Source organism: Gobio gobio (assembly GCF_949357685.1).
Source record: "Gobio gobio genome assembly, chromosome: 15".
NCBI classification, from domain to species: Eukaryota; Metazoa; Chordata; class Actinopteri; order Cypriniformes; family Gobionidae; genus Gobio; species Gobio gobio.
In genome coordinates this window covers 38,208,366-38,352,544 of record NC_137108.1, presented here as the reverse complement: position 1 = coordinate 38,352,544, position 144,179 = coordinate 38,208,366, and the positions used below count along the sequence as shown (strand labels likewise).

Genomic DNA, 144,179 nt, shown 5'->3' with positions numbered 1-144,179 from the left:
TAGTCTGCTTTGATCTATCATTTCTAAGGTTTAGGTCAGTAAGATTTTTTATATTATTATTATTTTAGCAAGGATGCATTCAATTAAAAGTGACAGTAAAGGCAAAAAATATATTTCAAATAAACGTCTCTTTTTTTACTTTCTATATTACATCAAACAATCCTGAAAAACAACTATTGCAATCTCCACAAAAATAAGTAGCACAAGTGTATTCAACATCCATAATAATAATATGAAATGTTTCTTGCAGCAAATCAGCATATTATAATAATTTCTGAAGGATCACGTGACACTGAAGACTGGAGTAATAATGCCGAAAATTCAGCTTTGCCATCAGGAATAAATTACATTTTAAAACGCATAAAAATAGAAAACAGTCATTTGAAATTGTAATAATATTTCACAATACATTATGTAAATAACTGCAGCTTTAGTGAGAGACTCAAAAATATTAAAACAAAATTGTAAATGGTAGTGTGTACACAAGTCTCACATTTTGATTTGTCCGTAATACAAACAGTGCAGGTTATGCAAGTTATATGTAATACTTAAATGTAGGGGTTTGCTCAAATCCCTAATCATAAGTATTCGCAAAATTATAGTGATATGAACTTCAGACCAACTTGTGTGTTCAAGCTGTTGAACATTTTCAGATGTTGATTGACAAAGACAGACACCCACTCACAAATCCTTCACCACAAAATACAAACATCATTTGCAATCTAGATAAGGCAATGTTCCCTTAAGAGCACTTAAATGCCAATTACACTGCCCCGAGATGTCTTCATAAGGTTACATTTGGCAGTGTAATAAAACACATGACCTGACAGATCCATTCCACAAAACACACATAGACACATTGAAAACGCTGGAATGGAAATGGTTGTGCAGGGAGGCTGTGTGTAGTTCGAAAGTTCTCCAGTCAGCCTTGAGGCTCCAGCTGTAGTTTAGCCCCTGTGGAATGCTGGGGCTGCCATTATCAGCACTTAATGGAGCTCTGGTGTTACAAACTCACAAGGCTAAACCAGTAATTATGCCAGCCGTGAAGGAAAGGCAGTCGAGGGTGTATTGACAGACTGCAGTCTTTAGAAATGAATCATCAACATTCACAGTTTTACACCTGATACCTCACACTAAGGGCATGTTTACACGTCAACGATATACTAAAAAACTGAAAAGTTTTTCCTTTGCGATTTGTGTACAGATGACAACATTGTCAAAACGATCCTCATTCACACGGAATGACGAAAACTATGAAAAATGCTGTATTATGCTGCCAGACCAGCAGTTGGCAAAGTCACTCTTTAAAGAAACACTATAGACTGAACACATATACGCATGCGACATCACTGTTTTACTAATGCGTGTTTTTGTTGTTTACACAGAGACGATAACAGTAGCCTATGATTTTCAAAAACTTTGAAACCCATTTTCAGGCCTCCTAAACGGCCAAAATGTATAAAAAGTTTTCAGTTTTTAGTCGAAAACGATGTTGTGCAAACGGCCCCTAAGCTTCGAATAGCCTACTTGTTTTGTATGAATTAGTTCAAGTTCAAGTCAAAATTGTATTATAAGCCCAAAGGGCGATTTTTGGTACAGCATAAAATTTGTAACCATGTCAACACATAAACAGCAAACAGCAAACACAATATTCTGACATTTTACAAGTTTAAAAGCCTTACAGCAGTGAGAATAAAAGAATGCCTATCGACTGCTACACCGTCTAAGCACCTGGAGGAAGCATTTTAAATTCATGGAACAGTGGATGAGTTGAATCTGCAAGAATAGCTTCAATATAAGATTCAATATAAAATATACACCGATCAGGCATAGGCACAGGTGAAGTGAATAACACTGATTATCTCTTCATCATGGCACATGTTAGTAGTTGGACAACAAGTGAACAGTTTGCCCTCAAAGATGATGTGTTAGAAGCAGGAAAAATGGGAAAGCGTAAGGATTTGAGCGAGTTTGACAAGGGCCAAATTTTGATGGCTAGACGACAGAGCATCTCCAAAACTGCAGCTCTTGTGGGGTGTTCCCGTTCTGCAGTGGTCAGTATCTATCAAAAGTGGTCCAAGGAAGGAACAGCTACTGAATAGCTCAAATTGCTCAAGAAGTTAATGCTGGTTCTGATAGAAAGGTGTCAGAATACACCGTGCATCACAGTTTGTTGCGTATGGGGCTGCATCAGTCAGGATGCCCATGCTGACCCCTGTCCACCGCCTAAAGCGCCAACAGTGGGCACGTGAGCATCAGAACTGGACCACGGAACAATGGAAGAAGGTGGCCTGGTCTGATGAATCACGTTTTCTTTTACATCACTGGGATGGCCGGGTGCAAGGATGCTTTGGCAGCAAAAGGGGGACCAACACAATATTATATGTATAGCCTACTAGATGAGTAAAATTTGTAAACAAACTTTGAAGTTGGCTTGAAAAAGTATAGACCAGAAAGCTTAAAGTTAATTTACATTTACATTTACATTTAGTCATTTAGCAGACGCTTTTATCCAAAGCGACTTACAAATGAGAGCAATAGAAGCAACTACAACAGTCAGAGGCTACAGTATGCAAGTGCTGTAACAAGTCTCAGTTAATCTAACACAGAACACAAAGGATTTTTTTTTTTTTTTTTTTTTTAAATAAATTAGACAGACAGAAAAATGAATAGAATGTTAAGTGCTATTCTTGATTGGTCAGGTGCTGCTGGAAGAGATGCGTCTTTAGATGTTTTTTGAAAATGGCTACAGACTCGGCTGCTCGAATTGAGATAGGCAGGTCATTCCACCAGGTGGGGGCAGTCCAGGAAAAGGTCCGTGACAGTGATTTCATGCCTCTCTGGTATGGCACCACAAGGCGTCGTTCACTGGTAGAACGCAAACTCCTGGAGGGTGTGTATGTCTGAACAAGCGAGTTAAGGTAAATTGGTGCAGAGCCAGTGGTTGCTTTGAAGGCGAGTACCAGTGCCTTGAATTTGATGCGAGCGGCTATTGGTAGCCAGTGGAGTCTGATGAAGAGAGGCGTGACGTGCGCTCTCTTCGGCTCGTTAAAGATCACCCTCGCCGCTGCATTCTGGATCAGTTGCAAGGGTTTGATAGTGCATGCCGGAAGGCCTGCAAGAAGAGCATTACAGTAGTCCAGTCTGGAGAGAACAAGAGCTTGGACCAAGAGTTGTGTGGTCTGCTCTGATAGGAAGGCTCTAATCTTCCTAATGTTGTATAATGCAAATCTGCAGGACCGGGTTGTTGCAGTAATGTGGTCAGTGAATTTTAGCTGATCATCGATCACAACTCCAAGATTCCTGGCTGTCCTGGACGGAGTTATGGTTGATGATCCAATTTAAAGATTTAAGTGCAAAGTTTAAAGGTTTGAAGTTTAAAGTAGTTAAAAAAATTCAGTTTGACAGTTTTGAAGTCAATACAGATGATTTACTATAGTTTACCATGATTCTAGCATGATTTACCATAGTTTACCATGATTTACCAGTTTACCATGATTCTAGCATGATTTACCATAGTTTACCATGATTCTAGCATGATTTACCATAGTTTACCATGATTTACCAGTTTACCATGATTCTAGCATGATCTACCATAGTTTACCATGATTTACCATAGTTTACCATGATTCTAGCATGATTTACCATAGTTTACCATGATTTACCATAGTTTACCATGATTCTAGCATGATTTACCATAGTTTACCATGATTTGCCAGTTTACCATGATTCTAGCATGATTTACCATAGTTTACCATGATTTACCAGTTTACCATGATTCTAGCATGATTTACCAGTTTACCATGATTCTAGCATGATTTACCATAGTTTACCATGATTTACCATAGTTTACCATGGTTTAACATAGTTTACCATGATTCTAGCATGATTTACCATAGTTTACAATGATTTACCATAGTTTACCATGATTCTAACATGATTTATCATAGTTTACCATGATTTACCAGTTTACCATGATTCTAGCATGATTTACCATGATTTACCAGTTTACCATGATTCTAGCATGATTTACCATAGTTTACTATGATTCTAGTATGATTTACCATAGTTTACCATGATTCTAGCATGATTTACCATGATTTACCAGTTTACCATGATTCTAGCATGATTTACCATAGTTTACTATGATTCTAGTATGATTTACCATAGTTTACCATGATTCTAGCATGATTTACCAGTTTACCATGATTCTAGTATGATTTACCATAGTTTACTATGATTCTAGTATGATTTACCATAGTTTACTATGATTCTAGCATGATTTACCATAGTTTACTATGATTCTAGCATGATTTACCATAGTTTACTATGATTCTAGTATGATTTACCATAGTTTACTATGATTCTAGCATGATTTACCATAGTTTACCATGATTCTAGTATGATTTACCATAGTTTACTATGATTCTAGTATGATTTACCATAGTTTACTATGATTCTAGCATGATTTACCATAGTTTACTATGATTCTAGCATGATTTACCATAGTTTACTATGATTCTAGCATGATTTACCATAGTTTACCATGATTCTAGCATGATTTACCATAGTTTACTATGATTCTAGCATGATTTACCATAGTTTACCATGATTCTAGTATGATTTACCATAGTTTACCATGATTCTAGTATGATTTACCATAGTTTACTATGATTCTAGCATGATTTACCATAGTTTACCATAGTTCACCATGATTCTAGCATGATTGACCATAGTGTACCATGATTTAACATAGTTTACCATGATTTACCATAGTTTACCATGATTTACCATAGTTTACAATGATTCTAGCATGATTTACCATAGTTTACCATGATTTACCATAGTTTACTATGATTCTAGCATGATTTACCATAGTTTACCATGATTTACCATAGTTTACTATGATTCTAGCATGATTTACCATAGTTTACCATGATTTACCAGTTTACCATGATTCTAGCATGATTTACCATAGTTTAGCATGATTTACCAGTTTACCATGATTCTAGCATGATTTACCATAGTTTACCATGATTTACCAGTTTACCATGATTCTAGCATGATCTACCATAGTTTACCATGATTTACCATAGTTTACCATGATTCTAAGCATGATTTACCATAGTTTACCATGATTTACCATAGTTTACCATGATTCTAGCATGATTTACCATAGTTTACCATGATTTACCAGTTTACCATGATTCTAGCATGATTTACCATAGTTTACCATGATTTACCAGTTTACCATGATTCTAGCATGATTTACCAGTTTACCATGATTCTAGCATGATTTACCATAGTTTACCATGATTTACCATAGTTTACCATGGTTTAACATAGTTTACCATGATTCTAGCATGATTTACCATAGTTTACAATGATTTACCATAGTTTACCATGATTCTAACATGATTTATCATAGTTTACCATGATTTACCAGTTTACCATGATTCTAGCATGATTTACCATGATTTACCAGTTTACCATGATTCTAGCATGATTTACCATAGTTTACTATGATTCTAGTATGATTTACCATGATTCTAGCATGATTTACCATGATTTACCAGTTTACCATGATTCTAGCATGATTTACCATAGTTTACTATGATTCTAGTATGATTTACCATAGTTTACCATGATTCTAGCATGATTTACCATAGTTTACTATGATTCTAGCATGATTTACCATAGTTTACCATGATTCTAGTATGATTTACCATAGTTTACTATGATTCTAGTATGATTTACCATAGTTTACTATGATTCTAGCATGATTTACCATAGTTTACTATGATTCTAGCATGATTTACCATAGTTTACTATGATTCTAGCATGATTTACCATAGTTTACCATGATTCTAGCATGATTTACCATAGTTTACTATGATTCTAGCATGATTTACCATAGTTTACCATGATTCTAGTATGATTTACCATAGTTTACTATGATTCTAGCATGATTTACCATAGTTTACCATGATTCTAGTATGATTTACCATAGTTTACTATGATTCTAGCATGATTTACCATAGTTTACCATAGTTCACCATGATTCTAGCATGATTGACCATAGTGTACCATGATTTAACATAGTTTACCATGATTTACCATAGTTTACCATGATTTACCATAGTTTACCATGATTCTAGCATGATTTACCATAGTTTACCATGATTTACCATAGTTTACTATGATTCTAGCATGATTTACCATAGTTTACCATGATTCTAGCATGATTTACCATAGTTTACCATAGTTCACCATGATTCTAGCATGATTGATCATAGTGTACCATGATGTACCATAGTTTACCATGATTTACCATAGTTTACCATGATTCTAGCATGATTTACCAGTTTACCATGATTCTAGCATGATTTACCATGATATTAAAAGTAGCTTGCTAAAAAAGTATCTTGTTAAAACTTTTTTATTGTTTCTATTCTCTCTGTGAGACAGGGCACGTGAAAGATCTCAACTATGATTCTTTGCTGTACAACTTCTCTTGGTAATAAATGTTGACTACACAAGCTAGTCTCAAGAGACAAAGGGCTAATACTTATGTCAGCCTGCGGCAGCCAGCCATGTGACTCAATCCTCATCTAGACCATCGTTCTCTTGAGAAGATCTTGTGAGAAGCCAGAGGGTATAGTGACATGAGGACTGCTAACAAAGCTGTCTTTCTGTCTAACAACTTCTCGTGATATTTTTAACACATCCTTGCTTTATTTCAAAAGATCTGTGGTAAAACACTACTCTTGTTTTGTCTTGCACAGTGAAAAGCTACAAATGGAAAGTAATGAAATATAGAGGATATATACAGTATATAAGATATAAGTAAGACTTTTGTATGCCATTGTCATTAGTTTCAGTGCAAACAGTAAAGTAACAGTATTTTACAGTTGCTAATTTAGCACTTTTACCATCAACAGAAAGTTTTTCATTTTCGCATTTACATACACAATACATTTGTGGACATGCTCTATTAATCATGGCAACTGTTATTCATCAAATTATGATCAAGCATGTATAATCAGATATGGGGTGTGAATAAACACATTGATCGGGAAATGCAAACTTGTATTAAACACAGATTTTGTGCCGTTATCTGATTTGCATGATTCCTCTGGAGAAACAGCTCATGCAAATGAATGGCACTATCCATGGACTCAATTCAGTTTAATATAATATTTTTTTTGGCATGCTCAAGCATATGTTCCACTTAAAAGTCCCACAGCCTTTGCATTAGTTACCTGGTCTAACCTTACATTGAAATGTTGTGCCATAAGGCAAAATGAATCATTTCAGCCATGCAAACAACATATAATAAGTGGGTAAAATTCAATAAAGGTCCTCAACCTGAAACATGTGGAGAAACTCATCAACATAACTCTTCACCAGAAGGCCATATTTGCATCAAGAAAAATGAAATACCACTAACAACAAACAGGATGTTCATACAGCACTCACTAGCTGGCCTCAGGGCAGATCTCATTGTTGTGTAGGACCGGAGACAGTTCTTAATTCCCTGAGAGTTGACCTGTCTGTGAGACAGAGAGGTATAGGACCCAAAATGAACCTTCCCAAAAATGCCACAGCTGGGAGTCACTAAGTCTCTACTCAGAAGGAAGCACCGTCTGTGGGCGCCTTGTGGCATTCTGGGCTGTAATTTGGTTAAAGAGTAAACAAGTTAGTCTGCCAATAAGAAACCAGTGCAAGTCATAATTCTCTGGTTATTTCTGGTTCTTGCAGAATAAAATCCAAATGCTACCTAAAGGAAGTGCTTTTCAGCTGTGTTAGCATAGTCGCCCCACAGGAACAATTGCTGCACTGAGTTCTAGGCTAATGTTCCTGTTTATCAGCCTCTGCCTTTATCAGGGCAGCCATTCTGCAGAAACTCGTTACAATTTGTTGTATTGTTGCAGTTTTATAGCAGTTTAATAGGTTGCATTATATATGAGGCCCATTCTCAGGAAACTGTGCCATTTGTGTGTGAAATTCACAGGGGGAAAAAATCTGTTACATTTTTAAAAAATTGGGGAGGGTTGAAGGTCAGCATAATGGACTTCACTAGCAAATCAAAGCATTGCAAAAAACAAAAAATCTGCCTGTGTAACGGGTGAAGTGGCTGCAATAAAGCACACAATTAAGGAGTAAACAACAAAAACTTTAGTTAACACTTTTTTGTGCTTTGACTGTTTATTTACATGGCAACCGCATTTTAACATTAAATTATAATATTTTTTTCCCTAAGTGAAAACAAAAAACAAAAAACGTGAGTCACTTACATGTATATTTACATGTATATTACTCTGTTCCCATATTACTTTGAGTTATTATGACTCTTGGGTAGCAATATTTCAAGTGTCTAGTTTAAAATAAGACCAGGTTTATGAATATAGACCATAGGGTTTAAGAGCTGCAGACATTTTCATTTGGGTATATCGTTTTCAAAGAATTCCTAAAAAATGGGGCGCTTGTTAAGAGGTTAAGGGCCTGAAAATGCAAGCTTTTAAAAAAACGGGTTTCAAAGTGCAAGTTTTTGAAAACGATACATTATCGTCTCCGCGTAAACTACAAAAAACGTGAATTGCGAAGATGATGTCATGTGCATGCGTATTACGTGTTCAGTCTATAGGTGTGTAGTGTTCAGTGTTGGGGAAAGTTACTTTGAAAAGTAATGCATTACAATATTGCGTTACTCCATTAAAAAGTAACTAATTGAGTTATTAGTTACCTTTCAAGAAAAGTAATGCGTTACATTACTTTTGCGTTACTTTTACGTTACTTTTTCTCACCTCGGCTGGGCTTGTTTGTTTGGGGTTTTTTTTTGTTTTTTTTGTGACAAAAAGGTTCTATTTTTGTGCAAATGTTAAGACCTCTTCATACCAAAATTGAAATAACAAGCCTCAGGCTGAGGTAAAAATGCAAATTCATGCATGAACCGTAGAGGGCGAAAAAACAAAAAATCTAGTCATTTTTGCTCATGGTTTAACTGAAGGTCAGCAGCAAGACATTGGTCAATAAAGGTAGATTAAATGCATACATTTTTTTTGTTTTATTTAACATTTAATTATTGGAGGTTTGCATAGTACTCTGATTTTGCATTTGACTGATTTTATTCATTTTGAGGAGTACTGAATCTTTATTGTGCAAGTGAGATGAATAAATTCTTACATTTAGTCTAGAACTACAATAAATATCATGTTTACACACAACGCCTCTGCACTTACTCTCAATTTTTCTCAACACGGGGACAGGAGAGCTGTCAGTCAAATAAATGTGAAAAAGTAACTTGCGTTACTTTTTTGAAAAACTAACTCAGACATTTGGTGGTAAATTTGAAAAGTAATGCGTTACTTTACTAGTTACTTGAAAAATTAATCTGATTACGTAACTCAAGATACTTGTAAAGCGTTACAAAAATTGCAGTCTATGGTTACCCCCAACACTGGTAGTGTTTCTTTACAAAGTAAATAACTACTGGCCTGTCATGCATAACCCAGTGCTTCTAGTCATTTTCGTGGATCCATGTGAACGGGCAACACGGTCTCACACCCAAATCGTCACATATTGACGCTTGGTCAGTTCCCTTCGGCTTTTTAATGCACAGGATACCCCTAGGCGTCATTTTTCGATGCGCAGGGTACTCCATTGATTTCAATGAGAAACCTTTGGCGTCATATACAGACGCGTTGGGCATGGTTATCGTCATGATGAAATGACATTGATATTACTTTGTCAGACTTTGCCTGATGGCAAAGACTGAAAGACTCAGGAGGAGTTTCTTCCCCCAGGCCATCAGACTCCTGAACTCAGTCACGTGACTTCACTTCACCCCGCACACGCATAAACATCCAGTTTAAACATTAACATCCACATACTGCCATTGCACTGCACTTTACTTTCCTATTGTTACTGCGTAACAACCTGTAATAAACCTTGCACATTATACTTCTTTATATATACATATATATATATTTATGTTAACCACTTATTTCTAAGTCTACAGTTTATCTCACTTATCATATCCACTTATTTTTTTATATTTTTATATTTTTATTTTTATATTTTTATTTTTATCTTATTTCCTATTTTTATCTTTTACTTGATTTATTTATAATTCTACTTATGTTAATACTTTTTATTCTAATTTTATTCTATTTCTATTTTAATTTCTTGTAACTGTTATTTGCACTGTCCATGGAGCGGACCTGTTTACATTTCACTGCCAGTTGTATATTGTGTATATAACTGTGTATGTGACAAATAAAACTCTTGAATTGAATTAGATTATGATTTTGCCATTATGACATGCAGTGTGATTCTCAATTTAATCAGCCAGCATAATTTTATTTACATCTATTTTCTTTTTGTATTTACGCTATTCAGACACGTTTGAACATGTAGCCCAACCCCCATCCCTAAACCTACCCATTTGTGTATATTCGGACATTGACGGCTTCACTTTTCTTTAATGGAAGATAGTGAAGGGACGTCGTCAAACTTTTTTACAGTCTATGGTTCCACCCTGATAAGTAGGACAATTTTTTTTTATAGAATATATAGCTTGACAAGGCTGATGTACGTACTGATATTCTAAGAGACTGATAAGACTAAGAAGACTAAGTAAAACTTACGGTTAGAACCATGAGGTCAAAAAGATGTCTGTAAAATCTAATTATCATTTTTAAAAGAAAATTTAAAATGTTGAATGGATGAGATAACATAACAGGGTTGAACAGAACAAAATAAAATTCAGAATTGTCCACCAAAACCATGATATCATGATATTTAAATTTCAATAAAAGTACATTTTGAAAATTTTAAATTTGATTTATTGTTCAAATCTATGATGACTGGATACAACTGGAACAAATAAATTAACAATTAATATAAAAGTCCTTTCACATTAGAAGCAAAAAGGATAAACAATGTTCTGTTTTTTACTTATAATTATATCATTTGTAATTTATGAGAACACAAAGGGAACCTTTTCCTGAAAATGCATTGTAATTTTAAAGTGAACTATACCTTTACCAGGGCTTCATTGTGAATAAAACCCCAAATCTTGACAGTTTATGCCCCCATGGGACCTAGCCTGGCTAGCAGATGTCAAATTCACATCACGGATCACCCTCAACCTCCATGCTCTGCTGCTTTGCTTCCTGGTTTCCACTCTCCTCCCTAAGGATGCCTGTCCTCACAGACATCCTCACTGTAAAAACACACAATCCTTTCCTTTGTGCTATAGCGTGTTGTATGTGCAAGGAGGTAGACTTACTGTCTGACTCCTGTCACACAAAGAGTGTTCTTACAGATGTAGAATGTAATTATATACCTGGCAGGTTCTATTCTCTTTTATTAATACTCATTTCTCATGACGTGAGAAGACATATTCTTGGAGCAGGAAAAGCATGTTGAGTTTATAAATGAGAGGTGTCGCTAATACTCCCCACATCAAATTAAAGACATACTCAGTAAAAGTTAAACCCAACTAACAGCATTTCTGGCATAATGTTAATTATCAAAAAAAATTATTAATGGGGCCCATTCATAAGCATTAAAACACTCACTTTTTCCAACAGTGCAGTCACAATAGTACATAAACAATATGAGTGTTAACATGATTTTGGTGTGAAAACCAGTGTTGCCGATTTAGCAACTAACTAGATTAGCGACTTTTCACACCCCTTTAGCGACTTTCTTCAAAAAAGCCACTAGCGACAAATCTAGTGACTTTTTGGACTGATGGCTAACATGTAGTCAATCACTGTCTCATACTTGTTCCGATGTCTGACAGAAAATATGTAAATGAGAACAGCTTTATTGGACATTAGACTATATTATATTAAAATACAGTATGTTAGCATGGATTAGGAGCGAAAGCTAATGACAGTTGGCGCTTTTACGTCATCTAGAAACATTTAGCAACTTTTTTGGGCAGGTTTCAGCTAATTTCTATTGATAAGTTGGCAACACTGATGACAACATACTACCCAAACCTCTAAAATGACCAAGAAATTACGAGAACAACTCAGTTAATACACACGTTTTAACAGCATAATGAATGTAAGGACTTTTATCAAATTGATAAGCTTCTGCTTTTAAAACCTCTAGAAAATTGGCCCCTTACATACATTGTAAGAGCCTCACTGTAACCTTGAATCTTCTTTTCTTTTTTAAGAAAATGAGTTGAAATGATTTGGTAATTCTTTTCTCAGAAGCACTGACCTCTGTAACTATAAAGCCTGCGCAATCAGGAAGTCCCTTATTTTGTGGCAAGTGACATAGATTCATTGCTCAAATAAGCAAACGCAGGAAATTACAGCTTCAAAAAGAAAGAACAGAAGGTGTTTTAAGCTAAATCCTGTGCATGTGGCATGTTTAGTCTCGAGCAGCACTATAAAAGAGAAGTAGCGCTGCAGATTTATGGGTCATCGAGGGCACGCAGGGGGCAGTCAGTGTGTGAACGATGTTCTTTTGGGATATTACAGGGGTGTGCTGATGGGGCAAGTCGAGAGGAGCCAGGCTGGCAGTTTTACTGCAGGTTAGCGTTAGGTTAGCGCTGCTCATGCTGCCTGAGGGCCAAACCTCTGATACAAAACAGACTGATGGGATATTCCACTATCTGCTCAAGTGCAGATGAAACCAAATAGTTACTGAAAGAATCTGAAGTTCATTATCATTTTTCAATTCTTATTTCCACTCAAATTAATAGAATAAGTATTTAAATAATAATGAAAAACGCTTTAGATTACAGCCCACAAAGTACTGCGTTAGTCAAATTAATTTACAGCGTAACTTTCTGTAATTATACTGTACCTATAAAGTACATATGTGTAGGTATAAGGGAAATTAAATACATAATACATAATAAAGAAGAGTAAGAGACATGGGATTCCTTCTTAAAGGGGTACTTCAGCGCTGGGAAGATGAATGTGTATTTAAACGGTGTCATTTATGTAGTAGAAATGTGAAATTATGTTTGAATTTGGTGCCTTCTAGACTGAGAAAAGACAAAATGCATTCTTGTCTCATGTGGATAAAGACAACAACTCCCAGAATGCACTTCCCTACGAGGCCACTCCCAAAGCCACGGCTACTGGTTATCACTTGCCCACCACTACACCGCCCCCACTGTCATTTTGTTTTTCATAGTAATACAATCATTTTGTTAAGTTGGAAAATAAACACTACAATTAAAAACTGAACGTGTCTTTTCAATAATGCGTGAGTGAGCCGAACGAAAGGCACGGAACAAATGCAGCAGGAGTCAGATTTCATTCATCACGAGAGAAGAGCTGAGCAGAGCTGAGGTAAGCGTGGCAGTCATTCACAGCACGTGTCCAGTCTGGTGCGTTTTCAGATCGCATATGGAAGCTTAACTTTCATAGGAATTCATTGAAAAGTTGAATGCCCAAGGTCGAGCCAAGCGCATTTACATTCTGTGAGTGAGATCCCACCTCTATGGGCGGGTTGAAAACATGCGGAACCGCTCCTTCTACTGGCTGTAGTCTCTAGCCAAAGAAATCCCCAGATGACGCAAAATGACGATATTTGCGTCATCTGAGGATTTTTTCCAGAAATAAAATGCATTATTCTCTCGTCTCAGGGGGATATGAGGGGGCAAAGTACCATAATTTGAATATACTACCGGGTTTCTACTGATACAAAGCTTAATGCTAATCGCTGAAGTAACCCTTTAAGATTCATTAGTGGAAAGAATGAAAAAAGAGGAAGAGGAGGAAGAGAAACAAAAAAAGAGTTCAGAGTCTGTGATATCAGTTTGTATGTTTTTTTTTATTGTACTTACCCTGTAACTTCATGGAATAAGAGGGTAACAAGCATCACTTTAATTTACAGCCTGCAGATATTACGCTTACCGTTAACTTAATAGAACAAGAGGGTAACAAGCACCACTTACTCTGTAACTACATGGAACATTTCCTAGTATTAAAGGTTTGCCTTGAATCATGGAAGCTCAAACAAATGTGCTGATATGTCCCCTGATAAAAAATAAAAATAAAAAGCCTTGGCTATATGTACACTCTAAAAAAAAGGTTTCAATATGGCACCAAAAATGGTTCTTCGTCATAATCAAAGAGGAACCACTTTTGGTGCTATATAGCACCATATCTGAACATGTTCTGTATATGGTAGCAAAGCTATATAGCACCTTAGTTAGCACCTAAGTCAAAATTGCTGCTATATAGCACTTAAAAAGGTTCCCCTATGATTACGAGCCAAGAACCATTTTTGGTGCCAAATAGAACCTTTTTTTTTAGAGTGTATTGGTACACTGGTATTACAAAAAAGTATACAGTGTTCTCACTACATTGCTCCCAAACGTAAGATTGCTGCCCTTCATAATATTGAATATTTGATACATACAGTATACATAAATTACTTACAGTATAAGTATCGTTACCCCTTTATTCCCCAATCTGTATATATTGTTCCCTTATACCTACACATACGTACACTATAATTACCGAAAGTTACACTGTACATTTGTTTTCTTGCGCAGTACTTTGCAGGCAGTAATCTTAAGCGTTATCAATATCAAATAATTTTATTTTGATCTATTTTGGATCCCACTTTTACACGCACTAAAGCAGAATTACCAATAAAGGGTAAAAAAATGTATCCTCTTTATTTCAAGACAAACCAGATGCTATGGTCCACACAGAAACATGCAGATCCACATTTGAACAATCCTCTCAGTATCTCTCTGCTACACATAACAGGAACATGATGCGGTCAGACTCAATGCCGTGTCCTCTACTTCCTTTACAACTGACTCAACATTCATTAAAACAAACACTCTGAGCTGGACCACAGCACTGTAACCACACAAACCTACAGTCATTAGCCCCTGCCAGTTAATCATGCTGTATATCTTGTGGTTAAGTTCTCTCGAGAGTCTCTAATTAAAACAGGTATCTTCTCTCATAAAGGCCTGTTTGATTTCACTTATCTAATTCTGCTTCAAAGGAAAACTCTAAATATTAGTCACAGTTGAAAGGTTTTTTGTTGTTGTACTGTAGTTTCACAAAATTCCCCAAAAAATTAAATGTTTTAATGTATGATCTTTCATCAAAATGTAACAGTCAGCTTTACCTATGAAACAACTTATTTTATCCTATTTTTTCAACCCTTTCTCTCTGTGTCCCTGTCATATAAATGTCCTTTTTTAAAATCGAATAATTTCGCAATGGATCCCACCCTACATTTGTTACACCATATATCTCGTTAATGTCAAATTATTGAAATATAGTGGCTTGCAAACATCATGTCAGGCTGCTTTTACAATGATTAAGCTTTTTGTGCGTCTACACTATAATTGTAAATGAGCGATATATGCAAATCATGGTGGTTAAAACGCATATGTAGTCTGTGATTGCCTGAACACACCTAGACTTGTTTCTTTTGAAAGGGTGCCATTTACCTGCACATCTGTCTATGAAGTAAACATCAGTCAAACCCACTATCTCCTTTCACACTGCTTTCTCACGAGGACACTTAAACATCACTCTATATAAAAAGACTAGTCATTATCTATCAGCAAGAACAAACATGCACAGCTGACTTATCCAGAGCTTCTGTTTTAGGCTGAAATGTTAATTTAAAGCATGTCACCTTTAAAAAAAAAACACATCTGAAGTACACTATATTGCCAGAAGTATTGGGACACCGCTCCACATCATTGAATTCAGGTGTTCCAATCACTTGCATGGCCAAAGATGTATAAAATCAAACACCTAGGCATGCAGACTGCTTCTACAAACATTTGTGAAAGAATGGGTCGCTCTCAGGAGCTCAGTGAATTTAAGCGTGGTAGCGTGATAAGTGGGATGCAATAAGTCCATTCGTGAAATTTCCTCACAACTAAATATTCCACAGTCATGCCAGGAGAACAGTACTTGCCTGAATGCATGGTGCCAAGGTGTATGTATGTATGGTGTGGGGTTGTTTTTCAGGGGTTGGGCTTGGCCCCTTGGTTCCAGTGAAAGGAACTCTTAATGCTTTAGAATACCAAGACATTTTGGACAATTTCATGCTCCCAACTTTGTGGGAAAAGTTTGGGGATGTTCCAACATGACTGCGCACCAGTGCACAAAGCAAGGTCCATAAAGACATGGATGAGAGAGTTTGGTGTGGAGGAACTTGAACTGGCCTGCACGGAGTCCTGACCTCAACCCGATAGAACACCTTTGGGATGAATTAGAACGGAGACTGTGAGCCAGGCCTTCTCGTCCAACATCAGTGCCTGACCTCACAAATGTGCGAGGAAGAATGGTCAAAAATTCCCATAAACACTCTCCTAAACCTTGTGGAAAGCCTTCCCAGAAGAGATTAAGCTGTTATAACTGCAAAGGGTCGACCAACTCCATATTAAACCCTACAGATAAAGAATGGGATGTCATTAAAGTTCACGTGCATGTAAAGGCAGGCGTCCCAAAACCTTTGGCAATATAGTGTAAGAGAATGTTTTCAAAAACATTTTAAAAATCTGACCGACCCCAAAGTTTTGCCCTTTCATCATAAACAAAAGTGTTATTCAGACAAGCCTGCTTAATATGCTTACAAGACATGGTCATAATGGAGCTGTATTGTTTTAAGTAAAGTAACACTCAGTGACAGTGGAATGCAGAAATATTGTCAGTGGAATTCTGCAGCCATGTTCACTTATCTTCTTGGTTTGTAATCTGCGTTTACTGTGTCAGACTGTTTACATTGCTATCTTACAGGGAAAAAAATAACTTTCATTAACATACCATTTATCAACCATGAGCCCGGACTTTCAGTCACCACATGCTGTTGCTTTCTATGGTCATGAACAAGAGATGCTATAATGGATTATTTCAACTCATATTGACTGGACCCAATCCTGTCGCAGTACAATCAACAAGGATACTTGTTCCTATGATTTCTAACCTGAAATTCTCCGAAGGACTGTGACAGACATGTCTTCCTTCACAGCTCATTCCAGTCGCACAGCTGTGGTTCAGAGGTTAGATGGATCACACAGGTCAGTGATGGATAGCAGAACTCTTTCTCTTTACACACTGTGGAATGAAGCAGATGGTTCAGCTCACATGCAGCACATCAGCCTCATCCAATCACCATGATGATGTTTTCCATGAAACTAGCTCTATTACACATTTAAAACCCATCAGAAGGCCCAAATGGAATCTGTGGATTTTTAATTGTATTTTCTGACTGATTTTGTGAACAAAATCTGTGGATTTTTTAGATTAAATTTGATTAAAAGAGTAAAAATGTGTTGAAAGGAGTACTACAGATAGCTATAAGCATAATTGTATTAACCCAAAAACTTTAATAAACAAACAGGCAAGGAGATTTGGAATTTGATGAATGGTGGCCATTCCAATTCTTTATGAGCGTACTCCAATCTTTTTAGTTTGACAAGGCTGATAAGTATATTCTAAGATACTAATAAAGACTAAGAAAAACTTACTGTTAGAACCATGTAGTGTCTATAATCAACTTATTTGATTTATTGTATATTAAAATGTATGATGACTGGAAAAAATTGGCCCAAACAAAGTCATTAGATTACGGGTTTATGTTATTTAAAATAGATAGACTTCATAAGCAAATGAACAAGAAATATAAAATGCTGCATTTTCAAAGCAATGATAAATGCTTAAAGGCACAGTATGTAATTTGCTGCCATAGGTCGCTTGTTCAAAACAAAAGCATAGCTTGATGATGCAGTGAATGAGCGTGGAATCATGGGGGTTGTAGTCTTGACTCCTCACCTCCACAGCCGATAGAAAGGAATCCAACGGACTCAAATCATGTTCATGAATGAGCAAATGTATTAAAGTTTTCTTACAGTGGTATGAAGCGGGAAGCGCCGAGAGCCCTTTGGAGTGAATGCTAATGAGAGAGACTTGCGCAAAACACCGATCTCTGAGCTTTTATTATGCTTTATTATGCCGCTTCCGCTCTTTTAAAACAATCATACTAAATACATTTGAGTGTGTTGAAAGCTGTTATAACGTTACTGTGAGCGTTCGCTTGGTGGCTGGTATGAGACACTTGCTGTAGTAATCTAGATAAATATTACAATATCGTATTAATAAAAAACAGGATGACTAAATGACTTTTGCTAAATGACATGCAATTCATTTGAAAATATATTGTATGATGGAGAAAGCTCTCTCTGAATATGCTATGTTAGCCACTTGATAAAATAGCGTTATCTCTGAGGCATGGTAAAAACGTTACGGTGAATCAGGAAAACAAGCGATTCAAACAATAATATTAATCGTGTTGCGCTGGATAACAACGAATCGTTTTCAGTTGATAAATGTATATCCAAACATTTGCTCGCCTGACTAATATAATACATACTATATTAAAGATGTCATGAACTGGCTTTTTAATTTTTTTATACTGTTGTCTGAGGTCTACTTGTGACGTTCGCGTGGTTTTTACATTCAAAAACATCATAATGAATAAGTAATAGGCTATTTTCTGCCATGGTTTTGAGGCTCTCTCAAGGCACGGTTGGTTTTGATGGCCGTGCCGCGCTGAAGACTTGGAAGTAAACGCCCATGGCTAGGATTGGATAAGCGTTGCATATTTAATGAGCTTCGGCTCCCACATGAGTACGCGTGAGGCATTGTTTTGAAAATGTGTGACAAACGGCAACCGGAACAACGACAAGTATTTATCTCTCATCCACCCACAATTAATATGAATGTTATTTTATGAATGGTATTACTTGGCCCGCCCCATCAGTGTATATAAGCGCGCGCTAACGTTGCAGACAGCATGATCAAAACTTACTCGATTGTATTTTTTCTTCAAACATGAAGTCAAGAGAGTGAAAAATGCACATCAAGAAAGGAATGTTATTTCACTATTTATGATGATATGTATCGGTAGCCCGTCTGGAAAACACATATTCCTGGGACGTTGGGCTGCCCTGTGACAGTGGTAAGTTATGTTTATTAGATATGTACACAATGTAACATTGTATTTGATCTGTAACAATCCAATAATATCACATATAAAACATTTTAACTCACATTAGTGATTAGCTTCATGCATTCAATGTAATATCATCCTGTCTGCAAATCCAGTCTCTTATTTACAAACGAATCCAGTGAAATGAACATACGTGCAATGTCTTCCCCACGTGAACTGGAACTTCATTAAAAATAAAGTTTAACCACTCATTCCTAATATTATAATCAGAAGGAAGCTTATGCAGGGACTGTGTTCTTCCACAACCAGGCACAGCGCAATGTATTACTCTCTTCACCATGTTTATAGCTCGGTAGCGCGATCCGTTTAACTCCACGAGTCGGTGGGCGGGGCTACAGAAGCAGGCGTACATATTTATCTGTAGAGGCGGCGTTACTGCATCCTATTACGTCAGTGGTCGACATATTCTGAGAGCTCTCGTTTTCTGGGCCTGGTGTCAATAAAAGCTTTTCTTTGACTAACAAGGAAGTTTTCAGCTCTGAAACTTACAGAATATTCTTCTATCACGATGAACTTTTATATATCAAAGGCTCGAGGGAAAGTTGATTTCTCAGTTCATCACCCCTTTAAAGAGTCTTTGGTGTTTCCATGGTTTCTACGGAAATCAAGGGTGGCGCGGACATGGCGTCATTGACAGGTGACACACGGACACGGTCCATAACACTGGTTAAAATAGCTGATTTCTCTGGATTTAAACATTGTTGGAAAGATACTGTAAGTACATAAGTCAACTAAATATATAACATTGTTCTAGTGGTTTTTGGATATTTTGATCTAAAAATCTTACACATTGTGCCTTCAAGGTTAGTCAGCTAAAAAAAAAAAATAAGATTATGGTTCAAAATAATTTTTAATCAAAGAGACATTTTTGGAACTTATCTATTCAAGACAGATGCAAAGTGTGTAGCATTAGTACCGGTTACAGGGTTTATGTTCATCCCAAGCTCCAGATGGGTGTCTGTGGCCCATTTATGAGTTCAAGTGTAAACACAGCTGATGCAAAAGAGGAAAAAAGGACACTTCCTTCCACCTGTCTGGGATCTATTGACTCAGAAACGGCAATAAACAACTACACATGAGGGGAAACCACATGCAGAATACATCAACATACATGGTTCAGATGAAACAAACAACCAAACTTCCTCAATCCACTTCTGATGTATTTGATGACATTATTGTATGCATCAATATTGTTCCATGTCCTGCAATACATTTTATAATCAACATAAAATGGGAATTGAATGTTTACTTTATTAATGGATGATTCTAGTCTCATTGCGAACTGTTCATGAATCCACTGGTTTAAACAGGATTTTAGAAATACTCCCCTTGCAGCAAAAATATCCATATGTTACAGTATCTGGAACTGGTGGCCATGCAGAGAGAAGTAGATGAAGGTATGTGAAGCAGCTAATATATAACAGAAGCACCACTTTCATCCTTTACAGTTCTTTTTACAGCAAGGCTTTTCAGCACCAAATCCCAGGCTGTGCAATTCATGGCCGGCGCCAAGTGACAAAAACATTCCAACAGAGGAGAAGGTAAAATAATTGTGACTCTGGCTAATTCTAAGAGTTCCCTGCCTCCCTTTTAGAAAGGTCATGTGTTTCCATTCCTTCTCCCAAAAGTGTCATTGGTTGTCTCTTCTGCAACTTTCTTCATCATGCAATGACAAATTGTTTGCATATTTGGTCCAGCTTAAAATAAATCACATATTCATACTTGTGATAGCTGAACTTTTCACTGTATTGAATTCTCTGGCTTTTTAATCCAAACTAAATATTTCGAAAGTGCTTTGCGGTTCTGAGCAGTCCAAAAAAATTCCACCCTATTTTGGTAGCTGAATTGAATTAACAGGAAAAGATGCTATCGGGTTAATTTAATGGACTTCTGAAACAGTTCCTCTATCCTTGTTATTTCAGGCTTCTTAATCTGAACCATGCAAAGCTTCCATAAAACCCTGCAGATATACTGTTGCCATCACATATTTCAAATACATGCATTACGGAAGGAAATGAAGGGGATCTTTTACAAATGAATGCAGATTCTGGCCTTTAAAAATATGGAAATAAACATCATTCACAAAGGATATTAGCACAATCACACGTTCATTCAGAACTTCAATAACCAACATAATGCATCAACAGGAATATTATGCTTGCATATGAGAAATACAGCAGAACCTGCTGTCCAAAAGAAACATACCCTTTTCTTCAGAGTAGGTAGTACTTCCAAAATCTGCATCTGGGCAAAAGCACATGGCACAGTCAGGAATCTGGAAAAATAGAGAGGTTTATTCATATCCAAAAGAAACTGATGAGTTATATTTCTTTAGTAACAACCCTATATATGATATACATGCAACATACACCCATTCCAAAAAAGCGAGTTGGTCTTTATAATTTGTGTCTCATGATTGCTAGATTCTCATTATAAAACTGTTAAGATTTTTATGCTAAAAAATTATTTTGCATGTCAATATTTCCAGGTAAAATGACAATAATGTAATATAATTCATATTTAGTTGCCACAAACATTGTTAATACTTGGGAGTGGGGGAAAAAAGCTAATTATTTGGCTAAAGAATAGCCATGAAATATTAAATGAAGCAATGCTGTAAGGTAAATTGTATCAGATGCTTTGGGGCAGACTGTCAAATATTACTAATACAAATTGTTCCCCTAAATTATAACGTTTTAAACATTAAATCTTTGCTGTGCTTTTTGTGCTGCAACATAAAAATCTTCCAATGGGACGTTTTTTTCTAATTTGACAAAGTTATGGATTTCTTTAATTGTCCTCAGTGTTTCAACTTAGCCCCTGACATGACATAGCTTTTGTGTCATCAAACTGCTTTTGTAGAATTCATATTTCTATGCCTGTAATTAAAGATACCTTACATTTTCAGTTGAAATCTCACATCTGGAAATATAACACTTGCATCACTTATTTATCTTTGCCTAGGAAATTACCTCATTCCTGTTACTTTTTTTTATTTTTATTTTTTATAGATGCACACACACACACACACACACACACACAAAAGTTATTGGGGTCAACTGAAACCTTTAAATAAAAAAAAAGGTCCCAGGGTCCAAAACCTCATCACACAGACATGTTCCCACTGACTCAGAAAGCATGACGATGACCCCAGAGGAAACGTGAATATGACTGCACACTTTCAAGCTCTCAGGGTGCTCAAGGGACACTTGTGAAATCCTATTGTGTTATACTGCCATTTCATCATAGGAACTGGATTTCATTTCTATTGATTTCACAGGATTTCTGAATGATTGCCTAATACCCCAAAGACAGTGATTTGACTTCACTTTGAGATGGGACAAGGATTACAGTTTAATGTAGGACAGCCTTCAAAAAAGATTTTGAGAAGCGTGAATTAGAGGGCAGAATGTTGTATAGACCTCCACCCGTCAATTCTGTAATATATTGTTAACTTCTCACTGGAGTTATTTTTTACAGCCCATAATATTACGCAGTAAAAACCCATCCAAGCACTTTCAGCAGATGGTGGTGGTTTATGGTGTTTCATATATCTCACCCAGAAAAGAGTTCTGGCTTCTCCCACACACTCTCACGTTACACAAATATGCTGCTATTGAGTATATGTTCAACCTTCGGGGGGGAAAACTTGGACTGAACTCACCAACAGAAGCAGAGATGAGCGTTTTTCCTTTCGTTCACTGTTTCAGCTCCCCCATAAATACTGTATATACTTTATGTACATATTTTTCAGGTTTCTTTTTGCATGCTATGACAAGCATCACTATTATTGCTCAGTTGTGCTAGAAATATGTATGACACCACAAATCACATTTAATCAATCAAACTTAAATACAATTTAAACCCCCTTCCAAAAAAAAAAAAAAAACACCCAACAAAATACATTAATTTACATTAAAGGAGCATCTGAGCCATAATAAAACAAAAAAACACCATCCAGAACATCCTAGCAACTACTTAGCAATGCCCTGAAAACCACACAGAAAGCCTTAACAACACACTATTCATTCAAAACACCTTAGCGTCCACATAGCAACATGGCTACCATCTAAAACACTTAAACCTTGCAACAACTTTTCAAACACTTTAATAACCAGTAACCTCCCTGACAAAATCCCCACAACACCTTAGCAACCATATAACTCCTTGGCAACCACTTAGAATTCCTTTTCAACTTTCAAATCACCTTAGTAAACACTAGCAATATCCTGGCAACCACACAGAAGGTGTGATTCAAAACAGTATAATTCATAAACAGTATATAAATTAGTAACCACATAGCAACACCCTGGTAACCACCAGAACACTGCATTTGCCCCATAACTTCTTGTCAATCCCCTAGAACACCTTTCTAAATGTTAAAACACATTAGTAACCACATAGCAACACCCTGGCAACCACCCAGAACACCTTTTTAACTTTTAAAACAACTTAGCAACCACATAGCAACACCCTGGTAACCACCAGAACACTATATTTACCCCATAACTTCTTGTCAACCACCTAGAACACCTTTCTAAATGTTAAAACACATTAATAACCACATAGCAACACCCTGGCAACCACCCAGAACACCTTATTTACCACATAACTCATTGGCAACCACTTAGAACATCTTTCTAAATTTTAAAACACATCCATAGCCACATAGCAATACCCTGGCAACCACCCAGAATCCCTTTTTAACTTTCAAAACAACTTAGCAACCACTAGCAATACCCTGGCAACCACCCAGAACAACATAATAACCACATAACACCTTATTTGGTAACCACCAACATGTAATTTAATGTTTTTATTATTATTATTATTATTATTATTATTATTATTATTATTCTGCAGGGATCTGTTTCTACAGACTCAATAGACATCAGTACTATGTGCCAGACCACCGGAATGGACTTTAAATTTATCTCCACAGTGGTTGGCAAAAGCAGTTCACAATGGCATCTCTGGTTATAAACTATAACAAAAGAAGCCATTGGTACTCCACCCTGGTTTCATGGTGGTAAGGCTGGGAGAGGGACAATTGCACCCTGCAAGGCAGTTTGTCACTTTACGTGGTTTGGCCAAAGCCAGACAGCTCCCATCACTATTTAGCGTTTCCCACATAAGCCCATGATGAGCATGTAGCAGTATCTGAGAGGCCGGAGAGGAAAAGCTTAGTAAAAATAGCTGTTTACCACAAAGCTTCATAAGTTGCCATTCTTCTCTAGGCTGGTGTATACTATGTCACGACGCACTCTCGCTTTCTCTCTTTCTCTCCTGTGCAAAAAGGATTCCAGGAAAGTTGGAGTCACTTTATAATACATGAGATGCAACAAACATTCAAACTGAAACAACTTTGTTCAAATGAGACCAATATTCATCATAGTGCTTTAGATGATGTAGCTTTACTCATAAAGATTGGAAGGGTTGTTTGATAAGTTAGAGCAGTGCCAATACTGGAAGTGGTTATGAGTAACTCTTTCAGAGGAAACACACGCACGGTTTTCTTTGTCAGCGTCTGATATGTCCTTTGAAGATGGGCTTTGCTAAGATTATGAGGCACTCTGAAGTTTAGCTCTCTGATTATAGCATGTCGAGGAAGGCTTCTCCAGCCACCCACACCAAAGCTAGCTTTAGATACAGAGGAAACTTAAATAATGACCTCCTCATCTCTCGGGAGAGACTGAGGAGAACAGGAAGCAAGTACGTGGAAAAGCAGAGGACTGAACATTTTAAAGGCTTAGCAGGGCGTTAATGGCCCCACAGCACGACTTGATTTCAAATGCACAGATAGACGTCTGAGCTTGTTCATATTTCAGCAATGCTTCAGCATTTTTGCTGCACATCAGTTTGTCCCCAAACAAAAAGACAGATGAAGGATTAAAAAATCGTGAAAAAAAATCATGTTTCATTCAAGCCAGTTTCCTAAGTGTAATGCTTTTACCAAATGTGTTTTCTTCCTCTAAAGAAGACAAGACCTACAATTCAGTCATTCGTCAGTTTAAAATCAACAGTCGTCTTTGCACAGGAGCCAAAGGCAATGACAACAACAGACTCATCAGTTGCCAGGATATAAAATGACACGGGTGTGGCGGAACATTGTTTTCAACACATCTCACGGCTAAAACATTATTGCACACCAACGATTGCCTGCCTTCAGTTCGAAAGGAATGTCGATGCTATGTTTTGCCAAAGCTTGTTTCGACTCCCAGCGGTGAGAGGATTGATCCAACATGGAGCTCTAGAGCCTTTCCTAATGTGTTTTTTTTTTTTCCCAGTTCTCTTGGAAGCTGAACTTGTGCTTCCTCTGAGTCTCTCCATGGAGATGTGCCTCCATAAGGGAGGACAGCTGTTAGAGTCGTAATCACTCTCTCTCAACATACACATACACACACTTTTGGCCACTTTGTAACCCCTAAAGGATTTCAATGAGATGTGCAGAGAGAGAGAGATGCTGTATTCATGTTAAACAGGAAAAATTACCAGGTGACCACTGTACAGTACTAATATTCAATCCGGATATGTGGGTAAAACATCTAACCCTAGATATAAATGTTCAGCATTAACCGCCCCACACAATTTGTGCTGTGGACGTGGATAATCAAAAAACACGTGGTCTATTATTGTATGCTATTAGATATTCCCTGGTGGATAATAAAACAGATGGGAATTATCATAGATTCAAACTGAAGGAGTGATCTCACCCTATATAAAGGGACCCAAATATCATGGAGACTAATGATTAATAATATGATGATCATTAATATAATTCAGGCACACAATCATGTTTTAATGCGTTAAAAATACAGCTAGGTGTTTCTAAGATTGCAAAGAACAGGAAGACATTTTTAGAAAATTCCCAGTGGGTCCTTAAACCAAAAAAAAAGCAAAAAAGAATGCTCAGGTTACTGAACACTCAGGCCATCCACTCTGACACATATACATATGCAGTCATATAGGCATCCCTGTCCTTCTCTCAGCTCTGGCACCCCTCAGTGTTGACAGAGGAGACAAGGGCTCCCATTGAAGAGGTCACTCTCGCCCCAAAACCAGATGTTCACAGTAAGCAGGCAAGTGCAGAAAGACAGCCTCACTCTAAACCTGTTTTCAATTTCTCAAATATACAGAGACACATTAAATAAGCAGACATGGCAAGAACGGTGTACCTGGACTGTGACGAGTTCAGAAAGATACAGTTTCTGCTGAAATATGACACTTTACATGGATGGAATACAAAAAAACCTCCAGAAATGTTGATTGGCTAAATACTATACAAAACGGTTTAATTTTACAGTCATATTTCATGAGGCTTGCAATTTTTGCAGACTTGTTAATCGTTGCAAAAAGGGGGGGAAATATTTGAATGCAGATCCATGATGTGTGAGATGACAATAAAATAAATAATAAATATATTAGAATTAAATAAACATTGAAGCTTCATCAGTAGACTGGTGCAGGTATGACATCACTTTGTAGGCCAAAATGTGGAAGCGAGTTATCATTTTAGCGCTTCCGGTTCCGTCGTACCGAAGTCAATAGGTTTTTTGAATGGGGTTTTGGTTAAATGGCTGAATTAAGGTCTGTGGTAAACACAAGCTCAGGACACTTTCACGTTTTATTCTACGACATAAAATACATCAGTTTTATCCCACTCATGATTTTTTGAAGCTGTTACGTGTCTTGAAAAAGGCAGTTGCTAACAAGTGGCTAAATGGGACCATAGATATACGGAAAATAAGTATTTGAACACCCTGCTATTTTGCAAGTTCTACCATTTAGAAATCATGGAGGGGTCTGAAATTGTCATCGTAGGTGCATGTCCACTGTGAGAGACATAATCTAAAAAAAAAATCCAGAAATCACAATGTATGATTTTTTAAACTATTTATTTGTATGATAAATAAGTATTTGAACACCTGAGAAAATCAATGTTAATATTTGGTACAGTAGCCTAAGCAGGGGAACCTTCCGTGCCATGCATGATTTCAAACCGTGACGTCTTAGTGTATTACCAACAGTAACCTTGGAAACGGTGGTCCCAGCTCTTTTCAGGTCATTGACCAGCTCCTCCCGTGTAGTTCTGGGCTGATTTCTCACCTTTCTTAGGATCATTGAGACCCCACGAGGTGAGATCTTGCATGGAGCCCCAGTCCGAGGGAGATTGACAGTCATGTTTAGCTTCTTCCATTTTCTAATGATTGCTACAACAGTGGACCTTTTTTCACCAAGCTGCTTGGCAATTTCCCCGTAGCCCTTTCCAGCCTCGTGGAGGTGAAATTTTTTGTCTCTAGTGTCTTTGGACAGCTCTTTGGTCTTGGCCATGTTAGTAGTTGGATTCTTACTGATTGTATGGGTTGGACAGGTGTCTTTATGCAGCTAACAACCTCAAACAGGTGCATCTAATTTAGGATAATAAATGGAGTGGAGGTGGACATTTTAAAGGCAGACTAACAGGTCTTTGAGGGTCAAAATTCTAGCTGATAGACAAGTGTTCAAATACTTATTTGCAGCTGTATCATACAAATAAATAGTTAAAAAATCATACATTGTGATTTCTGGATTTTTTTTTTAGATTATGTCTCTCACAGTGGACATGCACCTACGATGACAATTTCAGACCCCTCCATGATTTCTAAGTGGGAGAACTTGCAAAATAGCAGGGTGTTCAAATACTTATTTTCCTCACTGTACATAATAAAGGCTAGATGTCTTACGGTGAAGTCTCTAACGTCATCACCGGTGGCCATCTTGTTACAGGCAAGCTTTCTGGCGGACTATGTGGTACCTGATGTAAGGTGAGTGATCTGCATGAACACAAATACTCTTATCTCGCTGAAATCTTGACGGATTTATAAATGGTTTGTTTTTTTACAAATGTTATTAACGTGGCTATAATTCTGGAAGCTTGAACAAATTATGAATAATTATTCTTAAGTATGCAGTGTCATAACTACATCTCTGACGCTTATAACAAACCAAACAGTTTGAAAATCGGTAGAAAATTAAGCAAGTTATGGTTATTTAAAAAGTACAGGCACTGTTAAAACACAATGTCACGAGTGAGCGAGCTGACTGTGACAAGATGGCCGCCAGGTGCGGCCGTTGACCTCCATTGGCCAGCAGCGCGGACGAGAAATATAGCCTTTATTGTGTACAGTATATCTATGAATGGGACTACAGAGGCTGTCGAGGAGATTAAACTTCATCACCCTGAAAGGTAACCTCGGTCCGTTTATGCTCATAGTTGTGCTCTTATAAACTATTCAAACTCAAACGTTCTGGGCAAATGTTTTTAGATAAAAACTGGAAGAGTTGTCGGAAGCTTAGTGATGTGACGTTGAAGTCGTGCGACCGTGGGGTAGTCCGTTTATAGCCAATCTTTAGCTTTTTTACTTCAAAATGAATAAATGTTGCGTTCATCTGTGATAATTATCTTGATGGACAAAACGGGCGAGTATCATAAACTTTTGTTACAGAGCTTGTTTTTAGTGATCATCCAAAAGCCTATGGGAAAATCCTATTGGGTTTTCTCAAGGGAACTATAGTGCGATGCTAACTGTCGGTTGGCCTACAAAGTGAAGTCACCTGCACTGCTCTATAGAGCACGCATCCGCTGTACACTTCTGAAGGTAACTAGCCCTGGAACAGAACCTGCTCCAGAGCAGGTTATATTCAGAGAGCGATTTGCTATGACTACTTACAGACCCTGAAAGTTACCTCCATTTTTGGAACCGAAAGTTGAGGTTATCCGCTCGCTTACTCTCAAACATATCCAGGTATGTAACATAATCTGCTTTCTGGAATACCCTGACGTAACACTAAGTATGTCATGCCAATAAAGCAATATGAATTAAATTGAAGTGCGTGTGAGTGAGTAAGTGAGAGTGTAATGTGATGTTATTTCCATCAAGAGGTGCATACATTTTTGGCCAAGATATTGTATTGGCAATGCAAGAGTCCAGCACTCTGTAAAGTCTCCTCCAGCACATCCCAAAAGACTTTTAATGAATTTAAGGTCTGGACTCAGAGGTGCCAATACATGTGTGAAAATGATTCTTCATGCTCCCTCCCAACCATTCTTTCACAGTTTGAGCCTGATGAATCTTGACATTGTCATCCTGGAACATGTCATGATGTCTCTTTCTACATGGTTGTTTAAGAAATGAAAAGCTACACACTTCATCAATCAGGGTTAGAAGAACTGTTGCCAAACATATAGCATGCTAGAAACATAATGATAACTGCAATAATGATCCAATCATAGACTTTTAAGCATTTGCCTATTTAAATCCAAACAGCAACTTTTTTTTGGCTGGGCAGTGCATAGTTATAACAACAGAAAAAAAACATGAAATGTAGTAGTGCCACCAATGCTTAAAAAACACACTGTGTACCCCATTCATGGAAGGCTTTCGAGTGAACTTGAAAAGCCTGAGGAAAAAAAGGAATAATAGATGACAACGCACTGTGTTTCTTGGTAAAGTGTAATATCATACAGGAAGCAATGTTAAACGGTTCGGTTTGAACGGTTTAAATGCAAAATGAACACCATGTCATATCATTCAGTTATTCAGCTACAATACACAGGATTTTGAGCTAATTAAATACTTTCCAAAAAAAATACTTTGACAAAACACTTGACACCATATTTCATAATTCCTCAGTTTAATACACAAACTTGTAAGTAACTTGTGTGCCATGAGGCTCTGGTAGATACATACACATACAGTCCTTACAGGGTGGCAGATAAATCAATGTCAAAGCTTTTGGGAAAGCAGTGAGAGCGGTCATATCTCATACGCTCAAGGTCAAGGATACAAAGGCCCCTGAGACGGAGAAACAGCAGGTTACTCAGCACGTCCTCCACTAGCAGAAGGCTTTAATTGACAGAGTCTGGATCTCATCCAGCGGATAATGGAATCAATGGGGCTCTTGGGTCGGATGGAGGATACTGCCCCAGAATGGGATATTGAGAAGAGACATGAATGGAATGGACAACAAAGATGATCCTCTCTGGAGGATCACGACAGAGACTTCAATTACAGCTTGGCGACCTTCCTGATACCACAGAGCAAGAAAACTTTTATTTGAGGCGAATGTTCTCGTTTACACTTAAAAATTGGGGATTAGGGACTGTAGGTGACCACTGTGCATCATTGTGTCATCATATGCAATTAATTGGGTATAAGAATGGTCTGATAGAAATCGGTAAGACCCTTTGACGTCAAACTTCACTCGAGAGAGAACATACTTCAGCTGTCACTGAGATGGACAGATATTCAGGGAGTTACACAACACAAAACTCCACTGCTGCTCAGAGGGGGAAACAAATGTATCCTGTCATGAATCGCCTGCATCCTGTCAAAGCCAAAGCTACGGGTTCAAGAGGAATGAAAGCATGTGATAGACCATAAGATAGACCATAGAGAGTTCATCCAAAGAAGAACTATAATTTACTCACTCTCAAGTGGTTCTATACATGCAAGTAGACGACATTTTGAAGATTTCTCAACATGCTCTTTACGGTGAAATATAGTGTTTTTCATTTGAAATGCGCAAATGAAAGTCTGGAATTTACACAGCTATAAATGTAACTCCATGTCACAGCAGAGGGAAAGTCCATATCAGAAACGCATCCAAAAAAGCAGTTCAGGTGGATTTTGTCTTTGCATAAAATAGAGGGGGAATTGGATTCACTCTTTATGAACTCTGTTTATCTGCTCCAAATTCTTTCTCTCTTCAGTTATCCTCCTGGTAACTTAAATCAGGCGTGTTTTAAAGCAATTCTATGCTTCTTGAAATATCTGCCCTACATGGGTTTTCATACCAAGACGAGTAAGCATAAGAAACATATAAATTAAAAATATTAAAAGAAATGAATTAAATGTAACAACTGAAAACTAAAAATACATTTAAAAAAAATCAACGTAACCAAATTATAAATAAATATACATAATTAGATGTAGAATATTCAATTAATATGATGAAAATAAATGTAATTAAATTATAAAACAAACAAAAATTAATTAAAATAAAAACAAATAAATGAGATTACATTTAAAAATAATTTAACCAAATAAAAAAAACAAGTATTAATTAATAAAATACATGTACAATATAAAATTAAATGTAACTTAATTATAAAACAAACAGAAATTCATTTTAGAAAAAAAACTAATAAATAAAAGATTACATTTAATAATTCAATATTAAATAACACAAGTATTAATTACTAAATACATGTAATATGTAACCAAATAAATGATTAAATAAATGTTGTATTTATAAATAAATATAAGTAAACAAAATATGTTTAGGAAATTACTAGGAAATTATTAAAATATTTAAATGCGAAAAAAATACGAATCAAATCAAATGTTAACCACTGTAAACTGAGCTTATTAAGAATAGAATGGTTATAAGATAGGAAACTTTTATGTCCTGCAGAGCTTCACAACCCACACCAAAGCATTCACTATAATTGTCTCCAATTTAACCCCAATGTCTTGAGTTAGCCAGCACTGTTCTCTGTCTTTATTGTGGGCATTGCTGTGAGGCGTAGCGGTTCACACATGAAGCTGATTTTGAGTCGTAAAACTAGTACTGAACCCCAGGGTTGCAGTAACATCATTCATCGAACACTTCGAATTTGCTACATTAACTCCAGGCAGACTGAGCTGTTACAAGAGCCTTATAAAGGAGCCAAACCAACACATATTGTATTCTGAGCATGGTTTCACAGGAAATCATCAATAAAGCATGTTCAAAAATGTGCTCTGGAGACCTCGCTCGCATGTAAACTCCCATGTGTTGTTTTGAGCACACTAGGGACAGACACAGCGAAATGAAAACAAACAGATGAAGAATTTGCTTTGCGAGCACAGTTTTGTTTAACAGCTCATATGGAGGCCTTGTGTGCATTGTGAATGTTTCTTGCCGTTCAAAAATCGCTCAACGAAACGTGTCGAATATGTTAGGGGAGTGATTTCCATTAAAATATGCTTTCAACAAATAAGTGACTTGTAAACTATTAAGCTATAGTTGGTTTTGCAACTCCTCTGGGAGATGTATGTTAATGTGTTGGACTGATATGGTTTGCTTCAAACTAGTTCTGTGTCCAGGTCTTTGACTAATAAGGTTTGGTCTACATTGAAGCTTATTCTGGAACATAAGAGAGCAAGGTGAAGAGTGATCAGCAACCTAAGAGCTCCAACATCCACACAAACATTCAGATGATTAACGGACACACACACACACACACACGCACACGCACACGCACACGCACACAAAGTGCTTGAGTAGCTAAAAATCTTCTGTAAAAGGGGAGACAGATACTTGAACAACCGATGAAAAGAACATTCAAAATAGTCTTTTTAAACAAGAATCTTTAAAAACAAACACTTTGGAACTGCTCTCAATAATCACATCATCACCCAAACAAATGTAAGGGATAGTTCACCCAAAAAATTAAAATTAGCCAATGATTGTACACCCTCAACTCAAGTCATCCTGTGTATAGCCTATGACTTTCTTCTTTCAGACGAATAAAATTGGAGTTATATAAAAAAAAAAAAAATGTCCTGGGTCTTCCAAGCTTTATAATGGCAGTGAATGGTTGTTTCTGTTTTTAAGTCCATGAAAGAGCATCTATCCATCATAAAAGTGCTCCACACGGCTCCGGGGGGTTAATAAAGGCCTTCTGAAGCGAAGCGATGCGTTTGTGTAAGAAAAATATCTATATATAAATATAAACTGTAATCTCTAACTTCCACTAACTGCCGTACGCGCGTTCACAAGAGACTGCCGTTCCGACGTAGGACGCCGGTGTAACGTAAGTTCCGGGGAAGAGCAGAGGATAGAGCAAAACAAAACTTAGTTCTTGCGAGAAAATAATATGGATATTTTTCTTACACAAAATGCATCACTTTGCTTCAGAAGGTCTTTACGAACCCACCAGAGCCCTATGGAAAACTTTATATGCACTTTTATGGACGTCAAAACAGAAACAGCCATTCACTGAAGACCCATGACATTTTAATACAACTCCAATTGTATTTGTCTGAAAGTATTCGTCACATACATCTAGGATGACTTGAGGGTGAGTAAACCATGGGCTAATTTTCATTTGAGTGAACCATCCCTTTAATTTACGATAATTCAGACAAGACCGTCTGAGAAGACAGTCGTGCATGTCGTTTCATAGGTGTACCACAAGAGGGCACAACTGCATCTAAAATGCAGTTGTGAGCTTTTAGTTCTCATACTCTGAATAAACACTGAAAACTTCACCTAAAATGAAAGGCCATTGAGAATGAATGAAATGCATTGAAAAAAGAAAGATTTAAATGCACAACAAAATAAATAAAAATAAAAACCTTTAGACTTCAACTACAGAGAGACAAAGCTTTTCCATATCAAATTTTATTGCTGACATGCATGTAGAGATTTGATGAAGTACAAAAATATGTCTTTTATACAAATTTGTTTTTTATCTCTGTACAATTACCCAGTTTTTTTTTTCTTTGACACCATTCTAACCAAGCAGCTTACAACATCAAACGTTCAGGCTTTTGACAAGTTTCATCATGTTTTGTTTTACACCAGATTTCGATTTTCCAGTTTTAGTAAAAGATGCAAAAAAAAGGTAACAATTCTAAAGAGAAATCACCCAATTTATGAAACATCTGCACAAAGTGGCCAAAAAAAGAGAAAAGAAATTCAAAGTCAGACTTAAATGTTCAGTATCTTCCCTTGCACAGTCTTTGTGTTTTTGGAGTATTCGTCATTTGCAAAACACCCACATCCACTCCAATTTCTGCTGCATCTTGTGGCACGTCTTGCTAATTAGAATCATGCACTAATTGCTTTTAAACTGTATACAGAGCTCAACAAAGTACACTTCTCATGCTGCAGACAGAATTTGGACATCACAAAAACATGGGGGGGCAATTGCAGTCACTTAGGTAGGGGGCATATTAAACAGAAATTACTTGTTTCTTTCATCTAGGTTTTGGGTACAGACTACACAACCACATCAACAGCAGTCATATTGCAACCGTACAGATTTGCTATGATATAATGGCTTTTGTGAGAACTCTACGTGGACCTAGGATATAGCCTTGAGGCACTCCTTTTTGTATCGAAGGAAAGGACTTTGATTTGCTCGCATCTCCATCAAGTCACACATGTTATCCACTACAATACTGCTTTAGAACCAAATATATTCACATTGAGGTGGGAAAAACTAATGCTTTCAAAGGTGGCTTGTGTGGAAACGTTGGTGCGATTCTTCAAAATAATAATACCCTGTACTGGGTCTTGCACTACTGACGCCCATTCGCCCTCACGATGTCTTTCACACTGGCCAGAGTGCGGTATCATCCTTACCTCGCAAGATAAACTCTACATCGATTCTACGTGTCATGCTAATGTGCACATTGACTTAAAATAGAGCTATGCAAAGTCAGTCTCCTAATTAGTGTAGCTTAATATACCGACAGGATTGTTGCAATAATTATTCAAGAATTTCAAAAAAAAAAAAAAAAGATGGAAAGAGAGTCCATTAAACAAAACCTTCACTGAAGATAGAAGGGAAAAAACGTGAGAGATCACAGCAATGCTTTCGAGTGATATATGATCTCTACATTTACTATGGCAGATTAATTAAAACAGCAAATAAATTAAAAGGAAAACAGAAAGGTAAGAACGTACTACCAGGCTGCACGGTCTTTGAGAGAGGAAATCAAAGTGGAGATTAAAAAGGACAAGCCAAGCTGCTAGTCATGAGCTCGGAGACCTACAGTACTGAATGACCTTTTCATCTAATGACATGAGTGGAGCCAGACATAAAAGGCATTGCAAACTAAGCCACAGGTCCATGCAAGCCAACCGCCTAGTATACTAAGATATATTCTAGCATCAAAAGTACATAGTCACTGCTCATTGAATTGAGAATCGGTCGATAATCTAAGGCAAGATATCCCACAGTTATGCTTTATACAAATGGGGTAGCTTAAATGGGATTGGACAAATCGAATGAGATTAAGTATCGGTTTCCTTGCGAAATTCTCACAAGCGAAACCGATTAAGAGGAGTGAGTCTGATGGCGTTTCCTTCCTGATGAGCTTGAGATATATAATAACCATACATGGAAATGAGGGGTAGGTGAGGTTAATAGAATGAAAAGAAAAACAAAAAGGAAACTGTCCCCTATGCAATGGGTTTCTTTGTATGCACTGTGGCCAAAAACATTCCCTAGTGGCCAATCCTCGATCCCTGAGCTGCAGCTGAAATCTGTGTGGGGATTGAAAGCACCGGAGATAGAGGACATGGCAGAAGATGCACTTTGATGGCTTGGCATGCTATCAGAGGGTGAGCGCTATAGGCGGAGGGACACAAAAGGAAAGGAGGGCTTAAGGGCTGTGCTTATGGGGCTTATCTTGGCTTAGACTTCCGCATGACTGCCGGCTCAGCCGCCCTGCTTCCTGACAGTTTCATCCCATCACCAGCTGTCCCATACCTCATCTTTTTTCAAGCACAGCCCCGCAACGAGTCCCTATGTGATGCACACCAAAATCCATGACAGTACCACCCAGCTCGGCTTTCGAGAGTCCTTTGTAGTGGCATATCACATGGTTAACCGTACATTTGTGTTTACGATTGGGCGAATGGTAGTCACAGGAAACGGTGGTCTTGAGCTTTCTGCTGCCTTCTGATGAAAAGCAAGAGGGGAGAAGTAACGTACCATACCGGCCGGTTTGGATGCCAAGTTAAGCTTTTGGTTGTACGCATCCAGACACAGATGCTAGCTGCCAACAGAAACCCATTCAAATAGAGGAATGAGAAACATGCGCTGCTATGATTTCAGTAATATGAGGTTATTAGCTTTCTAACTTATGATACTTAACATCTTCAAATGGCAAAAAAAGAGAATAGTCTTACTTAAAATGCTACTGTTTTTGTAGGAGAGGGGGAAAAGCTTATTTAGATTGAGGAAAAACCAATCTCTGGTTTTGACACAGAATAGATACACAACCACAATGCTAATGCTCTTGAGCCTGTGCTTGTCTCCCCCTCAACATAAGGAGTCCTGCTTTCATAAGAACGGAGAGCATCGTTAAAAACTGACCAGGAAAGGAGGAAATCGAGAGATAGACAAAAATGGTAAGAGGTAGATTTGCAGTCATAGATGTAGATGGAGCGGAACAGACAACTGGTTGAAGGGAACAGAACGAAAGGGTTGATCATGTGATCCGAGGCGTTTCTGTAGAAAGTGCTGGGGGAGAGGTGGGTGGGGAAGGGTGGTTGTGTGTGATCTGCTACATGATTCTGTTGGGGTATTGCTGAAAGTGTGTGTATGTGTGTGTGTGTGTGAGAGAGAGAGTATGTGTGTCAGATTGGGGCAAGGATTGGCTTGGTAGAGGTGGTGGAGGTGGTCAGAGTCTCATTAGACCTGTGTGCCGCCCATAGGCAGAGTCTATGTCCTGTGTCAATGAATGGGGCAACAGAGCATGGAGCTGTTCCTTGGCCCTTGCTTGTGTCTGCCAGACTCAAGCTGCATGCTCACAAACGCGCACACATACACTCACACGCAAACGTACATACAAGTGTGCGCCCATTTCCACTCCCTGTGACCCCCGCCCACGGACAGAATGGCGGTGCTACTTCCGGAGGAAGCGCTGGGCCAGTATTGCGGCATCCAGAGGACTGATGGGCTGAGCATCGTGGCCGAGGCGCCTCACCGGAGGCACGTTACCGAAATGCCTCTTGCTAAGGAAGTTCTTGGTCTCGTGTATAGTGTTCTTCTCTTCTGCCAACAAGAGCTGTTGCCTCATGTAGTTCTCAAATTCGTACTGAGACGACTCCTCTGTCACTTTCGCCTGAGGATATAATAAAAGACGGATTCAGAGCCAGTAAGAACCTTGTCATGGTAATGATGTTTCTATTATTATCAATCCCAGCTTAACAAGTAAAGACAACTGCAAGCAAGCCACTGGTTAGTTGAAACACTGGTAGTTTCAAAACAATGTCAGGTTGGCAGTATTTTTAAGCAGAGCAAACCAACCAATGGCGAGACTTTAGGGTGGGACAATCATAACTACCAGTCATTTAAATACAACCATTTATGCAACAGGATGTGTGTGTGTGTGTGTGTGTGTGTGTGCGCGCTTGCATTATGTTCTGATTTGGTATATTTTTCCCGTTATTGCTATTTCTGTGTTCTTTTTGTCTTGCCGTTTGTTTTAAGTAGGATCCCATAATCAGCTGCGGGATGGTTCCACCTCTCTCCAAGGGGATTGGGTCTCAATGATTGAGGAGGGATTAAAACCAACGGTTCCGCTTCCTGAATTGGAGCTGTTGCGATTCCGGGCCGGTCTCCTCTCCAGCCGTCAGACCATTATTTTACATTCCTTAGATTCGGTTATACATGTTTTTTTTCCTCAGTGACTGTGTTTTTGTAGGATTGACTTGCCATTTCATTTCGTTAGTGTAGTAAGGGTAATTTTGTTGGATTTTGAGGGAAGTTTTTTTTATCTGCTTTGTTTGTTATTTTGGGCATTGGGTCTTCCTGAAGATTATACACCCACTGTTTTTTTTGTTACTCTGGACATTACACTTTATTTACATTTGTCTATTTTCTTTATTTTAATAAAACGGTTATAGTTTTTCTTAAATTCTGGATTCATTGATTTAATTTTTCTGGTCTGACGACTGGGCAGGGGATGCATGTTTTTTTATTTTATTTGTTACGATTTAACCTACATGGGTTGACTTCGTAACATATGTATGTATTCGTGTATGTGCGTGTGTGTGTGTGTGCGTGCGTGCTTGCATGTCATTACTTTAAAGAGAGGGTGAAATGCTGTTTCTGAGCTTTTTACACTGTTAAAGACTTGGATTCCCATGTTGAACATGGGCAGAGTTAAAAAAAAAAAAGTTGGACGTTTTAAGGAGTATTTCTGTGCCAAAAATACTCCTTCCGGTTTCTCACAAGTTTCGGAAAGTTTTTTTTGAGTATGGGTCTATCTGACGTCAGCAAGGGCGGAATGTCCTTGGGCCGTACAGGCTCTTCTCCTGCCACACGCGCTACCAGAGCGAGAAAGCAAATGCACGCCCATTAACGCGCTTTGCTCGGCTTAAGGGAAGCCAGCTGCGATGCAGTCACGGGACTTCACGAAATCAACAATGTCACCAAAGAAGTGTGTTTTTGGTTGTCAGGGCAAGACAACCCTGTACAGCTTCCCTAAGAACCCAGCGTTAATGGGACAGTGGATGGAGTTTGTTTTTCCGGAGCAGAAACTGAGTTGTGCAAGTGTTTTTGTTTGTTCCCAGCATTTATGTCCTCATAAACATAAATGAGGAAAAACCACTCCTAAGTAAACACACACAAATGTTGTAAAACTCGCACATGACAAGCCGCTAAGCAAATATATACAGTTACAGTACACACCACATAGAGATGTCCTGCTGTAGTAGTTGCTGCGCCTGTTCAATTTCAGCCTCCGGATCAGATTCTGGATCATATATGTGTGGTTGAATCTGATTGGTTTATTTAGGATAACGTTTTCTTTTCCACGTTTAATGTCATAGCTTTCAGACGCTCTCAACGCAATAGCTGTGTGTGCTCGTGGCTGTTTAGCTCTGGCCACACGATTACGCCTCCAGCCGCTCGTTTTTTTTCGGAAAGACTCGGTACAGTGTATCTTTCTTTTATAAATATGATAAAACTAAAAGACTTTTCGGAGATATGAAGGATGCAGTACTACTCTATAGGTACTGAAGATTTAGCGTTTCACCTCCCCTTTACTTTAATAATTATATATATATATATATAAATAAATAAATAAAAAGTAAACCTGTGCCACTTGTGTTTCATAAAAAAAGGCCCTTCACCATTAAACGTCCATATAATTGTAACTCCTACGAGTGGTACTGACCTCCTGAAGATGTTCGGGGTGGTTAAGCTGATCGTCTATGTCTGGCACCACTTGTAGAGGGCCACTCAGCGAGGACACAGATTGCCTGTTTAAAAAAAAAAAAGAAACCTTTTCAATGACAAATGGGAATTTACAGATGTATAGCCAAGGGAGCCTTAAATGCATCATTGAAAACTGCACTGGATTGCAAAAAAATGTGGCGAGACAACATCGCTGACCCAAGATGACATCACCCTATCACATGAATTCCTGAGAAGTTATGTCAAGATGACAAGAACTCTTGGCTAAAAATGGAACTATAAAGCTGATCTGAGATCAGATGAGACGAACCAGGATGCGATGATGGCGCTCAGAGACTCGAGCACCTCGGTGGCAGTGAGCCTCTGCTGGGGGTCGAGCACCAAAAGCTTCCTGATCAAGCACACCGTACTTTCTGATACCCGTCCATCCCTGCACAAACAAAACAGGCACAAAGACACAAGCATTTCCATTAACATTTCACAGCCTTCATTTAAAGGAATAGCTCGCAATAAAAATCAAGTTCCAAACCTATATGATTACCTTCTGTGGAACAAAATATTTTTTAATAATATACTGGTGATTTCAAGGGTGCAAAAGCACCATAAAAGTATCAAAAAAAGTGTTCCATATGTCTTTTAAAGAGATCATCGGATGCAAAATTTACTTTTATATGGTGTTTGCACACAAATGTCTTTGCAGTGTATGGACACAACCACCCTACAATGATAAAAATCATTTTAATCCTCAAAAAGCCTAAACATTCAATAAATCAAGCCATTTTAATTTTCTGAGCAATATTATGTCATATTGCTCATGCTCCGCCCACGACCGCTAACGGACTGTCCCATATTAGCATATTTCCGCCCTCAGCCAGTTGCAAAAAGTTCGCCAAGGCAGCACTTCACATGTCTAAACGCCCCATGGAAGAGAGGGGCGGGGTGAGCAGTAGCTCATTATCATTTAAAGAGACATGCACCAAAACGTGTCGCTATGAACGGAGCTGTTTTTGAGGAGGTAAGAAGGGTGCTGTTTTACACAAACTTTAAGGAATTCTAACCAAAGTATGTCACAGACTTTACATGAAGACCCTAAAGAATCATACCAACTTCTGGAAAATGGGCATCCGATGACCCATTTAAGTCATATGGCAATTTTAAGGAAAGAACAGAAGACAATGTTGGTCACAATTTAATGCAAATCTCGACATGTAACGTGAACAAGTGATGTGAACTACCCTTTTAAAACAAGGGCCAACACAATATTTGCTAATTAACATGTTTGATTCATATCAAAGCACAGAGATAAATGGAGAGACTCACTCAGGGATGGAGTACTCTGCTGCTTTGATCTTCCGGAAGAGCTCTTGAGGTATACTGTCATAAAACGGGAACTGGCCGTAGAGCATGGTGAACAGCACCACACCGAGCGCCCACATATCACTGGGTTTACCACGGTATGGTCGACCTACATGAAGGTACAAAGAGCAATTTCAGCGGGCAACTCTACAACAGTTTGATTATTCGATCAGACTGGAACTTTCTCTTGGAACAGTAACAAATGCTACAGAAGTACGTACATACGAATGCAAGTATCAAACTCATTTAGTCTGACGAGACAACTGAAGGGAACTTGTTTGGCAGGCAATGAGCCAACTAGTTAAGAACATTAAATCATAACATACAATTCTTTTTTTAATAAATAGAACATGCATATAGAACATTTATCATTTGTAATCATAACATTGCAAATGTCTTTACAGTCACGTTTAATCAATTTAATGCATCCTTGCTGAAGTATTAATTAAACAATTCTTTTTTTAATAAATAGAACATACATATAGAACATTTATCATTTGTAATCATAACATTGCAAATCTTTACCGTCACGTTTAATCAATTTAATGCATCCTTGCTGAAGTATTAATTAAAAAAATCTTACTGACCCCAAACTTATGAACTGTAGTGTTTATAACATATGCTGCCAAGAGTGTCATATTTTATAGTCCCCCAAAACCTATTCACACTCACTATACTGGGTTGTTTACCACCATAAATGGGCAACAGAACACAACTTGCCAGAAGAGTACAAATGAGTCATGGGAGCTTGTTTTATAAGAGGGGTTAATTGGGTAGGTTTCTGTTTGGTAAACAGCTTGATTTGCATGGTATATTTTTCAGTAAGGTACACATTCTCTCTTTCTACTTTGACCCTACGCATGAGAAAGCGAAAGAGAGGTAGAGCAGAGAGAGTGAGTGATGGAAAAACAGTGAGAGGAAGAGAGAGAGAGAGAGAGAGAGAGAGAGATAGGGAGAGAGAGCAGGAAGAGTAGTTCCTCTCGGCATGACTCATTGTGATGACTCACTGAAGCAGCTCTCCCTTTGTTCTGCTGTCATATTCGGCTGATTTACTCCTAGTTTCTTTCTGTCATTTTACTGTGAATGGAGACCGCAAACAAGAGCTCGACTGCGCCTCTATTTAACATGCATGCTCGGAATGCACCATCTAACCAGAGCCTACATCCACAGAGGTCTCGGAAAAACCCGAAAACACATGAAAGACAGTTTTGGGAAGGTTGTGTTGTCGGATATTTTAGCTAGTGCATTAACTAAACAGGGATTTTTAACCATTTCATACAAATAGAAGGGGTGTAACAGTACACAAAACAGACGGTTCAGTACATATCTCGGTTTTGAAATCACGGTTTGGTACGGGTTCGGTACAGCAGTTTTACAAAATTGCTTTTTATTTATTTTTATTAAACAGTTAGTGAACAAATGGTGTCTGTCCTTAAATGAATTCAATTATAACCAAACGTTTCTTAAAGATAATTCTGAAAACTATATAGGGAGCCCTTACTTGCACATTATTATAATATTAAAGGTTAACAACTGAGCCCAAACTATTAGCCTAAATTCAGTAGCTATTTATTTTAAGATATAATAATCAACACTCAAATAAAATATTGCATGCAAACATGTAAACTTCACATAAGGCAGTTTTTGCATTAATTGAATTAACACTAATTATAAAAATGTTTTTACTCCAATTCGTTGTTGAAATCTAATCATTTATACACAGTGTCTGTCATTTTCATGGTTTATTTAAACACACAATAAATAATCAAGACATCACTAACAGGTTCAGTAGAATATAATTAATATATAGACTAATATAGTGCATATATTTAGTGAAAGAGTTCATTTCTCTAGTGAACAAACAGCTGTGGACACTGAATGACTTCTGAGGTAAATGTGATGCTACGTGAGATTGTTTACAAGCTGTTTTTTAGTGACGTCTTTCCGCGGTTAATACACTGATTGAGCGATTACACAACATATGATACGTTTCAGTAAGTTGTAATGTATCTTCAAAACACCTTCAGATATTAATTCATGTTTATTCTTTAGGAAGAGATGATCACGTTCACTCATGCGAAGCAGCTTGAACTGACGTGCCTATACACGTCACAATAAATATTTTTTATACAGAATACATAATTTATTATTGGAATTTCCTGATAAAATGGACAGAATACTTAATATGTTCGTGTGGGAACTCGGATTGAAGTGTGTTCCACGCTTAAAACAAGCCGACTGTTAACTGTTAAAGATTGCATTCGGAACCGTTTGCTACATGCGTACAACGTACCGAAAAGGTTCGGTATGAATATGTGTACCATTACACCCCTAACAAATAGTGCTCTGCACACACAAAGTTCATGGAACAGAAACAAACTTATTACATAAACACTGATTTTTATTTTTTATTTTATTTAAACTGAACATTTTTTAATTGACATTTCAGTTTTGAATAATTTATACTTGAACAACGGCTCATGCGTCTTTGAATTAGGCTAAAAACTAGGTATCTCAGGAGGCAACCTTCCTTTTAGAATAGACTTGAGTGTAAGACAGGAGTCTGTGATGCCTTAATGCACAGGTTTTTGAAACCATATGAACATATTTACATGCATTGTAAATTGTTGCATTGCAAATTTTCTTTGCAATATAAAAAAAGCCCAAAGAGAGTCATATAATTCAGTTTCATTTTAATTGTACTTAAAGGTCCCCTTCTTCGCGATTCCATTGTTCAAACTTTAGTTAGTGTGTAATGTTGCTGTTAGAGCATAAATAATACCTGTAAAATTATAAAGCTCAAAGTTCAATGCCAAGCGAGATATTTTATTTAACAGAAGTTCCCTTTCAAAGCCTACAGCGAACGGCTGGCTTGGACTACATCCTGGTACTTCCTTCTTTAATTACGTCAGTAGAGCAGTAGAACAGACTAACCTCCGCCCACAAAGAAACGCGAAAAAGGGGGCGCGGTCTTGTTGCTGTCCCACGTGGAGAAGCGGACGGTCGCGTGGAGAAAAGGAACTGTTGCGTTGAGTGTGTTTATCGCCATGTCATCGAGACGCTGTTATTTTCATCCAGGAGTCAAATCACCTTTGTTTGGCTTTCCCAGGGACGCTGTAGAGATTATTGAACGCATACATCTCTCCGTTAAGAGGCGTGACCTTTCCAACGTGCGCTAAGCTGCTGTCAAATTACAACACAGGAACCGCTTTCACGTGCGCTAAGCTGTGGTCGAATCACAGCACAGGAACCGCTTGCACAATCAGAACTCGTTACGTATTTCTGAAGGAGGGACTTTATAGAACAAAGAAATCACCAGCCGTTTTTAGGACAGTGGAAACAGCGGTATACAGATAAGTAAATAGTGTGAAAAATACTATTTATAGTTTTTTTACACGCGAAACATGAACACATGTTATATTGCACACTGTAAACACAATCAAAGCTTCAAAAAAACACGAAGAACGGGACCTTTAATACATTTTAATATTGGAGGGTCAACGAAACGTTTAGCTGAATGTTAGCGTCTAGTTTAAACTTTGGCTTGAAAGTAACTATTTTTTTCCACAAATACAATATTTGGCCTGCTGAAAACTCTTGAATATTTTATATTTTAGGAATATTTTAAATTAAATACAAGCTAAACTATTGACAGCATCTAGATTTTATTTTACATTCGAAAACAATATTGACAAGCCACTTTTAAGTTTGTGAAAACCAAACAAAATATGCTGACAGTAATGTACTTGTAATGAAGTTCCACGGGGCAAGCGTACAACACTCCATAAACATCAACCATAAGTATTTCTGTACACGTGTTTTTAGAAAAAAAAATTTATATAAAAAGGTCCAAATATTTCCTCTTTTGACTACATAAATGTTTGACACATAAGATAAACAGCGAGTCCCATGTTTTGAAATTACATCACTTTGAGTGAACTTCAGTTCTGCACAGAAGGAGAGATTGTTTGGAAAGATAATCCTCGTGATACGACCGCTGTTAACTTTATCCGTAGCACTGCTGAGATCTACCCGAGGCCATGACAACAAGCTTAAGGGAAGAATTTTGGTATCGAGTCGTTGATGAGCCAACAGGTCAAGTCTTGCGGCACACAACACAAATAATGACTTCAATAAACGTAACTATTGCTCATGTTACTGACAGTTTGTGACTGCTTTCCTGATTAGGGCCGTGTAGGTGGTTGGGTTTATGAGCTTTGATTACAGTGGTGACATGGAGGGTGAGTCATGTGAGACACACACACACACACACACACACACAGAGAGAAGCTGGATTCTCACCACTTAGGACATCTGGGCTGATGTAGGCTGGACTGCCTCGCTGGTCCTTTAACAGATCTTCCTCACTCACCAAATGCTTGCCAAGGCAAAAGTTTGTGATTGTGATCCGATGGGTCCTGCAGCACACAAACAATACGCAGATGACGTCAAAAAAAAACCACCATGTATTCCCGCATCAAGTCGCACCGTTTATTAAAAAGACAGCTTGTGAAATCCATGCTATGCGTCCATGTAAACATGTCCAGGTCCATAATTTACCACAAAATCAAAAGGAACAAATATTTTTATTTTTAATAATATAAAGAAAATTAGAAATATTAAAAAGGGACATTTCACCCAAAAAATTAATGTATGAATTTCTTCTGCTGAACACACAAAAAAAAGACATTGTGAAGAATATGGGCAACCAAACAGTTGATGGGCCCCATTGTATGGAAGCTTGTTTCCACCATAGAAAATAAATAAATAAAAATAATTCTTTTTTTGTCTTCTCAGAATTGCATTATATAAAGTCACAATTACGTGTTATAAAGTCAGAATTGCAAGTTTATTTCTCACAATTCTTCTCCAGAATTGCAGGGAAAATAGTCAGAATTGCAAGATATAAACTGTTTAAATCTAACAATTCTGACTTTATTGCGCAAACTGCAAGTTTATATCTCACAATTGATTTCATAACTTGCGATTGTAACTTTACATCAAGCAATTGTGAGAAAATGGTCAGAATTGTTAGATTTAAAAAAAGTTGCAATTATCTTGTACATTTTTTTTATTCTATGGCAGAAACAAGCTTCCATACCATTGACTTCCAGTCAATGGGGCCCATTAATTGTCTGGTTACCATCATTCTTTAAAATATATTTTGTGTTCAACAGAAGAAAGAAATTCACATAGGTTGGAAAAAACTCGAGTACATTTACATTTTTGGGTGAACTATCCCCTTAAGTTTCTTTGCAGCGTAACATTTTCATTACCTATCTTGTCCAAAAGAAAAGGCATACATTTCCTTTATGGCAAAATAAAATAATGAAAAAGTATTCTTGAAGAGCCACTCCAAAATCCTGTATTCAATTAATTTTAGCGGTCAGGATTAGTGTGGAATAGATACATATGCATACATAAACACACACACACACACACTATATAAGCATATCAAAATGAAACTTTAACTGTTGTTAGACGAGTCGTGTTCGTATTTGTGCAAACATGCCTCTGATATTTTTGTCTCTGTCATTAAATCTAATCTGTGGCAGGGAGCCATTCTGCCTTTCCAGAAAGCAGAACCCAACATGACAGAACACACCGTGACTGCACTTGACAAACAAGTGAGTCACCTGTGGCTTCTCACAAGCTCAGGGATGACTAATCTTTGCACCTCAGAAAGGAAAGAACAGCACTTTTTCAGTGACAGGCATGCAATGAAAACAAGCACACCAACATACACAGAGATCCTTTCATGACAAAAATGCATTCACATTTACAATGAGCAAAACTAACGCGTCAGCTGACGGAGCTGAACTACGGGGCCTCCAATGTGAGAATTCACACAGTCAACAGCTGTAATCTCCCTTCACTCAAAAACAACAAACAAACATCCACCACAACAGCTACATCCTCTTTTCCCATGCTTCCCCAGTTACGCTCTCACTTTCACACCCTGAAAGTGACTGTCACACTTACGCCTAACAGTTACAAACAGGCTCGTTCTAGAAGCTTTGTTTTTCCCAGAAGAATATCTTACTGGTTTAAGGCTGATTACCATCTTCATTTAAAAAGGAAGGTCATGATTAAATTAGATTAATCTAAAAATGAAAAGAGTGAAAAGAGAGGTTAGATTACTCACAATGGACTATGTGAAAAAAAAAACGATCCATTCTACACATTCTAGCATCTGTACCAGCTATAATTTGTTTTAGGTTTCAATTTCAGTTTACTTTTAATGGTGTATAAATAGTCAATTTAAAGGCCCACTGAAGAGCCTTGAAACACAGCATTATTCAATGTGTTTACGTAATTTCCACTGAAACAGGAAGAAAATATAAAACAGCTCCTCTCCTTTTTTAAAATAGCCAATAGGGTTTCATTTATCACAGCTTGGCAAGAGCCGTTGAGCTTGGTAAAGCTGCCGTTTCCTCCTAATCTCTAACCGCTTCTCCTCCATATTGCTTTAAAATATAGCATTCTGTGCAGAATTCAAATGGTTCTGATACATTTTCTGGTATGCACCGACCTGTGGTTACGATCTGCTCTGTGCGATCGTGTCTCTGGACTGGAGCAGACTGTGTGTACATGGTGCGTGTAACACCAACGTGAAACCAAACTTCATTCCCCCCAATAAAAAGCATATTTACACTCTCTGAATCGTTCCCTATCCCCTATATAGTGCACTTTGTGCCATTCACCATGTAGAAAAGAGTAAATGTGTGAATAAGTGACCAATTTTAGCTGCAGCTTCAGTGTCTATTTGTGGGCGGGATGCTGTAGATTCTAGAGAGCATTTGATTGGACAGAACATCTGATGAGAAGCTGAAGTTCAGGGTGATGTCATCAAAATCATTGATCCATATTGGCGGAAGCGAGAAAAAATGAAAGTTTTAAATGCTTAGATCTTCTAAATGCGAATTGTCATTGTTTTGAGCACACTAGATTATAGATAACAGTAATACTAATATATTCAAAACATTTTTTTATATTTATATAAAATAAATCAAATGCAACAGTATTTACTGAACTGGATCCACTAAGATCCAGATAGCTCATGTGCGTTTTAAGGCATTTGAATACATATTATATATTAAAAAGTTGTGTTGCATGGAGATGACTGCATCATTTTTGCATGGCAATTTTACGTGGTGTAAATATTGTCAAATTACCTGCTCCTAAATGTCACAAACTGGTTCTCTTACATGTCGTTCTTTACATGCGGCATCTAATTCCTGCTATTTAAGCTTCTATCTGGCTTCATTATGACGGCTCAAACTTTGTTTCCCGAACAGAAAAAAAAAAGTCAGCAAGTGTTTCTCCTCAGGACATTCTCATTGCTCACTTTCCTCTTCCTGCTCATGTGAAGAGACCAGAAGCCTCCCGGTCTCTCGGTGAGGCTAAATATAGCCCCTGTTGATGGGAAAAGTTAAAAGGTTTAAACGCAAGAGGAAGTCTCGATGTTGAAATCCAGTCAGAACTGCCTCTGCTGGGTGAGGTTAATGTGGGATTTTGATGCAATTGTTTGGTACTGGAGTTCCTTTGCTTGGGCAATCTGTGCGTTAAGAGGAACAAAGCTAATAGTGAAAGCAAATGTGCAGATCAGGCAATTTGTTCACTTTTATAGAGTCTTGATGGTGACAGCCATATGGTGCTCCCTGAAGAGCGGAACGTGTAAACTGTGAAGGAGGTAAAAGAGGTATGAAATGATGCCAATGCTTGTGAAATGTGAGAGAAACTTCTGCACTACATGGCAGTTCTTGACAAAATTCGGATGAAAAAGCCTTCCCAGGTCGATTCTGGAGAATGCAGAAAGCCCCACAGATATTGCATGTCAGAACCAGATTCAGCAGTTATTTTTGAAGGTCCAAGTATCATGTCATGGACCACTTATGACTAATACCGAGTACTTTCCATCCCACCCAAATCCAAAAGTCTGCCGGCTGGGCAGGGTCACACAGAAAGTAGGATCAGAAGGGTATTTGGAGAGTGAAAAAACGAGAGAGAGAGAGAGGGGGGGGGGGGGGGGGTAGGTCTGCCAGCGTTACATGAGTGTGACTCAGCTCTGAGCTATGAATCCTTTGGCAGAGGGCTGTATTATCTCCAGCTGGGACACAGTGTTCTGCTCTCTGGCTGAACTGAAGCAGACAGACCAGACTGCTCGGTTTCATCACCATAGGGTCCAATGACTAGTGTGCATACGTGTGGATTTTTTCTTTTGCAGTTCAGCAATGCAATACCAGTCTTTTTAATTGACTCCCATGAAACAGGCATAAAATGCTTGACTCAAGAATGGCACATTCAATATATTAAGACAAAAAATACACCAGGGAAAAACCGATATGTCACTCAATGTTCCTATTTTATAACTCCAGCTTTAGAAGAAGCCTCTTATGCTCACAAAGGCTGCATTTATTAGATCAAAAACACAGTAAAAACAGTAATATTTTGAAACGTTACAATTTAACTTTTCTATTTTAATACATTTTAAAATGTAAGTTTTTCCTGTGTGGATGATCAATTTAATGCACCCTTGCTTATTACTTTCACAAAGAAAATGACCCCAAACTTCTAAAGTGCAAGTTAGAATAATTTTTAGATAATAAAACTTTGTTTCCTATCGGCTTTGAATTGGTTAATGGCAAAAAATGCTGCATAATGCATAACCTCAAGTCAACGAGCCAGGGCGCAAGAAGTAAAGAGAAGATGAAAGAAACTAGCCCCACTCCTCCATGCTTTACACATGCCACTGAGCTTATTTGGTGTGACGGGTTTCGTAATTAGACAAGCTGGGCACTTATGTGACCGAACAACAATATGCGAGAACTCAGTGGCGAGCAGCACATGCTGGCAAATGTGACAGGCAGAACTGAGGATTTTCAATTAGTCAGTAACTCTCTCGTTCCTCGGGGCATTTGAAATGGCAGAAACTGTGTAAACTGTGTTTAGAAGCATTCCCGTTCCACACACCCGGCAGAAACACATGCACGCGGCACATATGGTGTTTGGAGAGGGTCTTTATGGATGAGGGATTGGGAATTCCACAAGAGCTATCTGATTCACAATGCTTGCCGACCTCAGATGCCTTCAAGCCAGCATGTGTGGTTCTACCACCCCCCCTTCTCTCGCTCCTTCACCCTCTCCTTTTTTCCAGGGAATGAACCAGGGGCACGTTCCATGCCTATTCGTTTTAACTGGGATAGTTTCCCGCTGTTTCCTCCCCTCCCTATTCAGCCTGTAGGGATGAATCACACTCTCACTAAGAGCTCAAGAGGAGAAGGGTCAATGAGGCCAGACGGTGTTCCATGAAACCCCAACAGAGAGTCGAGCGCACAGAAAACTCCACTAGCACAGCAGGTATAAGAAATAAGAAGACGTCTTACCTTTTATTGAGCACCATGTTTCCGAGCTTCAAGTCTCTATGCACGATGTTCTTCTACAATGGTAAGAACAGTGAACGGTTACAATATATACCAGAAGAGATGGGCTATATATTGGACAGCATGCAACCTGACAATCACCAGAGCATTATATTACAGATAAATGCCATGCATCATCCACCACATTACTTCCGGTGGCTCACTCAATAAAATCAACATAAAATGTTGTGTGCAATCATTTGACTTCTGCAATATGAAAAACTTCCCAAAACACAAAGTATTCAAATGAGAAAAACAAATAGCATTTTTCCCCCCATCAGAAACCACAGTAAAAAAAAAGCTTTTAATATTAGATGAAAAACTTGAATGAAAATTTCCCATTTAAAACCAGTTCCCCATGGCAGCTCACCTTATGTAACGCCTCCACCACTCTCACTACATCATAGAAGATAACGATGGCCTCGCGCTCGCTCAATCGCTTCTCCTTGATGACATAATGCTGCAGGTTGATGAGGTCAGCCGTCTTGTCGCTGAAGTCGTGGGCACAGAGGCAGTCGAGCACCAGACAGATTCGTCTCTTCATCTTCCGCACTTTGTTGGCCTCCATGTCCTCGACTATCTCACAGGAGCGGTCCTAAGATGGAGAAAGTGAAAGAGATAATGCGTTAGAAAAGTTTTGCGCAGACAACGATTGCAGGGACAGCATAAAAGACTTAACCTTGGCCAACCCAACAGTGCAATTGACAGTGTCTAACAAAGAAAGCAGATACATAACCGCACCATTAAGCCTTTGAATGGAGCAGGGAAGAAAATAGTGTTTCAGGTACAAGATGACGCTAATGGACTGGCGGTACGAAAAGGAAAGCAGCGATTCTCCTGTATAACTAGCCATGTGCAACAGCTTGAATGATGAAAGCCCTCCTTCGGTCACAGGAGACCGGGGTCAAATCAGGGCCACAAATCGATCGGCAATGTGGTTTGCGTTGGCAATGACTGCGCTTCTGAACACAAGAGGCAATCCATAATTAACTGGCCCACTCTAGAGACAAGCTATAATAAACCAATCAATACTGCAAGCTTCAATGAATGGCCCTGACAGCACAGTACGGCTTGTTCTGCAGCCGATTTCCACTAGGGAAGAAAGGAGAGTTCTATGATGTAGTTTAAAAAAAAAAAAACAGCAGACGCAAGAGAGGGAGGGGAAAAAGCATCTCAAATAGAAAGTAAGTGGTGAGTCACTGCAAGCACTTTGCGATGAAAATGAAAACAACTGAAGGAACAAATTAAGTTGTGAGACTGAGGACGTACAGAGGAGGAGGGAAGCTTTAAGCGTCTCAAATCAATTCAATTTTGATTCAAAGAGTCACAGCCAGATTCCAAAACAAGTTGATGCATTTCGAATATAAAACATTAACAAATCTTCGGTGAGATTGTGTACTCTAATCCAACAATAGAAATAGAGCAAAAAAAGACATATAAAATAGAAGAGCTCTAAAAAAAAAAAAATATGATATGCACCATTAGAGCAAAACATTTAATCAGCACGTTTTCTGTGGATAAATGATCCATTTTAAATTGTGTGATACATTTTGTCCTGTGTAAATGCGTTTTTTTTCCCATAATGATTATTTTATAATTAATAAATACTATTTGTGTGGCTCAAAGCAGAACCATTTGAGAAATAATCATGATGCGTCAATGATTCACATTTTCCCCACTCCTGGGGGGTATTCCAGAAAGCAAGGTTAACTTACCGTCACATATACCTTGAACTCGAGGTTGATTAACCCAAACCTTGCTTACTCGAGGTATGCTGGTTCCAAAAACGTGTCCGTGAGTATGTTCGGACAACCCAGAATATATTCAAAGTTAACACACAAGACATTCTCAACAGAGCGACAAATCGATGATGCACTATGGAAACGGACACTAAGAAAAAGCGTGCCACTCCACTTCCTTCTTTTGTTTAATGCCGTTTTACATAACCTACTTAAATGCACATCTCCACCTATTTGGTGGTTGTGCAATCATTTTTTCGACCTTTTCGTTTAATAAGTAATCTTTATTCACTGACAATAAGGATTATATTGTTTGTTTATTATATTGTAATATTTGAATTGAATTAACATTTAAACATTACCTTGAAATAATAGTGCTTTGGAATTAATATATAATATTGTATATTATATAACCGTAACTATGCACTGTAAAATCCAACAGTTGTTCTCACTAAGACTTTTTAGTAAACTTTACTTAATGTCCAAGAATTTGTTGAACTTACCTAAAACAATTAAATAATCTAAACTATTTGCATGCTATGCCTTTGTTACTTAGAAAACCCTAGTAAACATTACTTGACTGGTTTGAGTACCATTTTGCCAAAGCAAAAAAACAAGCGGGCGGGCAGTGTTTTTGAGGCGGGCAATTTTTAATAGACTTTTCACTCATTTCCTCCACTTCCTCTCACCATAATTGTGATCAGTGTTCCCTTTGGTTGGGCACTTGGAACTTCATTCATATTATTGTAATTATCATCCTATTAATGCAGCGATGCAACAAGAAATCATAGTTATCTGATTTAAAAAGAAGGGAAGTAATAAATTATAATATAATATAATATAATATAATATATATATTTGTGAATTAATGACATAACTATATTTCATGTCAAAATGATCTTTTAACTTTTTTGCTAATATTTATGGCATAACCTTTTAATTGGGTTGACATAATCCCTCTATTTTTGTGACAATAGCAAATGACCATGCTTGAGGGAGTCACAGACAGCCTTCAACATTCAGCATGCAAAACACAACAATGGTAAAAAGGATTGTTTTTAATTAAAACATTTGTTATTATTATTATTATTGTTAAGACCTTTACAATTTTATTTGCTGTCGTTATTGGGATTATACTGACAAAAGACAAATAGTAAAATAAAGCCAAAAATAGCAAAACGAAGCAATTAATTTATTCATGCCGCAATGCACTCTGGGAACACACTTCCTCAGATGACAGATCAAATTAAGTTAACAAAACTTAAAGGATTTAAGTAAGTAATGCTTAATTGAATTGAGGCAACGAGTTTGCACAATTTAATAAAGTAAATTTAACAAATTTGTTTTTACAGTGTATAACAATTTTAGTTATATTAATATAACTAAATTAATTATATAACATGCATCTGAGTACCTCTTAAGCCTTGTTTATACCTTCGCCTGGCTCTGCAGCGCGAGCCTCCGCTGGCTGCGCGCGCTCCTCTCCAAACGGACGAGGCGTTTATACTTGATGCGCTCGCCGTTGTACTATTCTTTGAAACGACAGAGGGGGACTCGGAATAATTGTTCTATAAACAATCAGGAGTGAGAAGATGTAAGGTACCCACGGGACAATGTTTAGGCCTACTTTAGTAAACTTTACCAAAACCACTAAGAGAATCGTGTAAAACCGCAGTAAACCTTGAGATTATTACTTGGGACATTTGAACAAAATATATGGATGGGAGAACATATAGGCCTGTGGCCTAAACATTTTTTTTAGTCACTTTTATTTTTTTACACATGGACCTTTATTTTCATTAAAAGGGCTTATTTCTGCTATTGTATGCTCATTTTGTAAATATAAGCAACTCATTTAGACATGCAAACTGAGTGCTGGTGTGATGATACGTCATGCTCGGCCAGTTTCGCCTCGAACTCATGCATCTTCGGATGTGGATTAGCGCAGAAAGTTACAAAATGTGCTGTGCACACCACCAAACGGAATGGGGTCTCGCGCTCTCAACGCGCACGACCGCCCACGTTGCGATTTCGTAATTTTTGCCGCGCGCACCTTCGTGCTCCTTCCGCGAGTATAAACCAAGCTTTAAGCAAACCATCCCTGGAACATAGAGTGAGTTGCTATGGCTACGTACATACCCTGAAAGTTAACTCCGTTTTTGGAACCCGAAAGTTGAGGTTATCTGCTTACTTACTCTTAAACATACTCAGGTATGTCATATAACCTACTTTCTGGAATACCCCCCTGATGTACAAGATGCCAAATAATCCCAGCAGCTGCACAAATAAAGCCTCAGGATAGACATTAAAAAACTGTCATGACATTCTACACATAAGCTACTCCTAATTAGTCTTACCTGGAAGAGGCCGTGATGGTGCACCACTCCTTCTTGGTTGGAGAGCAGGGAGAGTAAAGAATACTCTGTATGCAGGAGCATTTTGCCTTGCCTTTCTTCCTGTGTCTCTCCTGCCGTGTCCCCACGTTCTTCCAGGGTCAGAATCTACAACAAAGGTCAAAGGTAAGAAGACACCACACTACTAGATCCTGTCCTAAACCTTCCTGGGGGTCTCTTATCTTCAATGTGATGCTATCAATGATCTTGAGGCAATACAGAGAGTCCATTAAAGGCTTTATCTTCAGAAGGGACAAAGATAAGTCCCTCACATGTCCTTCAACACATCTGGACAGCGATCTGAGAGACACTAGACTCAGGGGCATGGAAGAGTAGGGTCAAAAGGTCAGACTCCAGTTTGAAAATCACCTTTCAGTCAAGCCCCTCCAACAGGCTGGTCCATAAACAAAAAGGTTTGATGGTCATCTCTGAACCAGAGTTGGTCATGCATTGGATAGGATTGTAGAGATTTGTTGAGGCAGGTCAAAGGTTCATGCAAACAGTTAGAGAGACACAGGGGCTTTTGTGTTCAGAAGCAGTCTCACTTCCCTGGTCAGGACATGTTTGAATCACATGAGAGGGTTTTTGTGAGGTGATACAGAATGAGAAAGTTTAAATCTGGTAATAAAAGCCATTTTTGCTGATCTGAAGATGTAAACAGGGATCAAAAATTGTGTAGGGCTGGAAAAAAAAATATATATTGATTTTTCGCTCCATTAATCAAGATCTTCAGAAAGTAGTCTGATGAATCATTCACTGAATAAACTTACTGAATCCAGAGCAGCTACTGAATAAACATCATTCAATTTTACATATAGATACACACTGCCGTTCAAAAGGTCATACTTTCTCAACAAAACAAAAAAATCATGTGACACTAGAGTATGGGCTGCTGATAATTCAGCTTTGCTGTAAATTAGATTCTCAAAACAAATTATAATTCATTTTAAATTGTACTCCTATATTTCACAATATTACAGTTTATGCTGTATTTTTGAATAAATAAATGCATTGGTGAGCATATTATGAAACAGTCCAAAAACATAAAAAAAATCTTAGCGACACTAAACTTTTGAACTTTAGTTGCATTAGGAAATCTGTATCAATACCCTGCACTGATGTTTTGTGATCGTATCCCTCAACAACCTTCTCCACTCAATGCATTCTGATCACAAATAGTCCTGAGAGACGTATTTGGGACCAGATATAAATGGTGTTCTCTCACACCTGACCACTTGATGTTAATAAGTAAACAAGGCCTAAAAGAGTACTCACTTTTAGCTGGTAGAAATCATCCGTCCCATCTTTTCTGGCTAGACACTGAACTATACTCTGCACGGGAGAGTTTCCCAGCCGTGGGCCTGTCGAGATGGGGAGGGATAGAGAAAAATAGAGTGAAAAGATGCAAAAGGTACAGTCAGTGCAGAGCACAGCAATTCCCCTTGAAGCCAATCATAAACACTCATCACAGTGCCCTGCACTACCACGTCACACTGCTATTTCCAACTGTGACGGGTGCATTTCAAAGGCAAGACTGTAGCGTGATAGTGACATACAGGAAAAGACCTGCGGATTCAGGAGTGAAGCAGTCAATCCAAAACATTCCTGCAATTCTTTTCAAAAAGCGGCCTCCAAATGGAGACTATACCTCCTCCTTCTCCAGCTTGCATAGATGCACAAAAAGATAGGGCTGGGCTAGTGCTGAAGATTCACTTGCATTACCCTAGGTGGCTTACCTAAAACAAAGGGACCGGCTCTCTTTGCATTGTTGCCAGATATCCCAGGACAAAGGAGCTTGCTGGGTCTGCCGGATGACTCTCCGGCCCCCGAAGCACGGCGTTTGGACATTCTGCAGATCTGAAAAAGCCAAAAACATTGAGATACCGTTAATACTCAATTGATAAACCAACCTGAAATGCAAACGTGGCTTCTTGACAAAAAACAAAACTCAAAGCGCACCCAAACAATGTAACACTAGGACACTCATTCATTGCATTCCTGCCCTGAGGGACAATAGCCAATCCAATGAGGTCTTTCAGTACACTGCCAAAAAAAGTGTGAGTTATAAAGAGGGCAAATAACAGGTGGGGGAAGGAACTCTAGCAAAAGCCATGCCCTCCCTGACACCTCAAAACAGTCAGACGCCATTAACAGCTCTGCCACTGAATGAATGACAACCCATCAGATCCCCATGCATTTGCATGAGCAAAGATTAGCAGCAGGTGTAAACTGTTGACGTTACTTGCGTGACAGACAATTGAAGCCCATTTACAAATGGTGCCGCAGACCACAACCTGCTCGAGAAGGGCAAACGTTGAACACAGATGGAGCTCAAATGAACGAAAATAACCTCTGAATCTTGAACTCTGCTGCTGCGATTCATGTTTCCCCCCTTTCACTGTTTGTAATCCTTCCGTTCCTTAATCTGCATGGGTTTATCTGCAAATCTCTGTGGCGCAATCTGCATATTGCAAGATTTCCATACTGACCGGTCTGTAACAAGGGACGTTTCGAAAGCAAAAATGTTCAGCTATCACATGAAGTGCAATGATTATGGCCAAATATTGAGGATAAAGACTTATTTCAGAGGACGCCTGCTTGTTTTGTTGGATAAAGGGTTCTTGTACAATCTGGTGATTGTTTCTGTGGTTCTACAAAAAGGAAAGTGGCACTATGAACAGATATCGTGTGATTCACACAAGCCCTGGGGTTTGCACTGGTAGCAATTTGTCAGAAATATGAAATGCTACTGTTTGACACCAATGGTAGCGTGACACACGCAGCCTCCAGACATCATATCACGATGCGAACAGGGGGTGGGGGAGTGCATTTAGCATCGCGGGCAGTTCTGCGCCCTTTGGGCTCTTCAAAATCAATCTCAACTCGGTTTTAATTAAGGGACAATACAGAGACTGGCCATGAAATCCCAGTAATAAAATATCAATCAATGTGCTCTAATAGTGAATACATGCAAAGCTAAAAAGACACCAGAATTTCAAATTCAGAGCTACACCAGACAGTCGTGATTCACATTTAAGCTAGGTTGAAATTTAATTTTGAATGAAACAGACACTCAAGTGTAATTCTGCAACAGATCACACAGCTTGTCTCGAGGACGTAGGAGGGGGTACAATTGGCTGTTATCACAGATCATTTTACACGTTTGCAGCTTTTTGTCTTTCTGGACACAGACTGTTGACAATGTGACAGACGGGGGTGAGAGACGTGATTGTGTTCTCATCAACCCCGTTTGACATGCATTATTGGCGATCTGACATCTTAAAAACACGAAGACTGTGTTTGGCACAGGCCAGACTCTGCAACCTGAAAGGAAAAGAATGAATCTATGGGTTGGTATTAAACCATCTGTAATATTTTGTAGATCATGCCAAACATGAATGCGGTTCAAATTCTCTCAGTGACATTAAGATATGCACATATGCATACGAAGACACAATATTGAATCCATTTCAGAGCTAGTAAATGAAATTCTCAGGAAGGATGTCATTTACTCACCCTCATGTCGTTTCAAATCCGGATGACGTTCTTCTGTGGAACAAAAAAGGAGACGCTAGACAGTCTCAGTCAGTATTCACATTCATTGAATGGGAAAAACGTAATGAAAATGAATGGTGACCGAGGTTGTTAGTGTCTAATATTCAGCTAATTCATCTCCTTTTGTGTTCCACTGAAGAAGAAAAAAAAAATCATACAGGTTTGGAACAACATGCCGGTAAGTAAACGTTGAACGAATCTTATTTTGTTTTCTTTTTTTGGTGAACTATCCCTTTAACAACAACAACATGCTGATGATGAAACTATGCTATATGAAAGATTACTCATACTGCATTGCATTCATCAAACTGAATGGATGGAGTGTGGTCATCTTATGGCAATATGCACACATCATAGTCATTGGAGAAGTGAAATATCATCCCTGCATGATTTAAACGCTCTGATCCACAGTGTAGCAGAACATTTTAATATTTCATAAGATCTAAATATACTAGCTGTCACTGCATGCAAACTTTAGAACCTGACAACCTTCAAGCACCGGCTGGAAGCTTGATGCAACCAGTATCAGATGCGCGTTTTGCACACGTTTTGTTTGATATTTAGATATCTAAGATTTATGGTGTGTAAAAACAAGTGACTAATGTTTCCATTTATAGTTAAACAACAGCAGAGGGAATATAGACAGGAGCACTGCAGTGTGATCACAACAGAGTACGTTACACGGCGTACACTGACGAACGCTGTCAACCAGCTTACAAGAAAAATAATAACAATAATCACTAGTATACATGACTTGAGTGTGTATAAGCAAACAAAGCCGGTGCACTTATTAAAATGACGAGCCTATTTGCTCGTCTTAGCATTTGCAAAGCGAAACTTGCTTGTTTTGTATTTGTATTCTTGCGTTTGTAGTCTAACGTTACATCTCAACGTATTCAAACGGACGACAATTGAATCGTTGCAAAAGCGTGAATTTCAAGACAAAATTAAACAGCACAAGGGCAGAGAGTTCACCGTGTCCCTTTAACAGACTGTGAAAATCTCCTCAGCCGACCGACGGGCCATTTAACAACTTACCTAAACCGCCGAGGGAATCCTCTGTCGTTGACTAATTCTCACTCATTTCTGGCCGATTAAATGTTCAGCAGGGGCGCACCGACATTTACACTCCACCACGAAGCGGTTTGTTTCAAGCGAACTGGAGAAATTTCACGATTACCGACAGAGGTTTTGAGGGAAAAGCCTTCTTAGGACAACTGATCACATCTTTCCATAGCAGCACCACCTGACAACGGAAATGACGCACATGCTGTGAGTGACGGGACGGCGCGGCCAATAGAAAATGTTGTTTGGAGTACCCGCCCCCTTACGTGCGTTCTTGAGATTGGCATTCTTCGCTCGGTGTGTGTGGAATGACAAACGTACACACAACTATGTAAATGAGTAGCAGAGTACTACTGCATAACTCCAGTCAAGTTTTGATAAATGTGTCGTTTTTGTGGAGTAAAATAATAATTTGGTGTATTACGATGGAAGTCAGTCGCCACAAGGAATGAAGTAAAAAAAAAAGACACTTGAGTAGGCTACTTGAGCAAAGCAAGTTGCAAAACTGACAACGTTTATGCGCGTTAGAAATTATTTTTGATTAATATGAACATGCTCAAAACGTTTTTGTGTGGGGTTTTTTTGTATGTGTGTGTGCAAACTCTTCCATTCCTCACGTTTATTTGCTTAATAGGGGCCAGCTGCTGCCAGAAACAAAGAAACAATGTCAAGTATTATAAATATTTAGAAATGTAGTAGTATATATGTACAACACGTTAGGCCTATAGAAAAACATGAACTATTTTTCAAATTAAATTATCAAACAGTGTTTCTGTAAAATATGCATTGCCTATTAATATCTAAATTGAGTTATGTGAACTGCAGTGCAGAGAGGTGGTTTTAAAGGTTATGATAAATGCCACTATATTGCTAAAATAAAGAAAATCAATCAAATATAATGTTATTACAAATTGTACAAATAAAATATAAGTGCATTTGTGTTAAGAACATTCTAGTGATTACCCTTGATTAATATAAAAGTTCACTTTAAGAAACTGCAGAAGGTGTGGGACGGATCTCAGGAATCAATGCAAGGTGAAGTAAAATGTCACATGGATTACACCCAAAAGGGTAAATGAATAGATAAATAATGATGTACCTCTGTTCACGTGAGTACAGCAACCCTGGGTTTCTTGCATGCATGCGCAAGACCCTCGAGATCCAATTTTAGATCCCCACCAAACTAACCAGCTACACCTACGACACTAAGTTTCAATTTAGTGGGCTGGTGCAGCACTGCATGTCAAACAGAGAGTGTTTTTAAAGGGCAGTAACTGATTTAAGGCTGTGCTGTCTTCCTGTCTTGACTCAGCATGGCCTTTGCCTTAAACCACATGAAACACTTTTATAAGCCTGTGGCTAAACATTGGCCAACCCACGGTGTGTGGGGTGGAAACTGTGAATCATACTTTACTAGTGCCCATGCCTGATAAAGAAACAGTGGTATTGAAAAAGATTGCCAGGACAACTTCACAAGGACCTTACTATAATGTCCGGACTTTGCGTGATTACCTCTAGTTCTTTACTTTCCATCAAATAACCATCTCTTGTGATACTGGAATAATAATACATTTAAAATGTTGAGAATATGGTCATTTGTCTTATTATTAAAATATTACGCAGCAAAATAACACATTATGAAACTTTTATTGTTGCAATTTTATAGCATGGAGGCTTTGTGTGAACCTTCTACCAGTTTCCTAAAATATTATTCATATGTATTTTATTTTCACAATATTTACAAGAAATTAAGTCACTCACTTTTATATATCAAAAGTTAAAGTCTACTGATGTTTGAGATGTCTCCAAATGATTCTTATTTGTTAAATGATTCTTTCAAATTAGTCTTATTTTATTCATGTTTGTGTGTCTACAATGCACCCATGTCAATAAATATGAAAGTCATTTGTTTTTATTAATTACATACAGATTTATTTCATTTGCTTTATTACTTTGTTATTATTATATTTTTGCAAATATATGATTTAAAGGGATAATTCACCCAAAAGTGAAAATGTTGTTATCATTTACTCACCACCATCATGTTGTTCTAAATCTGTATGAGTTTATTTCTTCTGTTGAACTCAAAAGAAGATATTTTTAAGAGTGTTGGTACCCAGACAGTTGATGGTAGCCACTGACTTCCATAGCAGTAAAAAATAATAATAATATGAAAGTCAATGGCTACCGTCAACTGTTTGATTACCAACATTCTTTCAAATATCTTCTTTTGAGTTCAACAGAAGAAAGAAACTCATACAGGTTTTGAACAACTTGAGGATGAATAAGTGAGAACATTTTTTGAACTATCGCTTTAAATGAATGAATGTTGTTTATAATAATATCATGTTATAATGTCCTGGAAGATGCAGTGTCCCACAAATGCAGCAGTGCAGAGTCACCTCATGTCAAAATCGTCTGTGCTGTGGGAGTTTTAAAAAGCACAGGTAATGAAAATCAGAAGCTCTTTCCCATGGAGGAACAAATGTGACATCGATTCATTCATAACTGTGTGGGTGAAAGAGACGTCTCCCACGACTATTCAAATGAACACAGGGGTTTTCAGTATTGCTAGTCTGGAAAAATCATAATAACAGATCAAGTGCTTACACTGCATGTGCCAGAGAGACACTTGGCGAGTTAAGGGAAAATGAACAACAGGGGCTTCTTTTCATAAATTTTACATTCTCTTCACATAAAACCACATTCAGACTTATTTAAAAAAAAAAAAAACTGTGCTGGGTGTTGAAAATGTTTAAACTGTGGTGTAAACTGCACAAGCTAATGTTGAAGTGACAACTCCTTTTAGACATTTCTCAGGTATTCCTGTGAGACATTTGTGATAACTAAAGTGATTGTTCTGCTCTTAAACTGTCAACAGTGCTGCATTATTCTATTGCGCCATCTAGTGTTCACAAAGAAGGATGGCTTGAAGGTGAGTAAATTTTTGGGTGAACTATCCCTTTAAAAAAATATCTTCTTTTGTGTTCAGCAGGACAAAGCAACTCATACAGGTTTGGAACAACTTGAGGGGGTGAGTAAATGGTGACAGAATTTTCTTTTTTGGCTGAACAAGGGATAGTTCACCCAAAAATTATCCCATAATTTACCCACCCTCAAGCCATCCTGGGTGTATATGACATTCTTCTTTCAGACGAACACAGTCAGAAAATGTCCTGGCTCTTCCAAGCATTATAATGGCAGTGAATGGCAGCCCAAAATTTGAAGGCCAAAAAAGTGCTTCCATCCATCATAAATGTAATCCACACGGCTCCGGGGGGTTAATAAAGGCCTTCTGAAGCGAATCGATGGGTTTGTGTAAGAAAAGTATCTAAAATATCTAGCTTCCGGCAGACCACTGTCCATATTCAACTTATGAAGAAAATGCAACGCCTCTCGCAGTTCAAAACGCTTACGCTACATCCGACGTCTTTGTTGAGCCAGTTGCACTTTTTTCGTAAGTTGAATACGGAAGTCGATCCACCGGAAGCTAGATATTTTACTTTATAACATGTTAAACATGGATATTATACGATTCTCTTCAGAAGGTTTTTATTAACCCCCCGAGCAGTATTGATTACTTTTATAATGGATGGATGCACTTTTTTCAAATTTTGACCTTCCATTCACTGCCATTATAAAGCTTGGAAGAGCCAGGACATTTTTATATGTAACTCTGATTGTATTTGTCTGAAAGAAGAAAGTCATATACACCTAGGATGGCTTGAGGGTGAGTAAATCATGGAGTTATTTTCATTTTTGGGTGAACTATCCCTTTAATTCATGATTGCAATTTACATTTTTATTTTTTTACTTTTTATGTTCACCTCACAAGAAAATAGTATTATTGCTTTGTTGAAATGAAAATGTCGTTTGAAAACAAACAATCAATACATAACACAGGAACCATTGGTATGTTGATCAGTCATTATTTGCAAAAAGATCTACTTTATTTTCCATTCAAATCTATTTCAATATAATGAAACAATAAACAGACAAAAATGAACATTCATATACAGTACGTTAACTTCAATAAATAAGCTCTATTATGCTTAAGAAAAAAATATACACAATTTCATCCACCATTCATATTGCAGTGCTTTCTTTCCATGGAAGGTGGTTTCACATACAGTATACATCGTCGTGTAACATAATGCAACAATTGCACACTCAAAGACATTTTATTTGAATTTCTTGACATTGAAATACCTGACTTTGTTGCACTCCCTTTGAATAAAGGCAAAAACAAACATACACCAATGGTCTTGGGGCTTCCTGTAAACCAATTTTGGGATCTGTGCTAAATATTTACCACAAGTGCACTTCGGTTTTCTCCCATTACCCTGTCTTAAGCAGCGCTTGTAGTGCGGATACATATCCCGCACCTCTCGGTTGCACATCAAATGAATTGAAATGAATTCCATGTGCACGGATTGTCCTCTTAGACAACTAAGACAGTCTAGGAAAGGCGTTTCATTCTGTCCACTGATCTAAATGTCACAGAAGTGTCTGTGGCATCAAAGCCCACATTGCCGGCAGACTCTACTATGAAGAATTGTATTGACTGTGCCGGCTCGGTAGGTCCAAACTAACTTCACGGAACGAATATGGAAAAGTGAATATGGTCCCACAGCAAGACGCATATTACATTTCTACACCTGCTATTTGCATTTCTCGCATTCAGTAGGAGGCAGGAGACATAAATTGCATGAAATTCTCAAAGAAAGAATTTCTTGTTGAACTTAGCGGTTGTTCTGAATATATATGGTTGTCACTGTAGCTCCAGAAAAAAGGCCTCTTTTCTGAGTAAGACATTGTAGCACTTTATCCTGCTTAACTGCTCAGTCACTCTCCTCAGTCAAAGGGAACGCCAAGTTTAAGTCACAGTCCATCCATCATGGCCAGGAGGTCATCACCCTTGCTGCTGGAACTGGGGGAAGGTTCTCCTGACTCTCCAAACTCTCCCATGATCTTAGCCAGCTCAGCATTGGTCTGTTTGTCCTGAAATGAGCCAGCCAGAGGTGTATTGTTACTCCCATGGTCCTCTTTGGCAGTTTAAAGTTAACCAAAGACTCAAAATCTTTAGCCTGTCAAAAACCAATTAGACAAGCTGAGAGCTTCGTCTGAGTGTTGGTGGATCACTGGTAATCAGGCATTACAATGTTTTCTGAGGCCAAGGATCACATAGCATTGTGCTGAAACAACCCAAGTGTATTACTTTGCAAGCATACAAACATTAAGCTTTACCTTTGTTGCCTGGATATTAATAACTTCGTAAGAAAGCTCGTCCGGCCTTGATATCAACGCCTCCCTGTGGGGATAATCTGCATTTCAATTTTTGTATGAAATCTCATGCAACAAACTAACTTCATTGACATGCCAAGCTGCAATTTCATGTTTGAAACCACAAAACCGGTCAAGAACATGGCTGGGTCACATTTTACCCCAAAATAAAGAGTAATGAATTAAGTTTTTATATGCCATTTTTATACATACATATACACTCACCAAGGCTACATTTATTTGATCAAAAACAGTAAAAAACTGAATTACTTATACAATTTAAAATAACTGTTTTCGGTTTTAATTTGGTTTGAGAATCAAATTTATTCCTGTGATGGCAAAGCTGAATTTTCAGCATCATTACTCCAGTCTTCAGTGTCACATGATATTAATATTTTTGTGAAAACAATGACACGTTTCTTTCAAGATTCTTTGATGAATAGGAAGTTCAAAAGATTTATGTAAAATAGAAATTGTTTGTAAAAGTATAAGGGTCAGATTTACTAACAGCTTGAGCCAGCGCAAACCCTCTTTTGGAATTAAAAAACTACTGTCAGGATTTACTAAAGACGCACATTGAGAAATTAGCGCTGACAAGGCGTGGACAGGGTTATTTTAGCGGGTGACCTTATTGCAAATGCATTTGTGGGAGTTTCTCTTTCAGGGCTCAAAATTCATGGTAGGAAAGTATTTAAATGAATCATGCAAGGTGATTAACAATGGTTTGCCTATGCCAATTTACTGGTATTTGCGCCATTATTTACCGTAAAAAAGCACATCTTAAACCAGACGCTAACGGCTAGATTACACTGGTCATTATGGAAATGCTCCGGCTGGGTCTGTGTTCATTAATTTGCGTGTCGTCAGTAGATCAGGCGCAGAACTGTCCACTCCCATCGGCACTTTTATGGAATTGCGCTCTCACGCTAATTTGCCCTGTTTAGTAAATCTGGCCCTAAATGTATACATTTTAGTGGTCAAAATTTTTGTGTTAATGGATGCAATTCGATTCTTCAGTTTAACGCGTTTTAAATATTTAAATATAAATATTTTTACAATCATCATCCTTTGGCTAGTGTTACATTATATGATCACGTCTTATTCATGCAAAAGCTTTTAAACCATTTAAGCACGACAAGACAAAAGAAAACGCGCTGTCTGTGAATGTCCTGTCCATGTGACACACACGACGCACAGAAAGACGTTCTATTCTATTTCTGTTCCATTTCGCGCTGGAACGAACAATAACACACACAATTATGCCAAAATGTTGAGTATCTTCATAAGAGCAGTAAATTAAATAATGTCTTAAATTAACTTAAAGAGCTGTAAGAAAATGAGATGAGCGTCAGATCCGCGTCATGTGCGGCAACGGCAGATCTTAAAGTGACAGCGGCCTAATGAAAAAGTTGCTGGCTATCTGGCGGTAGCACTTTTAGCATAGCTTAGCATACATCATTGATTCTGATCAGTCCATTAGCATCTCATTCAAAAAATGACCAAAGACACTTTCAATATTTTTCCTATTTAAAACTTGACTCTTCTACAGTTACATTGTGTGCTAAGACCAACTGAAAATTAAAAGCGATTGCGATTTTCTACACCTATATGGCTAGGAACTACTTTCTCATTCCTGCATAATAGTCGCGGATCTTTGCGGCCGTACCATGGCTGCAGCAGCGCAAGGATATTACAGCGCCTGAAAGTAGCCCCCAGCTAGGTAACTTTCAATGTGACCGGCACTAAGTTCGTGTAGTTGCAGAGAAAGTTTCAGGCTTGCAGCCGACAAATTGTATTGTGGATTTACCTGTGTGATTAGCCATGGTTCTGTGTGTTGTAAAGGGCTGTGATAGTAAGTCGAAGGTGTATACTACCACCATGTTTCACAGAATACCAATGAATCATTGCGCCGCTGCAGCCATGGTACGGCCGCGAAGATCCGCGACTATTACGCAGAAATGAGAAAGTAGTTCCTAGCCATATAGGTGTACAAAATCACAACTTTTCATTTTCAGTTTGTCTTAGCACATGATGTAACTGTAGAAGAGTCAAGGTTTAAATAGGAAAAATATTGAAAGTGTCTTTGGTCATTTTTTGAATGAGATGCAAATGGACTGTTTAGAATCAATGATGTATGCTAAGCTATGCTAAAAGTGCTTCCGGCAGATACAAAGATCGGCTGAATGGATTCAAAAACGGTAAAACTCAACTATTTAACTCTAGGGGACTTGTAAAATGAGCCTATTTTTTAAAAAAGTGGAGTGCTCCTTTAAGAAAGGTGTTTGATAACTTCATTCAATTTATGTATGTCTAACAGGTAGGAAGGCCACAGGCAAATATGACCTTTATTTTAATGGGTTTATGTGAAGATTGTTTTAAGTTCACTTAATTTAAAAGCATTTTTTTTTAAATGAAGCCTAATAAATGTTGAAATTGATAGCTTTCAATTATACTGTAAAGTTGAATGTTTATCATTAATGTTTAAAAAAAAAATCTATTTCATAGAGACATCAGTAGCAGTATTAGTATCAATGATACTGGCCTTCATTCATAAAAAGATGCCATTACAACAAATATTTAAAATATACTGTCTTTAAGTTTAATTTGGAGAGTAACTTGGAAATTATTACAATATAAAAATATTAAAAACTTGTTAAAATCGAAATACTAAAACCAAGTTTTTAATAGCGATTGATTACAGAAAAATGTGTGATTAATTAGTTACGTTTTTTTTATAAAAATCTACTGACCCCAAACAAAATATATTGCAATAAAGAGGGTCTAATGAGATTCAATATTGAGAATAATAATAATTAAAAGCAAATAAAATGTCTAGACATATTACACTAATGGCATGAATTTGTTTTTATTTTGGGGTGAAATACCACCTAGCCATGTTTCACTGAGATGCAGCTTTAAATCTATTAGTGACAGTGTAGTCAAATTCACTTGAAATGAAAACTTACTCTTCCTCCTCATCAGTGGCGAAGAGGTTAACTCGGAAGCCCGAGTCAGTGCCGGCTGGTTTCTGCACCTCCAGACCTCCCATTAGTCTAGCAAGCAGGTTCAACTCTTCTTTTGCCAAAGGATTCGGAGTTGTGTTGACCTTCAGGATTGCATGAATTTAGTCAAATATGTATGCTAATTACATTACATTACTCATTTTTCGGAAATAATTTTTTTACCATTAGTTTTCATGATGTATTTAATGAACCAACATTCAAAAAAATTTGAATAAGATTTGAATATATGAAGAGGATGCAAATTATCAGGTTATTTAAAGTGCCCCTATTATGCTTTTTCAAATATGACCTTTCATGTAGAGTGTAATATAGCGGTTTGTGAATGGTAAAGGTCTGCAAAGTTTCAAAGTTCAAAGTGCACAATAAATGGAGTCAATCTCCCAAAAGAAAGAACCGATTCTGAACTGTCTGAAAGAGTCGTCAGTAATTCCAGTCGTACTTCCTGCACAAACCATAGATTTGTAAAAAATTATGGCCTATGGTCTTCATTAGTTGGCCGCGAACAACGTGTAGTTGTAGCTGAGACTGGAAGAGATTGGTTCGTGTTGTCAACATGTTGAGAAGACGGCGTTTTATGGTAAAACCGACAGCATCGTTTCTGTTCGTATCACTGTGTATCAAGGAAGCCTCTGCAGCTGAAATTCAGATATGGCAATCACTGACTCATTTGCGACATGAGCTATAAGCAGTAGACCAATCACAACAGACTTGGCCATCTGACCAATCAGAGTAGAGTAGGCTCTCAGGCCGAACTGTTTCAGGCACTCTGAGAAAAGAGGCGATGATGCAATGTATATTATGAGAAAAATAAAGTGTTTTTAGACCTTGGAGGCAAGTAAACTTATTGCAGGAGACCTCCAAAACCAAACAAGGAACCTCTAAAATGGCATAATAGGGGAACTTTAAAAAGAATATGTAATAAAAAAAAGTATAATTAATTTATAATCTTACCTTGGTGTGCTGTGAGGAGCTTTTGGAGGTTCCAGACATGTGTGTCTCAACGGGGCGGCTCACACTGTACCTGAAGGAGAAAACAGGACAATTGTACAGCTGATGCTCCAGTGAAAGGCTACCTGTCTTAAGTTTACAGCTAAATTATTCACAAATCCATTAGAGATGAAGCTTTGCTACAGATAAAACGTGATGAATTACACCATGGTATCTGAAGATCCACAGGTGTGAGCCATAGCCTATGATTCCACAATTGAATATTAGTAGGAGTATTATTAGAACGTGGTTGATGCTCACATGTTTGTGCCCAGTTTGATGACTCGATCACCATACATTTCAAAAGATCCCTCGCGGAGAGCGGTGTTGTAATTGCCACCATCGCGGAACTGCATCCTTCTCACCTCCTCACCACTACAGCTAAACATCCTGTGAATTAAACACAGTCATGAAAAAATCTAAAATCATTTTAAACAGCATTTCTTATTATAGATGATCTGATTCTTTTAGAAAATGTATAATTATTTTATACTTGCTTATATATATATATATATAAACCAATCAGGCATAACATTATGACCTAATATTGTGTTGGTCCCCCTTTTGCTGCCAAAACAGCCCTGACCCGTCTGGTGTACATAGTCTACAACAATGCTTAGATTGTACGTGTCAAAGTAACATCCACATAGATGGCTGGACCCAAGGTTTCCCAGCAGAACATTGCCCAAAGCATCACACTGCCTCCACCGGCTTGCCTTCTTCCCATAGCATCCTGGTGCCATGTGTTCCCCAGGTAAGCGACACACACGCACCCGGTCATCCACGTAATGTAAAAGAAAACGTGATTTATCAGACCAGGCCACCTTCTTCCAATTGCTCAGTGGTCCAGTTCTGATGCTCACGTGTCCACTGTTGATGCTTTCGTCGGTGGACAGGGGCATGGGCACCCTGACTGGTCTGCGGCTATGCAGCCCCATACGCAACAAACTGTGATGCCCTGTGTATTCTGACACCTTTCTATCAGAACCAGCATTTACTTTCTTGAGCAGTCTGAGCTACAGTAGCTTATCTGTTTGATCAGGCCACATGGGCCAGCCTTCGCTCCCCACATGCATCAATGAGCCTTGGCCGCCCATGTCGCCGGTTCACCACTGTTCCTTCCTTGAACCACTTTTGATGGATACTTGGCCATTTTTCCTGCTTCTAACACATCAACAACATGTTCACTTGCTGCCTAATATATCCCACCCACTAACAGGGGACGTGATGAAGAGATAATCAGTGTTATTCACTTCACCTGTCAGTCGTCATAATGTTATGCCTGGTCGATCGGTGTGTGTGTGTGTGTGTGTATATATATATATATATATATATATATATATACTTCAAAGGGTTTCAACACCTGGTCGTACGATGTTATATGTTACATGTTATATGTCAGCTACCCCTAAGCGTTATTATGGTAAATGGTAAATGGACTGCATTTATATAGCGCTTTTAACAGACCAATGGCCATCCAAAGCGCTTTACACATTGCCTCACATTCACCCATTCACACACTGACGGCGGTGTCAGCCATGCAAGGCGCCATCCAGCTCGTCGGGAGCAGCTGAGGTTAGGTGTCTTGCTCATGGACACCTCGACACTTGTTCAGGTGGAACCGGGGATCGAACCACCAACCTTCCGGTTTGTAGACAACCTACATGAACCACTGAGCCACTGCCGCTTATTAGAATAACTGCTTTCAGTCACAGTCTAAACACAGACCCAGCTATACTTAGAATAGCTCTCTTACATGTCCAAACCTCTTGTTAATGCAATTAACTATAAACCCTCACCATCAGACTCTGTCGGCTCTAAATGACAGAGGTGATTTCAGTGCAAACATATGCAATACTATTTATTCATAATGTCCAGATCAAATCTTGCCATTCTCAGCCTTTTAAATGCCTTGGTCACGTCAATACTGAAAACAAATATGTGTTTTTTGTTATTGATGCTACATTAACTCTAGGAACAGTAGCAGAATCCTATCCAGCTAACCTCACAAGTCCTGGGGCATGTGTCCCATACGGAACAGGGCCTGACGTTGGAAGGACGAATCGACCATTGGAGTTCTGCACTTTGTCTTTCAGGAAAATTGATACCTAAAAAACAAGTTACATATCATGTTCAAATATATTTCGGCTTCGGCTTCATAAACATCTCAGATTGGGATTCATGTACATAAATCAAAATAGAGAAATGACTTACTCGTATATGCATATCTTGAAAGAAGATGAGCAGAGTTTGTCTAATTAGTTGAAACTCTCCACCAGATAAAGGGGTATATATCTAAGAGTTATAAGCAAAAGAATAAGACACGTTCAAAGCGCTGACAATGAGAGCTAAATAATTGCTCAATAATAATAATCATAATAATATGCTTTAATATTAAATAATATGATATACTGCATTATTATTATTATATACCAAACGAGGGAAAATATAATATTAAATAACAACATTAACATAATATGAATATTAAACTAATATTAAATTAACAGTTATTAACAAATACAAAAAATATTTATTACATTTAAAGTGTTAGTTCACCCAAAAATGAAAATTCTGTCATTAATTACTTACCCTCATGTCGTTCGACACCCGTAAGACCTCCGTTCATCTTCGGAACAGAAATGAAGATATTTTAGTTGAAATCTGATGGCTCTGAAAGGCCTCCATTGGCACAATGGCACGGTTCACTCTCAAGACCCATAAAAGGTACTAAAGACGTCGTTACAAAGTCCATCTCACTACAGTGGTTCTAAAATAACTCTATGAATCGGCGAAAATAGTTTTTGTGCGCAAAAAAACCCTAAATAACGACTTACATAGTGATGACGATTTCAAAACAAGGCATCATGAAGCTTCGAAGCGTTATGAATCAGTGAGTCGAATCATGATTCGGATCGCGTGTCAAACCGCCAAACTGCTTAAATTTGGCGCTTCAAACCACTGATTCGGCTCACTGATTCATAACGCTTCGAAGCTTCATGATGCCTTGTTTTGAAATCGTCATCACTATGTAAGTCGTTATTTAGGGTTTTTTTGCTCACAAAAACTATTCTCGCCGATTCATAAAGTTATTTTAGAACCACTGTAGTGAGATGGACTTTGTAACGACGTCTTTAGTACCTTTTAAGGGTCTTGAGAGTGTAAAGTGCCATTGTGCCAATGGAGGCCTTTCAGAGCCATCAGATTTCAACTAAAATATCTTCATTTCTGTTCCGAAGATGAACGGAGGTCTTACAGGTGTCGAACGACATGAGGGTAAGTAATTAATGACAGAATTTTCATTTTTGGGTGAACTAACCCTTTAATAACTGAAAATAATCTTAAAATGTATAATTCTCAGGACAGAATTTGACTTTACACAGAGATTGAAGAGACTCTACAACCTCTATGAGTTGTTTGTTTGTTTCATCCACTTGGCTGAGGATGCTGGGAGTGTCTTTCACAAAGTCCCTGATGGCATCCATATGGTTGAAGGACACAAGGAGGATGTCTTTAGGGCGAGGACACAGCAGGACTTGATACTTGAACGCCATGGTCATCAAGTCATAGAGCTGTGCATGGGAAAAGCACAATAAAGGAGCCATTACATATTTCATCATATTACACACCAGAGGGAGCCATTCATCACTATTACGCATATTATAAAATCTAATGATTTAATTTATACATAAACAAGAATATTATTAAATACAAAAGAGAATTTCAAAGTAAAGCTCAATATAAAAGGAGAGCAGTGAACAGAACTACCTGAATTTCAAAACTGTTCATAAGAACCGATTTGTTTACTGATAATACAGAGAGTTTTGTAGAACGTTCTCACTAGGAAAATACTGAAAATGACAATGCATCCTTGACTTTAGTTTTCACCTTGTCCATACTAGCTTGGTTGAGTCTCATGATGGAGGCGTGAGCCAGTCTGTCAAACACCGTCCTGAGGGCCTTCTTGGAGTACAGCTCTTGTGGTTTGAACAGCTCCTCCAGGAACTTCTTATTGAACATGGTGGTAATGATATCATTCATAACTACCACAACACAAACACAAAGACAGAGTTGCAGTGAGTTAAAAGCAATCCTGAAGCTGAAAACAAAGCCAACACAATGCAGTCTGTACTGCAGAAAGCCGTTTTGCCAAGAAAGATAAACAAAAAACATATAAATCAAAATCGGCAGATGTTTTCACAGAGAAGCGAGCTGGAAACTGTCATCACATGTTGACTGAGGAAAACACAAATGCTAGAAACATACTGCCACATGGAGGATTTCATTTATATCTCAGTAGTACTAAAAAATGACTGTATAGGCTTCCTGAATCTTTGGGGTTCTTATTCTACAATAGTGTATTTCTCACGCAAAAACATTGAAAATGTGAAATTACAATTAAAGTAGCACAAAAAAAAAAAAAAACGCCCATCTCCCTCTACACAGCAAGTGCCTATGAGAGCTGGCACTACTTTGCTCTATGGCCAGCAGCAAAGCAAGCAGAATGTTAACAATACCTCTTTTTCTGTCCTCCTCTAGCCAATCTGCTACAGTGGCTACAAAGATTGCAAATCAAAAAGGACATATTTAAAATGATCCTCTAAGGAAGTTAACTAAATAGCAGGTACGGCATTAGCTACATGTATATACATCACAAGCAACAAGCAACTTATTCAGATGGTTTTGTGACCTCTGTGACACACTTTGATACCAAAGGGCAATGTCAGCGTAGGCGTAGCTTTATGACGCCTTGATTTCGCAGAGCTTTTATTATGCCTGCAGATGACCACTTTTGCATCTTCTGGTCATGCGTATGTGCGGTAACAGCGTTGTTTTATCATACACATTTGAGTGTGTTGAAAGTTATGCTATAATGCTACTCTGTGCGTTCACTTGGCGGTTATGAGACACTTGTTGCACACTGCAGTAAGCTAGATTAATTTTAGGCATGGTAAAACACGGTACTCGCTGTAAATCAAGATGTAAACAATAAGACTAACTGTGTTGAGCTATATAATAATGATTCGTTTTCTGTCGATGAATGTATCCAAACAGTTGCTCACCTGTCTAATAAAACAGATAATATATTAAAGCGTCTTTGGGGTTTCAAAGGTCCGTGTCCTGGTTAAAATTGCTTATTCCTCTGAATTTAAACATTCTTGGAAACATTTTGGATAGTGCAAGTACACAAAATATATAACATTGTTCTAGTGGTTGTTGGATATTTTAAAGGGTTACTTCAGTGATTTAGCATTAAGCTTTGTATTTAAACTGGGTCATTTATGTAGTAGAAATGTGAAATATTTTTTTTTTATTTGGTGCCTTTTAGACAGAAAAGACAGAAAATGTATTTTTGTCTCATGTGGATGAAAGACAACAACTCCCAGAATGCACTTGCTTCGCTGCCCTACTAGGCCACTCCGTACACCGTCATTTTGATCTTCATAGTAATACAATCATTTCATTCAGTTAGAGAATAAACACTACAATTAAAAACTGAACGTGTCTTTTCACTAAAGTATGAGTGAGCCGAACGAAAGTCATGGCACAGCAGTGTCAGATTTCATACATCACGAAGAGCTGAGCAGAGCTGAGGTAATGTTAAGCGCCAGTCTGGCACGTTTTCAGATTGCATATGGAAGCTAAACTATCACAGGAATTCATTGAAAAGTTGAAACGCACTTTGCTCTGCATCAATCTGTTATGAATGTCTGTGCGGCCGTCTGTGTCTTACATATTGTGTGTCTCTCCGCTGTGGGCGGGTTGATAACATGCGGAACAGCTCCATCTAGTGGCTGTAGTCTTTAGCCTTTGGCCAAAAAATCCTCCGATGAAGCAAAATGACGATATTTGCGTCATCAGAGGATTTTTTCCAGAAATAAAATGCATAATTCTCTCGTCTCAGGAGGATATGAGGGGGGAAAGTACCATAATTTTTGGCATAAAGCATTAAAAGCCTAATGCTAAATCACTGAAGTTACCCTTTAATCCAAAAATATTACATATTGTGCCTTTAAGAATACTTCAGTATGCAAAAAAGAGAGAGGAAACCTTCATATATTAGACAGGAAACCATGATACTGGCAAACTGTTGTTGAGCAAATGTCACAGTGTTGCATGCAAAAGAAGTATCAATGCGCAGTCCAATTTTTTATAAACTTAAAAGATCGTCATCACCTCCATTATGAGAACTTCTCGTGAACATGAAAAAAATGTACATTATTTCTATAGTATTTTGAATTATATTTTATTAATTAATACACAATATTCTGTTGTAAAATGTTTTGTCAGAAAAGTGTGATATCTGTGCTATCACTTATATTTTTGGGGGGAAGGGGGCAATGTGTGTTTCCATTGCACAATTAAATATTTTTTTTCTCTCTCTCTTTTTCTCATTTAAATAATGTCGTATACAATGGATGCAAACATGACATGTTTCTGCATGTAACGTTAACTGAACTGGGATCACTGCATTCAAAAACATAGGCTAACTGGCTAATTATGTACAGCAATAGCAAACGATCCAACAACTACTTTCCTTTAGAAAGATGACAAACGATGATCACAAAAACAACATTTACATCCTACTCTGGGTCTCCAGAACAGACTTGCTTTATCAACTCCTTGGCATATTAGCTGCCATCTACCTTTCTTCGCTTTATCTGCTGGGATATTCTGAGCCCGCAGGCGCTGATCCAGGATGTACAGCATTTCTCCACCCAGATTAATGAAGAGAAGAGGCAGCGTTCGCGTCGACATCCCCTCTGGAGGTGGATAAAGAGCAGCTAGTATCGGTAAGCAATCACTTGTGGTTGTTAATAAATAGCCGCGATCTGCGCTCTGTGTGACTGTAGCGAAAGATTCTGCAGAATAAATAAGCGTCTTTAAGCCCTCTCTCCGTTGCCAGGTCACCGCCAACAACAGCCAATCAGAGGTGCTCGTACTGCTGCGCGATGATGACGCAATACGTATTTTCATGAAAAACAGTTGATACAATAAACTTTTTTTTATTGTATCTTGTTTAAAAATGTACTGCCTTGCTCTACCTCGAGTTTCCAATCCTGTTGTCTTAATAATTAGTTTTGTGTGTGATATGTATCCCCTGGGATGTGTTCAATAAAAAACAAACAAACAAAAAAAAAAACACTTTTGTACATTTATATAATTTGTGCTGACGTGAAGGTAGATATATAATTTGTATGGTCGTTTGTGAAGTAAAAAACAAAAATAAATCAACAACAACCGAGTTAAAATGCTAAACAAATGTGAAAAGATGGTGTTGTTTGTTATTTTATTTCATATGAATAGGATTCCACTGTAGGCTACTGTGTTTGAGGTGAATATTAAATATGACATACAGCTCCTGTACAGTACCATATTAATGCTGCAGGTTGGCACATTTTGATCATCACATCAAAGTTGTCAGCAGATACAATGAATATTGAAAGCATTCACAATCTTAAGTTCACACAAATTCAAGACTTAATTGCAATAATAGTAAACAAAGTAAAGTGTGTTATAAGTAAACAGTATTAGTCATGTCCCCCCCCCCCCCCCAAGAATGTATGTTTACGGATTCTATCTTGGTTTTATTTCTCCTGTGATTTGAATGACTTAAAAAAATAATTAATGAATTAATCAAAGTGGATTTTGTTGAATTTGTGTGCTTTCAAAAATAATTTTAAAACTGAAACGATAACTAAGTCTCTCCATTCCTGATACGAATTTCTCTGGCCATTCGACATGTTTCAAGAAATCCACAGCAACAGGCCATCAAAGCATCATTGCATATTGTGCCCTGCAGGGGAAAAATAAAGAAAGGTGTTGTGTAATGCATACAAGTGGACAGCAATAAATGCATGGATAAGAATTCTTCAAATTCCTCAATTTTTAGTGGCCTTTACCTGTATTCCATAGGTCAGACGCATGTGTGTCCTCATTGCAGTCATTCCTCCAGGTACACATGCAAGACATACATTCTCACCATACTTGTTTGCTGTGTAACAGCTGAGAGCTATTGGACAGATACAACCAAGAGCACCTGGACAATAGAAAAAAGCAGACAATGCTCAACGATAATGTATTTTATGTTACAATGTGCCACTGATAAAAGCAGTTCTCATTGGCTGAATATTAAACCACAGCTAAAATATACCAATAAAATCTTCTCATTGGCTGAATATTAAACCACAGCTAAAATATACCAATAATGGTTTGCCGTCTGATCTCAGAACTTACAGACAAGTAGGTCACTGCAGCAAGAACAAAGACCAGTGCTCCACTCTCCAGTCTGCACATTTGTACCATAAGAGCCAGCACCAGGCTGAGTGACGACTGGGTTTGACATGTCAATCAAAATGAGCAGTCCAGCAAGGAAGCCGAGAAAATGGCTCGAGATGTTTTCTTCCTAGGAGATTTGTAAAAAGAATAACTAATTTATATCCATCAACTGTTAGACAAAATAACACGTTTAATTAGTAATTAGGAAACCATTTTAGAAAGAAAAATATGCATTTCATAATATTTTCCATTCCATTTTTGAGTGATTTGTGCTATTATAAGGATAGTTCACAGCAAAATGAAAATATAATATAATATATAAAAATCATACTATGAAAGCTTTTTTGGACCCCATTGACTTTCACTATATGAGCAAAAACAATTGAAACACTCCTCAAAATATCTTCGTTTGTGTTCCAATGAAAAGTCACAGGAGGGTTGATGGTTAGTAAACGATAAAAGTGTGATGCAAGTTTTGGACATGAGGGTGAACTATCCATTTAACAAATTGTTTTACAGGACAGAATATTTTACATTCACACACACATTTTGATATGCAAGAAACGACTATAGAAAACAATCTGGACCAGCTCTAACTAAAATTGGATCAAAAGATTTCTCATCTATATCCCACCAATAATGAACAAATAAAATAATTTCAATAGTCTAAGGCTATAAACTTCGTTGTGTTATTTTAAATCCTTAAAAAGTATTCTATAATACAAAGTGAAAGTAGTAGACTGCAAAAAAGTACCTCGTGTTCTTCTGAGCCTCTTGATCAGCTTGCAGCTGAAAAGGAAGTTGTGACACACACCAACACTCTGCGCTTGCTACTCTCGTATGCATCGTTTCCGATTCACGCACACAAGCTTTACACAAAGCAGATCAAAGGGGGAGGTCTGAGTTGTAATAGGAAATGTGGCCTTCAAGAATTCTTAACAATCAATGGATAATCTCACACGAGTAAAGAACTGATAGTTTGACCTCAGATCATGCACCTGATTGTCATGCATTTCTTGTAAAATTATAGAGTTCACGGAACTCAGCCAAACCATTTGCACTAGCAACAATGCATCAGTCTTGCATATGACACAGGTCTTCATCAGCTGCTGATCCTAAACTCCTGAGTCTGTGAAACTAGCATGTCATCAAAGGGTTTCTATGAAGTTATTCTGATATAATCGTCATTTGAAGAATTATAACCAAACAATGAATTAACAAACTTTTATTTGGTGCAGCTATAATAGCTTCAGAGATATTCGTATGTTTTACCATTGAAGGACAAATAAATGACAACATCGAGATGATTTGATGCGGTTCCATGATGTTTCTGTTCAGTCTTTCTTTGAATGTCACATGTGAATCAAAGGAGGACATATCAGATCGTTTTTCTGAGCTTGTCAGCACTCCGCTCCTGGCTGGCTTATGGTCTCTACTACACCGCAGTTCCTTGTGGTTCCGTAGAGGATGTTGTCTCTTTTTCCTTAGCCTCCTCTGCTTTTTGTTTCTCTCTCTGCTCTGCTTTTTGTTTCTGGACCTCTTTAAAGACCTAAGAGGGGGGAAAAAACAAGTCAAACTCAAACCCTGAACTCTACAAAAAACATTGGAACATGTTAGAGGGATCTGAGAACGTTACCTTATTGCAGAAGGCCTTTTTGGCCAGCCAACGTCGGGTGACCCGCCGATAGTATTCAGGAGGGAACGTGTAGGTGATTCCGAGCTCTTGACACACCTTCACAAAGGAATCATAACGGGTCCTTCTCAGAAACTTCAGATTTTTCTTCCTGGTGTCGATGGTCATGAGCATCCATCTTTTATTGGCTTTATCCTGACATAATACAACAAAACAGGTTATGATGCTGTTGATAATTTGACTCAACTGCTCCATCCCAATTCGCCTACTTATACGCATTTACTGTTTTTGTGCAGTAAATTCTTGAATCCTCGTTTAATGTGCAATGGGTTGTGGGCAATGTTAGACGTTCAGATTCCAAAAAAAGAAGACCATTCGGGTATCTTTGGAATACTCATTTCAACATACTACAATTTGGGACATACTAATTCTAATTTCGAATATTATTTAGGACGGATTGTCTGTGAATTGGGACGCAGCTATTGTTTCAACATTTTCTTAATGGCATAGTTCACTCAAAAAATTCTGTCATCATGTTGTTCCAAACCCATAAGACCTTTGTTTATTCTTGACTTTTTGTCCATCCATTGAAAGTCCACACAACCAAAACTTTCACGCTTTAAAAAGTGCAAAAAGGCATTGTAAAAGTAATCCATATGAATCAAAGAGTTTAATGCAAGTCTTCTGAAGAGACATGGTCGCTGAACGGATTTCATTTAAGTTTTGGGTGCATGGACTTTAAGGGCCCTATCATACACCCAGCACAATGTGACATTTCATAATTTTCACGTCCAACGTCATGTTGTTTAAATACCAAATGCACACGCGCCCATCGGGGGGTGGGTGCGGTGGTACACATAACTGATGATGATTGGTGGGTGGGAGACAAGGTGTAAGTTGATAGGTTGAGTTCACACCTATTTTTTTCACGGTCTTTGGTTCACAGACACACACACCTATGACACACACGCATATGCACATTCAGCGATGGTCCAACGACTTCAAAGGTAGCGTTCGCAAACTGGAAGTATAAGCGCTACTTTTCCCTCGTTGAGGTGAAAGGTAAGAATATTTAAGTAACGTGCAACTTATGCCCAGGAAGAAAGAGTCTCTCCACGCCGGTGGCAAGTGATTCTGAAGCGCTTCACATCATCATATGCCACAAAATTAGTGGCTAAAAACCCAGGTGATAACGTGAGCTCCACTACCAAAGGAAAGTATAGTACTGATAATATTTACACAATATTTACACTATAGTAGGCCTACTGATAATATTTACAATAATGCATTGAATTTGATAGGTGTCTCTCACATTGTCCCACAGTAACATTACACTAGTGTACATTAATGTACAATGTTTTATAATAATAATTTATTCTATTTAGTGTCCAATTCATTCATTTAACATATCTAATATTGGGGGCATCCAAGTTATTTGACATATTTGAACATTTGGAGAAAAAAAAAAAGTAACGCAGTAATTACTTTCCCTGGTAATTAGTTACTTTTATAATGATGTAACTCAGTTACTAACTCAGTTACTATTTGTAAGAAGTAACTAGTAACTATAACTAATTACTTTTTTTAAGTAACGTGCCCAACACTGGCGCCTATAGGCGGGTGCACAACGCGCACAGACTCTGCTTATTACACACACAGGGACGTGCAGCAGCACACAAACATTTTTAAATATTCTAAATAAAAGGATTCCTCTCTGGAGAAGTGTTCATTCTTTCTGCTCATAAAATCTGCCATGGTGCAAGCATGACTGGCTTTTAAAGGGAATGGGAGATGAGACTCTGATTGGTTTATTGCACGTTACGTCCAAAACACACCCATGACTCATTAAGAGACTAGGTACAACCCTTTTGGACAATGTGCCTGGCGCGCAGACCGTTTTTTCCGTCATTAAACTAGCAAAAGAGGATTCAGACACGCCCTAAGTGCATGCACTCAGGGCCCTAAATGGATGGACAAATATGATGAGAGAATATTAAAATATCTTCATTTGTGCTTTGAAAATGAACAAAATTGGAACATCATTAAGTTGAGTAAATGATTACAGAATTTTCTAGAGGTTTTTCCCCACAACTTCCTTATTTCAGGCTTTTTTGCAATAACGTTAAATTTTTAGCACAGGTATGAAGTAATTTCCCCTCAAGTACACACAGTTTAACCACAGGGGCAGTTCATCACATCAACTATTTTCTTTTGAATAATATATAACATGCTTCTTTTTTGTGAAAAAAGTAAAAAGTGTGCTGATTTCCCCAAGTAAATGCCAATGGTAATCATATTTTTTATTATCTATTGCAAATATATTTAGAAATGTTTAGTGGGTGATAAGTGTCCAGATACTTTTTGAGCTCACTGTACACTACAGATACAATTATTAATGTTTTTGAAAGAAGTCTTATGCTTAACAAGACTGCATTTATTTGATGAAAAATAGTAATATTGTAAAATATTTAAAATAACTGTTTTCGATTTAGTATATTTTAAAAGGTTACATATTCCTGTGATGGCAAAGCTCAATTTTAGCAGCCATTACTCCAGTCTTCAGTGTCACATGACATTTCAGAAATCATTTGGTGCTCAAGAAACATTTGTGATCAATGTTAAAGTAAGTTGTGCACCTTAATATTTCGGTGGAAACTATGAAATATTGTATGAACTATTCATTCTTTGATGAATAGAAGATTCAAAAGCATTTATTTGAAATATGTATTTTTTGAAATACAAGTATTTACTGTTAAATTTGATCAATTGAACGTATCCTTGCCGAAAAGTATTCATTTCTTTCAAAATAAAATCACATTCATCCCAAACTTTTGATCGGTAGTGTATATGGTTTCATTACTACTGAACACATGAGAGTATGCACAGGATATCCTGTTTCTCTGTGGGTGTTAATCAAATGGAGTGGGAACAAATGTTCTGACACCTCTACTGAAGGCCAAAAAAAAAGTCACGCTACTGAACTGTTATGCTTACCTTGGGGTGTTTGTGCAAGTGCTCCTGGAAGTTGCGAATACGTGCTGTCATAATCGCCACTGTAACGCAAACAAGGACATTCTGTATAATTGAGTCATGTTCTGAGATTCCAGTATGGTTAAAAGCAGTGGCTTTGTGAAGTAAGAAAAAAAAAGAGAACTTGCCCTTGACTTCTGTTGAGCTGCGGTCACTCTCATCCCTCTGAACCTTGGCAATAAGCTGTTCCTCTTTCAAACGCAGTTTTTCACTCTAAGGAAAGACATTGTGACAGATATTTGAGGTAAAATAAGATTTAACACCTTTTATAGTTCCTTACTCAACAGTGGAAGAAATAAAAAATAACCACATAGGTTAAAATGTTATCCCGCTGAGGTTATTCCTCCCTACTGTTTTGAAATATGAAAATATTCAATGAAGAACTAAAAGGAAACAAAAACCCGTACATGATTTGCAAACTCCAGCGTAAGCAGTTTCTTCACCACATCGTCAACCCTGCAAAGATATGACATAATAGTGATACTGTTCTGCATTCAAGCACATAAAGGAAGTCTGAAAAAATCATGTACTTTTTATACATACAATCATATGCAATATATAATAAATATACAATCAAAGTGTTTATACAAGGATGAGTGGATTAAAGGAGTAGTTCACTTTAAAATCAAAATTAGCCCATGATTTACACACCCTCAAGCCATCCTAGGTGTATATGACATTCATCTTTCAGATGAACACAATCAGAGAAATATTAATAAATATCCTGATGCTTCCAAGCTTTATTAAGGGCAGTGACGGGGTCCATTGAGTTTGAAGCTCAAAAAAAAGCAAATCCATCAAAAACGTACCCCAGGAACACGGCTCTGTGGGTTAATAAAGGCTTTCTGAAGCGAATCAAAGGGGATTTGTAAGAAAAAATATCCATATTTAAAACTTTATAAAGTAAAATATCTAGCTTCAGGCAGACCGCCTTCCGTATTCAACTTACAAAAAAAGCGTTTCACTAGATATACAGATATATAGTATCACATATACACCTCGGATGGCTTGAGGTTGTGTAAATCATGGGGTAGTTTTCATTTTAAAGTGAATATGCCTTTAATGCAAAAACGGATAGTACAAAAACAAAACCATACGATTGTGCAAGTGGGACAGATGTATATTCATGCTTCAGCATGGATGGATGCAGGTCTTGAAGCTGACTTGGGAATTCTGGGAAGAAAATAAAGAGCCAGTGAGTGCTATCAAAACTGATCAAACTGGTAGGCTATCAAATTGACTTGCATCATTTTAAAATCAAGGGCCAGTATTGAGGCCTATTCACACCAAGAACGAAAAATTGTCCACACCAACATATCTTTCTGTTTATTATAGCCACGCGCTGCAGTTACGTCGTCTGCCACTTTAAATGCTCAAGCTGTCAAAGCAACTTGGATTCTGATTGGCTGTCAGTGTTTTTGTTGTTCATCAGCTCGAAAAAATCGTTCTGAAAGTGTTTCCAATATCGTTCCTCTGTGCCTTCCAATATAGTTATACTTGTGGTGTGGACTCTGATATTCTTTTATATTTAGAAGAACAACTTTTAGAACAATATTTTTAATGTTAGATTTACAGTTATCGTCCTTGGTGTGAACAGGCCTTTACACTTGGGGCCAGATTTACTAAACTGCAAATTAGTGTGGCTCCACAATGGCATTATAAATGGCACAAATATCACTAAATTAATTAATTCATTTAACCAGGTAAGTCAGTTGAGAACAAGTTCTCATTTACAATGACGACCTGGCCGAGAGGCAGCATATAATTGACTACAGCAAAGTAAATAACAGTGCACCATCCACTTAAAGGTGCAGTATGTAATTTTGACAGCTAGTGGTTGAAAGCAGTACTGCAGTCCAAATTCAAAATATTGGAGAGGGTTGTTTCTTCCGCCCCTTCCTTCTCAGATTCGACACACACGCTGGTTTCCAATTTGAGAACACACAACATGAATGAGCGCAATGGACAATGGAAGGCAATCGAGCCTTACACTGTAAGTTGATTTATCCATGTTTTAATATGCCTCTGGCTTTTTTGGGCTGGGTAGATTCTGCGATCTCTGACCTAGTTTGTTTTTCTGACTTCCATGGCTACAATACGCTGTGTTTTCCACCAAATGGCAACCTGGGGAGTTGAAATACTATTGAGTAAATTGGATCTCACAGAACAAAACCAAAACAGACATTCCGACACGGAACGCAGATTTCAATTTATATTTCAAGTAGAATAACTGACTGTAGCACTGTTTTTCGGAGAAACGAGTATGTGAACTAGGGCTGTAATTAGGGATGAAACGATTACCGGTTTCACGATTAACCACGATAAAATTTAGTGACGGTTAGTAATATCGTATAAAATGTAATTATCATTAAAACCGCGTGTGATTATCACGATTGTGAAAACTCGCGGTAAATCTTGTCCAGTCAGCGTCAGTCTGGCGCAGCGCACTGCTGTCTTTTGAATGGGAATAAATGTCAGAAGGCAGTGACAGCGCCTGGAGATTTTTCAGATATCTAAAAGGACCAAATCTGAGGTGTGGTCATATTTTGGCTTTTACAAAAGTCCTGAGGGAAACTTAATCGAAGTCACCCTGTCTGAAGAACATGCCAGAAGAAAGTCGCTGTAATAGGGTGAACACTTCAAAATTACGAACGCAAGGCAAGTGGACTTTGACCTCAATACCAAAACTACGTCTGGGAAATAATAACGTGACGCAAACGAACACATTCAGACAAGACTAGGGTGACATTTAAGGGATAATAATCAGGGCTTGACATTAACAACCGCCATTTGCAGGTGTAACGTTATTTCGGCTGCACACTATTGCCACTCTGACTGTTAAACTTATTATAGTCTTCTCAAAAGCCATCTGTTATAATCGCGTTGCGCATTATAACCACTTAGCCTACACGTGTTTCTATTGAGTTTATGAAAGCGACGTCGTCTCATAATCAGAGGCGTTCCGATCAGCCGGAGTTTTTGTTAAGAGCGCGCGCAGCTCTCACTCGCTGAAATCTACTCAAAGCAGTGCAATGTACGCAGGAGATTCATTCATCATACCGTGGTCGACTGTTTTTGTTCTATTTCAGCAGCGAAAATGGTTTAAAACTAACAGCAGAACCACAGCGCATCTGAAATGACTGGCATAACGCAGGCAAATTTAGGGACCGTCTCTAAAGTTACACACAACATTGGTAACGTTACACGTTTCAATCTTCAATAGCATTTGAAGAGAATGACAGTCATAAAACTGACTGTAAGGTGTTCATCTAGGTGTCAGGTATGATACATACCTTTTGATATTTAATAAAATAAACTGTCAAATCATATGGAAATATGCATATTTCACTAGGATAGGCCTACTGTTTGGGCTCTTACACAAAAATATGCTAGATTAAAATGCATCATTGCTGAACACTGATGAGAATATTGCTTGAATATATTTACAGAGATAATATTAGAGATTATATTTACGACAAATTATTATTATTTATGCGTTGTGCGTTGCTATTGACGACGGCCATTATAAGGAAGGAAATCGCACAGAATAGAATCTAGCTTTAAAAAGTGCATAGAGCTGCTTGATTTATTTGTTGTTTGTTGATTTCAAATATAAAACTTGTTTAAATGTTTTAAGTGTGTGCATCTGTTCTTTTTGAACACTTTCATCTCATTTGAACAAAACCGTGATAATATTGATAACCGTGATAATTTGGGTCACTATAATCGTGATGTTAAATTTCCATACCGTTTCATCCCTAGCTGTAATCAACCAAAGAAAATCTTGGTTGACTGAAGTCCTGAAATTTTCAACTAAAAATTGACTAAAAATGGCGTTAGGAAAAAAAACCCGTTAAATTAAATGTTAAATTAATTATCTGCGCACTGTGCGCAGTACTTGGTAGCCTTGTTGTCTGCCTAAATGAATTATAAATAAACATAAAAAACTAGTAGGCTATTTGCAGTATATTAAATAGTTTTTGAGCTTTTTTTTTTTGCACTGAAATGAGTCTGACACACGAGTCTGTCTGCTCTGACAGCGTTGCATCACGTGCACCTGCGCAATATCATAGCCTATGATTTCCGAAAATATAGTACTATGTTGTCAACTAGATATCATCACAAGAACTTTTGAAGAATATGCAACATAATTTAGACAATTGTTTTTGTCATATGTATTATAATAACTGACAGACAGTAAAATTTCAGCCGCTCTGTGCAGCTCGAACATATAGGAGCTCAGCTGAGCTCAGTTTTGCGGCTGAGACACGGATAGAGTATTAACTTAAAGCTTCTCCTTTTAAACACAAAAGGCACGTCCACTTTAATAAAAAAGGAATATTTATTAAACAAGCCAGATCAAGAGCAGAAAAAACGCTCACAATTAAATAAATAATATACAGAAAACTAGCCTTCTTCAATCTGTCTCTCTTCTCCAGTGGGTTGGGCTAATCCAAAAGAAGTGAAAACAATGGGGGTGTTCTGAAGACAGTCTGCTACCTGTGAAACAGGGGTGCTCTGAAAACCCCCATTAGCAATTAGTGCTTTCCACCTGATGAAATGAACGCGGCAAAACTGACAGTACAGATCCACTTAGCGTGGTGTCTTGACGCTTCCCCTCATGTGTATGTTGATGGGCGTTCCTCAAGTTTACCGCTATCGGCGTGCGTTTGAGCCAGCGGGGAATGAAAAACAAAGGACCAGCGAGAGACTCCTCTTCGCCAGTTGGTTGGGCTAATCCAAAAGAAGTGAAAACAATGGGGGTGTTCTGAAGACAGACTGTTACCTGTGAATAGGGATGAAACGATTACCGGTTTCACGATAAACCACGATAAAATGTAGTGACGGTTAGTAATATCGTATAAAATTTCATTATCATTAAAACCGCGTGTGATTATCACGATTGTGAAAACTTGCGGTAAATCTTGTCCAGTCAGCGTCAGTCTGTTGTTTTTTGAATGAGAAGAAATGGCAGAAGGCAGTGACAGCACCGGGAGATTTTTCAGCCTCTAAAAGGACCAAATCTGAGGCGGTGTCATATTTTGAAGCTTCGAAGCGTTATGAATCAGTGAGTCGAATGAGCAGTTTGGGGTTTGACGCGCGATCCGAATCGTGATTCGGCTCACTGATTCATAACGCTTCGAAGCTTCATGAGGCCGTGTTTTGAAATCGTCAGCACTATATAGGTCGTTATTTAGGGTTTTTTTCGCGCACAAAAACTATTCTCGCCGATTCAAGTTATTTTAGAACCACTGTAGTGAGATGGACTTTGTAACGACGTCTTTAGTACCTTTTAAGGGTCTTGAGAGTGTACCGTGCCATTGTGCCAATAGAGGCCTTTAAGAGCCATCAGATTTCAACTAAAATATCTTCATTTGTGTTCCGAAGACGAACGGAGGTCTTACGGGTGTCGAACGACATGAGGGTAAGTAATTAATGACAGAATTTTCATTTTTGGGTGAACTAACCCTTTAAGTGTGTGCATCTGTTCTTTTTGAACACTTTCATCTCCTTTGAACAAAACCGTGATAATATTGATAACCGTGATCATTTGGGTCACTATAATCGTGATGTTAAATTTCCATACCGTTTCATCCCTACCTGTGAAACAGGGGTGCTCTGAAAACACCTCCATTAGCAAATAGTGCTTTCCACCTGATGAAATGAACGCGGCGCGGAAAAACTGATCAAATGAACGCGGCAAAACTAATGAAATGAACGCGGCAAAACTAATGAAATGAACGCGGCAAAAAAATCGACCAATCAGAATTTTGGTCGAGCCAGAACGTATCGACTAATAATCGACTAATCGACTGGGAGATTACAGCCCTAATGTGAACTCAAGCATGTTTTCTAAATCTCTGCAAACATATATTTGTGTGCTTCAGTACAGCCAAAAAAAATGACATACAGCACCTCTAAATACTCTTTGCCCATAAATTTAGCTGTCTGACATGAAAACTTTTAATTCCAAAAGAGGGTTTGCGCTGGTGCAAGCTGTTAGTAAATCTGGCCCTTGTTGGGCAGGGCCCCTTCCAATTGTTTTCGCTTACCTTGTTTCTTTCTAGAGGGCCGAGCATACTGCCTGACTGGTTGGTTTCGAAGGATTTCATCACCTGAAACAAACCATAAAGTCATATATATTGCCTTTAAAATTGCTTACTAAAAACTTAATGCACAATTTCAGAAACTACTACTTTCATTTTGTGTCTGTTGTATCACTGAAAATTAACTTTAATAAAATGTCATTATTCATTATGAAACACTCTTTAAAAAGGAGGAGATTTTCAAAAGTATTTGTAAGTCACAAAGCTTTTCACTCTCCGAGACCATTTGAGACACGTCAATGGTGATAGTGTGTCACCAAGGGTGGGGGTGATTTGGTTGGCCACATCCTTCCCGCACACCCACTCAAGGAAAAGACACGTCTGTGAGACTGTCATGATACGTCTCATCAAAAAAAAAAAAAAAAAGCTGTCATCACAGCCAGGTAACTTTGTTTGTACAAGTTTGTAAAGTTACTTTGAGCTGTTGCATTGAGTCATATCATTTAACTTTAGTAATGTTAAAACAGCAGATACTGGGGACAGAGTTTTACATTACTAAATATTTTAAGTTAAAACTGAAAACATTCACCCTCAAGTCGTTCCAAACCTGGATGACTTACTTTCTTCTGTGGAACACAAAAGAAGATTTTTTGTAGAATGTTGGTAACCAAACAGTTTTGGTTATCATTGTGGAAAAAAGTTATACAGGTTTGGAACAACATGAAGGTGAGTAAATAACAGGACTTTGAACCCATTAAGCATTGTACTGGTTGTTAGGGATGTGCCAATACCGACAATTCTTTATACACTATATTGCCATAAGTATTGGGACACCTCTCCAAATAATTGAATTCAGGTGTTACAATCACTTCCCAGGTAAAAGGTGTATAACAACAAGCACCTAGGCATGCAGACTGCATCTACAAACATTTGTGAACGAATGGGTCGCTTTCGGGAGCTCAGTGAATTCAAGCGTGGTACCGAGATAGATTGCCACCTGTGCAATAAGTCGTGGACTCTAGAGCAGTGGAGATCTGGAGTGACAAATCACGCTTCTCTGTCTAGCAATCCGATGGATGAGTCTGGGTTTGGCGGTAGCCAGGACAACGACACTTGCCTGACTGCATTGTGCCAAATGTAAAGTTTGGTGGTGTGGGGCTGTTTTTCAGGGGTTGGGCTTGGCCCCTTAGTTCCAGCATACCAAGACATTTTTGACTATTTTAATGCTCTCAACTTTGTGGGAACAGTTTGGGGATGGCCCCTTCCTGTTCCAACATGATTGCGCACCAGTGCACAAAACAAGGTCCATAAAGACATTGATGAGCGATTTCGGTGCGGAGGAACTTGATTGGCCTGCACCTCAACCCGATAGAACACCTTTGGGATGAATTAGAGCGGAGACTGCGAGTCAGGCTTTCTCGTCCAACATCAGTGCCTGACCTCACAAATGCGCTTCTAGAAGAATGGTCAAAAATTCCCATAAACACACTCCTAAACCTTGTGGAAAGCCTTCCCAGGAGAGTTGAAGCTGTTATAGCTGCATTGGGTGCACCAACTCCATATTAAACCCTACGGATTAAGAATGGGATGTCAATAAAGTTAATGTGCATGTAAAGGCATATTGGAACGACATGAGTGTGAGTAATTAATGACAGAATTTAAATTTTTGGGTGAACTATCCCTTTAATATATCGGGCCATTAAGGCCATCCTTAAAAATATTTTGGTTTGCAGTAACAGTAAAAAAAAATTTTTTTTAAAAAGGGTCGGTAGGTAGGTCTATTTTTTTTTTTCAAGTTTCAATGTAAAAAAAAAAATTAAAATTTTGGTGATAGTGATTTATGTAGGTATGAATTTAAACAAATTAGCATATCATGACGTCACTGAGTCTTCAACCCGTGCCTTCGAGCGCATCATTGCAAACCTCATTTTGATGCAGGCTATATATATAGTTATATAATTTATAATTTGAATAAGAGAACAACACCAATAAACTTGGGATAATCATGAAAAAAATTGTATTCATTCCATCATATCGGATTTTTTTTTAAGGAAACGGGCAGACTTGAATAAATAGCAACACAGTAGCAAACAATACTCAATACAAAATTGCAAAACAAAAATGTATAATTAATCCAAAGTCTGAAAATTCATAAATAGGCTAAAACATCTTTATTTGACCGTGCATTGTGTGACTTTTTACAGTAAGCCGACGCGTTGCTCAAACACAGCGCGAAAATGGAGGAATTATATAGGGGTAAATTTGACCCGCTGGCGCTTATAGGTATAAATGCCCCGTTTTTAAATCTGGTTTTATCTAAACAATTTTTAACAACAGGGGATTGTAAATAACACAGTTTTAGTAAAAGTTAGTGACTGGGAGACTTGGATATTTTATTGGAAATCTGTTATGTACATTTGAAAAACAGCCACGAGTTAATTTTACCCCGTGGCGGTTCTAGTGTTAAAGGCAATTCGAAAAAGGAAATTTTCGCAAAACTGCAATAGAAAAAGTTCTCTCGTATTTACAGGTCACCTGGTACGGTCACGCATTGCTCCCACACAGGGCCTACATATTATTTTTCCACTCAAGTATGTCTAATAACGGGATAGGCTAGCCTATAGGGGTGTGTCGATGGACGATATCATCCGACTTCGCGATGGAGCGCCACCATCGGGATGCCACGCCCCCCATTGCGAGTCTTGTTGTGAGTGCGACGCCCCTTCTATAGTTAAACTAAAAACTTTGCAGGGATTGCTTTGTAAATTAAATTGAGTATATCTAATGCATCTCCTGATGTTGCAAAGCAACACTTGTTGTAAAAGTTCTGAAGAGCGAATTTTATCTTCCACAGGGTCAAGACAGATTTAAGCTATGTCTGATTGTGCACTGCCAAAGCGAAAGTAAAATCGCCTGTGTGTGTGTGTGTGTGTGAAATGCGCTCTTCAAATAAACTTGACGCGCCTTACCACACTCTAAAAAATGCTGGGTTAAAAATTACCCAAGTTTGGTTGAAAATGGACCAACCCAGCAATTGGGTTGTTTTAACCCAGCGATTGGGTTGTTTTAAGCAAACATTTAACCCAACCGCTGGGTTAAAACAACCCAATTGCTGGGTTAGTCCATTTTCAACCCAACTTGGGTTATTTTTAACCCAGCATTTTTTAGAGTGCAAGTCTAATAACAAGCACAAACTGTGTTAAATAAATGTTGAAGTAAAAAGGTAGCCTATTAATTTGTCTTACAGTGTTTTTCTACTTTCCCACAGTAAAGGATGTGAATGGGTATAATAGACTTAATTATAAACAAACGAAAGGAAGAAACGTTTATAACTCCCTGTGAAAATGGGTGCGACGTGAGTGAAGATTTGAGAAAAGAAATGAGATATATGTCCATGTCCAGTGGGATAAAATGGACTAACGTTAGGCCTATTGTTAAAATTCACGGAAAACAAAATAGAATGGCTGCGATGTAACATTTATCTGCAAATTTATTTCCTTTGTAAACAAAGCTTTGTGCTTCACTCCTGTGGTATTCACGTAAAGCAGCATTAACATACAAAACACTGGGTTTATAACGAAATTATAGTTTTGAAGTAGAAAATAGTATTTATGTAAAGATATATATTAAAATAAAAAGAGCACAACTCTTCTTAAGTGGAAGGAAGCTACTTTTTATTTAGAAAATATCGCAAAAGTTTTGCGCAAATCTGTAATGGAAACGCGGCTACTGTCTGAGTGACAAAAGAGCACAGATGGAATATGACTACATGACGGAGTGCACATAACCTAAATGGACAGAGACTTGCCTTCTACAGTCAACATTGAACCACAGCTGTAGTCATACTTGAAGAGCATTCTCTGGAGTGCCCGCTGATCCCGAACAGTCAGCAACTTCTGGCAAAGATGCAACGCGGTTCTGGGCACAGTTTTTCCAGAACTTTGTGCCAAGTTAAAGCGGTGTCGAGCTGTTTTAATGAATTTTTTAAGATGTATTATGGTGCCCGAACCCGTATGACTTTGAACGGTGACAGCGAACATTTTGTTTACTGCAGCCGCAGCCATTACCAAGAGCGAACCATTGACTCTGACAGTGAATGAGAGTATGAGACGAAGCGAACTCACAGGTGTGATATCCGTTAACCAATAATGTAAACATAGATGACGCCACAGGTTTTTATTTAAAAGAAAGAACGTAGCCTTCTTTTGTATGTAGGCCTAGGCAATTTATATATTAAAAATACTTACTAAAATATAATTAATATTATTTTATTGCTTTTGTATTAGTTGTTTGAAGAGTAAAAAAAAAAAGAAATTGATCGGTCTTAACGCAAATTTACAACCGGCAAGTCGGTCGGACTAAAAGCAAACAAAAATAAAAAATTTGAGTCAGTCCTAAATTGACAGGGTCGGTCGGGTTACGGCAAACAAGAATATTTTTAAGGATGGCCTAATGATAACGACAAATTTACATATATCGGCTGATACCGATATGGGGGCTGATACATCATGCATCGCTACTGGTTATCTGAAGGAAATATGTAATATATGTAAATAGGTAAAGAATATGTAAATATGTAAAATGGCCTAGTGACCTAGTTATAGCTAAATTACTAAGAAAAAAACTTTCAGAAAACTGGTAAGCATTGATGATGATGATGATGCTTAAGACATCTGCTGTTGTATGACTATGCAAATGTGAGTGATTGAGTTATAACTTCGATACTGGCGAACATCTCCAAAGTATGACTTTACAAGTAAGCCTAATAAACGTTTTCTTTTTAAATAACCTATACGCCTAATCTTTCATAGTTCACAAGCCTTGCAGGAACTTGTAATTCAACAGTTTTCCCACACATATTGTTTTTTGCCCCAAGAACAAGAAAACATGTGCGAGAACAGAGCTGTAAAGTAAAAATGTAAGGGTGGCAACCACTGATCTATAAATTAAATGTAATTATCAGTATATAGATCAGTGGTAGCAACTTGTCTTGTTAAGCTCAGGTCCTGTAGAAAGGTTGCCAGTTTGACAGCAACAAAAAAACAGACCAGGAGCATCTTACCACCATATTCTGAGGGACTGTCCCTGTACTGCAAGTAGCTTTGATAAAAGCATCTGATGAATAACTTGCAACTACCGTTAAAAAAATTGGGGTCGTTTTTACTCATGTAAGTCATGTCTTATGCTCAATAAGGCTGCATTAATTTGATCAAAATTATAGTAGAAAGAGTAAAAGTGTGAAATATTATTACAATTTAATATCTATATTTTTTTATTTTAATATATTTTAAAATTTAATTTACTCCTGTGATGGCAAGGCCATTAGCTACTCCAGTCTTCAATGTCACAAGATCCTTCAGAATTCACTCTAATATGCTGTAACATTTCTTGTTATCAATGGGATAGAAAGTTCAAATGAACAGCATTTAAAAAAACAAACAAAAAAAACAAGACAAACTTGGTCAGGTGGAACCGGGGATTGAACCACCAACCTTCCGGTTTGTAGACAACCTACATGAACCACTGAGCCACTGCTGCCCCAATAATAATAATAAAAAAAATTTTATACTGTGAAACCGTGATATTTTCTGAGACGGTTATCATGCCTTGAAAATCTCATACCGTTACAAATTTGGTTTAGTGCTAGTACTTGTTATTTGCTGACTTCTTAGGGTAAGTAATTAAACAAGTAATTTACTTTCTTAACAGTGTAAGAGTATCGTGATGGTGTGGCTCAGTCGTTAAAAAGATCTAAATCGAAGGTAGGTTCAAATCACAGGAGAAGAATAATCCAGAGGGAATTTCCCTGTATACTGCAAGTCATTTTGAATAAGAAAGCATCAGCACAAGGACAGTTAATAGTAACAACCTACAACGGAAACATAGATCAAGATCTATTTAATAGTGCGGCTACTTCATAACCTGTCTGGCATCCCACACAAAACATGTACAGTAAAAGTGTGTGTGTGTGTGTGTGTAATCTTTTTGAGACAACCCTAAGAAGTCAGCAAATAACAAGTACTAGCACTAAACCAAAGTTGTAACGGTATGAGATTTTCAAGGCATGATAACCGTCTCAGAAAATATCACGGTTTCACAGTATTAAAAAAAATCTATTATTATTATTGGAGTGGCTCAGTGGTTCATGTAGGTTGTCTACAAACCGTAAGGTTGGTGGTTCAATCCCCGGTTCCACCTGACCAAGTGTCGAGGTGTCCATGAGCAAGACACCTAACCCCAGCTGCTCCCGACGAGCTGGATGGCACCTTGCATGGCTGACACCGCCGTCGGTGTATGAATGGGTGAATGTTATACAATATGTAAAGTGCTTTGGATGACCATGGGTCTGTTGAAAGCGCTATATAAATGCAGTCCATTTACCATTATGATTATTTTCAGTTACAATGACCCTTTAATGAATGAAAACAGATAGGGTTTTTTAGTTGAACAAATGCGTTAATTACAACGTATGCGTTAGTGGTGCAACGGATCACAAAACTCACGGTTCGGATCGAACTACGGATCATGAGTCACGGATCGGATAATTTTTCGGATCAGAATAAAAGGGGGAGGAGACTATTTTTATTTGCTTTCCATTTATTACATGAAAACTTTTGGTGTTAACAACCTATATGGTTTATAGGTTAACAAGAAACTTTTGGTGTTAACAAAAATAAAATAAATATATAACCATCTGAATAAATAAAATTTGACTAAAAACAACCTGAGACGTGAAAATGGGCCTGAGCTTCTTCTTCTTTTTTTTTGTCAACATTCTCAGGGGAGAGAGTAGACCTCTCACACTTGTCAGCATTGCAATTCTCTTTGTAGGCCTATACACTATTTTATTGATATCATGTTTAAACGCACTACACTTAAACAACGTTTTATTGAATTCATTATTTTGTATTTATATAGCCTAATACCTACTTTAGATGTATATATTACGTTGCACATGCAAATTGCAAAACAGACAATAGACTATGTTAAAATAACAAACATTTTAAATTAACTTACGCTTTTCTTTCGTTTTTAAATCTTTTTACAAGAAAACCTGCAGGTCATAAAGAACTTTGTTTTTGTACCTCCAAGAAAGGACAGGTGCTCTCCATTATTTCTCCTTGTTTACTTAAAGGCCGTTTTCCTTGCTTTACTCAAGGCAAAAAGCCATGTGTTGACATTAAAACCAAGTTGACGTTACATTATATGCATCTGTGGTGGAATTACTAGATTTTTGCATCGATACATGTTTGTTTTAATGCGGATGCGCTGTCACTTTAATTCAGCGCCAGCACATCAAACAATAGACTCTGCGGAAACGATCGCAGCACAGCTGTATGGCCACGCACTCCTGGAGCGCACCTGACGGACCGAAGCCGCGTGCAGTGAAAGCTGTAGTCTATCCGTTAAAGGGTTAGTTCACCCAAAAATGAAAATTCTGTCATTAATTACTCACCCTCATGTCGTTGGACACCCGTAAGACCTCCGTTCATATTCGGAACACAAATGAAGATATTTTAGTTGAAAGCTGATGGCTGAGAAAGGCTTCACACAGGCCTCCATTGGCATTCAGTACATTGACACTTCCAAGATCCATGAAAGGCACTTAAAACGTCGTTACAAAGTCTATCTCACCACAGTGGCTCTACAATAATCATACAATGCGACGACAATAGTTTTTGTGCGCAAAAAAAATCAAAATAACACCTTTATCCAACTTGTTCTCGACTTCCGTGTATGCCTCCACGACGCATGCGCGAGAATATGACGCAGATCCGGCGTTCAGACATATGACCCAGAAGCGATTTGTTTACGAGCAGAGGAAGACGCGCGTGTCTAAGCTGTTGGATTCTACATTGATCGTGCTTTAGGTTTCGGCGTAGTGCTCAAAATGGGGCTTAAGTGTGTATTTCATCGATTCCCGAACACCGGCGCTACGTCATATTCTCGCGCATGCGTCGTGGAGGCACACACGGAAGTCGAGAACAAGTTGGATAAAGGTGTTATTTTGATTTTTTTTTGCGCACAAAAACTATTGTCGTCGCATTGTATGATTATTGTAGAGCCACTGTGGTGAGATAGACTTTGTAACGACGTTTTAAGTGCCTTTCATGGATCTTGGAAGTGTCAATGTACTGAATGCCAATGGAGGCCTGTGTGAAGCCTTTCTCAGCCATCAGCTTTCAACTAAAATATCTTCATTTGTGTTCCGAATATGAACGGAGGTCTTACGGGTGTCCAACGACATGAGGGTGAGTAATTAATGACAGAATTTTCATTTTTGGGTGAACTAACCCTTTAACAAGGGTACGGAAAAAATACACACCGCATACGCACGGCAAACGGAGTATCTGTGAAACGGGCGTCAGCAGGTGCCATTTGCTCGATGTATGCGCCACTTTCATACGGCTTTCTCGTGCCACAGTGCATACATACTGTTACAGTTTTGTCCACACCCTTCTTCCGTCATCATTATATTTTACGGGGAAGCCAAAATGCTCCCATACATGCGATTTGAATCATGCGGGGCAGCGGGAGGCTTTTCAAGTTCTTCTACTTATCCGCTAGCCACTGCTGACTGATTAACATGCCCCGTTCACGTGAACATGTGTTTCTCTGAAACTCAGCATCGAGTTTAAAGGAACGAGATCACTTAAAAAGCAATATTGGCAGAAAAACTGTCTTTTAGTCTGCGATCGCTAAACAATTCAGATTAATCCACAAGTTTAAAAAAAAAGCACAATAAATCCGCGGGTCACTTGCGTGCCGAACCGTGGGTCCTGATCCGTACGGATCACGGATCAACTGCGATCCGTTACACCCCTAGTATGCGTTATTACAGCGTTATTGAAACCCTTCGTTATTGTTTGTTAAAATTTAAATGGTCAAAAGCACATTACATTTGATTAGATTACTTATTTTTATTATAAATTATGCTTTTTTCAAGAATAATCATAAATCCAAAGAAAAGTATTGTATTCAGAAATCTGCAATTTTTCAGCATTCTGTATTTTATTATTTAATACATTATCAAAAACTGTGGTAATCTAATAATGCATAAAACGTTAAACAAATGTTATCCTTTTATTTTTTCTGCCCAAGGCAATTGATTTAGTTCTGCACACAACAGAGATTTACTCAATTAAATCATGGACAAAAATATTTCTTAAATAATAATGTTATACATATACTTTATTTTATTTTTTAAGGACATTTGACCTACTATTGTATAATAGAAATATATATTCGTCATAATTTCTTCAAGTTAAACCCGAACTTTTATTTTATACCGCTATACCACTACAACCCTACACTAAACTAAAACCACACTCCAATAAGTACACTAATAAGAGCAGTGAATTACTAACAAAAAAAATGGATCAATCAATATTACAGATAAACCACCTTCTGCGCTTGGAACATTTTGTAACAACAAAACATGCAATACATAGTATTAGTAGTACTTTTCTGAAGAATAAGAGAAACAAATTCTTGTATGTATCAGTAGCAGATTGTGATATTATATTAATGTGGGTGAGATTCAAAACATAACTCAGCAGAAAATTTACACCAGCCCCCCAAACAAGTCTGCAACATCAAATTAGACCCACCATTAATTTTCACACATTAAAATTCGCACTTAGTCATCACCATCTTTTGCTCTTTTTCTCACCTCACTCTTTGTCTCAGTAGCCATTTACTTGTTTTAACCCACCGGTGGTCTTCAGTCATTTCAGAACAATGAAGAATTTTTCACTTCATTGAATGTTATGACTCTTGGTGACTTTGGTGACACATGTTATGTGAACACAGTCAGCACACACCAAAAATGGCCATGATTCGAAAAGGCTACGGTCTTAAACAAATAGTCACACTTGCATTCTTCATGGTCAAACTGGAAAAAATCTAAGCAGTGACAATGTTTTAATGTCTTTATCCAATGCAAAACCTAATTAGAGTAAGCAATTATGCCTAAAAACACAGGAACTAGGGATTTCACAACCCTGTGTATATATATACACTGATGACCTAAAACATTATGACCAGACACAGCTCACAGGTGAATAATAATGTTGATGATCTCCTGAGAAGGCCACATATTAAGGTCTGGGTATAATCATTGCTCATAATTAATGCGTTGGATGCAGGAAAAATGGGTAGGAATAAAGAACCGAATGACTTTGACAAGGGCCAAATTGTCATGGCAAGGCGACTGAGTAAGAGTATCTCTGAAACGGCAAAGCTTGTGGGTTGCTCCCGGTCAGCTGTGGAGGGAATTTACCAACAGTGGTCCGAGGAGGGACAAACCACAAACCAGTGGCGGGATGTTGGGCACCCATGGCTCATCGATGCATCACTACCAGGGGGAAGTGATGACACTAGGATGCACTGTGTGAAGATTACTGCCGGTGGAGTGAGAGTGATGCTCTGGGCAATGTTCTTCTAGGAAACCCTGGGTCTGCTGCCCATTCATGGTAAATGGTAAATGGACTGCATTTATATAGCGCTTTCAACCGGGAACCGAGGATTGAATCACCAACCTGAAGAAAACCTACATGAACCACTAAGCCACTGCCGCCCCAATTCATGTGGACGTAAATTAATTCATGTGGACGTAAATTTGACACCTACCCAGACCTGGAGTGGCCATAGGGAGAATCTGGGAATTCCCGATGGGCTGCTCATAAATTGGGCCGGTAGTAGGCTGCCAGACCACTTAAAAGGCAGTTTCACACGGGACGCGGAAAGCGCAAGCATCTTGTTCATTTTCAGTGAGAGACTCACAGAAAGCGGCAACTCGCAGGCACCCGAAATCTCATTGCCTACTCGTGCACAGATCTTCGTGTTACATTATGGATAATTGAAGTTACTAATCACATCTTTATGTTGTATGTATGTTGTATTCGAGGTTCAGACACGCTGTCCCAGTTTAAAACTAGATTAAAGACGCATCTCTTTAGCCAAGCATTCACATTATAATTAAGTTTTATACTACAGTTAAATCGCACCAACAGCATTAATATTCTGAACAGCAGCTATGCTAATTATTTCCCATCTGCTTTTCTGTTGTTATCTCGGGACACTAGTCCCGAGGTAACTAGTTCGTCAGCTCCAGTTTGTATCCAGCCTCTGATGGAGACTTCAGATGCCCCGACACCTGTGATGAGACGACTCGACGCCTGTGAAGAGACGACTCAACGCCAGCGTTGTTATGGCCTAAAATAATACATGATTGATTAACTTATCCTAACATTTTTTCTTTAACATTCTCTTTTCTAACATTTTTCAATGTACATTTATGAAATGCACTTTCTGTGAAGCTGCTTTGAAACAATGTGTATTGTGAAAAGCGCTATACAAATAAATTTGAATTGAATTGAATTGAATATTTAAAGCAGCACATCAGTTTATGCTATATGCATTAAAACATGTGACTTGGCAGAGAGCGTGAATGCCCTCTATCACACACACACACACACACACACACACACACACACACACACACACACACACACACACACACACACACACACACACACATATACCAATTATAGTTGTAAAGGAAAAGTTTAGATGCTAGGTTTATATGTGTTTTATATGTGAACATTTTGTGAGGCAAAAAAAAAACAAGACAACATCAAGGTTATTACACTGTGGTGTAACAAGACATTTTAGATGAGCATAGTCTAATCTATATACTGCTTATTCATTTAAATGTATTTTTTTATGTATAATTTATTTTGACTTTGTGCAGTATGTTCAGCTGCGCCAATTAATAAGTAGATTGTAGAATGTTTGCTTAAAAAGTGAATTCATAAATTGGTGGGGGTTGGCATCTTGACCAGCCGTCTTGGGCATTAAAATCCCGGGTTGAAAACAGACCTATGGCACCAATATAGTACATGGCTTTGATTTTAGTTTTTTTATAGAATAAAATAGAAAACGTTACGCTTATAGTCTTCAGTCTGTTTTGTCTGCCGAGGACAACAAGTGTGACCCTCAAGAGAGATGGCTTTATTTATTTATTTTAGATGTCTTCACAAACATTAATATCTTGTGTACACTAAGTCCAAATAGTTATATATCACTTGCCTCACAATGAGTAGATAAAAAGTGATTATGAGTTATTAAAGTTAGTAAAAAAAAAAAGAGCCTTTTACAAATAACAAGGTTTGCAATTTGCAACGATGAATGAAGCAAACTGAAATGACATGGGTATTATTATAGAATACAGATCTAGAGCTTAAAAATATGTGGACATGACTAAACATCAAGGTCATATGACAAAACGATGACGATTTGATGCCCATTTAGTAAAATGTACAGTAACTGAGATTTTACAGCCCCCTAGAGGTTAATACTGTAACTGCATATGCGGGCCATAAAACGTTACTAAACAACCAAAATATACAACATTAAAAATACAACCATAAGATAACGTTACCCATCCAGGCTCATGTGAATAAAAATCCACCTCAGTTAGCACGAGATGTTTAATAATGTGTTCTTAAAACTTAAATAAAAAAACGGTTAAGTAGTGATGACCCTATCAAAATCATTATAACATTCTCAGGTATTTGTGAATGCATATACGACAGCATGTTGAAGCCGTGCATTAGTCGCTGACTCGGAGCTCGGATGCCAAAAACATTCTTACCTTTAAAATTACGGGTTAACGTCCAGTTCGAAAAAGAGCTGCATGTAGACTGCCTGAAGACAGGTAAGGCAATACTACCCTGCCTCGCGCTTGAAAATACACTCCATGTCTGTAAACACAACGCCGTAGATCGAAGAACATTTTTTAAAACCATTCTGATTATATAAATCACCTTTAGTTTGTATATGCTCTTGCAGAACGCATTTGCCCCTTCAGTTCAAGTAAGTCGCCATCTTTAAACAGACATTAGTAATCTGCGCAGAAAATGCGATGTAACTTGAAGCAATCGAGCGACGATTGAATCGATGTGGCCCTTGTTTCTTGTGACATTGTATTGAGAACATTTGGGTTTATGTAGATACGTTTTGTGTATGACATAAAAAGAGAGAACAGAACAATGACTGTACAGTCATTATCTACTATTATCTGGCCTTGCCAGGCCCAAGACACACCGCACTTGTCCTGTCAGAGATTCTCACCGAAGTTGAAATAATTAGGCTAGCTAGTGTGATTTTTTTTTCACATTAATGCTCTGTTGAAATGTATTGTCTCGCTCTATATTGACACTTCTATTACAGTTTTTTTTATTCGCTTTGGTTCTATGGGTTCAAAACTCATAGTGCAATCAGAACAGATCAAAAGCAGATTTCAGTGTTACAAAACTCAAAACCATAAAGTATCCTTTTCACTACAAAAAAATAAGTGTTTAAATATTTAATTCACAGTAATTGCCTTTAAAGCTCTTATACTATCAAACTTTTAATTTGCATCTCTTCTTGTCAATTTGTCTATTATTTAATCCAACTGATCTCAATGGTTAATCAATTAATCATTTGGTACACCTATTTCTATATTCTATATTTTGTGTGTGTGTGTGTGTGTGTGTGTGTGTGTGTGTGTGTGTGTGTGTGTGTGTGTGTGTGTGTGTGTGTGTGTGTGTGTGTGTGTGTGTGTGTGTGTGTGTGTGTGTGTGTGTGTGTGTGTGTGTGTGTGTGTGTGTGTGTGTGTGTGTGTGTGTGTGTGTGTGTGTGTGTGTGTGTGTGTGTGTGTGTGTGTGTTGGGTAGGTGGGACAGAAAGATTTGCAATTTGTGAGCATAGAGCAGAATAGAGTATAAGGGAGAGGAAATAGTCAATGACGGTGTAACATCAGACTGATCAGAAATGCATCAGAAGAAGGGAAACAGATGGCATCAAATACAGCATTTGTGATACTGTAAACAGATCACCATGGTAGAGACTGCCACATTACTGTAACTCACCCTTATAAAGGTCAACTAGATTCATTCATATGGTGCAGTAAGAACATTTACTGTATTGGCAGCAAATTCTGTTCTATAGCCCAGGTTGTGTCGTAACTTCATCACACCTTCTGATAACGCACTTAATAGATAGCTACTATTACAAACATTATAGATTCAATTACATAAGTTAATGTAAGTGTATTTTCGTATGTGGCATCTTTAGACTGTGTTCCTGTAGATAATTCAGCAACGAGGGTGATTTGAAACATGTTTCTTGCATTGTTTGCTATCAAATTAACTGATTGTTAAAAGTACTAAATTGAAAGAAGATCATACTGTTCTGTTTCGGTGATTAAACCAAATGTTCTCATGACATATTACAATAATCTTGTGTTTGAAACGATTATGTGGAATGAAATATTATGTGCAACAGAATGAAGGCATTACATCAGGTTTTGAAAGAATGACTAGTTCTGTTACATGTGTGATCAGTTTGGATTTTTGTACTAAGAGTTTTGAAAATGTACACCTTAGTTGTGAATATAGTACCAAAGTGAATAAAAAAACCCTGTAATTTCAAATTAATCTAACTTTAACTTTGTTTACGTTTCTTTAAATGATTCTAGGATAATACATTTGTCTGAGGTCATTTGCCCCTAGCAAAATACATTAGATAGATAGATAGATAGATAGATAGATAGATAGATGATAGATAGATAGATAGATAGATAGATAGATAGATAGATAGATAGATAGATAGATAGATAGATAGATAGATAGATAGATAGATAGATAGATAGATAGATAGATAGATAGATAGATAGATAGATAGATAGATAGATAGATAGATAGATAGATAGATAGATAGATAGATAGATAGATAGATAGATAGATAGATAGATAGATAGATAGATAGATAATTCAAAAGAATTTAAATCTTGTGATTTCCTTGCCAAAATAAGCACTCAATATATGCAAAACACAAGAATAATAGTTTTAATAATTTATTACAATATCATGGCTCAAATTAAGGGATATTATTATTATATATAAAGTCATATATCATAAAGCCGCCCTCTTGTGGTGTAAAACAGTTTCATGTCACAAATTTCATGTCACAAAACTAGGCATGTGCATTATCATCATATCACATTATATCGTGTTGTACGAATAAAGTTCAGTTGACTTTTAATCAAGAGTCAAACCATCCTGTGCCTTTTTAATGATATATTTTGATGTCATTAGTCAAATCTGGCTTATGTTATCTTAAATACTGTTCATTTAACCCACAGCCTTGAGAACATTTTGGCACAGAGATATGATTAGCTATAAAATGAAGATAATGATGAATGTTTTTGGAAAACTTTCTCAAATCATTCAATTATCACACAATGGGTGCCTATATATTTTTTTAAAGGCCTTAAAGGGATCGTTTGCCCAAAAATTAAAATTCTGTCAGCATTTACTCACCCTCATGTTGGACTTCAAGTGCACTTAAAGGTCCCATATTGCACACCTTTCTGGAGTTTTATTTAAGGTGTTGAGGTACAAAGATGTCCTTTTAAGGGTACTGCCCTAGCGACAAGCTGTTGTGCCCCTAAAGGTACAATTTTGACAACTTTTTTCTCTGTGTGTACATGGGGCTTATATGTAGAGATTTTAATGCTGATATGGGGTTTAATAATCAGATGTGTTCTGTATAAAGCTTGGTAACAGTGACATTTTAAGATCCCAGACTGTACAAGATAAAGCGATAAAAAAGAGGATGTTCTATGCCTAAGATAATGTCATTTTGATAGGGCTACTGTTTTAATTTATGGAATTGTATATTATTTTAATAACGCTGTTATGACGATAACATGGTTGGACACATGGGGTCAATAATAATTTTAATAATAAAATAAAGAGGGATATGATCAATTTAAAAAATACCAGATTTAGTTTTATTTGTATTTATTTTTAATCAAAACGTGCATTTCCTTAACATTGACGAGGATACATTCTCATGAGGAAAGAAAACAAACACAGGAAAGTTGGAGTTCTGCCAATTTGCAGAAAAATGCCTATAAAACACAGCCTAAAAGTAGGCTAATCATTTTCATATTCCTTTTTTATATGGACACAACAGGGAACAGATTTTGTGGAATGACACCCGTAAGCTACACTTATCAGGTCCAACACTGGAAGCCTATGCTATTTCTTTAGACAAAGCGTTTTTGTGCCAACAATTTGACACTCATTGGCGATAAGTGTCGAGCTGAAGAGAAAAGCGAAGGGGGCGGGGACAAACTTCACCTTGTCTTCACGGCTCCCATACAGCACAGCTGTGTGTGTGTGTGTGTGTGTGTATGTGTGTGTGCGTGCGTGCGTGCGGGGATCCATCCAGACGCGCGTGGGTCTCTGCATTTCTCTTTAAATGAGGAATCCGGACAGTGTCGGGGAATGATATCTGTTGTTGATGTGTATTAGTCTCTAACGGACGCATAGCCTACTTAGAAATCACCTAACAGGAGGACATCTCTTTATTAATTTTTTTGCTAGATAATAAAATAAAATGGACAGCTCAGACAAGGAGAACAGGTCGGATGAAGAATTTGAATCACCCGAAGAAGAGGAGGTTGACCCGAGGATTCAGGTAGCCTACATTGTTATTGGTATTTGTGCTTAAAGGCATGTCAATTTATCAAATGAGATGAAACGAGCGACCGTTTCAAACACTTATTAATTTGCACATTGATTTAGGCTAATTGATTGGTTTCATATCACGCTTTGCTAATCGGCGACACTGCATGATTATTGACTTCTTGACTCTGAGGGGGAATTATTGATTAATACACCGCAACTTGCTTTTTATTGACGGCTCGTCTGCGGTACTGAGTGCATTGCTGCCCCAATTGTTGCCAGATTTCGCTGGAATAACAAGCCACCTGCTCTCTGATAAAACACAAATACGCCTGAAATGCGACGCCAGAGGATATTCAGATTCAATTGATTTCATGTATTGTTGCATAAACCTGAAATGCATAATTTGGATAAATGGAGGCAAGAAACACGGGAGGAAACAAACTAGCTTATAGCGAATAAAGACGAGACTGCCATTACTGGTTGATTATGCTCTCATGTCAGGCACTCGCAGTTATGAAGTAGCCTAATAATAATTGCAACCCGAGACTGTCCATATTTTATCGACGTGTAGTTGATTATAATAAGCGGAACTTTTAGAGCCCTGCTGCTTATTAGAGGTCTTCACAGGTCTAAATACTGTATGCAGCATCAAAGTACTCTCTCTCTCTTCTTTGGGCTAACTGTAGTCTCTATTGTAGGCTATGTCCCTATTTTACATTTCTGACTACTTTTCTTTACAGGGAGAGCTTGAGAAGCTGAATCAGTCCACAGATGACATCAACAGATGTGAAACTGAGCTTGAGGTAGGCTATGATCCAACACCCAAAAGTTTAGTTTAGTAGGCTAGTTATAGAATAAATATAATTTATTTTATTAATAAATGAAAGTCCATTTGGAGTCCTTATTGATGGCGGTAGACTAATTGTTCCATTATATATAGTCAACCCAAAATTTATTTTCTCACATTATCACAGTTTATTCGCTATAGTTTAGGAAATGGTAATAAAATATGACAAGAACTCTGTCAGAACAAATTCATCTTAATAATGTCAGATAACTTAGAGAGAAAGCTATGTAATGGATTACAATCAACCAATCAGCTGTTAAATTTAAGTACACAATTAGATAATACCAATTTAGGTCAACCATAAATTGCATTAGCAATTAAAGAAAAAACAATTAAGCAAAACACGGTCAGGTCAAAGTGTCTGAATAATTTTGGTCCCAAATTTGTGTCAATTTGACTGATACATTTACATTACATTTACATTTACATTTATGCATTTGGCAGACGCTTTTATCCAAAGCGACTTACATTGCATTCAAGGTACACATTTTACATTTTTGTCAATTCTTGCTTTCCCTGGGAATCGAACCCATGACCTTGGCGTTGCTAGCGCCATGCTCTACTGTTTGAGCTATAGGAAAGCTGATAGTCCACTATATGAAGAATTAATGGGTATATGTCACATTTTACTTTATTTTGCTATCCTCACTTACATTAATGAACTATAGTGTCCTGTACCACTAGTAAAAAATATATCTGGTGTCTGAATAATTTTTGGTTTGACTGTATATAGTGCTGGGCAATCGATTAATCGCATCCCAAATAAAAGTTTGTGTTTACATAATGTATGTGTGTGTACTGTGTATAATTATTATGTGTGTAATGTGTATATATAAATACACACACACACACATGCATGTATTTATTTAAGAAACATTTTATATTTATATATAAGATACTGTATATATATATTTATATAATTTATACACATGCAAATATTTCTTAAATATATACTTGAAGGACGAGTGTGTATTTATATATACATAATAACTATACACCGTACACACATATATATTATGTAAACACAAACTTTTATTTTGGATGCGATTAATCGATTTGACAGCACTAGTATATACACACACGCACACACGCACACACACACACACACACACACACACACACACACACACACACACACACACACACACACACACACACACACACACACACACACACACAGACACAGACACAGACACAGACTCACACACACTCACACAAACAATATATATATATATATATAATGTATTTTCTTTTTGCCAGGAATTTCAATTATTCTTTTTCTAATGTGATAATGCCATATTCTCGCTTCTTAAGATATCATATCAGTAAGGTAAACTGTTAATAGAAGTCATCTGTCTTAAGTTTGGATTTTGTACCATGGCACACCAAGGAACAGAATGTGTTATAATGTCAGGATTATGCAATAGATCAAGTGTTCCTTGAGCACCATAAATGACTGGAATTTGCATCCAGTAAAATCAGTAAGTGAATTTTGTGCTTCGCTCACTGTAAAAAGTAAACTTATATTAAAAGATAATGAAAGATTTCATTTTTGGATAGTTTTAATTTATGCCAAATAATCAAATGACAAGGAGTATGGTATTTGTGTTGATATTTGGTGTTTATATCCTTTTAATTTTTTATGTAGAGCATTTTTTAGTAGAGTCAAGTGCAAATCTCTGAAATGCAGCATGCAGTAAACAGGGACATGTTTAGACAAAAACACACTCAGCTGTTCAGACTCAGTCATGTGGTCACTTTGGTCACACTGAACTGTCCCAGTGCCACTGCGTTCATTGTTTGGGCATGTCCTAATGTAATAATTTGATAAAAATGACTTAGCTAGTCAGTAGTCTGATTGAGTCAAAAACAGAGGCCGAAGGAGAAATACTTTCTTAAAGGGTTAGTTCACCCAAAAACTCACCCTCATGTCGTTCCAAACCCGTAAGACCTTCGTTCATCGTCGGAAACACAATTTAAGATATTTTTGATGAAATCCGAGAGCTCTCTGACCCCTGTGAAACACTGCACTGTTTACACTGCGTCAGTGTAAGAGTCTCACACAGGCTAGAAGAAATTGTTGAATAAAGTCGTTTTTTTTTTGCGCACAAAAGCATTCTTCTCGCTTCATTACATTAAGGTTGAACCACTGGAGTTACATTGACGATTTTAACGATATCTTTACTAACTTTCTGGGCCCTGAAAGTGTTAATTACATTGCTGTCTATGGAGGGGTCAGAAAGCTGTCGGATTTCATCAAAAATATCTTCATTGGTGAGTGAGTAATGACAGAATTTTCATTTTTGGGTAAACTAACCCTTTAAAATCACCTGTTTGCCGATTTCTCTGGCGGTCCAGCTCCTGAAGCAAAAACACAGTCTTCCTCACTGAACATATTAGCAAGTTGTTTCCTGCAGATTAAATGAATAAAGTAGGGCACATGCTAACCCACTGTCGGCTGATAGTATTCCTAGCCAGTGAAAAAAATTCTCCTCTTTGAGCAGGGAAATCTATATGCTATATGACATTGCTTAATAACTTAGTAAAAATCACATGATCAGCGCGACTAGTCGACGCCAAGCATGGCAGAGCATTAAAGTTGACTAGTCACAACCCCTATTTTGTACGCACAAGCAATTCAGAAAGTGCAGTACTGCGTGCAGTAGCAATAGTTGTCACTGTTTATGCAGACTTTCTTGACCCTGGTGATTGTTTTGAGAATCCTATAATTGAGCTATTTGGCTGCCAACCAAATTAGTGTTGCTTTTGCGTCACTGGCTCTGTTGTACTTCAAAGGGGACTTAAGATTTAACTCTTGGTGTTCTCTTTTTCCTGGTATGTGAGCCTGCTGCATAAAATCAATCTGTGTTTTGACGAATGGGATTTAATCTAATTGCTTTGCCTTGGGCAATAAATGGAAAATAACAATTGAATTACATTTATGAAAAAGCTTGTTTACAACGCAAGTGAAAAGCACAGTTTTCCATGTTCTTTAGACATATTCACAGATCTTCTTGCAAATCTAATTACAGATAAACAGATTTTACTTTTTATAGCAGTTTTTATGTGCATAGTTGACCCAAATGCCATGACAAGTTGAAATCTTAAAAACTATCCACTTAGCACAAGTCATTTCATTGTATAATTCTTAGTGTGTAATATTTATTATATACATAATATAATTATGTAGTTAGGTAACATTCCTTGTGTTTCCAATTACTCAATTGATTTCAGATGTTGTCAGCATAAATCAATGTGGTAATTTCTATAAAGTTTGTTTATGCCATCCTTTGGTAGGCATGATGTGTTGCAATGCATCACCTTTGATCCAGAACTGTGTTCATAATAGAAATGATACAAAACTGCATTGAAATTATAATTCTTGTTTATACCAGTAAGATAATGTTTAGTTTCATGTTAATAGTTTAATATTTTCAGGCAAATATTCAAATTTTATATTTTGTGTAAGTAACTTAAATTAAATAAATTAAATGCTACAAATACAAATACATTATAATAGTACAGTATGACAAATGGATATTCAGTTTGAGATTTGCTAAAAATTATATTTAACGGTGTTAAATTATTTTATTTTTGTTTCTTGATATAAAATGTTTATGCCATTTGACTATTATCTTTAATAATAATAAATATTATAATAATCTTTATAATTAATTGTTTGTTTTTAAAGATTAATGTTGAGTGTACGTTTACACTACAATGATGTACTAAAAATAGAATAATTTTTCCAAGCGTCCAACTAGACGCGGTAGACGCGATTTTGACGCTCTATTCGCATTTGGTGTGAACGCAGCATAAAGTTGTTTTGTAGAAACCATTTCTTTAAAGTGAATTTGGTTTTGTATAAATTGTATGAATTTTGATCAATGTTTCATCAACCATTTGCCTAGATTTAATAAATATGCAAATACAGCAGACAATATAATCATGGCGCTAATCATGGACTAGAGCGCGTCTAATAAATGAACCGAAACTCAAGAAATATGTCTATAGAAAGCTTGAAATGTCTACTTTTAAATGAAACCATTCAAAACGAAAAGAAATAGTATCTTTATGGCACGTGAATTTCTCTCTTGAATAAAATAAAAAACCTAGTTTATTAATAAACAATTAAATTGTCTCCTTGCTATTTTTTCACACATTCATAATCATTACTTTTGCTGTTCTTTGTGGCAAGCTTTATGCGTGCGCTTGAGTGCGGAATAGGCTAATGTATTGCGTAAACGCTCGTTTAGAATTCTCTCCAGTATATATTTAAGTAATTAAATTAGCCTAATATAAATGTGCACTTAGTCGTCAACTAATGGCTTAAATGAGTCCAGTAGAAAAAAACTTTAGTCAGGGGCAGCCCTACTAATTTCACATATTTTCGAACCAGCATATCACAAAGGGAATTCTGGGTTGAGCGAGCAGCGGTGAGCGGAATGAGCGAGCGGAGCGGGATCTTCAGAAAGGCGCTCTCCGCTCTGGAGGAAATATTACCACTCCGCTCCGCTCACATGCTCTGGTACCGGTATATTGTGCATTTCTAAACATAGCCATTTGATTGTTCATGTTTGATCCATCTCTAGGATGCCAGGCAGAAGTTTCGTTCTGTGCTGGTGGAAGCCACTTTAAAGCTGGACGAGCTGGTGAAGAAGATTGGAAAAGCGGTGGAGGAATCGAAACCATACTGGGAGGCCCGGCGGGTGGCGCGGCAGGTGAGGCCAAGAAAATCAAAACAAGAACCCAATATTATCATCCTAAAGCCAACTTCACCCACACAGCGTCTGTTTTTAGTTGGCACTCCACCATTTTGTCTGCGGTGTGTTTGCTTTTATCCCTCTCTGGAGATTGCTGTGCTATCAGCTTGTTATCTGCTATGAGCTGGATGGCACAGTAGCATTAACTCTAGATCTGTCACAGGTGGTTGGCTTCATTCAACGAGGCGTAAAAGACTTTGAGAGAGAGCGAATGTTAAAACGCTCAAATCTCTGTTCCCATTTCTGTGCCTAGGCCTGTGCTATTCTAAGAGCAGATTATCGGTTCATCTCAGTTAGTGAATTGCAGCTGGGCTGTAAAATGTCTAATTTGCTTTGACTTATAAAAGCAAAGTTCCGCTCCTCTGATTTTATACAACACTTAAAGTTTATTTGACTGAATCCGTAACAACAGGAGCGTTGACCTGCTCTGAAACTGGGGCAAGATTTAGTTTAGTGTTATGTTTTTCACTCCATGAAGGAAGAATTGTAAGTGGCCTATTTAATTTCACTGACTAAGCACTTGATGTTCTTCAGTTTCCTTGGTGGTGAAGGAGAGCGATGTGCCCTTTGAAGTTACTGTTTTCCTCAGGGACAAACAGCAGTGTTTTTATGGAAACAGTCCCGTCTGGGTTGTCAAGCTCCTCTATAATGAAAAATGCGAAGATGATTAATTTAAACTGTTTTAAACTGTCTTCGCTCTTCTAAAAGATGAGCTTTAACAGGTTATTCTAATTTGAAATACCAGTTGCCTTTTAGCGAGAAGTGTTTTGTCTTGCATTATGCTACATGGTCTATGATAAACTGCTTCTGTTGGAGGAAAACCCCTCAAAATGGCACACACAAAAGTGAGTTACTATTATTATTAGCTTACCCAAAAATGAAAATTCTGTCATCATTTACTCACCCTTGTGTTGTTCCAAACTACACCAAGACTTTTGTTCATCTACAGAACACAAACGAAGATATTTTAAAAGAAATCTGAGAGATTTCTGTCCTCTATAGACACAACTACCACTTTGATGTTTCAAAAAGTTCATAAAGAGATCGTAAATGTATTAATCGAGCTGTTTAGTCAAATTTTTCTGAAGACTTGGTTGCTTTATATGATGAACAGATTGAATTTAGGATTAAAGATGAATGAAAGTCTTACGGGTTTGGAACAACATGAGGGTAAGTAATTGATGACAATTTTTTAATTTTTTGAGGAATTAACCCTTTAAATTATTATTTTTTTTTTACTACTACTACTAATAATAATAATATAAAAATAATATTCATATTTATAAACCTTTGCTTTATGTACAAGATGTCATTTGTTATTATTATTATTATTATTATTATTATTATTATTATTATTATTATTTGCTTTATGCACAAATATGCCATTTATTAAAATAATAATATTCATTATCATAATTATCTTAAATTAATATTCGTATGCCTTTTATGTATATTATTATTATTATTATTAATCTTTGCTTGATGCACATATGCTATTATTATTTAAATAAGAATAAGAATCGTCTTTAAAAAATCTTTATAATTAATATTTATTTGCTGTAAAAAATGTTGCCATTTGATGATGCTGATTATTATTATTAATCTTTGCTCGATGATGCTGATTATTATTATTATTATTATTATTATTAGTAGTAGTAGTAGTAGTAGTAGTAATAGTAGTAGTAGTAGTACTAATAATAATCGTTATAATTAATCTTTGCTTGATGTACCATTTTTATGTCATATCTGTTTTGTCTATGTGGACTGGATATTTTGACCCAAATTCCCAGAAGAGCAAGACTGTAACATTTATGGTTTTCATAAGTGTAACAGATTTCTCTCTCCCTCTCTCTCTCTCTCTCTCCCTCTCTCTCTCTCGCTCGCTCGCTCTCTCTCTCTGCAGTGAACACTTGACTGCAGTGAAGCTTTAACTGTTTCCTGTCTCTGACCGTCTCCCCCTGAATTTCCACCAGCCACCAGCTTTTTTTAGAAAAGCATTTTAAACAACCACTTATGACCTCTTTTGCCAGTTCTATTCACAAGCATCAGTGGAAATCCCCCCCCAAATTCAAATGCCTTATTTAGAGAGAATTTTTCACTTCCGCAAAAGACAACGTCCTTTTTCTTATATTTATATGTGTTATATTCAGAGAAGCAGCTGGCTGTTTTAGACCACAGCATATCACGGATTTGATGCTTTCCAATGAATAAAAGGTCTTGTCGTTTTTAAAAAAGTTTGGTTTGATGAACCATAAAACCGAACTGTAACTTTAAGAAGTTAAAACATCTTGTTCAAAAGTGAACAGCTTGTTCATCTATCAGGAGAGTATATTTTTTTTTCATACAAATGTGATTTCTTATTCGCACTCTGTATTTACAGTGGCCCACTTCAAAGTCTAGCTTACACTTATACAATCATCAAGTGTCCATCACAGTTCTTAAAAAAAATAATGCATGGATCACAAGGCTTCGGCAGCAGTTGTCAGAATCCTTTAGATCTGAAGGCAGTTGAAGACTCTTGAGTTTAGATGGAATCAGTGATGAGGTATAATGAAGGCAGGAAACCGTAACGGCACCACGTATGACTGGTCTGCTGATTCGAGGATGGAATTTTTTTTTTCAGAACTCTTCTCATTAATAATTCAGAACACATTTCTCATTAAAAGCTACTCTGAATAATGCACACATCCTCTTTCTCATACACTCACGTGTACAGTTTTTCCCCGGCTACTGTTTAATGCTCTTCCAGTAAGCTTGTAAAATATGGATTTGTGAAGACTTCAACATTATTATCATTATCAAGAGCTGTAAATCATATTCTAAAGGTGATTAAAATACCATTGATCACTCATTATGATAGTCTTGATGCTGCTCTACTGTACTCCATTACACACTGCTCTGTTTATTACTAGGATGACAAAAGTAAAATGTAATTTTTTTTTGAGGTTGGTCTGCCTTAGCGGTCTAACAGCGCTCGTCACTGATGGCCAATCAAATCAAAGAAGGTTGGGCTTACTGTTAGTGCGAATTCAATTCAAATTTATTTGTATAGCGCTTTTCACAATACACATTGTTTCAAAGCAGCTTTACAGTAAGTGCCAACATGACACTTTAGTTATAGCAGTGAAAGAGTGCGTCGTAAGATGTAAGTAGCTAAACATTTAATATTTGACAACTATTTTATGATAAAAAAGTATATCAAAAGTATATCACTACTTGACAATTTGTATGACATTTTAAATAGAAAAAATACATTATTTATGTAAATCAAAACTTAATTTGACGTGACAAGAAACGTGCATTTTTACATATCAGGCAGATGAAAATAAGAGCAGATTGCAAATAGTTTATTACAATAGAACTGGAACTTTTACTGCTCTTTTTCTGAACAGAAAAAGCCCCCCCCCCCCCCCCCCCATGCAAAAAAAACCCCCAAAAACTTTTGTTTCCCCTCAAAGTCTACTACATGTTTATGGCATTGGAAAAAAGTATCTCATGCTCACCGAGACTGCATTTATTTGATGAATAAAACAGTAAAAACAGTAATATTGCATGTGAAATATTATTAACATTTAAAAGAGCTGTTTTTTTTATTTATTTGAATACATTTTAAAATGTAATTTAATCCTGTGATGGCAAAGCTGAATTTTCAGCTCCAGTCTTCAGTGTCACATGATCCTTCAGAACCATTCTAATATCCTGATTTGGTGCACAATGTTGAAAACAGTTCCGCTGCTTTATATATTTATGGAGACCATGATACAGGATTTAGGATTCTTTGATTAATAGAAAGTTCAAAATAACTTTTATTTGAAATATTTTTTTTTGTAACAATATAAGTCTTTTAATATAAGTTTTGATCAAATTTAATGCATACTTGCCTAAAACAATTACTGAACCATTCAAACAGTCTTCACAAAACCAGTCTGTTTATTTCTCTGATCCTAAGAATTAAACAGGCTGTTTTTGCCATTGTACCTTTGAGACTTCTGAATATAAATAACTTGCATAATGATTTGCTAACCTCGTGTTTTGTTGAACATTATATATAACCACAATGCAGAGTTTGGCAATGAGTACCAACTCTTAAGTGCTGTGAACGTTAGACTCTAGATATAACACTGAACTGTTCTGTTTTAAAAGAGCAAGGGAAATCCTTTTGCCGTAATGTGTCCTCACAGCACACTTGGGAAGGACCTTTATGCTGCCGATTTGTCATGTCCAATAATGATTTGGTCTCGCTCAACTCAACAGCACTTCAGTTTGGCCAGCACAGCTAAAACACCCGCAGAACTCCACTGCAGCCTTCTCATAAAAATATGTGTAGCTTTGAATATAAATTATTTCGCTTTATGACTACCTCAGATGTCCTAAATTTGACCTTGTGCTTTCCTAAGGCCAGTATTATTGCAATGTTTGTGCTCTTCCTGGTTGTATGCTGTCATGGGATAATTAAAAATGAATGTGGTTCATTTCTTCAGAATTCTTTTAAAAATGTAGCCTTAAATATCAGTGACACTGACAGCATATTAGCAGTTATTACCTATGATGACACCTATTGATTATTGAGTTGGATACAATTAGACTAATAGTACACAAAGGCCAATTTTGCTTGGTAAGTAAAAAGCTTTATAATAAGAATTAATGTATTTCATCGTGTAAACATCCTCAAACATTAGATATATTGTAATATTATAAAGAATTCACAGCTAGCAAAAATATGTTTTAAGAATGTTTTGCTAATGTTCCCATTAAGTTATGAAAACGTTATTTCTTTTTTTTTTTTTTTTTATGTTTTAAAACCTTTTTGGGCTTAAAGGGATAGTTCACCCAAAAATGAAAATGCTGTCATTATTTAGTCACGCTCAAGTTGTTCCAAACCTGTATAAATGTCTTTGTTCTGCTGAACACAAAGGAAGATATTTGGAAGGATGTTTGTAACCAAGCAGATCTCGGCAGCCATTGACTACCATAGTGGGAAAAAAATACTATGGTAGTCAGCGGCTGCCAAAATCTACTTGGTTACAAACGAGGGTGAGTAATTGATGACAGAATTTTCAGTTTTGGGAAAACTTTGCCTTTAAACCAGACCTTTAATTCAACTACTAACCACAATCAGCCTTTTTTGGATGGTTCGGTCCTTTTGACAACTATGAAAAGCTGTTGGCAACAGTGCAAAATGCGGTCCCCTGTTGCTCTTTTAAATGGGGAAAAGCTTTATTACATCATTTTGGCAGTCAAACATTGAGCCATATTGAGGCTTAACAATTAAACCCCTCAGATAATGTTTACAAAGTGTGGCTGTGAATCATAAGGAATGGTTGTACTGTACGTGCTGTTATCACATCCATGACTGCACCGGTCCTCTTTACCTCCCTTTTCTAAATGATTTTTTTGTCCTGTACCCATCCTCACATGGCATATGTTTTGGTAGGAAGTTAATACACCAGAGTACTCTCTGTACTCTGAGAATAAAGGTGAAAAATTGTGATCATTTGCAGGAGCCCTTTTGAATTGGGATTCGGGCTGTATGTGTGCTTTCTTGGCGAAGCTGCTATAGCTGTTTAATGGTGACCGCATGGCACCAAAGCAGATTTATTGCAATCGGTTTATGAGTCAAAATCCCTATGCTGCCTTCCGCCTTCAGTCAATAACCTTTAAACAATTGAAGAATAGTTGGAGAATTTCATAATGGCTATGTTTATCACAAAATTAAGCTACACTTGTTTTGTTTTTTATGAGAATGTATTTGGGGTTTTATTGTTCAAGGTTTATTTTCTGCTACAGAATTGTTCGATAAGATGAACTCTTTAGTCTGTTGTTTAAAGGGATAGTTCACCCAAAGGTGAAAATCTACTTCATGATTTACTCGCCCGGAGATATATTAAAAAATGACCTGGCTCTTCCAAGCTTTATAATGGCAGTGAATGGGGATCGACATTTTGAAGCCCAAAAAGTGCATCCACTCATCATAAAAGTGCTCCATACGGCTCCAGGGTGTTAAGAAAGGCCTTCCGAAGTGATGCGTTTGTGTAAGAAAAAAATCCATATTTAAAACTTTACAAACTAGAATAACTGCCTTCGGACAGATGGCCGTAAGCGTCGATTTACGTAAAAAAAAAAAGAGTAACCCAATGACCTGACGCATGACGTACTGACGAACCTAGAAGAGCAGAGGACAGAGCAAAATAAAACACCATATTTCGATATAAGTGAATAGGAGCTTGAGTTTATTTTATTTTGAACCACGAGAGGCATCAAAGCTTATGCTACTGTCTGCCGGAATCAGGTCCGCCATTCACTACAATTATAATGCTTGGAAGAGCAATTATATATATATTTTTTAATATAACTCTGATTGTGTTTGTCTGAAAGAAGAAACTCGTATAAACCTAGGGTGGTTTGAGGGTTAAATGATTGGATAATTTTCATTTTTGCGTGAACTATCCCATTAAGCTTAAAAAGTCAGTAGCCCAGTGTGCATTTGAAGGTCAAATCTCCAGGTAAAAAGTCACAAATGATCTTGTTATTACGTCAGTCAAATGACATGTACAAAAGCATTGCAAATTACTTAATTTTTCAAGCCAAAACCAGGACAAATGGTTAATGACATCAGAAAAGCATGACAACTGGGTCACAACATTGACCCAAAACAGCATTACATTTGGTCAAAATTGAATTAAAGCTGAAGTCAATAAAATCAGCGGTTTGAAAGAGGATGAAGCTTTGATGTTATCTGACTTTCCCATAAACAAAAAAGAGAAGTACTTTAAGTTAATAATCAGCTTCTCTGTGTAAAAGTTCCCTGAAATGAAATCGCATCAAAAACGATTAAATCAAATCTTTTTTTGTGCTACTTGTTAAATATTAGATGTGATTTTATTTTAATGCCTCACTTTGAAGTAGTTAGTATTAACACGCTACTACTCAGGAAACAACTTTGACCTCAGAGTACCTCTGAACGCAATTTGAATGAATATTTTAACAAGTTTTCCCTGCATGAACATGAAAGCTTCTAAAGTTTTGACGACATCTAAATAAGATTACTGGAAATTTTAAAGACTTTATAGCATGATTGTTGTGTTTTATTGTTTATGTTCACACACTAAAATGTACATGCTAATAATGCCTCAATTTTTAATTTTATTTTACAACTTGCTACACCAGCCCTTATCCTTCCGTGTCTTTTACTGGGTGGATTGGAGGTCTGTCTTGCCATCTGCAGTGACCTTACATTTTATTTATTTTATTTTACACCTTGCTACACCAGCCCTTCTGTGTCCTTTCCTGGGTGGACTGGAGGTCTGTCCTGCAGTGATCCCCCGCTGTCAGCTCTCCGTGCCAATGCGGCAGCATCATGTCAACTTTGAAGCCTGTGCTAAAAATAGCCTGTGTGAGAGTGAAGAAGGGATGGAGGAAAAGGGAAAGAAAAAGTAAATGGATTAAGCTGTCTAAAATGAAGAATGAAAGACTTTAATAGGACAGATAGAAGGAAAGGTAGAGGATTATTCCTTGGATTGTGTATTCATGTAACCGCCATTTACAGTGTATGATTCAGTTTTGAGTCTCATTGCATTCAAGGTCTTATGGTAGAGATATGCATCACCTACTGGGTGATAAACATTTCCAGAATGTCGTTTTATGGTGAAAGTCACGTGAATCTTCACGTTGCTCTTACCAGTATTACAAGTATAATAAATGTAATTGTCATTTCAAAAGGCAACATATAATGTTTCACATATGTTTGTGTACACCGATCAGGCATAAACTTATGACTAATAGTGTGTTGGCAGCAGATCCTTTAAGTCCTGTAAGTTGCGAGGTCGGGCCTCCATGGGATCGGACTCCCACAGATGCTCGATTGGATTGAGATCTGGGGAATTTGGACCCAGTCGTTTAGCCATCACAATTTGGCCTTTCTCAAATCCTTACACTTATCCTAATCCTAACACATCAACTTTGAGGACAAAATGTATATATCCCACCCACTAACATGTGCCGTGATGACGAGATAATCACTGTCATTCACTTCACCTGTCAGTGGTCATAATGTTATTCCTGAACGGTGTATGTATGTGTAGATACAGAGAGTAAGTAATATTCTGCTTAAATGCAGAACAGAAACTTTGTTACTGGTATAATGAATGGTATGATTTTCTCAATTTCTGAGTTGATTTATACAGTATGATCCCTCTATGCTGTAAATCTCTTCAAAGTGTAGAAGTGCCTCATTGCTATTGGTTGGTTGCAAAATCTATCCTGTTTTGTTTGGCTAAGTAGGCTGAGTCGGTAAGAGGTTTTTTCTGTCAGTGGGAGTAACGTGGAGATTAGAGTTAAAAAGTGAAGGAATGGGAAAGGATTACGTTTTGCACGGCTTTAGCATGGCTTGCTTTAATTCACCATAAAGGAAGTTCAAGGGAGACTTTAATATGTCACCACACAGGAAGTTCTGTGCGTGAGTAAAGTTTCTCCATCTCTTGCACCGATTGCTTCATGGGTTATCCACATTGTTGTTTACTGTGGCATTGCACTGTGTTTATGTAAATGTCCTCTACCTGTTCCCTAGACTCAGCTGGAAGCACAGAGATCCACGCAAGACTTCCAGAGGGCCACGGAGGTACTGCGGGCGGCCAAAGAGACCATCGCCCTGGCTGAACAGAGGCTGTTGGAGGACGACAAGAAGAAGTTTGACTCGGCCTGGCAGGAGATGCTCAACCACGCAACACAGCGAGTGAGTGATGCAAAGTAGTGGGATGGTAGAAGGAGGTGTACCAGGAAATACTCAAACCTGTTTTGGTTTATAGGTGATGGAGGCAGAGCAGATAAAAACACGCAGTGAGCTACTGCACAAGGAGACCGCTGCCAAATACACTGCCGCCATGAGCCGAATGAAACAGCTGGAGAAGAAGCTCAAACGCACCATCAACAAGTCTAAGTATGCACCGATTCATTTGTTAAACACAAGCATTCAGTGAAACCATTTAGGCTAGTAATAGTCTTTGCTTAACATGTCTGATGCAAATGGCAGAAGGATCCTCAAACAGCCAATGGATGGTCGCTATGTTGTTTGTTTAAGGGGACTGTAGGTTTTACTTTGTCATAGTTCATTTACTAGCGATTCCACATTTACCCACCCCAAGGCCCGAGACAATCTCTATGCAAGTACGTGAACACAAAGGGCCCTATTTTAACGATCTAAACGCATGAAAAACAAAAGATAAAAACATGCCAAATCCACTTTTGCTAGTTTAACGAAGGAAAAAACGGACCGTGCGCCAGGCACAAGGTACAACCCTTCTGGACCTTGTCTATTATTAAGTCATGGGTGTGTTTTGGGCGTAACGTGCAATAAACCAATCCGAGTCTCATTTCCCGTTTAAAAGCCAGTTGCACTTGCACCATGGCGGATTCGCAATTTACATGGCGGAATTTGCGAGCAGAAAGACTGAACACTTCTCCAGAGAGGAATCCTTTTATTGTTAATATTTTAAAATGTTTGTGTGCTGCTGCACGTCCCTGTGTGTGTAATAAGAAGAGTGTACACGTGTTGTGCACCCGTCTATATGTGCATAAACACGCCTAACTAACTACAAAATACTGCTCTATTGACTTTAGACCAGGTTTTTGTTAGGTCAATGCACAGTCGTTTTCAGTTGCCTCAAAATAGCAACACGCGCCTAAACACACCTCGTTTTCAGACCAGCACGCCCATGGGCGAACAGATGGGCACGAGTGCATTTGCTATTTAAACAACATTGTGCTGGACTTGAAAATGATAACTGCGTCAGGCTAAAAGTAGCAATAAACACTTGCGTCGCGTTGCATCGGGTGTATGATAGGGCCCATAGTCGGACCGAATTAAGCAGTCACATGTCAAAAACAGTTCAAACTTCATGTATTCAGAGTTCAGAAAAATGTGATCGCGACAAATAGTAATGCTATATGGATATGCTGCAAATGTTACACTAAGGTTAGGAGTTAATATTTGTTTCAGAAACGGTTTGATGAGAGAAATCATGCAGAACAACTTAGTTATGTAGTCGACATGTTTATAGCTAGCTAACTAATTTATATGTGTATATATATATATTTTTTGCCAACCAATTTATACAGTTTTGGTTAATCAACCCTAATTTTAGCCCCCCAAACGAGTTACTGTGCCCCCGTCCCCCCGCTCCGCCCCTTCCCTTTTTACGCTGAACGCAATCAAATTCGAAAGTAAAACCAAAAAGCAAATGCACATTCAAAAGTGATTGCAAATACAGCACCCCCCACCCCCCCCACCCTGATTTATATGCCCTGTCGCCGGGTCTGCCCCTGCGATTTCAACTGGTGAGGGCTTTGGATACCCTAGCTATGGCCCTGCCCATGGAACACACACACGGATAAGGCTTAATGTAATATAAATGTTGCTGCCACAGATTTAAACCATAATGCATTGGCTAAGCATTCACACCTGTGGCTGTCTATTTTCATAGAGTAGGTTTATGGTCCAAAGGTCTCAAAACAAACAAACAAACAAACTTAATCAATTTATATGTCGGTCAGATAGCATCTTTCGTTCTAAGTAGGCAGTTTTTGTCCATGATTAGTTTAAGCTGAGAGTCAGCCATTTGTGAGACTAGGCTCATGTTAAACCCATAAATATCAGAGGGGAGCTTTAGTTAAAGGTGGGTTTCTTACATGTGATGGTGACTCAGCAGGCTCAACTCTATCACCGAACCCTATTAAACCTCTCACTCATCATTTGATTAATGTGTCAGCATATGTGAATGGTTGCCATGGTAATATGTGCAATGCTATTTATAGGCCTTTACAGTAGCTCTAATCACTTTTTCTCACTTTCTCATTCAGGCCCTACTTTGAAATGAAGGCAAAATATTACTTGCAGCTTGAGGTACTTATAAATGACTTACGGATGTTTTATGATAAGTGCTACATGATAATGGTATATTTCAAAATCTAAATTTACTTAAAATGTATTCTTTAAATGAGATATAAAAAATGTAAATGTTGAGAACTTTTGATAGCGTTATGCTTAAAACAAGGAAAACCTTTTTTTGTATTATTATGTAATGTTTTTATTATTTAATCTATTTATCTGTATCTGTATATGTCCTTAGTTTTTCAATTTTAAGGCCATGCTTCCATGTTTCCTTTTCATATTTAGTTTAGTATCAACTCAGTTTTTTTTGTCCTTCCCTCTTAAGCAACTGAAGAAGAATGTGGATGACCTCCAGGCCAAGCTGACGCATGCTAAAGGGGAATATAAGTCAGCCCTCAGGAACCTGGAGATGATCTCAGATGAGATCCATGAGCGCAGACGTTCCTCATGCATAGGCCCACGGGAGAGAGGCGTGGGTGCAGAGGGTGATGGTGTCATTGGTGAAGACTTGCTTGGCTTCAAAATGGAGTCTGATGGAATATCAAGTGAGTCCAGATGATCTTGTATATATGTAGTAACTCTTTATGCAACGTACTGCATCTAGACAGCACTCTAGGCATCATTGATGCTGAGTAGGAAGCAACATTATGCTGCCTTGAATCATTGTGGGCAATTATAAGGCCTCATTTCCAGAATGCTTTGCAACAAATTTCATCAAAGATACCAGACAGAGTGACGGGAAATTGATTATATTTTATACTGAAGAGTAATGCTAAAAATAGTTTAATTTCAAATGGATAATTTCACTAAATAGTTGTTTTTAATATAATTTAAAATCTTTTTTTAATATATATTTTGTTGATGGAATACATTAATCGTGACTGAGAAGTGACAGTTTTTTGTTTTATTCAGGTAAAATCAGTATTATAGGTCTTTTCTACCCTTTTAGTTCAAAAGCATTTTTAGATCTTTGTGTAACAAGCCAAGTAGATGCAGTGCAGTGTCTTTTTCCTTTAACAGGACTGCAGAGATATAGCATGAGAGGGTCTGATTGGTGTTTTCTAGATCTTTTCAGGATAGTGAAAGGAAAGGTTCAGCACAGCGGTCAATGCTGTCTACCTTGGCTCTTATCTTAAAACAACTCTGTTTTTTTTTCTTCTTCTTTTTGACCAAACCTATTGAATGAGATCCATTTTTGTTTTATTTTATTATTTGCTGACTCATGTCGTTCTGAATCCGTTTATTTTTTTTCTTTTGAACCTGATTAAGATTAAGACCTGATTAAGACGGTTTCATGTGGTTCGTTGATTTTAAAAAGGTTTTATTTCGGTGTCTATTATAGTGCATTTAGTAAAAAGTATAGGGGCCCTATTTTAACGGTCTGAGTGAATGGTCTGAAACGCGTGGCGCAAGTGCACTTAGGGTGCAACTTTTGCTAGTTTAATGACGGAAAAAAACGGTCTGTAAATGGTCTAAAAGGGTTGTACCTATTCTCTTAATGAGTCATGGGTGTGTTTTGGGCATAACGTGCAATAAACCAATCGGAGTCTCATCTTCCATTCCCTTTAAAAGCCAGTTGCACTTGCACCATGGCAGATTCTCCATTAACATGGTGGAATATAGACACCCTCAACCTGACGAGTCAGTTTAAATACATGTGTGCATTGCCACATTTGGTTAAATACTGAAAATGGGTCATTCTGATGCATGCAATGACTATCCATTTTTAACTTTATGTACACTAATAATGTTTTACATTTGTAATCCTTTTATTTTTAATATATGGCATGTTTGTGTGCCCTGTGTGTGTAATAAGCAGTGTACACACGTTGTGCACCCGCCTATAGGTGCATATTACTAACGCACCCTTTTAATAACACAAAAAATACTGCGATATTGACTTTAGACCAGGTTTTAGTCAATGGCGTAGTCGTTTTCAGTTGCCTCAAAATAGCAACACACCAACAATGTGCCTGAACACACATTGTTTTCACGGCCATGCACGGCCATGGGCGAACAGATGGGAGCAAAGGCATTTGCTATTTAAACAACGTGGCGCAGGACTTGAAAATGATAACCGCGTTGGGCTGAAACTAGCAAAAATCATGCGCTGCATTGCGCCGGGTGTATGATGGGGCCCTAAGTGTCTTTTTATATACAATTTCAAAACCACCTACATGTTTCAGAAACAGAATTTTTCCTTTCTGTCTTCCTGCAGTGGCGTCTGGGTCCTACGAGGATGAAAACTGCAGCACGAGTGCCATGTCAGAGGAAGACTCTGAGACGCAGTCCAACAGTAGCTTCAGTTCTGGGTCGAACAGTCCGCTGGACTTGCCTTGCCCTTTCTCCTCCTCATCCTCCTTTTCCTCTGTCTCTCCAACCTCCACTTCCCCCACCCCCTCCTCTCGGCCCTGCAGTCTGGACCTGCCCAGCACTGTCTCTTTGTCGGATTTTAGCCTGATGTCTCCCATCCTCGGGCCACGCAGCGAATGCAGCGGCGCATCCTCCCCCGAGTGCGACCTAGAGAGAGGTGAGATATTCATAGATGCGTTTGCGTTGATGGATGGGACCCAAATAACACTGCAGTTGCACGTGAGGGATTGTATTAAGGCTTGTTCTTGTTTCTCCTGTGAGACGATGCCATTTTTCTTGGTTTCCTGCCTGCTTGCACCTGTGCCCTGTAAGGGGGTTCATTAATCTCACTGATGGATAACTTTTCAGTGCGTAAATAAGTGCAAAACAAATTTATCTGCTAAAATGTTATGTTTTTTAAAGCAGGGCTGTTAATTTACACATGAATATAAATATCTAGAATAATTATAAAATATGACATTTATTTTTACATTTATATCTCATGAGTACATTTAGTAAAATTATTGTATATATATATACATATATATACATATACATATACATATACATATACATATACATATACATATACACATATACACATATGTATTTCTAATTGTTAGTTCATGTTAGTTAATACATTAACTAATGTTTACAAATGTATGTATATATATATATACATTTGTAAACATTAGTTAATGTATTAACTAACATGAACTAACAATTAGAAATACATTTGTTACAATATTTATTAATCTTTATAACGTATTAGTAAATGTTGAAATTAACATTAACTAATTCTTAGTTCATGTTAACTAACAAATCCTTATTGTAAAGTGTTACCAATATCATCAATTTAATATTTTATAATACAAAATGATTATTTACATTTTTATTATAATGTATATTTATTATATGTATATAGATGATTATATGTAATATATTGTTATTAAATAAACAGTACCATCCATACATCCATACATACATACATACATACATGCATGCATATAAATATACTTTTTTTTTTGTAAAATACTATATTGCATTCTAAAATAAAATATATTTTTTAATGTACTTTTAATTAATATTTTTTTAATTTATTACTATTATGATTTCTGTATCTCAAACAGTAGAGCATAGAGCTAGCAACACCAAGGTCGAAAGTTTGTTTCCCAGAAAATGCATGAACTGATATAATGTATACTTTGAATGCAACATAGGTCGCTTTGGCAAAAATTTACATCTGCCAAATGCGTAAATGTAAATAATAATATTTTGCACTTTTAATAACTGTGGTTGATTAATCAGCTTCATTGTGTACAGGTGACCGAGCAGAAGGTGCAGAGGCCATACTGGACAACGTTTTCAATAAAAATAGCACCAGCAACACCAAAACAACCTTTGGCTTGGATAGCCGCTTCCGCCTGCTATCGCTAAAACTTAGCCGAAATGAAAGCAGGAAAAACGCTGGGCGAAACTCCCTGGGTCTGGCTCAGCAATCTACAATCCTGCTCGACGGAATGTGACTGCAATGGCTTCCACGCCGGCATTGATGTATTCATCCACATTCTGTGTGCTATCGAGAGGCACTGGCAGCCACTCGTCCTCCACTTCAGTGTCATCCCAGCTCATTCCTCTCACTGTCTAGAATGTTCCGGCAACTTTCAGACTGGACTTTCACTCGATCTTACAGGTGTGAGAAAAGCAACCCATGACATGATGTGCTGAGGAGGCAAATCTGCCATTTGAAGGGGCATAGATCTGGGTTAAGCTTTCAAAAGAAGACAAATCTCTCCTATAAAATACAACATTCCCACGCGTATTTTATGTATAAGATCTAAAGAGTCTGAAGACACTTAAGGATGACGTTAGCACTTGTTAATTATGGCGCACTTTTCCTTTTACTAAAGAAATGCATAAGAGATTAGTTATGCTGTAGATTTATGCCACTTGTTTTCTTTCAAATCTGTGTAACCGTCATGGAAAATATACAGAGTCATTTGTGTGGCAGTATAATGTTACAACTGTTTGAGTTACTGTATATCTAGGACATCTGTGCATGAATAGACTCACCTGCATGTCCTTCATAAACTCTTAAAAAAGGACTCAAAATCATGTGAGGAGTCTCTACGCTGCATCGGTGGGTCTTGAGGAAGTGAAGCCGACCAGCTGCATCACAGGTCACCTTCTCTGTCATCCGCAGACCTGCAGCAGCAACAGGCTGATCCGTACAGGTCACTTTCACCTTCCTTCACAAGCCAAAAGTGTGAGCTTCCCTACACGGGTGGACTGCGTGCATGCCGCTCCATTTTGCTCTCTCTACATAAAGAACAATCGTTTTCAATATAAATAGAAAAAGAGCAATAGAGACCGATTAACAATGGCTTTGTGGTTCAGAAAGTAGCATACGAGGCTGGATCTACTGTACTTGCACTGTTCAGAGGGGGGCAGAAGGCTTATGGGAATCATTTGATGGGTCTCGGTGGGGGATGTACAGCACTGATGAAGAAGACAATTACTGAATGTTCCATCAAGCTTGTGTGGTGCAGCAGGCAATGATTTCGACACAGATGGCACAGCTTCAGGTCTAGTCATTAGGCACTGTGTTTTTGTGTGACCTTGTCTCTCATCATTGTTTTTTTTTTTTTTTTTTGCCTTCTCAAATGTTCGTTTTTTTTATCTGTTGCCGGTTTGAGAACCGATGGTAAGAAAAGAAACCCTGTAGCAGTATTTAAGTGATTTATGGTGTTTAGTCTTTTGTTGTTTACAAAGCTTGTGTAATTGTTTTCAGACTGAAATAAAAATACTTAAAGCATTATTATTAGTCAAGTAAGTCAAATAATCAACCTTGTGTGCAATGCTCTGACATGTAGCGCCGTTCCGCTTCGGGGTGACCTGAGTTTTGAGCTTTTTGGTAAACAATAGATCTACACAATATTCACATATTCAGTTCATAGGGGCATAATTATGAAAGCTTGTTTCCGCCACAGAATAAAACATTTGAAAAGATAATTGCATAAAACCTTTTTCTTTTAAAGACTTATTTTCTCTCAAAATTGCAAGATATAGAGTTAGAATTGCAAGTTATAGTCAGAATTGCGGGTTATAAAGTCAGAATTGTGTGTTGTAGTCAGAATTGAGTGATACAAAGTCAGTCAGAATTGCGAGATACAAAGCCAGAATTCAGTGATACAAAGTCAGAATTGTGAGACAAAGTCAGAATTGTGTGTTATAGTCAAAATTGCGAGATATAAAGTGAGAATTGTGTGTTATAGTCAGAATTGCGAGACAACGTCAGAATTGAGTGATACAAAGTCAGAATTGTGTGTTAAAGTCAGAATTGCGAGATATAAAATAATTGTGTGTTATAGTCAGAATTGCGAGACAAAGTCAGAATTGTGTTATAGTCAGAATTGTGTGTTATAGTCAGAATTGTGTTATAGTCAGAATTGAGTGATACAAAGTCAGAATTGCGTGATATAAAGTGAGAATTGTGTGTTATAGTCAGAATTGCGAGACAAAGTCAGAATTGAGTGATACAAAGTCAGAATTGTGTGTTAAAGTCAGAATTGAGTGATACAAAGTCAGAATTGCATGATATAAAGTGAGAATTGTGTGTTATAGTCAGAATTGAGTGATACAAAGTCAGAATTGAGTGATACAAAGTCAGAATTGAGTGATACAAAGTCAGAATTGAGTGATATAAAGTCAGAATTGCGTGATATAAAGTGAGAATTGTGTGTTATAGTCAGAATTGCGAGATAAAAAGTCAGAATTGTGTGTTATAGTTAGAATTGCGAGACAAAGTCAGAATTGTGTGTTAGAATTGCGAGACAAAGTCAGAATTGCGTGATATAAACTTGCAATTTTGACTTTTTTTCTCAGAATTGTGAGATAAACTTGCCATTGCGAGTTATAAAGTCGGAAATAAGCTTCCACACATAACTTGTGTATTATATATAGGTAACATTTAACCATAAAATGTTTTGCTTATCTCACAATTCTGACTTTTTTGGGGGGGATATAAACCCGTAATTCTGAGGGGTACAAAAAAGATTAGAATTTATCTTGCAATTTTTATATTTCTTAGATTTGTGAAATATAAACTCGGAAATGCAAGGAGTAGGTAGGCTCCGCCCACAAAACACTTCATCGATGTTTGCAAACGCCCAAATGGTGTAAGGTCTTATAGCAGCCTAATATTTCTACTGCCGTTTGTGTTTTTAATGTTGATCAAACAACAAAGGATAAAGAACAAATTCATTCACAGCTCTTGACTAAATAACTTTAAGGATTAATCAGTTTAATTTATACAGTGAAGACTTTCCAGTGTTATTTTACATTTGATGACTTAATTCAATGTCTCTACCTGAAAACGACCGTTACTTGTTTTTAATCGTTTTAAAGGTAACACTTTACAATAAGGTTCATTAGTTAACATAACTACATTAGTTAACATGAACTAATAATGAACTGCACTTATAAAGCATTTATTTATCTTTGTTAATGTTCATGTCAAACATTTACTAATACATTATTAAAATCTTTTTAACATTAGTTAATGCACTGAACTAACATGAACAAACCATGAACAGCTGGATTTTTATTAACTAACATTAACAAATACAGTAACAAATGTATTGCTCATGGTTAGTTCATGTTAGTTAATACATTAACTAATATTAACTCATGAAACCTTATTGTAAAGTGTTACTGTTTTAAATGTATATTATTTAGGCTAGTAGTTTTAGCTGTGGTATCGAAATTGGTATAGGGAATTGTCTATTTTCACTGGTAGGCTATTTAAGACGTTGGCGTCTAACCACCTGTTTCTGCAAAAACAGTTTCATGGTCTGCCTTTGGCAGCATGGCAAGTGTGGTAAAAAGTAACATTTTAGACCCTGAAATGTAAATAGCTAGAAATTATCCAAGAAGAATAAATGCTGTAAAAAGTAGTTGTTAGTTCATGTTATATAATCAAAACATGTTTGTGTAGTTACCAAGGTAATTCTGATACAAAAATGATAATAATGATAATGTCTGATGAAATGTACACCTTCATTTTAATCTCTGCAAATAAATACATCAGAGCAGATGAACATAAATCAAAAAGCATGTTAGACGGAAGAACGTTAAGCATTTGTATAATACCCAATACGGAACATCACCTCAATCATGCATGTCCCCTTATGATGCAAGTACATCCATGTCATCGTATTCGGTTCTGTAAACATACAGTACTGTGCTGGTAAATCGTGACTGATAAACAAATCAGGGGTGGGGGAGCTAAAAAAAATGATGCTTTAGATAGATGCATATCTCTCTCTTTCTTTTGATAAAAGTGCACTCGTTCTCTGCCCACTAAAGAGAGAAGCCCTACAACTGATAATCTTTCTACCTAAACATCAGCAAACAAACCAGAGAAAGAGCCCTTAGTATGAAGACACAGATTTCTGTGCACGAAACATATCCCTCTGATCTATGAGCAGACATCATTAATATACATCCCTGCTTCAATGCAAGTCTCCTGAGTGAAAAACAGTCATTTCAGGTCAAGTGTAACACACACGTCATTGTTTTTGAATGCAAACTCGGACCGCAGAAGTAAGAGGAGTGCATTTTTGGCTGATTTAATACACTTCCTCTGAGCGTGGCACTGTCATGAGCAGCCGTGCGCTATCTATCACAGGCTAATATGGCATTATGTCAGGTACCATCTGTGGGTGGTGCTTATTTATTTTGGCAAGCGAAAGTGTCCATGCCATAGGGAGCAATGAGCGTTGGCTAAAGCATATTCAGTGTCTCGTGTCTGCAGAACAATCCGGTGGGCCGATGATCTCGAGCCGTTATTGCAGCTGAGATACGCGCAGTGGAGTGACACTGCTGAAGTCCAGGAAGAACGGGCCTTCTTGTTTTGGCAGGAAGGTAGTGGGCATGACATTGTAAATCCCAGCAGGGAAGTTCTCAACCTCCATATAACAGAAACCGCATCTGAGGATAAAGAGATCAGATTCTGTTAGGATAATTAACTGTTTTGAATCGATTTTCTTAATAAATGCGCCTTAATCTTTAAACTATTTATGCAGACCATCAACAAAGCTAACAAGCATGCTACTGCTATCAATATGAGACTGGATAAACCATGAAACATTTTCTTCAGATATGTTTTTCAGTCATATGACTATTTTAAAAACGATCAACAACTGCATGTCTGACCTAGATTTCTGAGATTTCTTGAGAGACAAGGCTGTGCTTTTCAAGCTTTTGCATGCTGATGCTAAAGTGGAATTATCTACACAGTTTTGCCGTTTTGTCTATGCACGCACAAGGAGGATGTAGGCCAGATGACTGTTAGTATACAGAAATAAAAATATACCAGCCTGTGTTCATAATAGCATGCTATTTCTGCAGTAGCTAATGCATATGTACAACGAGTTTTCAAGGGAGTGCCAAATGGGTCAAGGGTCTTATATGGGTATGGACATTTTTATAATTTACCGTTCAAAATTTTGGGGTCAGTAAAATATTCAGCGAGAATGCAAGACTTTTACAATGTTACAAAAAAGTTATATTTCAAATGAATGCTGTTCTTTTAAACTTTCTATTTATCAAAGAATCCTAAAATCAGCATAACAGAATGTTTTTTAAAGGATCATGTGACGATGGAGCAATGGCTGCTGAAAATTCAGCTTTGCCATCACAGATATTATACGCATGTTATATTATTTAAAGTATATTATTTTTATATTATTTCACAATATCCCTGTTTTTACTGTATAAATGCAGCCTGTTGTTGAGCATAAGAGACTTCTTTCAAAAACAGAAAAAATTATCTTACCAACCTCAAATTTTAAAATGGTACAAAAGGGAATCATCATATTTGTGGACCTTGGCATCTAAAATCTGTATTATACAACTAAAACAACTAAGATTCAGTCTCTCTAAAACCTACTCTGCCCTGATTGGTCAGACGGCCCAGTCTGTTGTGATTGGTCTGAGGCATTTCTAGGATTTTCATTTTAGGGGTGCTCAGCCCCCAGTGAGGGTATGAAAAAAAAAATGGTAACACTTTAGTTTAAGGTCCAATTCTCACTATTAACTAGTAGCTTATTAGTATGCATATTACTTATACATTACTTATAAAGCAAATATTAACACCTTATTCTGCTTGACCATATTGTACATCCCGAATACAATGTAGGCAGGTTTATAATCACTGAGATCCCAAATGTGAGGTAGTTAGGGGGGTTCGGGGGCTTGCTCCCCCGAGAACATTTTTATTTCCATGATCTACATGCATTTTAAGATGTTCTGAACGCCAACAAATTAGATAACAATAGCTTGAAAACCATGTCAGTGGGCAGATATGACTGATAAAGTTTTCCATTTTCGTCAGTGAAGACAGTAAACATATGTTTAACTGATATTTATATGTTTTATGAATCATTTTTGTAGACATGTTAATTTACTGAAGGCTAACAAGAAAGCAAGGTAACTAAATTTATTCAATTATTTCACAATATGCACACATTCATTACTTATCTTAGCCCAATACAGGCTGAAAAAAAGCGGAGCTTTTTATTTACTGAATGCTGCAACTGGAATTATATTAATTTACAATATGCACACATTCATTACTATTAATCTTATGCCTAATCTGAAGAAAAACGGCTTTGTTAATATTTCTTGTTTGTTAATTATATTATAAATGACATTACATAGGCCTATTTCAATTCAAAATGGCGAAATTAGACAAAAGTTTATCCGTTTCTCAGTGGATTTCGTTTCTGTGTCTGGATCCCGTCTTCACCTGCACCAGCGCACCTTCATCTCACCTCATCATTTGACCATCTTAGTCCCTGCGCCACCTGTCATTCCTGGACTCTGTGACTTTGTTCCCTTCATATTAATTCTACTATTAACTGAGTTTACTTGCATTTGCTTCCCTAATTAGTAAATCTGACCCTTAGCCTACTATAGATTGAAATTTGTTACATAATGCCCACTTTTTCACATACCAATTCTAAAAGCATTGTAGGCATATTTAAGCGCATACTACGCAGAATGCAATAAGCAGTACACTAGCATTCCATCCCAAACATAGCCAATGTGCCTAATATGGGAGAATGGAAATGCACAGAGGATATACAATTTAATAAATCTTTAAAGCAATAAAAGAAGCATCTAATACCACAAAGAGAGTATTTCTTTACCGGTAATCTCCACTGCCCCTCTTCTGGGAGCCTGATGATCCAGAATCCCCTGCAGTAGAAACCGTCACCACCTCAAAGCCCACGCTGTACTGCCTGCAGTGAGAAAGCCAAACTCGTTTATATTCACAGACATCACGCTACATCATACATCCTCATATCACTGAGAAAACACTCTCACACTCAGAGAAAGAAGGGTTCTGAATGTGCGTAGGTGTTCCTTCCAGGATGGAGTGATTACAGAGGACAGCCCTGTCCACGTCGTTCCTGGTGTCAAGGGAAATCTGACGGCCTGTGAAATCTCACCCCCTTCTTATGGCTAAAATAACCTTTTTGGGGCATGTTATAGCCATTCATTTTATAGTAATCTTATTTAACAAAATACAGCAATTAATAACTTTTATATTATCACATATATTACATTACATTAAATATACATTATAAATTAAAAGGTTTGGGGTCGGTAAGATGTGCTTAATGTTTTTGAAAGAAGTCTCTGATGCTCACCAAGGCTACATTTAATCAATCAAAAATACAGCAAAAGGAGTAATATTGTGAGATATTACCATTCAAAATAACTGTTTTCTATTTTTGAATATATTTTAAAATGTAATTTATTTCTGTGATGGCAGAGTTGAATTTTCAGCATCATTACTCACATGTTGTCACATGATCCTTCAGAAATCATTCTAATATGCCAATCTAGTGCTCAAAAACATTTATTATTATTGTCAATGTTGAAAACAGTTGTGCTACTTAATTTTTGTGTGGATTAAACAGCATTTATTTGAAACATTATGATCAATTTAATTCATCACTGCTTAATAAAAGTATACATTATAAAAATCTTCCTGACCCCAAACTTTTGAATGGTGGCACACACAAATATTGTACATATTGCATTCTAAAACAGAAACACAATTGGAATCAATCAGTCTTTCTTTGAGTGTTCAGCTTGCTTACAGTTAACATAACCTATGCAAGGTATCAAAGCAAACCTTTGTGGAAATGCAGAAAATTACATATTTAAAGATACCATATTTTCCTAAATAATAAAGGCCTTCAGATCATATTTTGATGTTCAATGTGTCAAAACGCATACATTTAGTACCCACATTGCTACCTTTGAAATGTAATGAAATAAGGGAAAATAACAAGCAGTCTGACCTTGAGCCGCGGAGTTCGATGAGCAGAGGGCCTGTTTTCTCCATGTTGAACTGGTATATGGGGTTGTTCTTGAAGCTATCTTTGTAGTTTCCACAACCTCCTGCACTGGCCCCCTTCCACTGCCCATTTATCTATTCATCAACACCAACAAAGAGAGAGATGTTAAACAATCTGGAAATAGCTTCCAACAATAACCACCACCACAAACACTATACAAAAGCGATAGTAGAAATTTGAACTCACTCTTTTGGTGTTGGTGAAGGGTGTTGGGATTTTGGAGAAATTAAACTTGCATACTGAGTACACCTGGAAAGGGCATATTCACAACAACAGTTAATAATATGATTAAATTAATATGAAAAAATAAATAAAAAAAACACCACACTTGATTGCGTCTTACCCTTAGTGTGTAATTGATGGTGTTTTGTTTCTCATACTGTGAGACCACCAGTGTAAAGGTGTGAGTTCCAGGACTAGTCAGCTTGATCTTGGTTAAGTAGTGAGGGCTGTTGATCCTGATGCCATCGATGTAAGGAGGGGGTTCAGCTTCAGAAAAACACAAACCAGGGCACACAAAATGTAAATAATGATGTATTTAAAAAAAAAAATCAGATTCACACAATTTCTTCAGTGTCTAAAAGATACATTGTGTGCTTCTTTACCTGGATAATAGACTTTCTTTCCTTCGGTCTTGTAAACTACTAAAGTAATAAACTCCCGGTTTTGAGCAAAGTCATCCTTGAATGAGAAGGTAATAACATCATAAAAACTAGTACACTCAATCTGATTGTAGTGCACTGCACTGTAATATGTCGTTTTACCTTGTCAGTGATGTGTCTGGTGAGTAGTACCCATACTGCAGCACCCCCTTGAGGACACTGCACCTCCAGCTTGTACTGAGGGTTATTGGCCAAACTGTAGACGTCCTTCACAGGTCCCTGTTTGCCATCCCAGCTACTGCAATAGCATAATGCACATATATTTTCTAATTATTTGATAAGGTGTCCAAGTCTAAGACTTGTTATCAATTTTGATTTATTGCTCAGATCCCTTTTTTTGACTGTTCACATTAGTTTTTCAAATGTGGTCAATTTCAGATTCGTATGGAAGCTTGTTTCAACCATCCATCGAGCCATCAATTACCATAAAAAAGGTAATTGTGACTTTTTCCTCTTACAATTATGACTTTTTCTTGCATTTGCAAGTTTATACCTCACAGAATTATTGGATATAAACTCGCAATTCTAACGTTTTTCTCGCAACTGCAAGTTTTTAATCCCACAATTCTGACTTTTTTTCACATATACGAATTAAAAAGTCTGAATAGCGAGATATAAGGTCACAATTCTAAAAGAGTAACAATAACAAAAATGGAACGGTGTCATATGGAAGGCCACTGAATTCAGTGTTTATGCCTTCATTTGTAGGGAAGCAAGTATGGAAGCCGGTGAATTTGTGTGCAGACGATAAAGAGGATGAAGTGAAGAATAAGGAGATAATATTTAAATATTTACGATATAACCCCTCAAGGTTTGCTTATATAGAGCTGTCACCGTGATACTTAGGACTTCTAACACATTACTGTCCCTCCACTGTCTACATTAGTAGCGGTCTTCCTTATTTACCTAGTGGCCAAAGAACTAGTGATATGCAAAATCTTTAGAGTGACTCCTGTAAGCGCAGAAATAAGTAAAAGTCGCATGAATTTCAATATGACTGTTCAGACTGAGGTCACACGGCAAAACATCAGACCTGGAGCTGATCTAGGACCATATATGGAAGTGGCCCAAATGTGCTGTTTACACTGTTATGAAAAAAAAGACCAGATCTGAGTCACATATGAGCAAAAAAATATGGGCCACTTTTTCCCACAGTCTAAACATAGCCTATCAGACACCAAAAGACTATGACAGAATACTATTGATGATGAAACAAGGAGTCGGACCTGTGTATACATGAGGATTCTTTGAAGAGTGCTGGACTCCAGCTCAAGTAAATGACATCGTAATACTGGCACAAGTCTTCCCAGATGATCCAAAACACCCCTTAAAGAAAAACACACAGGTGAATAAGAACTTTTACAACATTTGTCATTGAGATGCACCAATACTACAATTCTCAGCCGATACAATATCCGATTATTCAGAATGATATCGGCCGATGCCGATAACGATAGTTTGATTTTTCTTATGGGGGAAAAAAAACCTCTCCCAAATAATGCTGCAACCTATAAAGAGAACCCTCGCATTTGGTACACAATAATATTGGTTGCAATTAACAACAAAGGTATTATATTAAGCAGCTATTAATAGGCTAATAACACCCAAATAATAAAATCTTCAATGTTTGTATACAACTCAATTGCAAATATAAGGTCATTTTCATAAGCACTTGTCTTTATGACAAATTTATTCAAGCATACATATATAATTAACAGTAAGTAAGCTCCCTTCTGGTGTTTCTTTATTGCTAACTAACAAACTGTGAACATCGGATGACTTTCCGATGCTAAATACTAAAGCTAAATACTATTAAGTGACCTATTGCTTACAAGCGGTTTTATTGACGTCTTTTCCGTGGTTAAAGCACTGATTGAGTGATTAAATGAGTCATGATTTGAATTTTGGCAAGTTGTACTGTATCTTTCAACATACCTTTTGATTTTCATGCATGTTTTTCGAGATACAAGAGATGACTCGCACTTTGCTCTGTCGCTTGAACTGAGGCACTACAGCGATCCGTCACATCACATTTAGGAGCGTCAAAACAGCATTTATTGTTTGAATTTCGTGATAAAATGGATAGAATTTGAAATATTACACTTAATTGCACAAGATTCAACATGGGACATTTTCTTCACACACACACAGTAAGAGTTACAGACCCGCACCCTTTTGATTGACAGGATGCCATCGGCCCTGATAATCGGCTGTTTTTAACTGAAAATAATAGCTTTACTTTAAAGGCCAATACCGATTATTGTATCTCTAATTGTTAGTTTAGCACTGGCTTACCATTGTCAAACTTCTGTGCAGTTTTGGGGTCAAAATTGAGGTATTTGAGAAGATCTGGTGTCCAGTTCTTTTCATCACGTTCACTATAGCGGCCTTTCCACCTGAGATGGCTCCACGGGTTCTTCAGCTGGAGGAAGCGTTTACCCTGTGAGAACAAGGAGGAGATGATGATGTTTTTGCAGTCATGAGACTCCTCTAAGCAGAATATATTTAACATAGACCAGTGATAGATGATAGAAGAGTTTCACCTTGTGGTCCCTGATGTCTAGGACAGCGTAAGCATGTGTGGGCACTAAACCCCACCTCTCCCCCTCCTCCTCAGTCATGACCCCTGTCGCTGTGGTGATGAGAACATCTCCTCTGTGAAACCTGCCAGAATAGATCAGTATTGTTATTGTTCTAAAACTGAAAGTATTAAAAATAAAAAATACATTTGGTGACTGAAAAAGAAAAAAATTCTAAAAATTAGATTTAAAAAAAAAAAGAGAAATGTTGCATTCGCAACTACCTAAAATAAAAAAAGTTTAAGTTCTAAACTGATTCAAATTAAAACGGAATAAAAAAATAAAACTAAATAGAAATATTAAAAAAAAAATTATTGTAATAATTTCACAGTTACTCTCCAAATTAATGTAGAAACAACTTAAAGACAGTATATTTTAGATATTTGTTGTATATTTTAGGTATTTGTTGAAACAATACTGCTACTGATGTCTATATGAAATAGATTTTTTTTAAACATTAATGATAGATATTCAACATTACAGTATAATTGAAAGATATCAATTTCAACATTTATTAGGTTTAAAAAATAACAACTTTTAATTCAAGTGAACTTAAAACAATCTTTTTGTACAATCTTTTAAGTTCACTTGAATTAAGAGAACTCTATTCTGGCGCGCTGTCTGTGCACACGTTACTGGCGTGTATCTTTCTGTGCGTCGTGTGTGTTGGGGCATTCTCTTTTGACTTGTCACGCTTGCATGAATAAGAGCGTGATCATATAATGTAATGCTAGCCAAAGGATGATAGAAAAAAACGGATGCTGCGTTAATTGCGTTAAATATTTTTAATGCGTTAAACTGAAAAATTTGTATTGCATGCATTAATGCGCATCACTAATTAATATATAAATAATATGAAAATAACAGCAATATACAAACTATATATGCTCAGAATCAAGACAGGCAAGTGGAATAAGGCCACTAAAGTACCTAAATAGCTACATACTACAAATTCTAAAGGAACATATGACCTTACAGTGGTCAGAAATCAATAAACACTAGTGGATAGTGTGTGTACTGTGAATGTGTGCTTACCTCTGGTAAAGCATGCGGAAAGTGTCATCTTTGTTAAAGGACTGATTGTCTGAATGCATAGCAATACGCTCTGGGATCCAGCCAGTGAGAGCATGCAAATCGATATTCTACAAGTGAAAAACATGGGGGGAAAAAGTGTATGGTTCAGAATAACGCAAAATATAATTTCTAAATTTCATGTTGCACAATTTCACTTGTCGCATGTAAAATGATTGACTTTAGTGTGAATTAGTGTTTAATTATACAAAATAGTATACACCACCGTTCAAAGGTTTGGGGTCAGTATGATTTATGACAGAAATAAAACACTTTTAATCAGCAAGGATGCATTAAACTAATCAAAAGTGCCAGTAAAGACATTTATAATAATTCAAAAGATTTATATTTCAAATAAATGCTATTCTTTTGAACTTTTTCCTGAAAAAATTGGGAAATTTACACAAATATATTAAGCAGTACAAGTGTTTTCAACATTTCAACAAAAAAAAGAAATGTTTCTTGAGCACAAAATCAGCATATTAGAATGATTTCTGAAGGATCATGTGACACTGAAGAAGACTGGAGGAATGGCTGCTGAAAATTCAGCGTTGCCATAACATGAATAAATTACTTTTTAAAATATATGAAGATAGTATATATTTATTTTAAGTTGTAATTTTTGATCAAATAAAAGCAGCCTTGGTGAGCAATAGAGACTTGGTGACAGAAATGTTTTGTTTAGTCGAAAGTGCCACTCACAGAGTTGGAGCCTGGGAAATCATATCCTCCCATGACCTTCATGTAGGCCTTCTCAATGAGCGACACCCAAAGTTCATTGCGATTACTGGAATAGGAGCAAAGCAGCTCTCCGTTGCGGTCCACGGGTAGGAAATCATCAATGATCACCTGACAGAGAAACACACACCTGAACTATAACAATAGTCTCAAGAACCTGTTCATCTTCAAACAACATGAAGGCAACATATAAAAGGCAGTTTTTTTGCGGAGGTGGGGCTTAGAGAGGTTGAGTACCTTTCTCGGGACACCATTAAGGTGCAGCTTCACCATGTACTTCCCACAGGGGTTATACTCTGGCTCTCCTTTCCTGTTCTGTGGGTAGATGATGCTACATACAAACACAAACAGACAATGCTATAGCATTATAGGAAACTCCCATTGAAGTCTTGTTATTATTTATTAAAATGACAGGAAATTAGAGGCGATTGTTCAGGAATTGTTTACATTTCAGCCTGAGGACACCTGACATTCACAAGCTTGATTCAGTCCATGAGCAATCCAAAAAGCAGCCTAATAATCCAAGGGTTACAGTAACACATGAGTCAAACTATTAGTGTAAAAATCGCTGTACCTTGTGATTAACTTTTTGCTGTAGCGTCTCTCATATGCTGCACTGATGGCCAATGACGCAACGAAAGAACAGTCTGACACAACCGTCTGCAAACATGAGCAAACGAAACAACATTACGCAAGCTAAAAGTTACAAACAACAGAGCTTTTTGAATGACAAAACCGCTTAAACTAAAGGGTATAACTATTGATTTGTTTCCAGTTAACAGATTGGCAAAGTTTGAATGAGAAGCAAGCTTAATCAATGATATATAAAGTGAGACCTGCTTGATGCTGAAGCTGGACACAGTGAAGATCATGGTGGGGTTATTGCAGATGTCATCAGGACGAACCCAGCGTGAAAATATGGCTTTTTGCTTCGGCGACAGAGCCAGTTTCCCACATTTGTCCCTATGTGTAAACACAATCATGCCACTGAGGTCTTTTAACTATGCCACATTTCACTTGCGGTATAGGACTACTGTTCTTAAAAATACTAACGCTCAAAGGTGGGATCAGTAAGAATTTAATGATTTTTTTGAAGTCTCTAATGCTCATGAAGGCTGCATTTATTTGATAGAAAATACAGTAAAAGAGTAATGTTGTTAAATATTATTGTTATTATAGATGTTGTTTTTGAGATAGAAATCTTTTGTAACATTAAAAATGTCTTTACTGTCACTTTTGATCAGTTTAACGTCCTTTTTTTTTAATGCATCTTACTGACCCCAGTTTTTTTGAATGGTAGTATAAGTGTCAGTGCAAAGGAAAATACAGCTGTAGCAAAGTACAGTGGATGTGAGTGAAGCAGCTGCACTTGTATAAATCACACTCAAAAGAATATAAATACTCACGAGAACGGAACAGGAAAAGCAAAACGTTCCCTCAGGTCAACACTCATGAATGGAACATATTCAATTCCATTTATCTTGGAGGTCTTTCTACAAAACACACAAAAAGGGAAAAATGTATTATTTACAAATTTATTTTTTCTATATGCATTGTTAAAATAATTCTTAAAAAAGTTGCTAATATCAATAAGCCAATAATATTTTTTCATGTTATGAATCAGTGAGTCGAATGAGCAGTTTGGATCGCCAAATTTCAGCAGTTTGGTGGTTTGACACGCGATCCGAATCATGATTCGACTCACTGATTCATAACGCTTCGAAGCTTCATGATGCCTTGTTTTGAAATCGTCAGCACTATAAAAAGTCGTTATTTAGGGTTTTTTTGCGCACAAAAACTATTCTCGCCGATTCATAAAGTTATTGTAGAACCACTGTAGTGAGATGGACTTTGTAACGACGTCTTTAGTGTCTTTTAAGGGTCTTGAGAGTGAACCGTGCATTGTACCAATGGAGGCCTTTCAGAGCCATCAGATTTCAACTAAAATATCTTCATTTGTGTTCCGAAGACGAACGGAGGTCTTACGGGTCTCGAACGACATGAGGGTTAGTAATTAATGACAGAATTTTCATTTTTGGGTGAACTAACCCTTTAATAATTGATGATCTTTACGGAACGGAACTGAACCAACACTGAACTGACTTGAGCTGAACAACAACCGAAATGCATTTGAATCTGTATTGCATAAAGCATATTGTATAAATATTTGTATGAATAAAGGTGACTTGACTAGTGAATTTAGCCATCACATCATTATAAATGTGCAGCATGAAAAAAAAACCTAGATATAATTTTTTTCATTTAACAGTGTAATTACATTTGTAGCACTTCTGTGAGATTAACTTTAGTGAGTGTTAGATGCCAGGTAAAGGTGATCAAAATGTAAACGGGAAATGAGCATGCACAATTAAATATCTGAGCCTACCTGAGCACCTCGATCTCCTCCGCTGTGTAACGCTGACCCTGCGGCTCACTGGACTGCACTGCTCGGACCGGCTGAGATTTGTCATGGAGGGAGAAGTCTGGGCCTAGTGGGAAGAACTGTCTCACAGGGCCTTTGGATGCAGAGGAGACGGGCTTGTCCTGGTTTGCTGGTTTACTAAGAGAGTCTTTCAATCCTTCTGCCCTGGATGAGGAAAAAGAGATGAAAACAAAGGATTACAGGTAAAATGTACATCATTCTATTTCCAAATGCGTAATAGTTGTGAGTCTAATAATTTTCTATGGTAAACTGTGAAGCACCTGTCCAGAGCCTGCCGAGCAAGCTGCTTCAGTTTCCCCTGTAGTGCTTGATCTGACGTCTCATTGGACTGTGTGGGAGAGAGAAAGAGTTCAAAGATTACAGGGCCGCGGCACCGTTTCTAATTACCAGAAGAGCTCGTATAAGTGTCAGTCAGAGATATGAAACCAGAACAACCAACTTAACACCACCACCTGTTGCAAAGACTGACTGCTATTACATTAGAACTGCTGCTAGTATCTGAGTTAACACTGTAGAGTTATGATGCAATTTTTATACTAATGTTCAAAAGTTGGGGTCTGTACGATTTTTTTTATGCTTTTGAAAGAAGTCTCTTATGCTCAGCAAGACTGCATTTGTTTAATCAAAAATACGGTAAAACAGTAATACTACTAATTCTACATTATTACAATTTAAAATAATTTTAAAATGTAATTTATTCTTGTAATGGCATTAATTCACTTCATTGTCACATGATCCTTCAGAAATCATGCTAATTTTGTACTCAAGAAACCTTTCTTATTATTATCAATGTTTAACACAATGTTTCCCCCCCAATATTTTTGAAACTGATACCTTTTTTCTGTTTTTTTAATGAATGGAAACTTCAAAAGAACATTTATTTGGAATAGAAATATTATGTAACATTGTACATGTCTTTACTGTCATTTTTGATCAAATTAACTTTTGAACACTAATGCGCTTTCTCCTTATGTGTCGACTCACCGCTTGAATGCACAATTCCACAGCCTGAGTGTAGAGCTCAATGGCCTCATCCGCGTTTTCCTTCTCATCCTCTTCAAAAGCCTGTGTCACCAGAAAGTACGCCCTCTCCAGATCCAACTGTTGTTTACTCTTCAGAGGGTCACTGCTCTGTGCTTGAACTGATCACACAGATTCTGTCAGTTAACTGAGGGGTTCTAACAGAGATAGGCCTTACAGGAATAGTTCATCCAAAAACCAGTGCCTTTATTTACTCAACCTCATGTTGTTACAAATCCATGTGACTTCCTTCCTGTACACTGGAACACTAAAGGAGAATTATGAAGAAATGTACTGGTCGTTCTTTTCAAATTTGAAAGCCCTCCATTAAAATATTCAAGAGACATTTCCTCTGATATTTCTATTTATGTTCAATTATGACAATGCTGCTGTTTTTTTTTTAGAAACTGGGAGTGTTAAAGGATTAGTTCACTTTTAAATAAACTTTTGCTGATAATTTACTCACCCCCATGTCATGTCTTTCTGCAGTCGAAAAGAAATTAAGGTTTTTGATGAAAACATTCCAGGATTTTTCTCCATATAATGGACTTCAATGGGCTCCAAACGGTTCAAGGTCCAAATGAGAGTTTCAATACAGCTTCAAAGGGCTTTAAACGACACCAGACGACGAATAAGGGTCTTATATAGGGAAACGATCAGTTTCTGCGAGAAACCGAGCAGTTTTTATGCTATTATTTTACCTCTTATCAGACGAACGTGATCATCTCTGAGCTCCGCCATAACTTCCACTAAGTGAGGTCAAAATACGAGCGTGGTCATAGATGTATACGTAGAAGCCTCATTAGCGCCTGCACGGATCAATAGAATGAGGCATCTACGATCGATATATCTATGACCACGCTCGTATTTTGACCTCACTTAGCGGAAGTTATGGCGGAGCTCAGAGATGATCACGTTTGTTTGATTCGAGGTAAAATAATAGCCTAAATACTGCTCGGTTTCTCGCAGAAACTGATCGTTTCGCTAGATAAGACCCTTATTCATCGTCTGGTATCGGTTGGTATCGTTTAAAGCCCTTTGAAGCTGCACTGAAACTGTCATTTGGACCTTGAACCGTTTGGAGCCCACTGAAGTCCATTATATGGAGAAAAATCCTGGAATGTTTTCATCATAAACCTTAATTTCTTTTCGACTGCAGAAAGAAAGACATGGACATCTTGGATGACATGGGTGTGAGTAACTTATCAGCTAAAGTTTATTTAAAAGTGAACTAATCCTTTAACTAAAATTATTAAAAATTAATTCACCAAATTCATTTTGTAGTTCTAGAAGACCCACGATTCTCATTCTGCATGTTCTTCAATAAAAACAATAGACATTTTTTAGCATTAAGATCTCACGTTCTTGAAGTGAAGATTATCAGTTAATAGATCTTTAAATTCTAAAACACATGGTTTCTGAATACTTGGAATACAGCGCATATGTTGTTTAGGTCACTTTGTGACACTTTTATGGTGATTTTGCATCCATTTTGAAGCTTGAACGCTCCAGTGCCCATTCATCATTCAGAGACTGGAAAAGAGCAACCATTACAATTCCTTAAAATTTCTCCTTTTTTGTTCCAATGAAGAAAGTCAGAGTTTTGGACCAACCTAAAGGTGAGTAATTAAAGACAGAACATTAATGTAGATTATTCAAATATTAGGTTGTTTTCAAAGTACAACAGAACAGGAAGAGCTGTGAATTAAAAAACCTGACAGCATTCATTTTGTGATTTCCAATTGCTGTATTAGTCACACCACTTTCAAATAAGGTATGACATAAACAAGCTTTCTAAAGGTTGGGCTGTGGAAAATATGAGTATAATTTCTTTCTTCTGCAATGCGGAGGAGGAGGTTTCACTTTTTGTTGACCACAGAAAACAACAGTCAAAAATTCATAAAAGGTGTAAATCTTGATAAAGAGTATTAATAGATGAAAACAGCTTTTTGATGAGGTCATGTCTGTATTAGTTCATGTAAACTGACCGGCACTGAGTAGAGTCTGTACTCTGTCCAGGTACTCGTTCACCTTGTCTTGAATGTTCTCTAGTATGGATCCAGCCATGCCTGCATAGATGAGAGCTTGAGCAGCTTCCTAATCAGAACCCAAAATACAATATGATCAAATACGAGTTTTACAGAACATCCAGCTCAAAGTGAATATGGTTTAATGACAGATTTAAGTGCCGTAGCATGGAATGTGTTGACAGATGTGTGTGGAATGTGTGTTGAAAGAATAAAGCCTTTTCAGGAAGGTTAAGGTAAACATTATATTAAATCAGCTTTTGATGTCAAAAAAAGGAGAGCGTATAACGTTAGCTTACCTTATAGTAGAAAACAGCTTCATTGTATTTCCCCTGCTGATCATGCAGTACAGCTGATTTAGCAAATTTAACAGCATCGAGTTCAAGAGCTGTACAATCCATGATTGACGTTTAAAGACGTTTAACGGGTATATGACAAATCATTTTAATCTGTTCTTCATTATAGGTTGCTGTTCCTTCCGAGAATTTGCGTTTCTTTCTTGAGTTGTTCTCGCTACGTGAACTTCCCGACCTCTAACTCCGAACTAAAATGAGGCAAGACTGAAAAATATTGATTTCAAGGAGCTTTCAAACTTAACGTTAGTTACTATAAATAAGGTCCGAATACACAACGCGTTAACTTGCTATTATGACAGCAAAACAAAGCTCAAGCCCACAGTACTTCCGGATGCGATGGGCGTGTCCTGCTGTTGTCACGACCATAGAAATACATAATAAAGGCTAGATGTCTCGTCCGCGCTGCTGGCCAATGGAGGTCGACGTCCGCACCTGGCGGCCATCTTGTCACAGTCAGCTCACATTAACATGTGTTTTAATGGTGCATGTACTTTTTAAATAACCATAACTTGCTCAATTTTCTACAGATTTTCAAACTGTTTGGTTCGTTATAAACGTCAGAGATGTAGTTATGACACTGCATACGTATGAATAATTATAACCATGGACTTCCATATGAAGAAAATAACATTGATCAGAACAGATAGATGCACACGCACAAGGTATTTATGTTATTTATGTTAAATCAATATATAGGCTACTAAACCTCAGTGTACAGAATGGCAACATGAGATTAATATATACATTATATATATATACACTTTTAAAATATGAATATTACTATTATAATAAAATAATTTGAATTATTAGTGCATGTTTATTTTAACTTCTTCAGGGTTGGGCCATTTACTAGGCTTTTCCCCTCGACATTGCACTGTGCCTACTTCAGAGATCACTGTTCCCACCTATTTTTGCCTACCATCAAATGCCTGACCTCTTTAGAAAGCTGAGACCCTGTAGGAAACAATTAGAATAATTGTGTGAAGTACTGGCACGGAGTTATAGAGGCTAGAATATTGTTTCCCTTTCGAGAGTACTCTCGTATTGCGTTTAGCTAAACGCTAGGGGATATTTCCTTTCCCCGAGATATTGAAGCAAATTTTTATCCTAAAAATACCATATAAACGCAGTGCAACTGCACAGCTGTCAGCAGGAAGCAGCTGCGTGCTGATTGGCTGTGCCGCTGCAACTGCAGGAACCTATGGCGAGCCCGCTGGGCGGGAAGGACCAATCAGGTCCCTCTAATATTCCCGCCACAAGGGGCAGCAGAATTTGCATAGCCAAGGGTATAAAAGACCCTGTCTCGCCAGGTTCGTCAGGTTAATCGACTGAAGCGACTCACTGAGCAAGCGAAGCACGGCAAGTAAGGGCGGGGTTGAGCGGAGGGCGCGCACCTGAGACCTGCAGTGATGGGTTGATTGACAGCTGTCTGACTCGCGAGTCGCAGAGATGGAGAATGACTGGAGTGACCAGTTGGAGGTACCATCCTACGTCACGATGTACCACAACGTCCAATAGGAAAATTCAACTGCAGTAGCCACCGTTCAACCTTAAGAGGGCAGCACTTTGGCGGTTTTACACCATGTTTTATAAGGTGTTTCTCAATGTCAAGGATCCTTCCTCTGTAGGACTAGTCCTTCCAAGTCACTTCCTTCAAAGGCTAGGC

The 144,179-nt window shown here is 37.5% G+C and overlaps 6 protein-coding genes across 7 annotated transcripts; 1 reads left to right on the top strand and 5 right to left on the bottom strand.

The window, feature by feature from the left end:
- Positions 1–33,453: 33,453 nt before the first annotated feature.
- Positions 33,454–58,721, bottom strand: stk40 (serine/threonine kinase 40). Of its 2 annotated transcripts, XM_079836389.1 has the most exons (12): positions 58,505–58,720; positions 57,428–57,460; positions 55,648–55,768; positions 55,187–55,272; positions 53,876–54,019; positions 50,150–50,374; positions 49,744–49,796; positions 44,660–44,775; positions 40,322–40,466; positions 39,312–39,431; positions 38,982–39,066; positions 33,454–36,923 (listed from the first exon to the last, which is right to left on the bottom strand). In XM_079836389.1, exons 2-12 carry the CDS (start codon positions 57,431–57,433, stop codon positions 36,705–36,707), a joined length of 1,320 nt encoding a protein of 439 aa, XP_079692515.1. In that variant the 5' UTR covers positions 57,434–57,460; positions 58,505–58,720; the 3' UTR covers positions 33,454–36,704. The 2 variants fall into 2 exon arrangements, with proteins under 2 accessions (XP_079692515.1, XP_079692516.1); XM_079836390.1 differs by lacking the exon at positions 57,428–57,460 and having other exon boundaries at positions 58,505–58,721.
- Positions 58,722–62,292: 3,571 nt separating this feature from the next.
- Positions 62,293–74,924, bottom strand: oscp1b (organic solute carrier partner 1b). The gene is made up of 10 exons (XM_079836914.1): positions 74,469–74,924; positions 71,710–71,864; positions 71,226–71,393; positions 70,039–70,119; positions 69,829–69,932; positions 68,086–68,214; positions 67,789–67,858; positions 66,781–66,920; positions 63,779–63,842; positions 62,293–63,532 (listed from the first exon to the last, which is right to left on the bottom strand). Exons 1-10 carry the CDS (start codon positions 74,797–74,799, stop codon positions 63,413–63,415), a joined length of 1,362 nt encoding a protein of 453 aa, XP_079693040.1. The 5' UTR covers positions 74,800–74,924; the 3' UTR covers positions 62,293–63,412.
- Positions 74,910–76,945, bottom strand: LOC307138554 (cornifelin-like). The gene is made up of 4 exons (XM_079836916.1): positions 76,856–76,945; positions 76,060–76,228; positions 75,726–75,862; positions 74,910–75,619 (listed from the first exon to the last, which is right to left on the bottom strand). The coding sequence occupies exons 2-4, from the start codon at positions 76,166–76,168 to the stop codon at positions 75,521–75,523; spliced, it is 345 nt and encodes a 114-aa protein (XP_079693042.1). The 5' UTR covers positions 76,169–76,228; positions 76,856–76,945; the 3' UTR covers positions 74,910–75,520.
- A 366-nt stretch (positions 76,946–77,311) lies between these two features.
- Positions 77,312–99,712, bottom strand: mrps15 (mitochondrial ribosomal protein S15). The gene is made up of 8 exons (XM_079836915.1): positions 99,470–99,712; positions 86,818–86,880; positions 81,862–81,937; positions 81,172–81,220; positions 80,893–80,977; positions 80,729–80,787; positions 77,738–77,929; positions 77,312–77,650 (listed from the first exon to the last, which is right to left on the bottom strand). Exons 1-8 carry the CDS (start codon positions 99,621–99,623, stop codon positions 77,537–77,539), a joined length of 792 nt encoding a protein of 263 aa, XP_079693041.1. The 5' UTR covers positions 99,624–99,712; the 3' UTR covers positions 77,312–77,536.
- Positions 99,713–103,009: 3,297 nt separating this feature from the next.
- On the top strand, positions 103,010–125,186 carry sh3bp5b (SH3-domain binding protein 5b (BTK-associated)). The gene is made up of 9 exons (XM_079836253.1): positions 103,010–103,346; positions 104,077–104,139; positions 108,776–108,904; positions 117,513–117,677; positions 117,751–117,881; positions 119,801–119,843; positions 120,157–120,376; positions 122,050–122,361; positions 123,507–125,186. The coding sequence occupies exons 1-9, from the start codon at positions 103,266–103,268 to the stop codon at positions 123,707–123,709; spliced, it is 1,347 nt and encodes a 448-aa protein (XP_079692379.1). The 5' UTR covers positions 103,010–103,265; the 3' UTR covers positions 123,710–125,186.
- Positions 125,187–126,772: 1,586 nt separating this feature from the next.
- Positions 126,773–142,877, bottom strand: capn7 (calpain 7). The gene is made up of 21 exons (XM_079838028.1): positions 142,457–142,877; positions 142,119–142,227; positions 140,095–140,252; positions 139,371–139,438; positions 139,054–139,254; positions 138,074–138,160; positions 137,504–137,630; positions 137,242–137,327; positions 136,905–136,998; positions 136,632–136,778; positions 135,894–136,000; positions 134,823–134,943; positions 134,575–134,719; positions 133,506–133,605; positions 132,382–132,517; positions 132,223–132,298; positions 131,961–132,106; positions 131,804–131,866; positions 131,561–131,691; positions 130,397–130,489; positions 126,773–128,174 (listed from the first exon to the last, which is right to left on the bottom strand). Exons 1-21 carry the CDS (start codon positions 142,556–142,558, stop codon positions 128,030–128,032), a joined length of 2,442 nt encoding a protein of 813 aa, XP_079694154.1. The 5' UTR covers positions 142,559–142,877; the 3' UTR covers positions 126,773–128,029.
- Between the last annotated feature and the right edge of the window lie 1,302 nt (positions 142,878–144,179).

What these genes read in the sequence shown, in the direction of transcription:
- stk40 (XM_079836389.1), bottom strand. An exon ending in ATGATTTCTACCAGCTAAAA is followed by an intron (nt 54,020 to 55,186) that starts GTGAGTACTCTT and finishes CCTTTGTTGTAG; the next exon opens with ATTCTGACCCTGGAAGAACG. An exon ending in TGGTGGAGGCGTTACATAAG is followed by an intron (nt 49,797 to 50,149) that starts GTGAGCTGCCAT and finishes TTACCATTGTAG; the next exon opens with AAGAACATCGTGCATAGAGA.
- oscp1b (XM_079836914.1), bottom strand. Translation starts at nt 74,799, where the DNA reads ATGAAAATACGTATTGCGTCATCATCGCGCAGCAGTACGAGCACCTCT. An exon ending in ATCAAACTGGGCACAAACAT is followed by an intron (nt 67,859 to 68,085) that starts GTGAGCATCAAC and finishes TTTCTCCTTCAG; the next exon opens with GTACAGTGTGAGCCGCCCCG. An exon ending in GCTCCTCACAGCACACCAAG is followed by an intron (nt 66,921 to 67,788) that starts GTAAGATTATAA and finishes GCAATCCTGAAG; the next exon opens with GTCAACACAACTCCGAATCC.
- LOC307138554 (XM_079836916.1), bottom strand. Translation starts at nt 76,168, where the DNA reads ATGTCAAACCCAGTCGTCACTCAGCCTGGTGCTGGCTCTTATGGTACA. An exon ending in CTGCAGTGACCTACTTGTCT is followed by an intron (nt 75,863 to 76,059) that starts GTAAGTTCTGAG and finishes TCTATTGTCCAG; the next exon opens with GTGCTCTTGGTTGTATCTGT. An exon ending in GTCTGACCTATGGAATACAG is followed by an intron (nt 75,620 to 75,725) that starts GTAAAGGCCACT and finishes TTTCCCCTGCAG; the next exon opens with GGCACAATATGCAATGATGC.
- mrps15 (XM_079836915.1), bottom strand. Translation starts at nt 99,623, where the DNA reads ATGGTTTTAAAAAATGTTCTTCGATCTACGGCGTTGTGTTTACAGACA. An exon ending in GTTAACCCGTAATTTTAAAG is followed by an intron (nt 86,881 to 99,469) that starts GTAAGAATGTTT and finishes GGTTTGTTTCAG; the next exon opens with GTGATGAAATCCTTCGAAAC. An exon ending in TCTGTCCCACTTGCACAATC is followed by an intron (nt 81,221 to 81,861) that starts GTATGGTTTTGT and finishes ATATCTTTGCAG; the next exon opens with GGTTGACGATGTGGTGAAGA.
- sh3bp5b (XM_079836253.1), top strand. Translation starts at nt 103,266, where the DNA reads ATGGACAGCTCAGACAAGGAGAACAGGTCGGATGAAGAATTTGAATCA. An exon ending in GATGTGAAACTGAGCTTGAG is followed by an intron (nt 104,140 to 108,775) that starts GTAGGCTATGAT and finishes ATCCATCTCTAG; the next exon opens with GATGCCAGGCAGAAGTTTCG. An exon ending in CGAGTGCGACCTAGAGAGAG is followed by an intron (nt 122,362 to 123,506) that starts GTGAGATATTCA and finishes CATTGTGTACAG; the next exon opens with GTGACCGAGCAGAAGGTGCA.
- capn7 (XM_079838028.1), bottom strand. Translation starts at nt 142,558, where the DNA reads ATGGATTGTACAGCTCTTGAACTCGATGCTGTTAAATTTGCTAAATCA. An exon ending in TGGAATTGTGCATTCAAGCG is followed by an intron (nt 139,439 to 140,094) that starts GTGAGTCGACAC and finishes TCTCCCACACAG; the next exon opens with TCCAATGAGACGTCAGATCA. An exon ending in TGCACAGAAGTTTGACAATG is followed by an intron (nt 133,606 to 134,574) that starts GTAAGCCAGTGC and finishes TTTTTCTTTAAG; the next exon opens with GGGTGTTTTGGATCATCTGG.